The sequence below is a fragment of the Monodelphis domestica genome, chromosome 2 (assembly GCF_027887165.1).
Source record: "Monodelphis domestica isolate mMonDom1 chromosome 2, mMonDom1.pri, whole genome shotgun sequence".
NCBI lineage: Eukaryota > Metazoa > Chordata > Mammalia > Didelphimorphia > Didelphidae > Monodelphis > Monodelphis domestica.
This window is the reverse complement of record NC_077228.1, coordinates 57,541,975-57,686,153: the sequence shown is the minus strand read 5'-3', so window position 1 is coordinate 57,686,153 and position 144,179 is coordinate 57,541,975.

Below are 144,179 nucleotides of genomic sequence, written 5' to 3'. Positions count from 1 at the left end.
AAGGCAAAGCACTGATCTCCACCCAATACCTTCCTTTATAGAGGGCAGAAATTGGACTCTGAACTCACCCGATTTGTAAACTACTTGAGGCAGGCTCTATCTTTTTTCATTATATCCCCAGCTCTTAGCGTGGTGCTGTTATAGGGTATTTTGTAATTACACTTTTTCTCTTTAGGAGCAGAAGTTTTAGGTCAGAGGAAGGGTTTTAATTTGTACACTGTCTCTTTAAGAGAGAGCATCAGACAGTTCTCTTCCTTTGTCTCTTTAAGAGCCAGTAGCAGACAGAATTGAACTCCTGTTGAAGAGAAAACCATAAAACAGGGAATAGTCACTTAAGATAACTCCATTTTGCCCTGGCTTTGGTCTGAGAGGAGTTCGAAGGTGCTGGGTCAGTTTTCTCTCTGTCAAGAAAGAGAAACTGGCAGGTTTAGGTTTGGGGAGTTGGATCTGAGATATTAGATTGAGAAGTCTGTTACTGAGGGGGGCTGCTCTTTTTTTCTCAGAACTCTGTGAGTGCTGCTATGCTGTCCGTGTCAACTGTGACAGACAGTTTCCAGCACTAATAGTTTGAATTTCTGATAGTCTGTTAGGGAGGTTGAAGATTTTATTAATTAACATAGTTTAGTTAGATAGAAAATATTAATTTAAAATAGTAAGAATAGTTTAAGGAGGCCTGCTTTGCCAGGCGAGAAGAAACTACAAAGAAAACAGTTAGATTTGGGGGTTTATTACATAGATGTTAGTATCAGATTTAGATATTAAGACAGAATGAGGATTAAAAGATTTCCTATCCTATTTCCTAACTGCTGTTTCCTATCCCTACTCTCCTGATCATACATAGTTGGTGGTAGAGTACCAAACTGCTTCCGGGCTTCTATCCACTGGCTACAAAATAGTTTTACCCATAGCAACTTTAGTTTGACCGTAACAGTGCCTACTACATAATAGGCATTTAATAAATATTCTTTAAATCAGATTTTAGTCAACTGTTAATAACCAAATAAAAAATAAATTCTACAATAATAGTTTACATTGATGAAGTGATTTATAGCTACTGCTTTATTCCAGTAGGGATTATGTCCATACTAAGTGAAATTAGCAAATCTAATTTTTTAATTGAAAATTTTTATTTAATTAATTTAGAATATTTTTCCATGGTTACAATCCATGTTCGTTCCCTTCCCTCCTCCCTGCCCCCCAGCCCCATAGCCAACATGCAATTCCACTGGGTTTTACATGTGTCATTGATCAAGACCTATTTCCCTATTATTGATAATTACATTTGGGTGATCATTTAGAGTCTATATCCACAATCATACCCCCATTGAACCATGTGATCAAACAGTTGTTTTTCTTCTATGTTTCTACGCCCACAGTTCTTCCTCTGAATGTGGATAACATTCTTTCTCATAAGATCCTCTGAATTGTCCTGGATCATTGCATTGCTGCTAGTAGAAAAGGCTACTAAAATCAATTGTACCACAGTGTATCAGTCTCTGTGCACAATGTTCTCCTGGTTCTGCTCTTTTCACTCTGCATCAATTCCTGGAGGTCATTCCAGCTCACATGGAATTCCTCCAGTTCATTATTTCCTTGAGCACAAGTATTCCATCACCAATAGATACCACAGTTTCTTCAGCCCTTCCCCACTTGAAGGGCATCCCCTCATTTTCCAAATCTTTGCCACAACAAAAAGCATGGCTACAAATATTTTTGTACAAGTCTTTCTCCTTATGATCTCTTTGGGGTATAAACACAGCAGTGGTATGTCTGGATCAAAGGGCAGACAGTCTTTTAAAGCCCATGGGCATAGTTCCAAATTGCTATCCAGAATGGTTGGATCAATTCACAACTCTACTAGCAATGTTTTAATGTCCCAATTTTGCCACATCCTCTCCAACATTTATTACTTTGCTTTAGCAATTAGAATTTAATGATATTAAAACAAGCCTGTAATGCTATCACCTTAGAAGTCATAGTTCAAACTTCTCATTTTATAGTTGGGGAAACTGAGTGTACAGAGAGTTTAAGTGATTTGTCTAAGTTCACATAGGGAGGTAATTAGAAGAGTGGATATGCTAAACTTCTGAAGGACTGGAACAAGAGAAGAATAGACAGAGCAGAGCCTCCTAGGGAAAGGATATGGAAAGTATACATGCGCAACATTATCAGTATATGTCCTAGAGAGTTCTGATTTTTGGAATATAACAGAGCATAACTGGATTCAGGAACTGGTCAAAACTATAGCCATGTCTAAGTGGCCCTCTGTTCCAAAGATTTGTGTTCTTTTGTACAAGTGCATAGAGGGGCTACTCAGGTCCACTTTATAAATACACCAATATGAAATAAGGAAAGTTCTGTCTACTTATCAATCAATAATTCAAATACTGATAGTCACTCACTAGGTGCTTCTTTATATTGGGGACTGCATTAATGATTGAGGATTTAAAGAAAAAGCAAAAGCAATCTCTTCCTTTCAGGAGCTTACATATATTTAGATCTCAAATGTGTATTGAAATTGATACAATTCCTTTATTACGTTGTAGTTATCCCCTTACAAATTTACTGGTCATTTTGCCTATCTATATATGTTAAGATGTAGTCAAATGTGACTTGTGTAGCATCTCATTTGGTTCTCAAAAAAATCCTCTATGGCAGATACCACAAGCATCATTATCCATCCTACAAATGGAAAAGGAGGCTAATACAAGGTAAGTGGCTTACCAAAGTGTTGCCCATAGATTCTGGACTTGAAATGTGGGAGCATGAGGATAATAAGAACCATAAATTGGCAGAAAAAAGGAAATTTGTGAAAGGTACAGAAGTCAAATATTAAATGGGGGAAACTGGCAGGAGAAAGACTATATAAAATTATGTAGAGGGCAGCTAGGCGGCTTAGTAGATTGAAAGTAAGACTTAGAGATGGGAGAATCTGGGTCCAAATCTGGCCTCAGACTTTTCCTAGCTGTGTGGCCCTAGGCCACATCACTTAACACCATGGCCTAGCCCTTACCACTCTTATGCCTTAAAACCAATACACAGTATTGATTCTAAGATAGAGAGTAAGGGTTTAAAAATAATGTGAAGTCTTTTGCATCAATGGCTCAATCCAGATGGAAGCTTCAATGAACTTAGAGAATTGCCTTTTATCCAGACTATTCCTTGGCATACAACAAATAGAATCTCATAGAGTGCCAGGAAACTACAGATAAAAAGGTTCACCTAGTCACCACTTATCCCACTCACCACCTGACTGAAAAGGCAACATATAAAATTTTTACTCTTTGGGGTCAGGTAGTCATCCCTGTTGTAGTTGGAATTACAAGAGATAATTTACTCAGTCTTTCTGTAGAATGTCTTCTGCAGTTTCTCTGTTTATCCTTTTCCAAAAAGAATCAGTGAAGGAGTCAAGATTGTGGCATAGAGGCAGCAAACGTTCAGACCTCTGGAGGATATCAAAATGCCAAGGAGTCCACAAGTGACAATCATGACTTTGAACGTGAATGGGATGAACTCACCCATAAAATGTAGATGAATAGCAGAATGAATTAGAATCCAAAACCCTACCATTTGTTGTCTTTAAGAAACACACATGAGGTGGGTAGACACTCACAAGGTCAGAACTAAAGGATGGACTAAGACCTTCTAGGTCTCAACTGATAGAAAGAAAGCAGGAGTTGCAATCATGATATCTGACAAAGCTGAAGCAAAAAAGACCAGATTAAAAGGGATAGGGAAGGTAAATATATTTTGTTAAAAGGGACTATAGATAATGAGGAAATATCACTAATCAACATGTATGCACCAAATAGTATAACACCCAGATTTCTAATGGAGAAACTAGGAGAATTGAAGGAGGAAATAGACAGTAAAACCATATTAGTGGGAGATTTGAACCAACCACTATCAAATTTAGATAAATCAAATCAAAAAATAAATAAGAAAGAGGTAAAAGAAGTGAATGAAATCTTAGAAAAATTAGAGTTAATAGATATATGGAGAAAAATAAATAGGGACAAAAAGGAATATACCTTTTCCTTAGGACCACATGGCACTTTCACAAAGATTGACCATATACTAGGTCACAGAAACATGGCATACAAATGCAGAAAAGCAGAAATAATAAATGAAGCCTTTTCAGATCGTAAGGCAATAAAAATAATGATCTGTAAGGGTACATGGAGGAGAACCAAATCAAAAATTAATTGGAAATTAAATAATATGATACTCCAAAATTGGTTAGTTAGAGGACAAATTATAGAAACAATTAATAATTTCATTGAGGAAAATGACAGCGGTGAGACATCCTTTCAAACCTTATGGGATACAGCCAAAGCAGTAATCAGAGGAAAATTCATATCCCTGATTACATATATTAACAAACTAGGGAGGGCAGAGATCAATGAATTGGAAATGCAAATTAAAAAAAAAAAACTTGAAAGTGAACAAATTTAAACCCCCCAGAAGAAAACCAAACTAGAGATCCTAAAATTAAGGGAGAAATTAATAAAATCAAAAGTGATAGAACTACTGAACTAATAAATAAGACTAGAAGCTGGTACTTTGAAAAAACAAACATAATAGACAAAGTACTGGTCAATCTAATAAAAAAAGGAAAGAAGAAAAGCAAATTAATAGCATCAAAGATGAAAAGGGGGACATTACCTCCAATGAAGAGGAAATTAGGCAATCATTAAAAACTACTTTGCCCAATTATATGACAATAAATATACCAATCTGGGCAATATATATGAATATTTACAAAAATATAAACTGCCTAGAATAACAGAAGAAGAAATAGAATTCTTAAATAATCCCATATCTGAAAATGAAATAAAACAGGCCATCAAAGAACTCCCAAGGAAAAAATCCCCAGGGCCTGAACGATTCACAAGTGAATTCTATCAAACATTCAAAGAACAGCTAACCCCAATACTATACAAACTATTTAACATAATAAGTAAAGAGGGAATGCTACAAAATTCCATTCATGACAGAAACATGGTACTGATCCCAAAGCCAGGCAGGTCAAAAACAGAGAAAGAAAATTATAGACGAATATCCCTAATGAATATAGATGCAAAAATCTTAAACAGGATACTAGCAAAAAGACTCCAGCAAGTGATCAGAAGGGTCATCCACCATGATCAAGTAGGATTTATACCAGGGATACATGGCTGGTTCAATATTAGAAAAACCATCCACATAATTGACCATATCAACAAGCAAACCAACAAAAATCACATGATTATTTCAATAGATGCAGAAAAAACCTTTGATAAAATACAACACCCATTCCTATTAAAAACACTAGAAAGCATAGGAATAGAAGGGTTGTTCCTAAAAATAATAAACAGAATATATCTAAAATCATCAGCTAATATCATCTGCAATGGGGATAACTAGATGCATTCCCAATGAGAACAGGAGTGAAACAAGGATGCCCATTATCACCTCTACTATTTGACATTGTACAAGAAACACTAGCAGTAGCAATTAGAGAAGAAAAGGAAATTGAAGGCATTAAAATAGGCAAAGAGGAGACCAAGTTATTGCTCTTTGTGGATGACATGATGATCTACTTAAAGAAACCTAGATATTCAACCAAAAAGCTAATCAAAATAATCAACAACTTTAGCAAAGTTGCAGGATACAAAATAAATCCGCATAAGTCATCAGCATTTCTATATATTTCCAACACAGCTCAGCAGCAAGAAATAAAAATAGAAATCCCATTCAAAATCACCTTAGTCAAAATAAAATACTTATGAATCTGTCTCCTGAGAGAAACACGGGAACTATATGAACACAACTACAAAACACTCTCCACACAACTAAAAGTAGACTTGAGCAATTGGAAAAACATTAACTGCTCATGGGTAGGATGAGCCAATATAATAAAGTTTACCATCCTACCCAAACTTATTCATTTATTTAGTGCCATACCCATTGAACTTCCAAAAAATTTTTTTACTGTTTTAGAAAAAAAACATAACAAAGTTCATTTGGAAGAACAAAGGATCAAGGATATCCAGAGAAATAATGAAAAAAAATACAAAGGAAGGGGGCCTTGCAGTCCCAGATCTCAAACAATATAACAAAGCAGCAGTCATCAAAGCAATTTGGTACTGGCTAAGAGACAGAAAGGAGGATCAGTGGAATAGATGTGGGGTAAGTGACCTCAACATGACAGTCTATGATAAGCCCAAAGATCCCAACTATTGAGACAAATATCCACTATTTGATAAAAACTGCTGAGAAAATTGGAAGACATTGTGGGAGAGATTAGGTTTGGATCAACACCTCACACCCTACACCAAGATAAATTCAAAATGGGTGAATGACTTGAACACAAAGAAGGAAACTAAAAGTAAATTAGGCAAACACAGAATAGTATACATGTCAAACCTTTGGGAAGGGAAAGATTTTAAAACCAAGCAAGACTTAGAAAGAGTCACAAAATGTAAAATAAATAATTTTACTACACCAAATTAAAAAGGTTTTGTACAAACAAAACCAATACAACTAAAATCAGAAGGGAAGCAACAAATTGGGAAAAAATCTTCATAAAAACCTCTGACAAAGGTTTAATTACTCAAATTTACAAAGAGCTAAATCAATTGTACAAAAAATCAATCCATTCTCCAATTGATAAATGGACAAGGGACATGGATAGGCAGTTTTCAGATAAAGAAATCAAAACTATTAATAAGCACATGAAGAAGTGTTCTAAATCTCTTATAATCAGAGAGATGCAAATCAAAACAACTCTGAGGTATCATCTCATACCAAACAGATTGGCTAGCATGACAGCTATGGAAAGTAATGAATGCTGGAGGGGATGTGGCAAAGTAGGGACATTAATTCATTTCTGGTGGAGTTGTGAATTGATCCAACCTTTCTGGAGGGCAATTGGGAACTATGCCCAAAGGGTGATAAAAGACTGTCTTCCCTTTGATCCAGCCATAGCACTGTTGGGTCTGTACCCCAATGAGATAATAAGGAAAAAGACTTGTACAAGAATATTCATAGCTGCACTCTTTGTGGTGGTCAAAAATTGGAAAATGAAGGGATACCCTTAAATTGGAGAATGGGTGAACAAATTATGGTATATGTTGGTGATGGAATACTATTGTGCTCAAAGGAATAATAAAGTGGAGGAATTCCATAGAGACTGCAACAACCTCCAGGAAGTGATGCAAAGTGAAAAGACCAGAACCAGGAAAACATTGTACAGAGACTGAAACACTGTGGTATAATTGAACGTAATGGACTTCATTAGTGTCAATGCAATGTCCCTGAACAATCTGCATGGACCTAGGGGAAAAAAACACTATCCACAAGCAGAGGACAAACTGTGGGAGTAAAAACATCAAGGAAAAACAATTGCTTGACTACAGGGGTTGAGGGGACATGTCTGAGGAGAGACTCTAAATGAACACTCTAATGCAAATAGCAACAACATGGAAATGGGTTCGAATCAAGAACACATGTGATACCCAGTGGAATCATGCATCGGCTATGGGAGAGGTAGGGGGGGAGGAAAAGTAAATGATCTTTGTCTCCAATGAATAATGTTTGGAAATGATCAAATAAAATAATGTTTAAAAAAAATAATTCAGACCTCTGAAAACCCTTCCTAACCAATTGCAAACTAAATGCTCCTAGGGGACTGAAAATCAAACTTAACAGCAAGATAGAACCAAGGAACCCTCCTGCTGGACTCAACTTAAAAGGTAAGCCCCCAAAAGCCAGAATTTGAGAACACTCCGGTTTAAGGGGAAGGAAGAAGGAAGGTCCTGGGACCCCTATCTCACTTTGAGAACTAAGCCCATGGAAGAAGCTGGAACCTCTGGGCAGGCAAAGGCACTGGTCTGGAGGAAGTACCTTGTGGGCAAAGCTGTGCCAGGCTCAGAGTGTCCAACACAGGTAGTGGGGAAGCACAGAGCAGGAGGCATTGTTGCAGCAGTGGAGACACTCCATATTGCCCCCCTCCCTTCCTGAGGTTGTGGCCTCAGGGTACATCCAGCAACCCAGCCATACTTAATCTCATCAAAGCCTCCAGAGGACAGGGAAGATTAAGCTCCAAAACCCCTCCCCCACAGATTGCACTGAGTGATTTACTGACAAAACTCCAAGAGTGAAGGCAGAAAATAAAGCCCTCAAACAAATAAACAAACAAACAAAAATGAGAGGAACAAGAGCTCAGGAAATAGAAGGGAGTAAAGAAGGGGGTAAATATGAGCAAACAACAGAAAAAGAAAAAAGAAATTACAATCGACAACTTCTATACAGGCAATGAACAAAGAGCAAAGGGAACAGAGAAGGGTGAGAGAACTTCAAGCAAAAAAACCAGAAAACCCAGAGAATTAGATACAAGCACTGGAAGAACTCAAAATACAATTCAAAACACAATTAAGAGAGGCTGAAGACAATTGGGAAAATAACTTAAAAACTAAGATGTCATCTGGAAACAGAGGAACATGTACTAAAACAAGAAAATGGTGTCTTGAAAACCAAAATCAACCAGTTTAAAAATGAGGCAAAGGAGATGAAAGATGAGGTGAAGAAGATGAAAGATGACCTCCAAAAAAAATCAGACCAGAAGGACAAGGAAGACCAAAAAGCCAGGGAAGAAATCCAGTTTTTAAGAATCAGAATACAACAACTAGAATCAAATGACTTCACAAGGAAGCAGGACACTATAAAACAAAATCAAAAGAATTAAAAAATTGAGGAAAATACAAAGCATCTCATAAAACAAAATAGAAGATTTAGAAAATCGTTCCAGGAGAGACAACTTAAGAATCATTGGTCTACTGGAAGACCATGACAAAAGAAAAAGCCTAGACAACATACTACAGGAAATTATCTAAGAAAACTGCCCCAATATTCTAGAACAAGAGGGGAAAGTGGAGATTGAAAGAATCCACAGATCACCTCCTGTATTTAATCCCCAATTGACAACGCCGAGGAATGTTATAGCCAAATTCAAGAACTATCAGACCAAGGAAAAAATATTAAAACCTGCTAAGACGATGTCATTCAGAAGCTATGGAACCACAGTGAGGATAACACAGGATCAGGCTGCATCTACACTGAAGAATCAAAAGGCATGGAATATGATATTCTGGAAAGTAAGGGAACTAGGTCTACAACCAAGAATCAACTACCCAGCAAAACTGACTATATTCTTACACGGGAAAGTATGTCATTTAACATAATAGAAGAATTCCAGGCATTTGTAAGGAAAAGACTAGACCTGAATAGAAAATTGGATGCCCAGCACAGAACTCAAGAGAATCATCAAAAGTTGATTTAAAAATAGGGGGGAAAAGAAAAAGAAAACAAAACAAAATAACAAAAAAATTCTTTAAGATACTCAATAAATTAAAATGATATCTATCCCTATAAGAAAAGAGGTCACTTGTAACACTTAAATATTGTTATTATCACCTGGGCAGCGAGAAGAATTATACTTAGAGGGAATAGTGACAAACTGTATAGGATGAAATGGCAAGATATTAATATGTATATAGATATATGTAGGCATAAATACATATGTGTGTGTATATACAACTAGATCTAAAAAATGAGGTTAATAATAAAAGAAATAGGAAAAGAAAAAAGGGGCTAAATTTAATGTCACAAAGAAGCTCATGGCTGGAGAGAGTAAAACATCAATACATTGGAAGGATAAAGTGATTGGCGATTGGAAAAACTCAACTGTTATGTGTATTGAAATTGACTCAAAGAGGGAAGAACAATCCAGTCCATTGTGGAGAGAATAGATTTGCACCCTATAAGGAAGTAGAAGAGTAATAAACAGACTAGTGGGGAGGGAAGCAATACAAGGGAGGGAGAGGGTGGGGGGTAATTTAAAAATACTGTAAAGAAAATAAGGGGGGAACAAAAAGGGAAGGGGTAGAAAGGAAAGTAAAATAAGGGTGGGATGTAGGGAGACTGATTAAAAACAAAACATTGGTGGAGAAGGAAATAGTAAAAGAAGAAAAGGCAGGTCTAGGAATAGAAATCAAAATGCTGGGAAATACACAGCTGGTAATCATAACTCTGAATGTGAATGGAATGAACTCACCCATAAAACGCAAGGGAATAGCAGAGTTGATTAGAATCCAAAAACCTACCATATGCTGTCTACAAGAAACACACATGAGGAAGGTAGATACATATAGGGAAAAAGTAAGAAGATGGAGCCAAATCTATTGGTCATCAACTGATAAAAAGTAGACAGGAATTGCAATCACGATATCTAACAAAGCCAAAGTAAAAATAGATCTACTCAAAAGAGATAGAGAAGGTAATTATATCCTGATAAAAGGCAATATAGACAATGAGGAAATATCAGTACTGAAATGTATGCACCAAATGATATAGCATCCAAATTTCTAAAAGAGAAACTAGGGGAGTTCAAGGATGAAATAGATAGAAATCTATACTAGTGGGAGACCTGAGACTTCCTCTATCAGAACTAGATAAATCAAACCAAAAACTAAATAAGAAAGAATTAAGAGAAGTGAATTAAATATTAGAAAAATTAGAGTTAGTAGATATGTGGAGAAAATAAATACGGACAAAAAGGAATACCCCTTCTTTTCAGCAGCATATGGTACATTCACAAAGATTGACCATGAATTAGGGCATAAAAACATTGCAAACAAGTACAAAAGATGCAAATCAAAAATTAATTGGAAATTAAACAATATGATTCTCCAAATTTGGTAAGTTAAAGGACAAATCATAGAAATAATTAATAACTTCATTGAAGAAAACAACAATGATGAGACATCCTTTCAAAATCTATGGGATACATCCAAAGCAGTACTAATGGGAAAATTTATATCCTTGAACTCATATATTAACAAATTAGAGAGGGCAGAGGTCAATGAATTGGGCATACAAATAAAAAAAAAACTAGAAAAAATCTTCAGATGAAGACTAAATTAGAGATCCTAAAAAATCAAAGGAGAAATTAATCAAATTAAAAGTCAAAGAATTATTGATTTAATAAATAAGACTAGAAGCTGGGACATTGAAAAAAACAAATAAAATAGACAAAGTACTGGTCAATCTAATTTAAAAAAGGAATGAAGAAAACCAAATTGATAGTATCCAAGATGAAAAGGGAGACCTCACCTCTAATGAAGAGGAAATTAATGCAATCATTAAAAATTATTATCCCCAATTATATGGAAATAAATATGGCAATCTAGGTGATACGGATGAATATTAACAAAAATATAAATTGCCTAGACTAACAGAGAAAGAGACTACCTAAAATTCCCATATCCAAAAAAGAAATTGAACAAGCCATCAAAGAAAAAATCCCCAGGTCCAGATGGATTCACAATTGAATTCTATCAAAGATTCAAAGAACAACTAATCCCAATATTATACAAACTATTTGACAGAATTAGCAAAGAAGGAGTCCTACCAAATTCCTTTTATGATACAAATATGGTACCGATCCCAAAGCCAGGCAGGTCAAAAACAGAGAAAGAAAATTATAGACCAATCTCCTTAATGAATATAGATGCAAAAATCTTAAAGAGGATACTAGCAAAAAGACTCCAGCAAGTGATCAAGAGGGTTATTCAGTATAACCAGATAGAATTCATACCAGGAATGCAAGATTGTTCATAGGAAAACCATCCACATAATTGACCATATTAACAAGCAAACTGACAAAAATCACATAATTATCTCAATAGATGCAGAAAAAGCATTTGACAAAATACAACACTCATTCCTAATGAAAGCACTGGAAAGAATAGGAATAGAAGGGCTTTCTTAAAAATAATAAATAGCAAATATCTAAAACATCATCTGCAAAGGGGACAAACTAGAAGCCTTCCCAATAAGATCAGGAGTGAAAAAAGGATGCCCAGTATCACATCTATCATTTACCATTGTACTAGAAACACAAGCTGTAGCAAGTAAAGAAGAAAAAGAAACTGAAGGTATTAAAATAGACAATGAGGAGACCAAGGCATCACTCTTTGCTGATGATATGATGGTCTACTTAAAAAACCCCAGAGAATCAACCAAAAAGATAGTCGAAAAAATCAACAACTTTAGCAAGGTTGCAGGATACAAAATAAATCCACATAAGCCATCATCATTTTTATATATCTCCAACACATCTCAGCAGCAAGAATTAGAAAAAGTAATTCCATTTAAAATTACCCTAGACAATATAAAATACTTGGGCATCTATCTGCTGAGACAAACACAGATACTATATGAACACAACTACAAAACACTTTCCATACAACTAAAACTAGATCTAAACAATTGGAAAAACATCAATTGCTCATGGGTAGGACAAGCTAATATAATAAAAATGACCATCCTACCCAAATTAATTTACTTACTTAGTGCCATACCCATTGAACTACCAAAATCTTTTTTACTGAATTAGAAAAAAAATAACAAAGTTCATTTGGAAGAACAAAAGATCAAGGATATCCAGGGAAATAATGGGAAAAAATGTGAAGGAAGGAGGACTTGCAGTCCCAAATCTCAAACTATACTATAAAGCAGTGGTCATCAAAACAATTTGGTACTGGCTAAGAGACAGAAAGGGGAATCAGTGGAATAGACTTGGGGTAAGTGACCTCAACAAGACAGTCTATGATAAGCCCAAAGATCCCAACTATTGGGACAAATATCCAGTATTTGATAAAAACTGCTGGGAAAATTGGAAGATAGTGTGGGAGAGATTTGGTTTGGATCAACACCTCACACCCTACACCAAGATAAGCTCAGAATGGGTAAATGACTTGAATATAAAGAAGGAAACAATAAGCAATTAGGTGAACAGAGAATAGTATACATGTCAGATCTCTGGGAAATGAAAGACTTAAAAACCAAGAAAGAGTATGGAAAAATCACAAATCAATAATTTTGATTACATCAAATTAAAAAGGTTTTGTACAAACAAAACTAATGTAACCAAAATTAGAAGGGAAACAACAAACTGGGGAAACTCTTCATAACAAAATCCTCTGACAAAGGTTTAAATGAGGGGCTGCCTTTCAATTGGGAGATGGCTGAACAAATTGTGGTATATGCAGGTGATGGAATACTATTGTGCTCCAATGCATAATAAAGTGGGGGAATTCCATGTGAACTGGAATGATTTCCAGGAATTGATGCAGAGTGAAAGGAGCAGAACCAGGAGAATATTGTACACAGAGACTGATACACTGTGGTACAATCGAATGTAATGGACTTCTCCATTAGTGGCAATGCAGTGTTCCTGAACAACTCGGGGGAATCTATGAGAAAAAAACACTATCCACATTCAGAGGAAAAACTGTGGGAGTAGAAACACTGAAGAAAAACAACTCCTTGAAAACATGGGTCAAGGTAGATATGGTTGGGGATGTAACTCTAAATAAACATCCTAATGCAAACACCAACAACATGGAACTAAGTTCTGATCAAGGACACATGTAATACCAAATGAAATTGCACGTTGGCTGTGGAAAGATTGGGGGCAGGGGATGGAGGGAAATAATGTGATTCTTGTAACCAAAGAATAATGTTCTAAATTGACTAAATAAATTAATTTTAAAAAAAGAACCAGTGAGGGGGCATCTGGGTGGCTCAGTGGATTGAGAGCCAGATCTAGAGATGGGAAGTCCTGGGTTCAAATATGACCTCAGATACTTCCTAGCTGTGTGATCCTGGGCAAGTCACTTAACCCCCATTACCTAGCCCTTACTGCTCTTCTGCCTTTGAACCAATACACAGTCTTGATTCCAAGATGGAAGGTAAGGGTTTAAAAAAAAAAAAGAATCAGTGATATCAGGTGATGTCTTGATTTGTGCTTGAATTGAATTTAAATGACATATAGTTGCACAAAGACATTAGTTTCACTCTCTTATGGGCTATCAAAGTTCAGTGTCAAAACAGAATCAGGATAACTGGGAACAGTGTCAGAAAGTCCAGAACTTGCTTTAGTTTTCCTTTCCACACAGGTGAATTCAATATAATGTAATCTGGTTACAATATGTATCTTCAGTTACAAAACATTTTCTTTTACTTTCCTTTAAGGAAAGAGGCATATCATAAAGAGAAAAACAAAACCTCTTCTTAAGGATTTACTAAAAACAAAACCCAATAATTTCAAGGCTGGGAATCAGAGGATAGTATAGTAGTATTGAATTTAGCATTAGAAGAACTGAATCCTAATCCCTGCATTACCACTTAATAGATATAAGACCTCCATGAGTTACTTAATGTCTCCAACCCTTAGTTTTTCTTTATAAAAAGTAAATATTAATCCCTAGATTTTCTACATTCTACAGAAAGCCTTTCCTGATCCCTTAATTCCAGCCCCTTCCTTCTGTTGTTTACCTCTGAGTTATCCCATACATAGTTTGTACATAATTGTTCTCGTATTATCTCCCTTTTAGCTCCTTGAGAACAGAGATTGTCTTTGGCTTTTCTTTGTATCCTCAAAGCTTAGTCCATTGTCTGCTATGCAGTAATTGTCGACTGACCAACTGACGACTATCCAAATGTGTCATGAAGAATCAAAAAAAGATGATGTTTATAAAGTACTATCTGAGTGTCAGCTATTATTATCACCAATACTTTCTGCACTAGATTCTGCACTATGTGAACATGAGAACTGAAGCATTGATTCTCATACCCACAGGCACCAAAAGATTCTCATTCAACCACAACAATAAACCATTAAATGATGTTCACTTTCTGTACTGTACTCCCTAAGGTAAAAAGTCGATTCATGTATTTTAGATTTTCAATAATGAGGTTGCGATTTTAAAAAGGGGAGTTTTCTAGATGACCTTCAGTTAGCCAAAACAACACATTCTCGCAAATATTCTGATCGATTGAGGTCGTCTTGCATGCCATCATCAAGGATTAACTTTACAGAGTGGATAAAGAGTAAGTCTGGAGTTAGAAAGCCCTACGTTCAAGTAGTCTGGCTCTGATGGCATCTTGCTATGTGACTCCAGGCCAAGTCACTTAACCTCTTGGTTCCCTCAAGTGACTTTCTAAGACTATGAATTAATTATGAGCTGTATATGAGAATGAGTAGAATGAATTTCCATATCAAAAATTCCTCACATAATGAAATCACAGTTCTAGAAAAAAAGTGGAATATCACTTGGAAATTACTCTATCTCCCTTTCTTCTCTGTGTCTTTATACTAGTTGTCCCTCACAGCTGTATTACACTTTCTCCTCAACATTCCATTCTCTGCATTGCTTCAGGACTCAACTCAAGCAGTTTTCTGATGCTGAAAAATCCCTCTGCACCCATCATCCCTTTCTTGGATTAGTCATTTTATCCTATAATCATCTTTTAAGGGAAGACAAAAGCCAGTGATAGTCACTCCTTCATTCCTCTCATGGGTCTGATCTTGACTCTGGAATTTTTTCTCCACCATTCTCTTGAGAAGTTAGTTTCCTCCCCTACCTAAGACTGTTTCTCTTTTTGCTTATATTTGGATTCCTAGTCCTCATCATTATGTCTAACATAGAGAAAGCACTTAATGAATACCATTGACTTGTTGACTCAAGTACCACTTTCTGCCTGTAGCCTTTCTTTTCTTGCCACAATCTAATAACTCCCCTCCACCAGAAGAGCAATCACATTCTTTTTTAAAATGTATTTGTTATATACTCACACTGCGTTATCTTTTATTGTGGAATGTAAACTCCCCAAGAGCAAGGACTAATTTACTTTGTCATTGTCTTCCTGGTACCTAGCTCTGTGTTTGGCACCTAGTGGATATTTAAGAAAAGCAGATTGATTGATTGATTGATTGATTAATATCTGGCAGGTTCAATGTAAGGAGAAGGTGAATGACCCAGCAAGCAAACAGAACCTGTCGAGATCCTCCTTTATAAATTATTTTAAGATAGACAAACAATAGTGATATCTAATATTTATATAACACTTTAAGATTTATAAAATACTTTACATATATTACCTCCTTTGATCCCCCAAACAATCCTGTGAGGTAGTTCTCTTATTATTCCTATTTTGGACTTGAGAAAACTGAGTTAAAGTGACATTGGGGATATAAAAGGGGCAAAAAGAGTCTCTGCCCTTAAGGGGCTTATAATCTAATAATGGAGAAAACAGCCAAAAAAATATGTCTAAACAAACTACACACACAGGATGCATAGGAAATAATTAACAGAGGGAAAGTACCACCCTATATTTTCTGTATTCCTCTTTTTCTTCCTTTAGCTTTTCTCCTGATAAATATTGCCTGAATAGATAAAGACCTTGTGTTGTTTAGTCATATCTGACTCTTCATGACCCGTTTTGGGGTTTTCTTGGCAAAGATACTAACATGATTTGCTATTTTATTCTCCAGTTCATTTTATAGATGAAGAACTGAAACAAACAGGATTAAATGACTTGCACAGGGTCACACAGCTAGCAGTATGTGAGGCTGGATTTGAACTCATGTTCTCCTAATTCTAGGTCATTTTCCTTATCTTTGTACCACTTAGCTGCCTCAAAGACCTTACAGTCCTGTTCTATAAATCCAAGGTACTTCCATTTAGATTGTTTTTTTTCCTACTTGCAATGGCTTGTAAAAGCAATGACCTATTTGTTTGAACAAAGAAAGTGCTATATAATGTGTTTGGGTGTGCAGAGTTTTCAGGATTGAAACCTGGAGCCATGTAATACTGAGATTCCGTTAGATCCATACCTTTCTGTCTATCAATGCTTTGTGTTTATAGACTAATAATTTAGTAACTGCCTTTCTCGATTTGTAGTCTTCTCTGTTTGTAGAGCATGTAAAAATGGGAGCCTCTGGCAAACACAGAGATATTCCTAGGCTTGGAAAGAAATACTTCTTTGGTCCAAATCATCAAATTTCCCCAACCTACATTTACATAGACAAGAATTTGTCTTAACATGGAAGGTTTTTGTTTTGTTTTTCAGTTTCAAGGAACCAGATTGCAACTCTATTGCTATAAAAATGTCATCTATTTAGTTATTCCAGATTTATTTTTAACTTATTTCTCTTTTATTTTATGCCACTGTGTGGAAGTTCTGAAAATGTTGGTTCTAATCTCTATAAAATGTAACTTTGAAATGGTGTTTTGCAGAATGACTTCATTAAGTAAAAAAGACAAAAGGCAAATAGAAACTAAAATTAGGAAAAATATATTCATCGTACAAATAGCCACCAGGACTTGTGTAGTTTTGACTGACTAAGGCATTGGTCATGGAACTAAGTCACAATTCTATGTAATCAAAAGACTGTAGACTCTTGCTTGCTATGGCCCAATGATGTAGATCAAAGGATGTCAGGGACTTGAAGAGAGCAATCATGCTACTTGGGAAACCCTTTTAATAGGCCACAGCAGATTAGCCTGACTCGTGCTGCTTGCCTTGTTTTCTTCTGCAGGGTCATGTAGATATGCTTTTAGCTACTTCCCCTTGTATCTTCATGGATGCTTTTACAATATAAAATAATTTCATAAACAAAATGGAAACTGACCAGGGCAGTAGGATTAACCTGAATCTTTCCATATCATTTAGTTACTTGAGTTAAAGTTAAATGAATTTAATTCATTGATTCATTCATGCAAAACACATTTATGAAGGACTAAGTGCAGGGCATTTACCTAGGGATGATACAAAGATAAATGACACAGAAAGAATTTAATGAATATTTGTTGAATGATTGGTTGACATGGCCTATGCTCTTATAAAGGTTACAGTCAATACATATTTATTAAGTGCCTACTAAGTGTCAGTCATTGTGCTAATCAGTGAAGTTATAAAAAAAGGCAAATACAATCTCTGCCCTCAAGCAGTTCACAGTCAAATGGGAAAGACAGTGTATTTTTTTAAAAGTTGAAGAATGGAGAGGGAGGATCCCAGGAAGGCATGTTGAAGTTGAATTCCATCAGAGAGGAAATGATGAGATGGCTGCCATGGGTTTCCTTCTTAAATGGATGATCTGGGAGAATCCCTCAGATTCCCCTTCACCTTCCACCTCCTCCATTCAATAGGAATGAAATCAGTGTCCAGAATTAACTATAATGCCGTCATATAATGAATCAACGGGCATTTGAGTGATTTCTTTGTACCAGGCACTGTTCTAGGTACTGGGAATAAAAGGAAAAAGTGAAATAATCCCTATTATCAGGGAACTTTTATTTTATTAAGAAAATCCATTAAAGGGAATTACATATTATAACCCCAAACTATATGGCACAGTGGGACAAAAGTCATTATGGGTTATGGTTTTCTATAGACATTCATGGAAGGAAGTGGTCACTTCAAGTATCAGCCTTTGCAGGAGAAGTGACATTTGTAGGGTTTGCAGCATGAATAGAATTTTGCCAAACAGGAATTAGAGTGGGTTGATGAAGAGTGTTCAATTCAGACAAAGGTACAAGGTAAATTTGTGAAGTGATGAATATTACAGTATGATTTTTATTAAACAGTACAGTTGTACAGAAGGTAAAAGTGGAAAAGCAGATTCAAACTGACCCAATTCAATTAAAAGGTACTTTATGTGTCAAAGAATGTGTTAAGTACTGCGAATTCAACAAAGTATTTCCTGCTTTCAAGGAGCTTATTATATTCTACTAGAGGGAAATGGCATGCACCTAGGTAAGTATTTACAAAATTTATACAGAGCAAAACACAGAGTTGGTCAAGAGTATTATCAACTGGGTATGAAAATGAGTTAAGAAGAGATCTTCTTTAGCAGGTAATAGCTGGAACTCTTCTTTGAAGGAAAAGTATAGGTTCTGAGATACAGAAAAGGAGTAAGAACATTCCAGGAATAGAAGACAAACTATAACAGTGGCATCGACATAGGAGATGGAATTTTGTGTATGGGAATGAACAAGTAGACCAATTTGACTGAGATAACTAGTGCCCGGTGGTAGGGTGGAGGAAGGAAATTATGTGTAATCCATCGAGATCACATTACATTAATCTGTGTAAATAGAAACACATTAGTGAGAGCTCTGGAGCTAAAGTGGTGAGTAGCAAGTTGCAGTCTACCCCAGCAGGATTATCCCTAGAACACTAAGAGAATTTGAAATCATATAAACTTTTAGTAATTTTTGTTTAAAGTTAAACCAAAGTCCTTTTCCTACCATTTTCAGGCAGCAGCATGTTCAGCTCTGAAAAAGACAATATCTTACATATTTTCTCGGTTGGTTTATCTTAGATTCTTTGAACAAAACCACTTTTTTTTGTCTTTTTCAATAGTACACTGCTCTAAATCAAAGGATGGGAACTCAAAGGACAGTGCCTTATATTTTCAACATCTTTCTTTTTAGCATTTTTTAACTTACTACTTTCATTTTATGAAATACAACTGTTTTATCATTTCCCCATTTTCTTGAGAATGGCTCATACCAATTTCTCAATCCAAAGTGTTCTGTACACTCACTTCTCTCCCTCTTCCATTTGCATCATGAATGTCCTTTTAGAAAGAGTTTATATTCCATACATTTAGGAGACTTTCCGCCTTCTCTTCCCCCTCCCCCATCTCTATCTGTCTGTCTCTCTGTCTCTCTCTCTTTTCTTTTCTCACAGTTAGACACACAAACTCACAGTGACCCTTCTTTTATTTTATATCCCCAATCTTGTGTGTGCACATGCATAAATATATATTTAATATGAATATATTTTATCTATATACATGCATATATATTTATATTCATTTATATATGGATATGCATTTATATATACATAGATGGAAATATATTTTTTGTGATTGATAATTTGTTTTTTAACTATTTTACATCAATTTTATATTCTATATACATGTATATATATGTATATGTAGATAGATGCATATATTTCAGTGTCCTTACCATGGATTGTAAACTGAAAAGGAGGGAGCAGGATTTCTGTTTCTGTTCAGTGCTTTGGATCCAAGAGTTGCTCAATCAGCCCTGGTTAACTAACTACTCATTTAGATAGCGTCTGTTTGGTGCCTCCATTCCCTTAGGTTGTTAGACCGAGTCTAATTTTGTTTGGGTAACATTTCATAGGGTCATCATGTCTCTCTTTCTTTTCAGCATGTGCTCTCTGCAATGTGCACCTTTCCAGATGGTCCTACTGTCGTAATAATACTGTAAAGAGCCTGCACATTATCAGTACTTCCCTTCTAACTAACTTCTTCTCCTTCTGACTCCTTCTGGCTATTCCCGCATTCAATCCATAATGGCCTGATGATGACATCAGTTGCCTGGGAAACCTAATGAAGTGGTGGATCGTTACTTCATGGAAGGTAATCAAAATAACTGGGCTGCTAGGCACAAAGGGAGTTCTCATTCAACACATTGCTGGGAGGAGGTGGTGTGTTAATCCAACAAATTAGTAGCTGTCACTTGGCTTCTTAAAGACACATATTCATTTTGCCACTATGACCAGTGATGAGAGATCCTTGTATGCTGAGTCAATGTCCTTTTAAAGTTTTGATTGATGCTTCTAAACAATTAAAAGAGGATCTACTACCCTAGAAAAGAAAGGACCTCGTTCTATTTTAAACAAGCCCTACTTTCTGGAATTCATATGAATTTAATGAACCACATGAATCACTGAAATGCCAGATGAGACAGGACCTCAGAAGTCATCTAGTCCAGGTCTGAGACAAGTCATGGATCGCTTCTTCAACATCTCAAATAACTGGGCATCCAGCCTCTAAATGAGGACTTCAAGTGATGATAAACTTATGACTTCCTAAGGCTGCTCAACATGTTTGGAGATGACTAGTTAGAAAGTTTTTCTTCATATTTAGTTAAAAATTTGTTTTCTGATAATTCCCCCTTTTTTTTCTTAGTTCTGTGTTCTGGGGCCAAGAAAAAAAATCTAATCCTTCTTCTAGTATGAAAACCCTTCAGATTTCAATGAGAGATATCACTTTCCTATTACATTTTCTTTTCTTATCCACAGCTTCTTTAACCAACTGATTTAAGGAATGTTTTTGAATATTTCCAAAGCCATGGTCAGTCTCCACATGAGCTTTAAATGTCCTCGAGAATGGTAAGACATGCTTAGAATCAAGAATTCTTAAAGTTGGAAGGGATTTCAGCAGCCATTGAATCCAACCCACAACTGAAAACGACTTCTTGCTATAGAAGGCTCAACAAGTAAGTGGCCCTTTAGCTTATTGAAAATTTTTAATGAAGGGACTAGATAGTACAGTGGATAGAATTCTAGTATTGGAATTGGAAGGACCTGATTTCAAATCTGGCCTCCGATGCTCTCTAGCTGTGTGACCTTGGACAAATCCCTTTACCCTGATTATCTATCTCTTGCTACTGTTTTGTCTTACAATTGATACTATGAACAAAGGTAAGGACTTTTTAAAAATCTCAAAAAAAAAAACTGATGGAAATTTGAGACAATTGATTCCAATTTAGTTAGTTGGTATTTAAGAAATTTTCTAAAACTTAAAGTCTTAGTTTGCCCCTTTGGAATATCCTTCCATTTCTCCTGTCCTTTGGGGTAAAAAAAGAATAAGGTTAATCTTTCATATGATAATCTTTCAAATTCTTAAAGATAAATATCACATTTTCTCTGAGTCTTCTATTTTCCAGATTAAACCTCTCCCCTTCCTTCAACTAATATACTTATGGCATGAAATTGACGTCTTGCATTTGGTTGCCCTCTAGCTGTGGTTTGACCTATACAAATTATAGAGATTGCCTCATCTCCCTTACCCTGATTGGACATTATTTTTGAGGTGCTAAGTATGGCTGAGTAGCCATTCAAAGGAACTCTACAATGCAAAAAAAAAATTACTTTTACTTATCTGGATGAATTGATTGATTAAAAAAACAATTTTAACTCTACTCTCTCCATGTCCATTCAAGTTATGATTTTTTTTCAATATAGGAAATGTTTATCTATGAATTTCAGAGAGTTGGAGAGAAAAAGACCCAAGATTTTTCCCTCTAAAAAGAAAAAAAAAAGTGGCTGAACTCTGTTGAATTTAACTACCTAGAGTCAGGCTATATTTGAGGGCTCTCAAAAATCTTTGGTTGGGTCTATTTGACTTTATAATATGTTCTTCCCCTCTACCAGGTATCAGATAAGATCCAAAGGTTCAGTGGATCTTCTTTACCATACAGATTAAGACATCTCTGAATGGGACAAGTATTTCTGGGGCCATTATGTTTATGGGATGGTACAGATTAGTAATGATAAACTGAAACTTTTGGTTTTGTCTAATTCTGACATACTTACATAGGCATAGCTTTAGAGGTAAGAGGCAATTTTCTTTTAGTTTCTGGGAAACATGAGTCTCCAGAAAGCTTATAATAAAGATTTCTCTGAATGTTTTCATTTCTCTATTGATTTATGCCAGTCTTACTTCTAATAAGGATGGAGATATTTCATCACCCCTTTCTATGTGCCCTTCGTGCTTAGAATATTCCTTTTCTTTTATCACTGTCTCCTAGAATCTTCAGTTTCCCAAGAGACACATCTCAAATCCCAATTCCTACAATAGGCTCTTTTTCAACTTCCCAGGTACTAAAACTGTCCCCTGCCACCTCAAGTTGCAATGATGACCCATTCCCATTAAAGTGGGCAGATGACAAAGTAGTTGGATGAGAGGTAAAAGATTACTTAGCACAGTGCCTGTCACATAGTAGGTTCTTCTTAAGATTAATTGATCAATTAACTCCTGGACAGGATTAGTTTATCAGACTAAAACCTATTACCAACCAAGTTTGGAGCCATATTTCAGAAAGCAATATCTGAGAAAGTAGTACCCCATAAGTTTAGATGGGAGGCAGGATATTGACATATGGCTTGAGGACTAAAGAGCTTACTTTTTGTGGGGAAACGGTTATTCTATATGAGGGAACTGAGCACTCTGCAAGGTGGTCTAAAATATCATCACAAGTGTGTTTAAAAGGAGAGATGGAATACAGTTGATGGTGAAATAGCAAATTTCAAAGATGGGACCTTGCCTTAATTCATAGATTTTAGAGGACCTCCACAGAAGCAAGACGTTACAAGACATTTTGCAAGGATTCTGGAATCCCCATCAATGCCTTAGAACCTGCTGCCTACTCACAGAATGTAACAGAACAAGCATATTGCTTACTTTACCATGAAAAAAAAGAGGGGAAGTGTGAAAGGAACGAATTTAGTAGCTCTGTGGTTTGCATCTCAAGAGGACTTTTTCCCCCAAAGGGAGCTGGCCACCCATCCACTTGAATGACTGGGGATGGACCAGGCTCTAATTAGGAAAACTCTGGGGTTTCCTTAGTAACTAGAATGGACTTGCTGGGGTACTTTAGACCCTGGTTGGTTGCTAAGGCAACAGCAGCAGGGGGCAAGGGGGGGAAACTCTGGCTGTTTGGTGGGTGGCCTTAGCTTGCTGCCTGTGAGGTATGTGTCCTAAGAGAAGAGCATTTGAGTCTCCAAGGCTGTCTGACAGGTTTCACAATCAACAGAGTCACCAGCTTTTAACGACATAAAAAATAATGGATGAATCACATCTTTAGCCTAAGGAGAGTTTCTCCCTCATTTCTTTTTCACAGTGTGTGTGTGTGTGTGTGTGTGTGTGTGTGTGTGTGTGTGTGTGTGTGTGTGTGTGTTTTATAACTGATTGATAGTCATCATAGAAACACTGTGGTTTTCCTGGTTAGAGGTTCAGTTAAAAGAAGGAAGGGTACCTTTTGTGATTGGGGACACCCAAGAAGTGTCTGAGCAGGAGATGCCATTGGGGAAGAGCTCTTCACAAGCAGTCTGGGAAATGACACCCATTATTTGCAGAGTGACACAGAAAAACTTCTCAGACTGAGACAAGAAAGGCAATTAGTTTCCTGTTCAGAAACAAAGAGACATCTGTGCAAAGTATGCTAACATATACACAAGGGGCAGGTACTACTGTACATGAGGAATATCTTCCAGCTGCAAATCACCCCTCTTCTTCATCCCACCCCCTCCACTAAGTTAGTCTCAAGCAAAGCTACTCTCTATAATCCTCTTAGAAAAATCCAGATGCATTAGTGGCTTATTTTCAGCACTCCTGGGAGAAATCTTTTGGTACTTAACCATTGCTGTCCTGGAATCCAATTCAATTCAGTGAACATTGAAGTCCTTGTTAAATCCCTGCTTTGTGTCAAATGTGAGCTTGGCCCTAGAATGACAGGAAGTACTCTTTGTCAAGACCTAAGTACTTGGGCAGGGTGAAGCCAGATATACCCTGTTAGTTGGTTCACTCATTCAATGAACATTTATTTTTGTTTGTTAAGTGTAAAACCCTTACTTTCACTTTTAGAATCAATACTGTGTATTGATTATGAGACAAAAGAGTGATCAGGGCTAAGCCATAGGGATTAAGTGACTTACCCAGGGTCACACAGCTAGAAAGTATTTGAGGACAGAGTTGAATCCAAGATATCTAGTCCTGGCTTTCAATTCACCCAATCACTTAGCAGCTCCCAATCAGTGAATATTTATTAAGGGTTTATAGCTCATTAAGACATACCACAGTTGAAGTGGATAGAGAATGAAGTCAATAAGAACAAAATCTTGACTATGATACTGAATATATGTGTAATCATGGGCACATGATTTAACTTCCTAAATACTTGGGCAACTCTTTAAAGAGTTTTAAACTCTTTATGGAGTGGTTTTAGACTTCTTTGAGTGGACGGTGTAAAATTGCATGTAGACAAGATCACAGATTTCTTGGCTTATATTCATTATACAGTGATGGGTGCTTGGGGAAGTCAGCTTTAGGGATTTTAAGACATTCACACATTACTTGATTATTTTGATGGATTCATTATCTCAGGGGTGGGGACATTTTCTCCACACAAGCATGTTAAGACCCTCCACAACTCCTCATGCTATGTAATTCTCATTCAGGTTGTCCCAAAGATTGTACATGAAGAATATATTCAATAAAGTAATGCCTATATTCTACAAGTATGACATCTTCTTGGTCTCCTTTAATGCAAGTGTCTTCCATATATTGGATGTCTCCCATTCTTCCTGTTTATATTCTGTTTACGTGTGGTTATTTCATGTTGCCTCCTCCATTAATCCGTGAGTTCCTTGAGAAGAGTCAATATCTTTTAGCTTTCTTTGTATCCCTAGCATGTAGCACAGTGCCTGGCACATTGGTACTTAAGAAATGTTTATTAACTTGAGTGAGTGTTGGATTCAGGAGAAGAAAATAAATGCGTAAATGCTCCCCTCAAATAAATGGGTCCTAAGCATAAGCTAAAAACACCCAAGAATCTATGAAAATGAAAACACAGAGATTACTTTTTTCCCATTGATTGACTGAAAAACATCAGCCAAGGTTGAAAACAGATATATGCATTCATGTAAGATTTTCTTCAGGTTCATGAAGATATCCTCTGAAAAAATCAGACTGAAGGATTTCCTACCAATGGTAAGATTCTCCAAAGAATTTTGTCTAGATGCTTTATAAATATTTATTAACTAACTAAGTAATTTTCTTTCCTTCTTATAATATTCCTTGGGTTCCAGAGCAGTACTCTTCTGGTTTATCTGTTATCCTCTATGTCTCACTGAAGAAACATCCCACCACCTTTTCCAATCCCATGCAACCATGATGATGTCTTCTAGAACATTTTTCATGGAGCACAGTACCTACCACATAGGTGGCATGTGATAAATACTTATTTACTGACTATTGCCATGGAAACAGTGTCAGTCAGATGATACAGATTGGTTACAGCCTGGTTACATCACATTCTTCTGAGATTGTGCTGTTCCATGAATCCCAGTCATATGAAATCAGCAAGAGACTATTGGTGTCAAAAATATGGGCTTTTGCAGAAATGAGCAGCTTATGATCATTGTAAACATAGTACAATTTCCCAGATGTGATAGAGTCTAATCACCTCCTCATGTAAAATTCTCCATCTCATTTTCCATCTGTAGCACCTGTGCAATATACTTATGAATTAATTCAATATAGTTTCTGTCCAATTGCATGCTGTCATCTGGGCCACATAGCTTTTTAATCCCCTTTGTTTATCCAGTATGGATGGTTAAGCTGAATTTCTGGAGCAACTGGATATCTTTAAGAAGTCTCAGTTAATGCTTGGTGGCCCAAAGAAACAAATACAATATCTTCCGCAAACAACAGTCTTCAGAGAATCTTGCCATTGGTAGGAAATCTTTGAGTCTGAGTTTTTCAGAGGATATCTTCCATGCCCCTGAAGAAAATCCTACATGAGTATATATCTCTGTGTTTTCAATCTTTGTTGCTATTGTTATTCAGCTAATCAATGGGGAAAAGTTATCTCTGTGTTTTCATCTTCATGCACTTTATATGTTTTTAGGTTATGCTTAAGATTCACTTTATTTGAGGAATTTTTCTTCTCCTTAGGCAAATGCTTTATTTTTTTAAATCAACAAATAGACATGCAAAAATATTATATTTGTTCTGTCTTTCATATAGATATTTCAGTATGAAGATGTGGTCTGCTCCAGAAAGTCACCTATGCATACATAGATAAAAACATTTTTAAAATTTAAAATTTAAATTTAAAAAAATTTAATTTTAATTTTAAAACATTTTTTCAGAAATTAAAAAGAAGGCATCTAAGTGCTTAGTTATAGGGAAGCTAGGTGGCACAGTGGATAAAGTGCCAGGAATGGAGTCAAGAAGGCTTAAATTCAAATTCTGCCTCAGACATTTACTAGCTAAATGATTGTGGGTAAGTCACTTAACCCTAATTGCCTCAGTTTCCTCATCTGTAAAATGATTTGGAGAAGGAAATGGCAAACTACTCCAGTATCTGTTCTGAGAAAACCCCAAATGTGGTCACAAGAGTCAGACACAACTGAAATGACTGAATAATAGGTGCTTAGTTGCTGATGTCCTCTGGTTTGCATTTGATGAGGAGTTGGATGTCAGGTAAAATTAAAATATGTGAACTTTTTCATTCTTTTGAGAATCATCCTTAATTTGAAATATTTTGAAAATGAATCTCTAAGTATATTCTAAACTATACTAATTCCAACACATTAATTTCTGTGTCTTAAATGCCATTGCTACTTCCTTACATAATAAAATTAACATAAAATTGGAGGAATATAAAGATGGTGGTTCCACTGTTTTTATAAATTAAAATAAAATACTATAGGAGATTTGATGGATCCCTTCTATTACATATGCATTTAATGTCTTCCTTTCAGTCTCCTCTACACATTTTCCAAAGATCTGGCTTAGTAGGTTCTTGTGTCATTCTCTCTTATGGTTTCTTTCCCCTTCAAATGAATCTTTCTATTTTGTGAAGTATTAATCCTCATCCTCTATATTTCTCCTCTATAATGGTCTAGAAAGAAGCTTATTGACCAAACTCATCTTGTCTTATCTACTGTATCTCACCACTTGACAAAGCAAATAAGCAACTAGCTAAGATGGTTTCTGAACAGTTTTGTGCTCCTTGTTGGGGTAACTTTTACATTGGTTAAAAATCTCTAAGAAACTGTGACAGATACAATCACAATACCTTTACTTTGGTCATCTTCCCATTTTTTCTAGAGTTAACAGCTTATTTAAACATGCCTAGTTGGAATTGGTAGAGTCACATATAGTGTCACTACATCTTTATTTTCTCCTCTAATTTCAAAATGATTTTGACCTTTGCTAACTGGTCAGTGCTCTAACTGAATACTGAAAGCTGACTGAAATGACAGCTATTGTGGAAACCAGTCATTTCCTTTGTAAGGTAATTACCTTTTCCATGATGTCGTTTGATTTTCCAACTTTTTCACTGAAGAATTTTTAGATATAAATGTCATCAGATAATTATATATAAATATGTATAAATAACTCTCTGTATATATAGTGAGATACAGATTGGTATATTTATATAACAGAGATATAGAAATCTATAAAACAGTTATATAGATATCTATATTATGTATTTAGATATCCATCTAACACATAGATCTCTGGAGAGAGAGAGAGAGAGAGACAGAGAGAGAGACAGAGACAGAGACAGAGACAGAGAGACAAAGACAGAGAGAGAGACAGAGACAGAGAGGTTGGGGGAAGTTTATGAAATCTCTGTCCTCTTTCATGTCTAGATTGTGGCATCATGACTTCACCGAAGTCATGAGGCATATTGACTTAGCTTGGAAAAAATCTCATCAAGGGCTAATCATGAAGATATACTTTATACAGAGCTGAAGTCAGATTCTTAATAACTACTACCTACTGTTTCCAGATCTTTCCTTTGGAGCTCAGTATAATTGGTTTGATCCCTCTTCCTCCTGATAGTCCTTCACATCCTTGGAAGCAAGCTGTTGACACCCCCACCCCATTCCTATAATCTTCTTTTCTCTAGGTAAAATATGCTCTTGCATCTTCCTTCAAACAATGCTTCATTTACCATGGCTTTGAAGATTGCTTTCTTTAGAAACCCTTATCTTCCATCTTTGAATCAATATTTGTATTGATTCCAAGGTAGAACAGTGGTAAAGTCTAGGCAATAGGGGTTAAGTGACTTGCCTAGGGTCACACAGCTAGAAAGTGTCTGAGGCCAGATTTGAACCTAGGACCTTCTATCTCTAGGCTTGAAGATTGCTTTGATGTACTGATATTTCCTCAGTTATCATTCTCTGCTAGCCTTCCCTATGCCTCAAGGTTTTCAGAATCTTTTGGAATTGACCAGTAGGGTACTGTCAATTGACTAACCTGAAGTCACCTACATGTGCATACAACACTTCAAAAGAGAAATATTTTAAAAATCAAAAAGCTCAAAAGAAACTCTCCCTCTGTCTCCCATGTTTAATCCATTGTCAAATCATATGGTCTTACTTTCCACAGATCTTTCATATTTACCTCTCAAAGGTAAATTGTAGCCCAACCCAATCTGGAAATCCACCTCAATGTGCCATGAATACCACAAAGGCTGATCTACAGGAATTCAGAGAACAGAATCTATATTCTCTTCATGGAAGTGGGAGCATTTAAACTAAGCTTGTATTAATAGGCAGAGCCTACAACATTTTTGAGGGGAAGGTTAAATAGGGGCAGGTATGACTAATGGCAGATGGGAATGTGAAAACTCAAGATGAATAATCCAGTGATTTAGGCAGTGGTGAAGTTAGATTAGGACCAAATCTTTCATTTCCCATTGTAAGACTATCATATCAATGAGTCTGCAATACTAGACATCTTGCTGTTCCTTATTTATATTACTCCATCTTCCACCTCCAAACCTTTGAATGAGCTGTCCCCAGCACTTAGAATGGTACAGTTAGGTGATGACATGCATAGAATGCTGGGTCTGAATTTAGGAAGACATAAGTACAAATCTGGCCTCTTTTTAGTCACTCATTAGCTGGGTGATTCTAGGCAAATCACTTATACTTTCTTGCCTCAGTTTCCTCATATGTAAAATGAGCCAAAGAAGGAAATGATGGACTATCTCAGAATCTTTGCCAAGAAAATCCCCAAAAGAGTCATGATGAATCAGACACGACTGAAATAACCAAACAACAACAAAATACATGGAATGTACTGTCTCCTCATTTTTTATTTTTGGCATCTCTGGCTTTTTCAAGACTTAGTTGAAAGGCCACTTCAAGAGGTTTTCTGATCCCCCCTAACCACTTATGTCTTCCCTCTAAAGCTGTCCTCCTTCTGCCCTGCACGTAACTTGTATATACCTATTTGTTTACATGGTCTTTTCCCCATTAGTATAGAAATTTCTTGAAGGTATGGAATATTTTTGTATCTTTTTTACTTATTTTCTAATGCTCATCATATTACCTGGCACAAAAGAAATATTAAACAAATTCTTGTGGATTGAATGAATGATTGATTCTCATGAGGAAAAAATCAGTCCTACTTTTTTTAAACTTAGGGAGCTATGCTCTTTTTGTCATGGCAAGGAATTTGAAACTAAAGGGATGTCCTTCAATTGGGGAATGGCTGAACAAATTGTGGTATATGATGGTGATGGAATACTATTTCTCTATGAGGAATAATGAACAGGATGATTTCAGAAAGAATTGGAGAAACCTATGTGAACTGATAAAGAATGAAATAAGCAGAACCAGGAGAACATCGTACACAGTACCTGAAACAACCAAATGTATTAGACTTTGCTACTGACAGCAATACAAAAAATTAGGACAATTCTGATTTATGAAAAAGAATGCTATCCATCTCCAAGGAAAGAAACAATTAGAATAGGAATGCAAATGAAAATATATGATTTATCACTTGTTTATCTGTCTTTATGTATTGGTTTACAAGATTATTCACTTACAAAAATGAATAATATGGAAATAAAAGAACTTGGGGAACTACAAATCTGTGATGTGCGAAAAATAATCAGTTGGGGTTATCTCTTTGTAGTCTTAGTGTTGACCTCTCCTCTTTCATACTTCTCTCTAGGTTTTTGGAACATGCATTTCTCCTAGTTCTCTTACCACTCTTTCTCAGTTTTTTTTTATTTTTATTTTATTTTTTGCTGTATCTTCTTCTAGATCACACCCTCTGATAATAAGTGCCCTACATGATTTCATCCTGGTCCTTCTTTTCTCTTTCTTCCTAACTTCCCTATTTTTGTTCCAAACACTATTATTCTTCTACCCATTTAAATTCTCTACATTATATTCATCTTATATTCTTTCCCTCCCTCGCCTTCTATATCCAACAATTTGCCAATTTTCAATTCAACTCTAACTTCATTAAACCCATTTCCTTCTCTTCATTCACCATAGCTCATTTCTCTCACCAAGTCTTTGATGCCTTTCATCCAGACTAGCTTCCTTCTAAAGTACTCTCTGTGCTCTAAGTCTCTCCCCTCTCTAACCTATTCTCCACATTGTTGAAAAAAAAATGATCTTCTTAAAGTACTGGTCTGACCATATCTCTTCCCCAAGAAGCTCCCATATGGCTGCCTATTGCTTCTAGGATAAACAAACAAACAAACAAACAAAACCCAATTCTTTCTGTTTGGCATTTAAAGCCCTTTAAATCTGACTTCAGTGTACCTTTCTAGACTTATATAAGTCTTTCCAGCTAAATTGTATTCTTTGCTTTTCTTGTGTATATACCAATTCATGCCCTACTTCCATGCTTTTCACTAGGCTGTTGTTCATACCTGGACACTAGGTCTCCATTGCCACTTCTGCATCTTCTTTTAATAATCTATTTCAACAAGTTTTTATTGCTTAAAAGTGCCAGACCCTGTGCTAATTGAGGAAATTAAAACAGAAATGAAATACTTTGCCTTCTAGAGATCCTACATTTCTTGGAAAAAGCAACATGTTCAAAGATGAGCAAATACAAAATAATACACAGTGTAATTTGTGGACCAGGAAAATAGCTACTAGCAAGTACTAAGAAAACCTTTGTTAGGAGTGGGCACTGGAGCTAAGATATGTGGAATCTCAGGCTTCCTTCAAGACTCATTTTTGGGCCCTACCTTCTTGGCAAGATTTTTTTCTGATCATGTCAATTTTTAATGTTGCCCTCATTGTATAGTATAGTCATCAATAAAATATAAATATCTTAATGGGAGAAGATTCTTCTGTATCATGGTATAGTCTATATGTATATACATGCATTGGATGTATATACACGTACTATATATATTCAACAAAAATGTATTAGACTAGAAAAAGGGGAGGGTACAAGTACTTCTTAGGAAACCTTTTCTTTTTAGAATTATCCAAATTATTTATTTTATCCTGGGTATGATACATGAATATTCCACCTAGATGAGAGTTAGATATCCTTGAACTTATAATAATCAGTAAAATGATTAAAAGAAATCATGACTAAACAAACTTTTAGTACTGAACTAGGGACTATCTTTTTATAGTTAAGACCATGGTATTCAAGTTTTTCATCATTCTACCATCTTCTCTTTGACCTTAATGTGTTTTTTCTTATCTATGAAAAACTTTCAATCTAGATGAATAGGAATGTGTGCTTAGTAATTTGTTGGGCTTGCTTGTGGAAAATGATAATGGACCAAACATGACTTCAATTATTAGTTTTAGCCAAGAGTGATGGTGTTTATGGAAATTTGGGTGACTAGGGAGATGCCTTGGAGAAGATGAGCCAGATGTTCTTTGGGATCTAGTGATCAGATAGGCAGCTAAAGCATTCAGACTTGCCAAGTATGTGCTGTCACTAAGATTTTTGGAAACCAAAAGCTATTTCCTCAGTCCACAAGGCCTGATTTCATAGCTCCTAGCTCTTTGTTTCTTTCTCCTTGAGTATACACTTGGGTTTTTACTTTTTTCTCTCTTTCATGATCTTTGTAATGAGCCAGAAATATCCCTTATTTAGATGTTTTTTAGTTCTTTTTTGGAAACTACAACAGAATACTAAAAATGAATTATTGAACTCTTAGAATGATTACTCTGTGGGAAAATAATAATAATAAATAGCAACAATGGAAATTATATAGCATTTTAAGGTTTTCAAAGTACTTTATACAGGTTATCAATTTTGATCCTCCTAATTAATTTGTGTGGCATGCTAAGTACTAACATGCACAAATATCCATAGATTGTCTTGATCAGTCATCAACATTTAAGACCCCCTTTTTTCTAGGCTAAGGGATTTTTGTTGAATATATATATATATATGTATATAGCATATGTGTATATATATACATACCATACAATGTGTACATATCCATGTATACACATAGACTAGACCATTATAAATATTTGTATTGTGTGCATATATTAAGTACCTATGGTATAGTGGACAGATAACTGGCCTTGAAACTAAGGATAACTGAGTTCAACCATTGCTTCTGTAACTCTGGATATGTGATCTTGGTCAAGTCATTTAGTCTTTCAATGCTCCAGGAAACTTTCCATAATTTGTAAAGAAGGTAGAGACTTCATTGGTACAATGAGTTTCCTCACCCAGGAGTACATTACATCAATGATTCATATTTAATGGTTCTAGAACCCCTTGGGGATACAAGATGATGGTGAAAGAGGTTTATATTATGAATCTTTTAATTATGCCTTAAGCAGTAAATGATTACCCAATTATCTTCATTCTTTTTTTGAAGAGGAGCAGTGACATCACAGGGGTGGTGTCTTGACTTGTGAATGAGTTGGATTTAAGTGAGTTAGCATTGCACAAAATCACTATCCCTTCCAGAGTCATTGAAGTCTAGTGGTAAGAGAAAAGTCAGGATGACTAGCAAATGACTCAGTTGCAGCAAATGACTTTAGCATTTTCAATGTCTAGCCAAACCCTAAGTTCTCCATAGTATTTGCTTCAACCATGACCACTGGAACAAATTATTCTCGTTTGCCCATTCCACTTGGTTTTGGCAGGTAAACACACACTCACACACACACACACACACACACACACACACACACACATTTATTTGTATGTATACATTTACTTACTTATTTCCCTTGTTACAAGTATACGAAAGTTTATTGCATTTTAAGTTTATCTCTGCAGAGATTCTAAAACTTCATGATCATACACGCAACAATTTTGCAATTTGTATAGCAATTACATCAAACTATGAGGGTTTTTGATTAAGCACAACATATTCTCATAGTCTCTCAAGCTATCACCATATTGTTTCCAAATTGCCAAAATATCAACATTTAAAGCAATTCCTAATGGATGATCAGTACATGCACATATTATCTTGTCCATTATATCATAGTAGTTCCCTTATTTCCCTCTGTTACCTGTAATCTGTTGTACTTTCTCAATTGTGTAATCATGTGATCAAGATGCTATTCTTGTAGTGTACATGCCACTGTTGGAAAATCAGCATTGATGTGTATGCATATTATAATCTGTCTTGAAGCCATACCAGACTGCCATAAATGTTCTATAGAAACAAACTGAACGTTCTCTCTCATTGCAATATTTAGCCTGTTTTCTGATTTAAACTGATCCTCTATTTATTTTTACTAGTCTTCTATCTGGTGAATGAACTTACTGGCAAAACTTAGCAGTTGGTCAGACAAATTTCTACAGGGGTGTATGAGGTGATAAGGGAGGATTCGCCTCCCTGGTATGAGGACTTGCTCAACTCTTTTCAGGTCTTCTCTTTTGCTTTTGGTGTCCACCTCTCACCTGGCTCTCACCTATGGCTCCAAGAAGTTGTAGCATGAACAGCTGCCACAGTGACAGACGATTTCAGCATATAAGGTAAGCCAATTTGAGGGTAATCAAATGGCCTCAAATCTATTGGTGTGTTAGGAAAGTGATTTAGGCACTTTCATCTAAGTGTGTGAACTTTTCCGTACTGGAATGGGTGTATAAGAACAGCTCATGTCATTGGCCATAAACGCAGCTAAGGAAGACACTATGGAGTTTTTAGAGTTTGGTCAGACATAGAAGATGCTAGGGATATCCACTGCCAGTCACCTTGACTTTTGTTTTGACACTAGATTTTAATGACTGTAAGAAGAGAGAGGGAGGCGGACAACTTTGTATATTTCTTGACTAACTTAAATCCAACTCACTTTCAAATGAAGACATCACCTTAGTGAGGTCATTGGTCGTCTATGAAAATGAAGTCTGAGAACAATAAGAATTTCTGAGAGAATAGCCAGTGTGTCAATGGTAGATGAGAAGAAAGCCTTTCTCTACAAAGTAAAGTTTTCATATTAATATTGTTAAAAAAATTAACAAAATGTACAAGTGATTTTGAAGTAACTTCATCATTTAATACAGCAATTGTCATTAGCTAGTAGAAAAATAAATCCTTTTTATGACAACTTCACTTCTCTTGATTGATTTGGAGGCTAGCATTTTTAACAGAAATTACATTACTTAGCAAGATCCTTTATAAAATTGTCATTTCCTACTACATTTTTTAGAAAGTTTTTTTATTTTATTTTTGATTTATTTTATATATAATAATATACAAATTTGACACACATGATTTATAAATATGTAATAAATTATAATAAATATGTTTATCAAATAAAAATTTTTCACATTATATCTAAAAATCTATGTATTGTTCTTGCCTTGTTGATAATAGTTGTCATTCACAGTTGATCATACATTATTGTTGTTATTGTGTACAACATTCTTCTTGTTCTGGGCACTTTACTTTGTAACACTTCATATAATTTTTCCTGTTTTTTTGTGATCATCTCATTTGTCATTTCTTATGGCACAATAGTATTCCATTATGAGAATATATCACAAGTTGTTTAGCCATTTCCTAATTGAAGGACATCTCTTCAGTTTCCAGTTCTTTTCCACCACAAAAAGAGCTACTATAAATATTTTAGGACATATATTTTCTTTTCCTTTTTCACACTAGAAAATAAACTTAATTGTGGCATTATTGTTTCAAATGGTATACACACTTTTATATCTCTTTAAATATAATTTCAAATTGCTCTCCAAAATGGTTGGATCAATTCAGTTTCTATGCTACAGCTTCTTGTTTAAATAAGTCCTAAAATAAAGTTGATGCAAATCCAGATTTAAGACTGGTGTTGGAATAAATAGTGTAAAAATTTGTCAAAATAAAAAAAAGCATAACATCAAGCTTAAGTCTATGTGTGGTATTATTTTATTCTAAGTACCTTCTAAATTTTAACCTATTTCATTAAAATGTTATTTACATTCAAAAAATGTAAAATATAGAAATGTTAAAAGTGTTTTAAATAATAGCAAATATATGAGGTCTCAGAGGATTATCTTTAATTCCTATAGGATCTCATAAATGTTCATAATTATTTTATAACTAAAGTCTTATAATTTTATACATAGAAACAGTCTTCAGCTGTCCCAGCAGAATAGTGATCTATTCCCCAGTCTGGCTGTCCACCAGGAAGACTGGAGTTATTCTTTCACCACAGCTAGAAGATCCTCAAGTCCTGTTGTTTGATGAATGGGCTCAAGATGATTAAAAATTACACCTCTCTCCTCCTTCTCTCAGGTCCAAAGTGTCATTTTGGGAACTGTCTCTTCAACAGTTTGGAATCCTGACAGCCCTGGGAGAATTCTGAGTCTCACACCCTGTCAATCATTCCTTGCATAAGTTTTATTCTCCTTTGCTACAGTGGGAATAAACATATAAATGATTAAAAAATCTCCATTCAAAAGGAGCTTACATTTTAATGGGGCTAACTAGTAAATATATACATATATTCTGAATACACAAAAATATAATGAATAAATGGTTGCCCTTCATATTCAAAGAGCACCAAAATGATATCACTGATGGCATCTTTTGATTCATGCATAAATTGGATTTAAATGAGGCAGAGTTAAACAAAGTCTTCAGTCTCACTCTCTCTTTCAGTCATCAAAATACAAGACAAAGTTCAGGCTGGTAATAGCTTGGGATGGAATGGATAACCTTCATTTCTTCAACATCTGAGCAGACTTTAACTATTTTATTTATTTTTTAATTAATTATATATTTTATATATATTATGTATATTATAAAATTAAATATTTTATTTAACTATTCTATAACTCTTCCTTCTGCCACCTGTTGTAACTGTTGTAACAGATATTCTCATCTGCCCCTTCTGCTAAAGGAAGTATCCATGTGCATGAGGTAAACATGCCCTAACTCACTGATAGTAAATAAATATATCTACAAATTACAAGGTAGTTAGGGAGGGAAGGTACTAGCAGTTGGGGGACTAGAAATTAATGGAAAAGATTGTGCTAGAATTTTGTCTTAAAGAAAAAGAGGGATTCAAGATGTAGATGTGAGGGGTAAGTATAAGAAGGAAGACTTTCTAGGACCAAACAAATGAGTGGAGATAGAGAGTTTTGTGTGAGGACTGAAGAAAAGTTAGTTTCATACTGGGGTGCAAAGTTTGGAAGAGGAGTGGAATGCAATGAAGCTTCATCTTTACATGCAAGCACAAAATGGTTCCAGGGACATAATTAGGGGGAAATAGAATATGGATTTAATTAGATAAGGGTAGATAGAGGAGGAGGAAAATACATATCTCAGGCCACTAATTCAATTTCTCTATCTGAACATGATCAAATTAAACTTCTGAAAAAGCCAGGACTTTTGATGGCTTGGTACTTGCTCATATTATTCAATACATTCCTAGCTAAGTCCACAATATGTAAATCCCTTTCCTTTCCCTTGACCAACACAGTTAACATGAGTGATACAAGTCCCTTAACATTCTAGTATGCCAATATAACCCACCTTTCCCTGTTCTAGTGACTGTAGCTCCAACTTTTCCCACTTTCTCTTTATCCTATAGTGTAGGATCAAAATTCTATATCTCCCACCCATTCTCCTCTTTCTTTCTCCCATTTTTTAATTATTTTATTGTTAAATTGTCAAGCTTTCATTTTTTTCTCCATCTCATTTTCCCTACCTACTGGAGATAGTGACAGACAGAAGACAGAGATGGAGAGATCAGAGGAGAGAGAGAGAGAGAGAGAGAGAGAGAGAGAGAGAGAGAGAGAGAGAGAGAGAGAGAGAGAGAGAAAGTCAAGGAAAACCAAGATCTACACTGATCACATTCAAAAATGCCTTTCTTTTCTGCATAACTCCATGCTTTCTCTGTCCTGCAGGAGGCAGACTTCTTTGTCTTCAATCCTTTGGAATTCGAGTTGATCATTTAGATGATCAGAGTTCTGTAGTCTTTTTGTATTGTTAGTTTATAATATGATGTTATAGTATATGTTTTGCTTCTACTCACTTCCCAGTGGATCAGTTCAAATAGTTATTTCTATGTCTATGAAATTCTCTTTTCCCTCATTTCTTATAACTCAGCAGTATTCCATTATGTTCACATATCACTATGTGTTCAAATATTCTCCAAATGGTAGATATTCTCCCCATCCCCTATCTCTCTATCTCTTTCTATATTTCCCTGTTACTTTATGTCTCTCTTGTCTTTTCTCCTTCTCTCTCTATTTCTCTCCTATGTCACCACTCCCAGTACTGCTTTTTTTTTTCTCATTTTATTAGAAAATGTTTTTTGGACTTGGCAACATGGCCTGAGAAAAAGACCAGTTCTAGTTCTAACTCTAATATTAACTTGTATAACTTTGTTTAATCCACTCAGTGTTGGTAGTAGTCCTTTGTTTTTTAATCTGTACAATAAGGGGATTGAACTAGGTCATCTCTAAGGCCTCTTCCAGATCTACCATTATATGAATCAATGATTCTCATAGCACTTAGCTATCCTCATCGCTACTATTGACAAGAAGTGGAAATTGAAGCAGAGGGGACAAGCCTTCATCACTATTGTTTCAGGGTTGGTGGAAGGTACAGATTACTTGATACCTGAAGAATACCTGGTCTCACTCAGTGTATAGTTTTAATTTTGGGGAGTGAAGCCATTTGTTCTAGAACCTTCTCATCTTCCTTTGGCTCCATTCACATGCTTCATTCCATATCACAAGGCAGAGACAACAGAATTTCTAATTCAAAAATTGAGACCAACTTTCTCTATTGAGTTGTTCAGATTCTCTGAATCTCCATGTCTTTTTCTTTCTGTTCACTCCTTCACCCAACCCAGCTGGAAAAGTTATGCACCAATGGCTCCAGATGGTTGGAATTGGCTTTGGGCAGCTGGATGGGGAAAGCACCTTCCATCTGATTGCACTCACCATAGTCAGGCAGGTGCCCTCTGTCGTGAAGGCTAAAACCAGAAGCCAAAGTGGTAGCCCAATGGGGTAAAGACAGAGACTGAGCACCAGGACATGAAGCCCTTTGAAGCTCCTAGACAAAGAAGAAAGTATGTAGCTGACCTTGCATAATGAAATACCATGTTTCCTGATTTTTCAGACACAGATTCAGATCCTGAATTGAATTTCAGAACTAACAGGGATCTCAATGATACTTTAGTCTAACAGATCTTTACTGAAATTCCCTATAAAAACCTACTTAAAAAGTAGGTCATTCAGCCATCATTTGAATACCTCTAGTACAGGGGAACCTAGGACTTCCTATAAAAAAGTATGTTACTTTTTAATAGTTTAAATTATTTGGAAGACTTTCCTGGCACAATACGCAAATTCTTCCTCTTGTGAGTTACATCCATTGATTCTTTTTCTGTCATCTGAACCACCAAAGAAGTCTGCTCTTTCTGTCAAATCATATCACTTTAAACACTTGAATGGTGCTATCATTTCACCCCTGAATCTTTTTAATCCCAGGATAAATATTCACAGTTCCTTTAACCCATCTTTATATCATGTGGGCTCAAGGTTCTTCTCCATTCTGGTTGCCCTTCTCTCTGTCTGCGTTTCAATTTACCAACATTCTTCCTAAAATATAACAATCACAAATGGACACCAACAGTACTATTTCCATTAGCTACTTCCCTAGGTTTTATCTTTAGGGATCTACTCTCATCTCCATAGACTATTAAAAAATTTACCAATGAAAGAACCATATGCAAAGCTGTAACTTAGAAGTTACAAACCAAAATAGTAGAAGAGGAATGGTCTTTCTAACATTTAACATCACTTATATATGTTGATTTTGGTTGTAAAGAAGATTTTAAAATTAGACATGAAATCTGAAGAAAAAAAGCTGTCCCTAAAATAGTAACATTTTGTTGTATGGGAAGATAAATGATTACATTTTGAATTCCAACAACAACATGGTATCCTTTGGACTTGATTAACCAGTTACCAGCCCTAACTATATGGTTAGGAATTTTGTAAAGTTACATATGAAAATTTAAATCTTCAGGAGATAACACTTTACACAAGAATGTTTTCTGTCAGGCAGTTATACTTTCTTGAAAAGTATGAGGATGAGTAGTGATGATGAGACCAATGCTATTTGAATAATATTGTCCCATTTGGTCTGCCTAAAGGAGAGCAAACATTAGAATGAGAATAAAATAAATGTAATATTTATTGGGGAAAGATGGGGAGGATATGAAGAACAGGAGATAAGGAAGGTTTGTAGCAGGGTATGGAGGAGTTTAGGGGAGAGAGGGAATATAGCTCAGTGAGGCAAAGGAGAGAGATTCCCCCTGCTGAGAGGAAACAGCAGGGGTCCAATAAAGACTGTCGTTGAATGGCTGAACTGATGTTCAGAAAAGATAGTCCATTTATCTGACTGCGAATTAAAATAAGATAAAGTTTAATAACCAGTTGGATTGGAGAGGTATCAGGAAAGAGGGGTGAGGGCTCTCCTTAAATAAGGTTGAAGCCTTCCTCAGTGTGGAGCTGAGGCTCGGCTTCACAGGCTGGTGGAGGATTTCTCCTACTCCTGTCCTCTGTGCTAGTTTTTTCAATTTCAGAATCTTAGCAGTAGACAGAAAGCAACAAGAATAGTTCTAACTTTCAGAGCTGATTGGGCCTATGTCTTCGGGCTGAAGCAAATAGAGGTACTCAGCTCCAGACTGGGCTGAAAGAGCTCCTCCCACCTCCAAAACGGGAAGAAAGACCAGCAGAAAGGAAATGCTAATCACAAGACCCAACTGTCACTCCCAGTTTCCCCTTTCCTCACCAACTATCAGTCTTAACAATTTCTTCTCTCTTGATATTCCCACTGTTCCTTGTTCCAACAAAGTGGCAGAAAGCTCAGAACTTATTTCTAGTTTCCTTTCCACAGAAATTAGGGAATCAAAAATTCACTTCATGATCTTTGTTTGGGACCATATGCACTCTTGGAATACTTTTGATACTTAATATATCTTTTCTATTCCATTCATCATTATTGAAAAGTTCTTTATGAACTTTTATGAAATTTTGTAAAATCCATGTAGAAGAGGCTAGGACATTTTGTATTTGAAATTGTCTGCTTTTAAAATCTCATGAGAGCAATAAAGACAAAATGCCCCACGCTGAGAAAATCACAATAATAACAGTTTAGGATTGCTAGAGTTCTTTAAGGTTTGAAAAGCACTTTATAAATAGTGTCTCCTTATATCTTTGCACAACCTGTGAGGTAGGAACTATCACTATGTATAACTTAGGGAGAAACTGAAACTGAGAGAGATTAAAGAATTTACTCAGTAGCACAGCTCAGTCCAAGCCCAACAGACTATCCTGGTTCACATCTTTCTTCTGGTGGTTTGTTCATCATGGACACATGCCACTGGAAAGGAGTTAAGGGAGTTGGATGGTGGGGTACAAGTGATCTGTATTCTGAAGATCACACAATCTTCGCTTTTTTTACTCTTAATCTTCATAAATCTTCAGTCTCATTTTCTATTAATTTATGAGATCACTCACTCTCTCTCTCTCTCTCTCTCTCTCTCTCTCTCTCTCTCTCTCTCTCTCTCTGTGAGTGTGTGTGTGTCTCTCTCCTTTCTTCCCTCCCTCCCTCCCTCTTTTTTATTATTTCATCTTGATGCTGATGCAGCACCACTCCATGCAGCATTTCCAGGAAAGAAAGGTGATTACCAGCTGAATGACAATTGGGTTAAACAAGTGTGCTTGGAGAGCCAGCTGCTGAAAGTTGACATTATAACTACCACTTAGACTGGCTTTTATGGAGAAAAGCTGGAACTTGCTTAGGATCTTTTAAGTTGCATATATGTATATATAAATATACATATATCCACATATATGAAATGATACAACATACAGATATGAAAGAAAATGGGGAAAAGGAGAGAGAATAAAAGAGAAATTGGACTATCCATTGTCACTACCACTGACATCATACTGATGAAATTTACCTGGATTTATTCTATGTGTACAAGATGTCCCAAACACCTTAGTGCAGTTTTCCTTAACATTTCACTAAATTCTTTGGGACATGCTTTCTATATTTGTGTACTTGTTTTCTCTTCAAGTAGAATGGAAGTTCTTTGAAGAGAGGGACTGGATTTTGTTTGTTTGTTTTCATCATCATATCCCAGTGCCAAGCAGGGCCTGGAACTTTGAAGATGCCAAAAAAAGCTTTTTGATTGATTAGTAATAATTATAACTTCATAGTGACATATAAAATGGAAAACTTAAAAGTGCTTTCACATAACTCTACCCTAATTAGATGGGCAATAACCCCATGAGGTAGTGCCAGTTTGGTTCAATAGAGTACTGCCTCTAGTCAACCTCAGTTTCCTCTTCTATAAAATGAGAAAGTTGGACTATATAGCCTTCAAATTACTTTCTAGTTCTAAATGCATGAACTATTTTCATCCCCATTCCTGTAGACATTAAAGCAGGATACACAGGGCCAAAGTGATACAAACATTGTCATCAACATTTTACAACTAAAGAAATTAAAGGTCTGAGATCTGAGATATGAGTGGATTGTATGCTCACAAAGCTAGAAAGTGTCTGTGGTGGGATTTAATCTCCTGAATCCAGCACTATATGCATTCTTCCATTATTCCTATTTTAGATGAGAAGAACCCCTTTCAGAGAAATTAGTCAATTTGCCCCATGTCTCACAATGGATAATAAAAGAGATAAGGATTAGAATTTAGGTCTTCAGAGGACTCAGATCAGGAGTCATAATTCCTTAAGGTTTTCCCTTTGAGATCCTGGATGTAAATCTCGGGCCCGCAGAACAAATAGGGAAATGTAAACGGGATTTGTCCATAATAGTGAATGAAGGACAGAACCAGGTCACTGATCAGGTTTATTTGCAGAGGAAAGTTAGAAAAAAATCGCACATGAATCTATTTTAGTGGCTTTGGGGAGTGACATTCACAGGAGAGTTAATTTCCCTTTTCCATGAGAAAAGAGTATTCAAAACTTAAGAATTGTCTAAAAATGAAATGAACTTCTATATCAGGTAGTGAGTTCCCCATTAACATTTCAAGTAGAGTCTGGATTACCTTTTGTTGAGATTGTTATAGGTCCCAGATTAAAAATTGATTTCTCCATCAATCATTCCTCCTTAGTTCCTCTTTCATTTCCTTTTTTCTTTGTTTATGTTTCTCTTTTATTCTACTATTGATATACCAGTTGACACTTTTAACTCACTTCTTTTATTTCACACCATCCCAGAAGCTCAAAGATAGATGGGAACCAGAGAGACCAGAATGACTATAGGAATCCCCTCTACAACATATTTAATAGAGAACCAACCAACCTTCAATGACAATGTTGTTGTCTAGGAGAAGCTTTTTTTCCTAAGACAAACTGTCAGTGCATTAGTCAAACCTCCTGTCTTGCCAGCTGCCCCACTCCTTTGCCTCAAAACCCCCAATAACTGCCCATCTTTGGAATTTTTCAAGTTAAAAAAATTCCAGAAAATTGATCGATTGTTCCCTCTGCCTGTGACCACAAGTAAAACAAATTCTATTGTACAAAACTTTACTTCTCCCTATAATAAATATAACCCTCTTAAATTCTCTAAATTTATCAACAACATTTTTCATCAACAAATTGCCCTGATCCGTGATTTATTCAGTAACATGGAATGATGGTAGACCCATAAGTTCCCTGTTAAATAGTTGAGAAGTTATTTTAATGATACACCAAGTCATGGGAGTAACTTCTCAAAAATTCATCATGGACTTCTTTCTTCTTCTGCCATGACTCAAAAGTCTGCCTGGTAACATCTCTGGCATGATCATTTTCCTGCCCTTTCCCATACTTGAGCTTCAGTTGCCCTAGTCTTGGAGTAAGCTGCTATGCCCAGTGACCTTCACTGATTGCCCCTCCCTATACTTTGATACTCCTTTGAGTGTCTCCAGTCAATCTATGTGATCTTTAACATGCCAAATAAATGGGCCAATGGACCTGATTTTTTTAAAGCATTGACTAATAATACTTGACATACTGTTTCTGTGATTATATTAAGCACCAACAATGGAATCCAACAGATAGAAAACCTGTAACTTTCTGAGGAAGTTCATCCTATTTTTTTCTGAGAACTTAATATTAAGTTTTCTCTTTCATTGGGCCATATTATGAATCACAGCAATTTTGATCAGCCTCAAATTGGATCTTCTAGGGACAAAAACAAGTTAAATTATTCTTTCACATGTGTAACCTTCTTAGGTACTCAAAGATACCAGGCAGGTTGATCCCCTTTAAGTTTTCATCTCTAAGCTAATTATTACCAAGTTCTTCACTTCATTTTTCTATAATGAAGTTTCTAGTCATCTTTCTAGCCTGGTTGTCTTCTTCTATATGTTCTCCAATTTAAGGAGTACATTTTTTTTTCTTCTCAAAATAAAATATACAGAGATGAATACAGTACTTTCTTTTTCCCTTTCTGTCTTCTCTCTGGCATAGAATCCATGAGCATTGGAGTTCTTGGGGCTAGACAGTTTTCTTAGTTCTGAATTTAAATGGAATTTGCCAAATATTCAACTGAGACAACAGAGTATTTTCTGTATACTTCATTGATTCATATGAACACTGAGAATAAAAAAAATAAAATGCTATACCTGGAAAATACTTCAGAAATCATCTGTGACAACCCTCTGATTTTACACATTAGAAAATGGAATCACAGATAATGTCTTGTCTAAACTCACACTTCTAATCAGTGATAAATAGAGGACTAGAGCCCAGGATTCTTGATGAACAGTCCCGTGTTCTTTCCATTACACAAACCATCCCTCAATCTTAACATGAACATTAACCTTAACCTTAGCTTTAGACTTGATCTATCTGGGCTCAAGTTCCCTCATCTGTAAAATAAAGTAAAACACATTTGCCTTCTTCCTAACTAGTCTGAATTTGAATTAATTCAATTAATGTGCCTTGATAAATTCTTGCTTTTAGGTACAGTATGCCTGCTATATTTTGTTATCTAGGATTTAGAAATTATTATATCAGTGCCTCTCCTTTCATCAATGTGGAATTTACCACCACCCTTTGGAAAAGACAATTAAGAAGAGAAGCTATATCCATAAAAATCCTATGTTCTATGTTGACTATTTTTTTATCCACAATTCCACAGCTAACAAGAAAATGTTCCCCTAAAGAAAACCAATGTGAAATGGATATTTTTTTCCTTCCCCAATGCCTATATTTCCTAAGCCCATTTTGTGTTTAAAGAAATGAGAGGAAAGAAAGTTTATATTGGTTTGTAGCATTCATGTGACTTTCTCCATTACTGATGAAAACAATGGTAGATATTCTTGATCTCTGCCACTGGCTTCTCACCCACTCCTTTTGTCCACTACTGACCTCACTGAGCATGGAGGTAGTGGGTGCAAGCTTCTGAAATCATTTCCAGGCTCCATTCAGTCACATGACTTTGCAAGTGCTCCATTGGCATGTTGTTTCCTCCCCCCCAACAATAATTGCCTTTCTTTTAGATTTCAGTGTTTCCCTTTTGTGTTTACGATAACAGAGGGATGCTTTATTGCATTCACCAGGCCCGTTGCCATGGTGATCGGCAGTTGCTGCGCGCTGTAAAAATAACCCTCCTTCCTTGATAGATTTCACTTGAGTGAAAATAACCCTTAAAAATAGGTTGAAATTTACATACTAACTCTTCCAGCAGGTTCAAGGGAAAAAAAAAAGAATGAATTACAACGTGATTTGACAAGCTATTAGGACAACAGTGAGATGTTTGAGCCTAAGATTCCAATGTAGGCCATGATGAGTTCCACCAAACACCTTGTACAAAGCTTGTGAACTTATTTCTTCCTGTAGTCTTTTCCTATTAGGATTATGAGATGGTCTTGGTGAGTTAAAAAAGAAAATTCTGAATTTCTTTAAGCATTAAAAGCAAAAGAATTGGTAGAAACCAGTCATGAAACCAGCTTAGTAGGCTGATAGGTCTTCATGTCCTCAAATGGATATGCCTTTGCCAGAAATGTAGTTGAAGTCCCTTAGGAAGACAAATAAAGATGCTCAAGATATATGTTAGTGGATGTATTATCCAGTGAGCTGGGTTGGAGTGCTGACATTCTAAATACACAGAGGCAGAAAGAAGCTAAGTAGACTGGACTGACTGGTTGTCTAACTTCCACATCAGTCTTGCTAACCAAGAGGGTATCAAGATATTCAGTATCACTTTGATCAATTCATGAATACTTCTCTGACCATCACTGAGTGTTACTGGGAGATCAATGAGGACAGGAACACAGAAGCAGTTAGGTGTCTCCACACTTTTTTCCCTTTCTTCGTTTAACTCATACATACTGGATGGATGCCATCCTTGTCTCCCTTCCTAGTCTTGGAACAAATCTCCATCTGCCATATACTACTCCTGGCTCTGATAGTTCACACTATTGTGACATCTGCTGTGTTTTCCTCAACTGTAAATTGAATAGTAGTGATTTTCCCTCCATATCTACCTCCTGTGGCTGTGAAAAAATTACTGGGATCATTTCTGTGATGCCATCTAAATTATGAACCGAGATATATTCTTCCTATTGATTTTATATGCTTATGGCACATGGAAAATAGCCATTTCTATCTTTATTTAAAAGACTTCAGGTATACCTTTCTAAACCCAATCCTTTATTTTCTCTCGCACCCTTTCATATTTTCTTTTCATCTGATTTTTCTGTTATAATTGGATTTCATACTGGCATTTCCAGACCAGGAAGGAAAAAAGTAATCTTTTTACTTTTAGCTACATTTAAGCAACTAAATTTAATTGACATACTCTAAAATGGATATGAGGAGTAGTGTCCAAAGAAGAGTGACTAAAGTAATTAAAAGGATGGAAAGTGTGATGTACAAGGTAAACATCTATGATGTAAGATTATTTTACATAGAAAAGAAATTACAATCTCTGAAGAAGTGGTGTGAATCACAAAATAACAGTTTTGGATTTTTTTTTTGGTAGACATCTTGTCCAACCCACCAAATAATCCTCCCAACAAAACATCATGAGTAGTTCCTTGAAGTTTCCAGTGAGGAGGCTGACTGGTCATCCAAGTCTTCAGAAGGCAGACCAACAGGGTATAAATTTAAATAAAAATGAGATGGCTCCCTCAGTTGGATATAGTGTCAAACAGGCTTGGATGGATCTTTAAGCATGAGATTGTAAACATTTGAGAAGATTCCATCTCTAAGGATCTTATGTCTAGATCATCTGTTCTGAGGGTTAGATGCTGGATAGGTTGATCTCAAGATAACCCTTTCAACTCTACTGTACTATGATTCAAAAAGGTAATATATCACGAAGAGAAACCATTATCTTTTCCAAAAGGAATTCACATTTGCCAGATCATCTATGAAGTAACACATCATATTTTATACTATTGAAGAGAGTAGATAGCAACAGTAGAATCCCTAGTGTCAAAAGTATCCCTAGAGTATTTTATAAGATTAGAAAAATTGTCATCTGGGCTAGCCAGTTGGGTTCTCTAGATATCAATAGTTGAATGAATTTAAAATCTAAGTGCTCCCTCCATTGGCAACTGTAATAACTTATCCATGCTTTTTTATCCTACATAGTTCCCCTCCCCCCCTAAGATCTTTCATTGAATCTGCCTAATATGCTATAAGAATATCTTGTTTCTTCATTTCACAGGTTACAGTGAGGAAAAATGTATCAGTCAGACCAACTAAGTCACTATATAGAGTTCTCCATTGTGGTTGATGCCATGGACATGGAGCCAAAAGCAGAAGTTAATTGTGCTATTTCACAGATGCAGCAAGACCAGGGATTTAAGAAATCAGGGAACACAGATGTGTTAACGATCCTAAGTCTCAGTTGTGGGAAGATATTTCTTCTCCATGTTCTTTAATCATAAGGTACACATGTGAGTCTCTCCATCCTGGGCCAGAGTCCTGGCTTCCCTTTTTATTTCCTCACTTATAGTCAGAACTTCTTAGCAGAGAGCAGATGAGGAGATCCAGAGGGAAGTGTTCAGGCTCATGACAGTCCCCCTTTGCCAAATTAATACAATTTCTTAAAAGACGAAATCAACAAATGACTGTAATGTTTGGTAACCTTTTGAGGAGGTGTCTTGATTTTGCTCCCTCCATTTCCTGCTAAGTTTGGATGAACTGGGGTGGTGCTGTAGATATGAGTACATAGGGAATGGATGGGAAAATGCCTCCTCCTGCTCAATTTCCACTTTTCTAGAGCTGCTTTTTCTCAGGGGGGAGCAATATCTTTCTCCTCTATTCTGTACCCTGCTGCCTGTCAGAGGGGAGATAAGGGGCTTACAAAGAAGGGGGTAGAGAGTCCCGTTAATGTTCTCCTTCATCCTAGCCCTGCAAGCAGAACACTAGCCCTTTTTAGGGAAGGAGGAAGATAATGTCCACTTAAGTGTGCTCAGAATTCAATGGGAGGTTGGTACTCTTCGAACAACAGACTGCTTGCTAACAAATACACAAGTGCTTTTTCTTCTCTCATATCCCTTTCTCTTTTTTCCTCCCTCCATTTGGAAATATGTTGCTGGAGAAATGTGAGCCTACTCATCTGTTTGTTTGTTTTTTTAAATTTTTGATTCCTTATTTTTATTTTACCAGCAAAAGAAACATTTCATCACTCTGGGATCTTGGCAGTGGGTAGGGGCAGAGGTGAAGGTGATGGGGATCAAGTGGTTAATGTTTCATCTTATACATTTTTATAGGGAGAATTGCTTTCCAGAATTTCCCTAGACAATTCCTACTGGGGTCTATTTTCAGTTCTGTGCAATGGTAAAAGTGTCTTGGGTTCTTTGCTCTGGGTCCCTGGAAAAGTGCAATGGAGCAATATTTACCTACCTACCAGGAGTGTAATGAAGTTTAATAAATGAATGTTTGTATAGCACTTGGAATCCCTTGGCTGAAAGGTGTTCTAGAACTATGGCTATGCATCCCAGCTTATTTTCTAATGATAAAAATAACTGCAAAGCAAACTTTTAAATTGGGAAATGATATAAAGCAGGCTATTAAAAAAAGTCATAAGGGACAATTCAGATTTGTTGACATCTCCCTTGATTGTGTCCCCTGGAAGCCAGTTTGGTTTTGTTCCTTTCCTGCACCAGAAGGAATGAGGTGAACCGCTGAGACAATGCTTGGTTTATGTAATGTGAGCCCTTTGTTTCCTTTGGAGGGGAGATTCTATTGTCTACTCAGAGACTGTGCATTGAGACAAACAAAGCCTTGGTGATCAAAGGCAAAGACAGCATATTTAAGCACTTTAATACTTGCATGTTGATGATTTCATTATTGACTTCTATTAAGCTCTCTCTGGGCTAAGAACCAAACTCCCCCACAGCTCAGCCAAGCTGCATTGCTGGATCTAGTTGCTATTAAGTTTAAATCCCCTTTCTCCCCATGATAGGCTTATTGGTTTGGGATGACTTCCTCCTGGTCCTACAGAGACATCTATAGACTCCATATCTGGTTTCCAACCTGACACCCCACTCTTTCCCCCTACCAAGTATTCATGTATAGTTTTGCTCCTAAAGATGTGCCTTGTTTTCCTTTTCCTCCTCTCTTTTAAATTCTTTGCTCTTAGTTCTGCCACTCTTTCCTCAGTAGGCCAATTCTCCCTTCTGAAAGAGACCCAAATTCTTCTTGCAAGGTGAGTCCAACCATCAGAAAGGAAGTAATGAGATTATGATTAAAAGTACACCTTGATAGTGGTGTATCCATCAAACTGTCATAGAAATCTTATCTCTGCTGCTAGTCTCATCAATCTGACCTTTCAATTATTATCCACAGTTCATGACTCTAAGTGGATCTACCTCTGAGCTGGAGGAGATATACAACTCTTTGTTGAGGGCTCATGAGAGTCTGTGGTGCACTGGGACACCTCCTTGTTAGATGGGGAGCCCATTATTTTTTTTTAGGGTTGAACTTTATTGTGTTGTTCTTGATCTCCTGAATAAGACTAAATCCAATAATTATTTTTAAGTACCTACTGTGTGTCTAAGAACTATGTTAATATAGGGAAATAATCTCTACTCTTTTCCAAATATGTTGCTATGACTTCTAAACTATTATGTTAGTTTTTCATAGGTGCAGAGAGACTGCAAATGAATCAGCTAATATATTTTCATAAAGCTTAGAGATAAAAGGGTCTTGGAGATTATTTAACTCATTGAAGCGAGGCCCATGAACTTATTTTCTTAAGATGATAGATGTAGTTTTTTTCTTAATTCTTTTATTTATTCATTTAATTAACATTTTGTTTTTTGAATTCCAAATTCTTTCCCTCTCTCCTCCCTCCCAATCTTCTCCTGCCTATTGAGAAGGCAAGCAATATGCCATCAAGATATACATATTTCAATTTAATTGGTTATATCTTCTGTAATTCTTTGTATTTCACTTTGTAGGTATGAAAATCTTAGTCTGAGAAAAACCAAAAGATTTCCTCTGATTGCTAGAGGGATCCATGATACCAAAATGGGGAAGAACCTCCTGATGGTAGCCCAACTTGATCTAGTTATAGATAAAGAAACTGATATGAAGAAAATCTTGCCTAAGCAAGTACCAGAGTGAGGTGTTTTGAAGACAGCTTCCTTTCTGTTATGTCCTATTGTTCATTCCATCCCTAGTACTAAAGACTTTCCTTTTGTATTAAGTGACAATGGACAGTCAGGTTTCCTGTGTAGCCCCAGTGGAACTTGATTGCCAAGAATCAATGTCCTACTTTTAGTCCTAAAGTCCACCTGTGCACATATTTATTTAATTACTCATCAGCCTTGGCTCTCAGATTTATTCTTTTTCATTTGTAATCTATCCAAATGATCCATATCGTTCTTGACCACTTGTCTACTCATTAACTTCTTTCTTTACTTATGGGTTAAAGCTTTAAAAAAAAGACAAAAAAGATATAAAGAATAAAAGTAGCAACACCTAGGTTTTAGTTCTATATCATTTGATTAGCTGGTTATTGTTAGGCAAGACAGTTAAATACACTGGGTTACTATTTCCTTCAACGTCAAATGAGGGGCTTAGACTAGATGACAGGATCATGGATCTAGAGCTGGAAATGACCTCAGAAGCCAATGGAACCAACAACCGTATAATAAGGAAACTGAATATTTGGGTGTTTAAATGATTTGAGGAAGGCCACAGAGGAAATGTGAGCAGAGATTTCAGAACTCAGCTTCTTTTAAAGACTTTCATAACCTGGCCTCCTTCTTTTCTACCCTTCTTACACCTTACCCTTCTCCATGCACTTTGCAGGCCAGTGACACAGACCTCCTTGCTGTTCATCACACAAGATACACAGGAATTTTCAGTATTTGCCTTCAAGTCTGGAATAGCCTTCTTCTGAATCTCTAGCTCCTGACTTTCTTGGTTTTCTTTAAAACTCAACTAAAACCCCATATTCTATGAGAAGGTTTCTTGCTTCCTTTAAATTCTTTCCCTTCCCTCTTTGATTATTTCCAATATATCCTGTGTATAGCTTGTTTGTAAATAGCTCTTTTCATGCTGTCTCCCTTTAATGAACTGGAAGAATTCCATGTGAACTGAAACAAGTTCCAGGAAGTGATGCAGAGTGAAAGGAGCAGAACCAGGAGAATGTTGTTCACAGAGATGGATACACTGTGGTATAATCCAATGTAATGGACTTCTCTACTAGGAGCAATGCAATGATCCAGGACAATCCTGAGGGACTTATGAAAAAGAACACTATCCACTTCCAGAGGAAGAACTGTGGGAGCAGAAGCACAGAAGAAAAACAACTGCTTAATCACATGGGTTGATGGGGATATGACTGGGGTTAGAGACTCTAAATGCAATTATCAATAATATGGAAATAGGTCTTGACCAATGATACATGTAAAACCCAGTGGAATTGCACATCAGCTATGGGGGTGAGGGCAGGGAGGGGAGGAAGGGAGGGAAAGAATATGAATCATGGAAAAATATTCTAAATGAATTAATTAATTTTTTTTTTGCAATTCATGTTTTCTCCCTAATTAGATGTGTATTCTTGAGATCCAATAAGATGAATAGAAACTGATAGTAAATAGAGAGCCATGCTTAGGTACAGGAAGAATATCTAAGAAATCATTCTCTATGCAAATTATCAATCACTTTCTTTGTCTTTAGTATCTCATTCAGATGGGGTGGGAACAACACCTTGAAATTTCCTGTGGGGCTTGTTAAGATGAAAGAAAATGGAGTCCTCTTTTCCTCAATCTACCCTGTACCATCTTTTTTTCCTGCCTCCATCAGGAACCTGCTTTGGGGCTCACCTGGTTAGAGCCTCTCCCTGAAAGCCACTGACTTTGGGCTTTCATCTACAAATACACAGACACACAAATTCAGTTTAAGGAAGGAACGTGTGTACATTGGGCGTTCGGCAGGGTGGGGGCAGTGAGTTCATCACTAATGGATTAACTCTGTTGTTTGGTCTGACCACCAGCTGCCCGACACAGCAATTACCCCGATAAAATGCTTAATTTTTCACAGGGCATTAAACATTCTAACAGCTACTAGCACAGATGTGTAGCTGTCTTGAAGCAACAGTGTTCAGGTGAAAGGAATAGAAGAGGTCACACTTTCCTGAAGGCAAGCAAGGGCTCCTTTTTTACCCCAGTGTTTGGATTTCTTAAAAAAAAACAAAAACAAAAACAATTAAATGCAACAATAAAGTCCTAGAGTGGCAGAGTATCTTGAAAGTTAAAGGGTTTGTTTTTCCATTAAAAAGAAAGAAAGCACAACCAGCTCTCTCCCATCCCCTTTAGAATATATTATCTAGCCATAGCCCTCAGAATGATTGGAGAAACTCTCAAAAGCAGAGAATGGGGAATAAAATTCAATTCAACTTAACAAAGGTAAAGTGGCCTTTGGGGTTATAAAGAATTCTGCTAAATTTTAGAGATACAAAGATAAAAATGGATATGCCCTCCCTGTAATTCAGGGGAACTTTAAATGGATATCATATCTAGCGGAGTACTACACAGGTAAGAATTCCATGCTGAAGGATTCCTATTGAATCATTTCTGGTTTGCATGTTTCCGTGGGTTGGTAGTCTGATAGGTTCTTAAGATGAAGTATTTAGAATTGGATTAAAGGCAAAAAAAAAAAGGTTACATTTCTAAGGAGTGATAAACAAGCCTAGTACAGGAAGCATTATGGTTATGGCTGAGAATTATCATGAGGAGTAGTGGGGTATTGAAAAATAAACTATTTGTATGTCAGCCTGAGTAATTTATTTAAATGTTATTGCTGCACTGCGACTCCCAGTGGAGTTTCCTTCTCACATTTTTAATATCAAATAACTTTGAGCATTGCATACACAAATTTCATAAAATGAAATAATTCATTTTTGCAAAAGCAATCTTAGCTATTTCATTTGCTAACTGACACCAGTGGCTTTGGCAAGAGCTTCTGCCCTAACCAAACAAGTTGCTTTCTTGGCATCTCTGTAAAGGGAAATCTTTCTCCATGATGATATGTGGGCATGTTTAAGAATTTCTTCTGGTCTACAGGTGTGGAGTAGTGGAGAGGACAGAGGTATCTCCTCTTTGGGGTTCTGTCAAAGACCCCATTATGAATAGATTTGAAGATTACGGACGCATGTCAAACCAGTCAGTCTGAATTAAGAATGTTGATTGGTTTTATTAAACAGAATCTCCTATTACTTTCCCTGGCAGTTATGTTCGATCCCTTACTGGAATAACCCTAGAGATACATTTTTTTTGCTAATGTTACCTTCTTGTGAAGATAAGATTTTAAAATCAGTCTCCATCCAAGTCTTTTTGACAGAAATAGGGTTGTGGAAAAAGCTTGGATTTAGAGTTGGACAATCTAGATTTGGATCCTTACTTTCCTCTGTACAATATATGTGGCTCTGGGAAAATCACTTTCTAGGTAGGCATCAGCATCTTCACTTTTTAAATGATATAGTTGCATTAAATCAGATTCTTTAACTTTTTAGTATTCTTGACCCCTTTGGCAGGCTACTGAAGCCTATACATTCCTTCTCAGATTATTTAAATACATATAATAAAATGCATAGAATTATAAGGGAAACCAGTTATCTGGAAATACAGTTATCAAAAGAAAAAGAAAAAAAAACACAAGTTCATGAAACCTGGATTCAGAATTGCTTGCTATATTAAATAGATAATTTTGAGATTTCTACATCTACCTTCCCTTTCATTCATCTTCCTGCTTACAACAAGAAGTCAAAGATAAGAGGACGTGTTCTCCCAAGAGCAAAATGGACCATGGTTGGATCAGAGAGAGAGGAAACAAAAAGATAATAAAATCATGTGCCACAAGACATTAAAACAGCCTCTACCTTCTGGGACTGAGATTTCCTCAGTTGCTTTGTCAGGCTATTGAGAGTTTTAAGTTCACATTAAAGACCTAAAGACCTAACAGCTACTCCTTTGTTTCCTTCAACAACTCCAAAGCAGATGCTGAGCTGCAGCCTATTCAATATTTGCTCAACAAATATTAGATGATGATAACATATGATGAAGACTGGCAAACGCTGATGAACAAACACACCATATATCTATTGCTTGCTTGATGTGGGGAGTACCCGTTTAAAAAAAAAAAAGTGTGCCTTATTTTAAGAAATTTCAATATGTGATTCTCCAGACCTATAAAATTGAGAAATTGAGTGGGTAATTATTTATATTTCAATAAGAATTAATACAGGGTTCATTGAAATAGTGATCATTATCAGTGCATAAAAATACCATTTAGTTTATAAGAAAAGAAGGGAGGGAGAGGAATGCATTGGTTTTATTAAGCAAAGAACAACTTCTTTATTTTATAAAGTATGTTTCCGCAAATCTAACACTAGGCATATATATAAATAAATATGTGTGTATATATATATATATATGAACACACATATAAATACATATATATGTATGTGCACACATATGTATATATACATTTGTGTGCATAAATATAGATATATTTAAATACATAAAATAAAGAAGTAAGGAGTATTGCTATCAGATCTGTAGCTGAGAAGGTCCAAATGAGCTAACACATTCTATTCAATGGCAAAGAGCTAATAATATACTGCTTCCTTCTTGGTTAAAAATGTTAGTATTCTTTAGGTTTAATATGTCAAAGCTAAAAGAAGACAGGTCTGAAGTTTAATTAATATTATGAAGGGAATAAGTAAAATGAAAACTGATTATGATCACCATAAGACGGTGGATTCAAAAATAGAAGAGACTTTTGAGGTCACCTAGTCCAATTCCCTCATTTTATAGATGAGGAATATGTTCACCAAATCTCAAAACACAAAAGGACCTTAAAAATGTTTAATCTCATTTTATTTCCACCTTTTGTTATTCATGTAACATTTCTTTCTGAATATACCCATTCCTCCTACTCTCCCTAGTCAGTCATGCTTCATGTAAGAGAGTGGCCCTTGAAAACCCAGAACCTAATCATAGAACAGGAGCTACCTTTATCTCAGCAGAACCAGTCATTGATCTTTGATTGCTAGTCTGAGCTTTAGAGCAAAGACTCTCACACTTGCTCAAATTCACTCAGAGATTTAAAGGTTCCAGGGGGTTGGGTCAATCTTGTTTGCTCATTCAATTCCAGTTCTTGACTCCTTCAGAGATATGTCTGAACCTCATAAATTGTTCAGGGCTGAATTTCTGTGATTACATCAATTACCAAAGGGGTGCAAGGAGGGTGAGGTGCCTCCATTACACTTATAACCGGTATTTTATCAGGAGAAAAGCAAACCCCTCAACTGTGTCTGACAATAGTTGGGGCACTTCTGATCCATGGTCCCCTACCTATGAAATGAAGGGAGGAAGGTACATTTTCTCAACCTTTTTGCCATTTGGGGGAACATAAAACTTGAAAAAGGTAATTTTAAGATGGGAGAAAAGGAAACACAATTTTATATGAATAGCAGCTATCATCATCTATATCGTAGTTAAACTGAAAACTATAAGACCCTCTATCCTGAAAGAACAGACTAAAGCAAATATATATATATATATATATACACACATTTATGTATATATATTTATATATAGTTAGATTAAAAAAATTAAAAATAATTTTAGAATCAATAGTAATTATTTGTTCCAAGGCAGAAAAGGGTTAAAGGGTAGGCAAAGGAGGGGTTGAGTGACTTTCCCAGGATCACACACCTAGGAAATGTCCACCCAGACACCAGACTTAAAAATTTTTTGAGAAGTTTAATAGATACTTCTCCATATTTTTTAAAGTATCTGTATGAAAGGACACAAAGAGAGGGAAATGCCCTACTTTCTTCCTCCCACTGTCAGAGACAAAATCCTAGAGAATTCAAGCCTAGAACTTGACCCAATAGCCCATTTCCAGTGGTTTTATATTTTCATGCTTCTTTCCTTTGCCCTGTCCTTGGATTATCCCCTTTCTTCCTATTTGACTTTCAGGATCCTTGACTTCCTTCAAGACAATTTAAAACAGGTAATTCTGGCTCTTCACTTTAAGGCCAAGAAAAATATTTGTGACCCCTCATTTGGGATAAGAAAGTCTTTCAGATCTTTGAAGATAGTACATGCGTATAAACTTGCTGCCACACATATGTACCTGAAAACACTCTGCCCATTTTCTAACATAAATTAGGGAGATTTTGGATTGAAAGGGTACCAGGTAAAATGCTGTATAATCAGATTACTAGAAGCCCAGAGTTGACAGCAACAACTGGGGTGGGCTGTATGCTAATTGGTCACATAATACCATGCTAATTTATTTTGTCAAATTAAAACAAAGACTGTTCTTTGACCACTGGGGACTGTCTATCCTTTCTTTGGGTCCTTTTAGTCAGCCAAGAGATCCTTTTAGTGGAGAGGCTTGCCAAGAATATAAATTAATAAAACAGGATTAAGGAGAGATATGGTTTTAACTGATTCCTTAATCCCAGTGAATAATTAATGATAGTGATTCATGATTTGGCTGAATTCTTCCTACCTTTGAATAATAAATAGCATAAAAACAAACTTCAGAATGAAACCAAATGAAGGAAGCTCCTAGCAAAAAGCTCCCTTCCCTTTGAAATCAATCTGACTCCCCAAGGCAACATGTCCAGAATCTTAGCAATGTGGCTTAGTGTGTTCCCCCATACAATCTCACTCCTGTGTTCATTTTAGAAGGATGCTGCATAGTCCTACCTCTCAAAAAATAGTTATATACAGCCTTCAAGAAAAATATTTAAATAGAAACATTTTGTGATGAGATAGCGGGGTCTAATCGTAATAATTAGCTTGAATTTTTGCAGGTCATATTGACAGGGCATGAAATAAGTGACCATAAACTGATCAATTCTGTCAGTTGCAAGGCTCTGAAACAGTTAGACTGTATTAATCACTTGACTTAAGTTTAAGAAAAATTAACAAATTGAATTATTGTTTTTTCCCCCCAAAACCATTTGATTTGGGGTCATTAAGACAACTAATTGGATTTTGCTACTCTTGGTATTATCCAAACAGTCTTGAATATTGTAACTGACTGAACCTTGGCTAAGGGAAAGATTGAGCCATGGACTCTCTTGGATTAAACCTCTGATACCAGCCCTCACTAAGTATAAGCCGTCTCTACAACATCCCCAACAAGTGGCCTTTGGAGCCTCTGCTTGAATATTTCTTATATTAGGGAATAAAACAATGACAAAGACAGTCCATTCCACTTTTTGACACAGCTAATCATTTTCTCTGAACTCAACCATCCATCTGGCACATACATTCATTTGCACAAACTGTCTCTAATTCTTTGACTGTCCTCCCTCATATCTGACACTCACATTCTTTGTCTTTCTTCAATTCCCAGGTGAAGTGTGATTCCTTCCATAAAGTCTTCTCTGATTCTCTGGGAAGTGATTTTCTTTTCCTCTTTTCTTTTCTCTATGTTGTATATATTTTTTTCTCTGTGTAAATGATAGATATCCTTTAAGCTTTTAAAGGGCAGGGATTCTTGCTTCTCTGTCCTTGTGTCTCCAGTGCTTAGTATAATACTTTAGTAGCAATAGGAACTTAATAATTGCTTATTGAATTAAATGATATATTAAATCAAAATTTAATCTCTGTTTTAAAAACCACTAGTTTTAAGTCTGCGCCTTAAGGCCAAGCAGAATATTTATGATTTATAATTTGTGATATTAGAGTCACAAATATTTGAAGAGAGTAACACTATCTATCTCAAGCATTCTCTTCTCTAGACTAAAATCATCTTCAAGTATTACCTGATTTTCACTTCCTCATCACCATGGTTGTTTTCCTCTGGCTGTGATTCATGATCACTCATATTCTCTGGTCATGATTTTCTCCCTCTTTCCTTCCCATTTGCTCTCTGTTTTTTCTTTAATTCCTTTGTTCCTTTCTCACTTCTTTCTTTTCTTTCTTGCTTCCTGCTTTCTTTTTCTTTTTTCCTTCCCTCCTTTCATTTTTTCCCTTCTTTCCTTCCTTCCTCCCTCTCTCCCTCTTCCTTCCTTCCTTCCTTCCTTCCTCCCTTCCCTCCTTCCTTCCTCCCTCTCTCCCTCTTCCTTCCTTCCTCCCTCCCTCCCTCCCTCCCTCCCTTCTTCCCTCCCTCCCTCCCTCCCTCCCTTCCTTCCTTCCTTCCTTCCTTGCTTCCTTCCTTCCTTCCTTCCTTGCTTCCTTCCTTCCTTCCTTCCTTCCTTCCTTCTTTCCTTCCTACTTTCCTTCCTTACTTTCTTCCTACTTTGCCCCTTAACGTTTTTCTTTTGATTGCAACTCCAGAATTCATTCCTTTCCAACACAACTGACAGAGCAGTGAATGGTTAAGCCAATTGCCCAGGATTACATCATAAGTATGTATCAGAGACAGAACTTGAGCCTAAACCTTTCTATTCTGAGGCTAGTTCTCTACAAGCAATGAACCAATCAATCAAAGCATTTATTAAGCACCCACTACCTCTTAGGCATTACTGATACGAAGTCAAAAAAAAAAAAGAAATAAAATTTTTATTCTTGGACAACTTACTTTTTTTCAGAGAAGACAATATCTACACATAAAAGGATATTCAGAGTAAATAGATTCAGAATATGTACCAGGTAATTAAATTAAGAGGGAGGGTATTTGTAATTGAAAGAATAAGACAAGGCTTTATGTAGATGGTATTATTTGAGCTACATATTTAAGACAATAAAGGAATTGTGGTAAGTACATGCTAGGCAGCCACTGCACATGTGAGAGACAAAGAGAAAGCTAGTTTGGCTGAATACTGTATGATATTGCCTCTCATATAAGGCGAGGCTAGGCTCCCATTAGCCTGCCATAGCACAAAGTAGGTGATGCAGTTGATAGAGGACTGGACCTGGAGTCAGAAAGCCATGACCTCAAATCTAATCTCAGACACTGACTAACTATATGACCTTGGGAAAGTCACTTATCCTTGTATGCCTTATTTTCCTATCTGCAAAAATGAGCTGGAGAAGGAAATGGCAAACTACTCCAATACCTCTGCCAAGAAAACCCCAAGTGGAGTCATAGTTAGACATGACTAAAACTACTCTAAAACTACTCTATAACAACCACACACTTAATTCATTTGAATCTTAGAGTCTACTAGAATGCCAATTCTTTTTTCACATAAACTCACTTCTAGACTTTTCACCCTAATTTAGTACCAATTAAGTTATTTTTTAAGTTTCCAGTGCAAGATTATATATTTCACCCAAATACATTTTATCTCATTTGATTCAGCCCATCATTCTAACCTGAGATATTTTTGGATCCTAATGTAGATTTCCCTCCAAGTTTTGTTTCATTCATTCACAAACTTGATACTCTATCATCACTACAATGATAACATTCAAAGTCTTCCCCAATATGTTAGTTAAGAAATATACTAATATAGAGAAATTATAGTAAGTATATCATGAGTCATTATTAATAAACTTGTGTTAGCTCATGATAGTAATTGCTTCCTATTCTAAAAGACAATATATATTATTTACCAAATAAAATAATGATCCAAGGATATTAAAAGGCAATTTTTAAGGAGAAAATATAAACTTCTAAATTTTTTGAAAAGATTTTCACATTTTTTAAAAAGTCAGATAAATCAAGACAACATTATGATAATATCTCACAGAAGTAAAAAGAGGAAAATTACTTTTTTAATTATAAAGTTCATTTTAGATGTGACTATAATGAAAAAAGTATACTAATACATTTTTGGTGGGATCATATAATGAGATAATAATTTTGCAGGACAATACAGAAATATATAATGAGTCAGAAAACTAAAGATATCTTTAGCCCCAACAATTTCATTACTCATAATTTATCACAAAAGGCTTTATAAAAATAGGCTAACTATATAAAAATATTCATATATCTTCCATTTCTGATAAAGAAAAAATCATGGAAATAACTTACATATCCAAATAAAGAAGAGTCAAGTAAAATAAAATACATTAATATAATAGGATATTATAATTGAGATAAAATACATAAGGAAATAAAGTCCATATGAAGTTATATAGAATGAAATCATCAGAATAAAAATTATATACACATGGGTAGGAAGAGAAGAAGCAGGAGTAGGAGATGAGAAGAAGGAGAAAGAGGAGAAGAGAAGAAGGAGGAGAGGAGGAAGAGGAGGAGGAGAAAGAGAAGGAGGAAGGGAATGAAGGGTCAAAGGAAGAAGAAAATGGGTAAATGAGGAAAAAGGGAGGAAGAAGGAAGAAGAAGAAGGAAGAAGAAGAAGAAGAAGAAGAAGAAGAAGAAGAAGAAGAAGAAGAAGAAGAAGAAGAAGAAGAAGAAGAAAGAAGAAAGAAGAAGAAGAAAGAAGAAGGAAGAAGAAGAAGAAGAAGAAGAAGAAGAAGAAGAAGAAGAAGAAGAAGAAGAAGAAGAAGAAGAAGAAGAAGAAGAAGAAGAAGAAGAAGAAAGAAGAAAGAAGAAGAAGAAAGAAGAAGGAAGAAGAAGAAGAAGAAGAAGAAGAAGAAGAAGAAGAAGAAGAAGAAGAAGAAGAAGAAGAAGGAAGAAGAAGAAGAAGAAGAAGAAGAAGAAGAAGAAGAAGAAGAAGAAGAAGAAGAAGAAGAAGAAGAAGAAGAAGAAGAAGAAGAAGAAGAAGAAGAAGAAGAAGAAGAAGAAGAAGAAGAAGAAGAAGAAGAAGAAGAAGAAGAAGAAGAAGAAGAAGAAGAAGAAGAAGAGATGAAGAAAGAGGGGTAGAAGATGATGAAATTTGAAATTTTTGGTCTATCTGGGATGCAGTACTGTGGGGTGGGGGGAGTATCTTGTTTGATTTTATATGCTTATTAATTCTTTTGGATTAACTTTGTAAATGGTTAAAGAATTTTTTTTAAACCTACGAAGTGAGGGGGCAGTTGATTACATGTCTCTAGAAAATGAGGACTCTTATAGAGAGGGAACAGATTTCTTCTTTGTGGACCAGGAAGCAAAATTAGGGTAAATGTATAAATGGTTCCAGAGAGAGACTTTTCATTCTGATGAAGGCAAAAATTCCAAAAATGAAAACTACTGAAAACCTAAGAAAAATATCTCAGAAAGTCTCAGGATCATAAATTAATATCTAAAAGGTATTTTAGCAGTCCTATAATCCACATTGTGCCTCCATTTTATAGATGGGGAAACTGAGGTCTAGAGAAGATAGGTGACTTTCCCAAGATCATACAGATGAACAAGAGGTACAACTAGAATTTATACTAAGGTTCTTTCACTTTAAAGCTAGTGTTTTGTTTGGTTTTGTTCTTTTCCCTCAGGATGCCATCTGTCTTTTGGTAATAGATCTCCCTCACTAGGAGTCTTCAAGCTAATGCTGGATGAACTCTGTTGGATGTTGTAGAAGAGATCATTTCTCATTCAGGTACAAGTTAGATGATTTCTTAGGTCCATTTCAGTTCAGTGGTACTGTGACTTTCAAGATCTCGGGATGTGGAATTTAATGACTTTAATTTATTCCTAGAGGCTGAATGCCCTTTTCCTATCTCCTCAATTATCTTGTTTCATTCACATTTAAACATTTTTGTCCTATTTTTCCCAGCTTGAAGACCATTCTCCCTGATAGAGAAAATGGAGGAAAAAAAGAAGTTCGATAATCCTGATTTCTTTCTCTATCTCTTATGATTATTGCATCCACCCCAAGCAGAATTCTTGTATTATATTTGCACCTATTCTTGTTCCACAAACAGCTTGTTTTCATAAGCCAAGCATTTAGTATAGTGTTGATGCAAAATAAGCATGTAAATATATCTTAATTAAATTTGTCCTTTATTCAATCATCCATTCCCTGTCTCTTGGTAGCAGACACTATTTTTGTGATCTCTCTCAGTAAAGATTTGTTCCTATTTGCTCCTATGTTCTTCATGTCCTTAAAAATATGAGTTTCCTCCACAGAGATCCATGTATTACTCATTTAGCAAATATTGACTGGAAATTTATCATGCTTAAGGCTCTGTGCTAGGCACTGTGGGGGACATGGAAACAAAATCCCTCACAGAAGGGATTCTGCAAATCATTCATTCATTCATCTATTCATTTATCCATTATCCATTTATGAAATTGTTTCAATAGGGATATTACTGAGGAAAATGCAAAGTTGAGTCAGGAAAGAGGAAGAAGTAATGTGTAAATGCATGGAAGCTTAATAACACTATCCATGTGAAGAACACATAATATAATCAGAATCCAAACCTGACAGCAGGTAGCATGAGGAGGTAAGTTGTAATAAGCTTTCATTTCCTACAGGAGTTTGGGCTCACGTTTTCATTACCCTTTTCCAACAGGAATGATAACAACAAGAATAAAATGAGCTCACATTGAAAAAACTTTAAATTTTATAAAAGGGTTTTGTCACAACTCTCTTCGATGAGAGAGAGATAAGTAAATGTCTTACTCAAAAATCACACAACTGTTTAGTACTGAAGCACAGATCTTGGGGATCCAAGACTACTGCACTTATTCCACTTGGCTTCTTTAATGTGCAACCATGGAATGACATAGAAATATGATGAAACCCAAATAAATGTATCTCCATTGTGTTGGGAGGCAACATTTCCAATTGTTGAATTCTTTAACTCTTGTGATCCCACCACTTACTAGATATGTGCGCTTTAAAGAAGTCACAGGGTGATGGCATTCCAGAATCAGAGAATTTAAAGAGAACTAAGCATTCCCAACTAATAGTCATCAAGCTTCTATTGAACAACTTTAATGTCAAGGTTGCCTGTTCTATTTTTGAATAGCTTTTATGATTAGAAAACTCCTAATTTTGATTTTTTTAAATGCCTCAGAAATTCACCCTCTGGTTCTAGTACTGCATCTTGGAGCCACAAAGAAAAAAAAAATCTAATGTCTCTTTTATGTCAAAGCCTTTCAAATATGTGAAGACATTTGCCAACTCTCATCTTAGTCGTCTCTTGAATGAACAAAAGACACTTAAGTCTTTATTATATGCCAAGCACAGTGCCTGGTGCTGGGTAGATAAATACCAATGTAGAGAGAGCCCTTGCCCTCTCTGCTTATAGATTAAGGTAGGAAACAAAACATAGAAGGCACCTGGGCTAAGAGAAGAATTCTGGTCTTGGAAATTATAGAGATGTTATGTGGAGTCACAGGGTACCTAAATGGGACAGTGGATACATCAACAAATTTGGAGTTTGAAAGACTCCTTGCATGACTGTGGGCAAGACAGTTATTCCTGTTTGCCTCAGTTTTCTTATCTGTAAAATGACCTGGAAGAAATGATAAACCACTCCAGGATCTTTTCTAGAAAAACTCCAAATGGGTCACAAAGAGTCAGGAATATGATTGAAACAACTGAACAGAAAGAGCAAGAAGTAGGATGGCTAGCTGACAAGGAGATTGTGGAGGGGAGAATTTTCTCCAAGCCAGACATTTCCTTTGAGCAAACCAGGTGTGACATAGCTCCTCTGAACCTGCTTTGACTTGCTGATGGTCCTCTTAAACCACTTAACTCTCTGAGTCACAGTTCCTTTAACTATAAAATAAAGGTCATAATCTCTTTTGTTATATTCCTCACGTGATTGTTATGAGAGACAAATATAGATAAAATATCTTAGAAAACATAAAGTTTGACATAACTTATTAGAGGGTATTTATTGATATCTGACTACTCTCAGCTTCAACAAACCTAAGGCAATCAAAGAAAAAGGAAAAGAACCTATATGTTTTTAAATATTTCAAGCAGCAATCTCTATGATGGCAAAGGACTGGAAACTGAGAGGATGTCCATCAGTTGGGGAATAGCTAAGTTGTGGCATGTGATTGTGATGGAATACTTCTGCACCATAAGAAATGATGAGCAAGTTAATTTAAAAAAAAATGGAAAGACCTTCATGAAATTATGAACATTCCAAATGAGAATTAAGAGGACATTATATACAGTAATAGAAATATTGTTTGAAGAATGACTTATGCATGTTCACCTCTAGATAAAGATCTAATAAAGAGAAACAAGCAAGAAATAGGTTTATAAAAAACAGGTCTTGAACAATGATACATGTAAAACCCTGCTGAATTGCTCATTGGAATATTCAGAGTAAATAAATTCAGAAGGGGGAGGAAGAATGGGTGGGAAAGGATATGAATCATGTAACCATGGGAAAATATTCTAAATTAATTAAATAAGCATAAATAAATAAATTTTTTAAAAAGAAATAGTTTTATAAATACACATATCCTTTTGTTAAATGATACCTTCTCTAGTGAAGGGAGAAAGGGAAAGAAAAACCCAGGCTTTAAAATAAGAAATAAACTAATTAATTAAAAAAACAGTTCATCAGGGTAGAGGGAATGGAATACACCAAAATTATATGGTCTTATCCATACTCTCAGAGAGCTTATAATTTATTTAGAGAGACCAGAAATAGAAAATGCATCTCAATCTAACTTAATTAGCTGACTAATTGTCAACCATGGACTTGAGGATAAATAAAACTCACTATTTTGTTTAAATCAAAACACAATGAATATATTCACACACCTCCTTAAAACAGGTGTGAATTGTTTCATTTTCCAAGTCAATGGGGAAAGGTAGACTCCTTCCAGCCCCTTTTCTTGTGGTTTCATTTCTTTTGGACCTTGAAAATGTTAGGCATTAGCTAGAACATATATGCAATCAGTAAGCCTGTGAATTTGAAACTGTACTATGGATCAAGGTCTATATCCACTTTAAAATTCAGCAAGAAAGAAACTTGTTACTCCTTTTAGGATATGGGGATTTGCTGTTGACAACTCTTACTCTATTCAGGAATGGCAATGTCTGGTTCACCCTGGAGGGAAACCCTAGATGGAATTTTGCATTTAATACACTCAATAAGAAATAGGCTGAGTATCTTCCTTTACTTGGAAGATAAGACCCCAGTTCGCTGACTCTCACTGGTTGGAACAGATCCAGCATAATAATGGCTATCTGAAAATCTTCCACGATTTAATCTGGGAGATGAGTTCTGAGCAGGCTTCAATTCCTTTCGCTTTGCTAACCCGTCCACTTTCTGAAATGGTTTTAAGTGTAAAGGTACCTGACAGAGGTGTACACCCCTTGAAAGCCAAGTGACTGAGCTGCATTCTTGCGGCCTGAGAAACACTTTATATGGAAGGTACTGTGATGCTTCCCTCATTTGTCTTGGACCTATATTTGGGGTTGCTGCTTGCAAATGTTAATTCTGAACCCCAAAAGATCACTGTGCCTAACTTACCCAAGCAGCTCAAGTTAATGAACACCTCCCAGAAAAGAAAGTAGGTGGGAGGGAGAGCAGAAGAGGCAGATGGATGGGAAGTAAAGGTAGAATCGGGGAGGCTAAAAGATGGGAAAGCCCCCTGTGATGAAATCTCATGTGACTGCTGGCATAGTAGACAAAGGAGAAGGAGGAAAAGGAAAGGATGAAAGACAGGAACTGATATTTCTGGCCTACAGTGGGAGGCTCTTGGAGTTGTTGATCTTGGTGTTGATATTTGGCTCTACTCAAAGAAAATGTAAGTGGAATTCTAGTCACCTAATTTCTGTAACATAAATGGAAATATAAAAGGAGGTGCTGAAAACTGAAAAATAAACTCTATCACCTCCTCAATGAGTTTATAAGCCTTTGATTATGTGATTTTATTTGTTGGTCCTATACAATTACTGTCAGAAATTGAAGGGTATCTCAATAACACAAATGGAGTTATTTGCATATGGCCCCAGGAAGATAACTAGGAGCTAAATACAAGTAGAATGCAATAGTATGAGAAAGAACAAATTTTAAGAATAGAGGATGAGTGAGCTGATTCACTTGATCTAGGGAAAGTTCCGGGTCCAGATGCATGTTTTTAGAAAACAAAGATCAAATACAAGAGAATGGGGCCAAGGAAACAGTCCCAAGGCAAGGGAGTGAGAAGAGTGGCAGGGAAGGGGAAGACAGGGGCAGAGTATGTCCAGAAGTCACAAGTTTAGGAAGTCTATAATCAAAATCACACAAACAGAGGTTGAAAGCCAGAGTCAAGGATAGCTAGATCATTGTCCACAGTCAAGATCAGAACAGCCAGGTTTCTTGAGTTACTGGAAAAAAAAAAAGAATTGGTGCAGGCAACTGTGATATTGTAAGTACTTCTGTGATACAGAGTTTTGACTACTTATGTTCGGTTCATGGGACACTGGATAAGTTACTAAATTTCTCTGGGCTTCACTTGTCTATAAAAGGTAAGGGTAGAATCATATAGATTACTGGGGTTAAACTCAAATACAAATGTACTACGACAATAAAGCAATTAAATTCCAGCAGTGACACCACACAATTAGATTTTAATGATTTTTTTAATGTTGTCCTTGTGGACAAAATCTAAAGATGTAGACTTCATGAGAGTACCATTATATAGATTCTGGATCAGTTAAATGGCTTGAGCTATAGAGCAATTATTAACATCTCAATGTCAATTGGGAGAGATATATATAGTGGAAAGATATAGGAAACTATCCTTGAACTTGTATTCAATATTTTTATCAATGAATGAAGGTATAGCTTGTCAGGTTTAACCCACATATAATGAATGAGAGAGTAACCACCTAAAAATATTTCAAGAATCAAATTTGCATTTTACCTGTAAGGAAACAGGCTCAAAGAGAATAAATGGCTTTTCGAGATCACATAGCCAGTAAATTGCAAAGCCCAAGGCTTGAAACCAGGTATTTTTTTATTCCAAACCCAATGTTATTTCCATTATACCATATTCCTCAAAAGGTCTTTCATGAAAAGGCATTGTGGGAATCTGATCCATTGAGAATCAGTGCTTGAGATGATTCGATTGATTACTGCTCTTTTTGCTTCAAATTAGATGTTCCATACCAGAATTAGTGAATCGAAGAATTGGAAATAACCTTAGAAAACATCAAGTCCACTCTTGGAGGAAAAAGATATTGGTTTGATTCCTGCCTTCATCAGTCTTTGTGGCATAGGGAAAATCACTTCATGTCTCTGGGACTCAGTTTCCTCATCTGTAAAATGAAAGGATTGGATTAGGTGATCTCTAATGTCCCTTCCAGCTCTAATGATCATTTGGTTCAGATTTGATTATGAATTCTCTTATTGACCATGCTAGCAAATGGTCATCTCAGTCGTAGAGAGAAGAAATTCACTATCTCCTGAAAGGGCTCTTTTTATGTTTAGTTAATTCTGACAATTAGGAAGTTTTTCTGTGTATTTTTGTTTGTTTATCTGTTTGCTTTCTTGATTTTGTGAAGGTCAATCATTTTTCAGTTGTGCCCAACTCTTTGTGACCCCATTTGGGATTTTCCTGGCAAACCTTTGGGAGTGGTTTGTCATTTCCTTTTCTATCTTTTGTTTTAACACATGAGAAATTGAGGCAAACAGGGCTAAATGAGTTGTCTGGGGTCACATAGGTAGTAAATGTCTGAGGCCACATTTGAATTCAGGAAGAGGAGTCCTCCTGACTGTCCCAATGCTCTATCTACTATGCCACCTAGCTGCTCCCTAAATAGACTCAATAAGTCTAAATATGTTTTTCTCTAACTTTTGTACATTGTATATTATTATATGCAATAGTGTTATTTTTTGTTTTGTTTTGTTTTGTTTTTTATGTGGGGAGAGAGGAGAGGGAGAAAATGGAGTCTTCCCTCCCTCAAGGCAAGAACAAAGGGAGGAGGAGTTGATGTTGGTTTTGGACAGAGAGGTAGAAGGAGGGAAAGTCTGTTCTTTTTCCTCTCTCACATATACCCTTTAGGGTATAGCCCTTAGGGCCAAACAGAATAGATCTAATCTTTCTTACACAGGAAACTTTTCAAATATTTGAAAGCAATTATCATGATTTCCACTTCCTGTTGCCTTTTCTCAAGGTTTTTTCCTCCAACCTTTACATATAGTCATCTCAAAGTCCTTAACCTTCTTTAACTACTCTCTGCTCTCTGCAGGTTGTCAATGTCCTCCTAAAACATGGTACCCAACATTGAGTATAATACTCCAAATATAGCCTGGCCAGTGAAGAATACAGAAGGAGCTATAAACCTTCCTACACATAAAAACTATTATAGCATATGGTAGAATTAGGCTTAATTATTGCCTAACTTTGATTTGCCCTTCTTGTATTTACAACATTTTTTTAACCTCAAGTGTAGGTGATATTTTTATCTAATCCTTCCTTCCTTCCTACAGTTTATTACAGCTAGATTTCATTTGATTAGGTCTGCCTCAACCTCCCATTTTGTAGAAGTCTTTTCAGATGTTTACATTGTCTTCCCCACATGTTAATTTGGCTAATCTGCCTGCCTTTGTGTGGTTTATAAATCCAGGAGCCCCCACCTAGAATATTTTTAGATAATGATAATGGTGATGTTTTACTTGTAGGGGAAGTTGGCCCCAGATCAAGTTGTTATCAAAGCTGTTTTCTACGATAATCTATTCATAGAATTGTAGAACCCCAGAGATTCTTAAAGCTCAACCACTCCAAGGCTTTCCTTTTACATATGAGAAAATGGATTTCTCTAGAAGGGAAGTGACCTATCTAAAGCCATTTAGATCACAGACTAATAAATCTAGTGTTGACCAATATTTCATAGGTCATCTAACCCAACCCACTAAGTTTACAAGTAAGAAAGCTAAACTGAGGCAGGTTAAAATGACTTTGCCTAAGACCAGGATTTAAATCTAAATTCAAGCTCAAGATGGCAAGTTCCACATTCCAAGTTGAATGCGCTCTCCACCCCACAATAATGCTTTTCAGTAGTTCATTACAAAGCTGATACCAAGATTAAGCCTCATTACTCCATACATGCTATTGTTGCAGGGTACTAAAGTTGAACCCCTGGGGTTTAGGAAGGATATCTTTTGCAGGGATGCAAGACTTCGAAACTGAGTTTAAAAATAAAAGAAGTTTATTAATTTAGAAAGTAATGTTGAATTGCACAAGGAGGATAGTATAGGTGCAACAGCAAGATAAAAGGCTGCTGCTCCTTGGGAAGACACTATGGATGGAAAAACTATTCCCCAGATGCCATCAATTCTGGGGACTTTATACTCTTTACAACAGTATAGATGTGATGCTGTATCATGGTGACTCTAGAGTGGTAAACACTCAGGCATCTGATGGTGGGGGGGATTTGATCATTTGACCTGGTCTGCCTGGAGACATAGAGGATGACCCTCATAGTTTAGAGGAGAGATGGATGACTATGTCTGAGATACAGTCAGATGGTATTGAGGCATAGCCTGGAGGTACATCTCTCTGTCCATCTCATATTTAAAGGATGATCCAAGGATGGTAATTCTCTCAGATATTATTGGGTTAGGAGTCACAAGGACAGAATGGAGCAAAGGAATTTCCCTGCTTACAGTTTGCCTGAGTTTTGAGGATATGATGTCCATGTCACTAGTGCCCACTCTCTGATCCATTGACATTCTCTTGATCATCACCATATATGGGTGAAACAATACCATACAGTGCAAAGAACATGAGACTATAGGACAGGAAATCAATCAGGCAATGAGGTTTTATTGAACTCATCATATGTCAGACAAGGCCAACAGCTAGACTTATAAAAAGGCAAAAAAATCATCATCATCATCATCAAAATCCTTGCCATCATGGAGCTCACATTCTAATTAGAGATACACAATGAAAACAAATATGTACATATAAAATAAATACAGTAGAGATGAAAGTTAATCCTAGAAGGAAATTACTTGCAGCTGTAGGAAATGGGGAAGGCTTCTTGCCTAAGTTATGATTCAAGTTTAGACATGAAGGAAAATATGAAGGCTAGCAATCATAGAAGAGGTTATCGGCAGAAGCAAAGGGGATAGAACGATAGTAATGATAGATCACACAGGTCACCTAGATCAACTTCTCAATCATAGAAGAATCCCACTTTGTGCTTATCCATCAGTCTCAGCATAAAAACATCCTTTGTGGTCAATAGCACTTGATTTTAAAATTATTGTTCCCCTGTGATATAAAGGCAGGTGTAGACAAGTATAGACTGCAGCTAAGAAATAAAACTATTTTCCATTAAGTCAACTGGTCTACATGAGGATCAGTCTGGCTGAGTTCTCCTAAAAATTGTGGCTTCTGGCCATGGTATACACCTGCTTTCCAAGAAATGAAAATTTACTTTTTCAGACTGATTTTGCCCATTATCCAAGACAAGTACTGAAGCCTTTAACTACAGCCATCATTCAAAACTGAGACTTGAGTTGAACTGAAAGAACTATAGCCTACAGTATTTACAGCTATACCTCAGACTACTTAACATTTTATTTATACTAATGAAAAAGCACTTAAATCCATTTGTATAGGCTGCTCTTTCTCAGAGATTTAGAGGAACTAATATGCACCATAAATATGGGGAAATGACTTATTTCATTATTCTTCAAAACGTTGTTCCTGATAACATGAATTTTAAGCGTAGACTGAAGTTTAGGTTAATGCACTACAAAAAGATACAATTAATATAGTTTTTCTCCCCTGCTAGTAAATGTCTTTTTCTCATTATTACCCAAGTATTGCAAATGGGGTCCAATTAAAACATTAATGCAACTGTTTTATATGGGATTGGACATTATAAAGGAAAGTGGGTTTCCTCCCCATACTTCTGACACCCACGCCCTAACCCATGCCTTGTTGTGTGTGCCTAGTGGTGTCTATGAGCAAACAAATGATGGGTCTGGGTAGTGGAGACTGGATTTCAGAAATGCAAGTTTAATTTCCAACATCTTTATTGACCTACTCTAAGACTTGTTTCTCTGAGACTCACTACCCCCAAGGTGCAAAATTCCAGAAACAACCATCCCTCACAGAGAGAAAGGAGAGATTAATTAGGCCAGCTGGTATCAATGCTTGACATCCTTTGAGAAAAAAAGCATACTGTGATCTCTTCATAGCAAATACAGGTAGGTATTTTCTTCAATACGTCAAGGACTGGCAATTTCATCAGCACGGATGCTCTCTCCACTGATGCAGATATAAACCCTTCTGTGACTTACTAGACTTTTTCAGAGATCCTATGGCTGAAAAAGCTCATTATCCTATGACCAATTTGGAGATAAATAAGGTTCTTAAATCCACTATAATAATTTTTACTCTATGAGACTTTAGGGATCATCCATCCCTCCCCATTTTACAGATGAGGAAACTGAGTATTACAGGATTTAAGTGACAGGATGAGCATTGTCATACAAGGGCAGAACTGGGACTAGAATTTACTGTTTGTTTGTTGTTGTTGTTGTTGTTGTTGTTGTTGTTGTTGTTTTCCCATGACTCCTTGAAGTTCTTCTAATCCCCATGCTGTTATTAATGGAGACATTTCATTTCCTATCTGAATGTACTGACACCATTATTAGACAGCTTGAATGAGATTTCATATTTTATCCCATCAGAACTGCTAGCTAAGGAAGAATACAAGTATTAGGGAGAAAGCATTTAAACCTGACAAAGTGACTAGAATATTGGACTGAATATCAGTAAGATATGAATTCAAATCCTACCTCTGAGAGAGATCAAATGTCTAAATTTCTCCTCAGTGAATTGACAGCTCCATGCCACTTTGTACAACTATATGTAATGGGTGAATTAACATTCTGCAGGCAATTTCCATAACAGGAATAACTTATACAAATAATGTCACAAGTCCAGAACAAAGAAGAAGAAGAAGAAGAGAAAGAAGAACAAGAACAACAACACAACAAGAAGAAAGAAGAAGAAGGAAGAAGAAGAAGAAGAAGAAGAAGAAGAAGAAGAAGAAGAAGAAGAAGAAGAAGAAGAAGAAGAAGAAGAAGAAGAAGAAGGAAGAAGAAGAAGAAGAAGAAGAAGAAGAAGAAGAAGAAGAAGAAGAAGAAGAAGAAGAAGAAGAAGAAGAAGAAGAAAGAGAAGGAGAAGAAGGAGGAGAAGAAGCAGAAGCAGAAGCAGAAGCAGAAGCAGAAGCAGAAGCAGAAGAAGAAGAAGAAGAAGAAGAAGAAGAAGAAGAAGAAGAAGAAGAAGAAGAAGAAGAAGAAAGAGAAGGAGAAGAAGGAGGAGAAGAAGCAGAAGCAGAAGCAGAAGCAGAAGCAGAAGCAGAAGCAGAAGCAGAAGCAGAAGAAGAAGAAGAAGAAGAAGAAGAAGAAGAAGAAGAAGAAGAAGAAGAAGAAGAAGAAGAAGAAGAAGAAGAAGAAAAGAAGGACTCTAGTCAGGAAATCACAGAATCTTGAAGCTGGAGGGAATTTTAGAAGTCATCTGGTACAATGCCCCAACCTTACAGGAAGTCGTCCTTGAAGAAGTAAAGAGTTTTGCTCTTTACTTTTACCCTCACTGTTCTAATTCTAGCCCAGCCTCTACTATTAAATAACTGAGAAACTTTAGGTAAATCATTTCACATCTCTGAGACTAAGTCACCTGAGGCTCAAATGAGAATAAGTGTAAACTCTCTCTATACCTGACAGAATTCCTGTAGCTCAGGAGATGATGTATATGCATGCTCTTCAGAAAGACAAAAGTGTTATATAAATATATGATAATATGATACAGGAATCTTGATGGTCTCATCACATACAAAAGAAACTTCAGGGAGAATATGTTTCTGAATAAATCTAAAGCATGCCCTACAGGTAGGGTCAGGTTCAATGAAAAAGAAAGAATAAGAAAAATGGCACAAGTCTGCTTTGGGGTCATGGATCAAATTCACTGTTCCCACTCTTGGTGCTGGAGAGACTGTCTTTCATTCTCCATCACTTGAGTGCTTTGATTTGTGTTCCACCTTAATGCACCGGGATTCTCTGACACAAGCACTTTTTACCTCTCTTCTGGAGGCCAACCAGGTTTCTAGCTTGAAAGCTGAGGGGCACAAGGTTCCCAGTCCCATAAGGATCTTCACTCCATTGAACTTTTTGTTAATTTGAATGCATCTCTATCAAAGTTGTGAAGGAAGGCTGCCATTTGGACCCTGCATAACAATAATATTAAATTTGCCATTTGATTCTGACCCTTCCCTTCCTGACAAATTCCAATTCCAGTCTAAGATGTCTCTGGAATTACTGGTCTAAATTATAGCATCATTTCCTTGAATTTTTTTTACTGTAATACATTAAAAAAAGGCCATTGCTCTTCTAGTACCTGTTTTCATTTTGGTAAAATAGGCTGTTTCTGGCTCTTTTACGAGTGCATGTACAGAAGTAAAAATTCCTTTCTCATGTGTTTCATGTTTAGATTCTGCTTATATAACACTGAATTCTTTTCATCTGAAACCCATTGAAACCAGGCTCATCACCCATTTCTTAGAAATCCCTAGAAGTAGCTTATCACTGCAAAGCAATAGGTGGGGAAAAAAGGCATCACCTTGTGGCAGATTTGCATTTCGATGAGCAATGATGTGGTACTCACCAATATTCTCCTGGGGTTGCAGTATGATTACAACTCATGAGATACCATGAAATCGAAAGAATGAAAATGACAAATAGCTCAAAGGGCACTGGAAAGATTTGTTGTGGGGAGAGGGAAGCTATAGCACATTAGCAGCAATAACTCGTGCTAGAAAAGTGGCATAAAAGACAATAACAAGGAAATGTATAGTTATAAGGGGTAGTGGGTGTAAACCTTAAAGTGATATGTAATCACCTGGAACATAGTAAGTACATAGTACATACTTATTGAGTGAACAAGAATTTTTTATTATCAATATTATAATTATTATTATTGCTATATATTGAGAATGAGAGACAACCCAAACTTAGATCAGATTTATATTGGTTTCTCTAATTTAACAGGAGGAGAAGAAAGAATCTTAGCACATCTTCTAGGAAGAAATTTTGAGAAATGATGGATAGGAATTTCACGAAGTGAAGAAGCTTGGGGGAGTCACAATCTCCATCATGGAGAAACAATATTGCTGAAATAATGGATCTACCTAAGAACCAACTTGAATTGTTCTCTAATCCTTAAATGGTAAGATCTATGAACTCTTCTCTCTTATATATACTGTGGTATAGTGTTACACTATTAAATGTATTCTATTAATGTGGTACTCTATTAATCCATAAATATTTATCGATTGTTTATTATGTGTCTAGAAGCATGTGAGGTTCTGTTAGGAGGGGGGAGAGTTAGGCATAAGAAAAAGTAAAGGAAATAGTCCCTCTTCTGAGAGAGCTCACAATTTGGTTGAGACATGGGCAAAGAAAGCAATTTGGTTATGTCCTTGCTATACAGAACTACTATTATGAATAAAAGTAAAACCTGTTCAGCAACAGAGATGACAGTGATCTTAAGGGTGTGAATGACTGTGAATTAAAGGCAGAGGACATATCAATGATGAAGATAGAAAGAAACTCTGTGAAGGCTGAGAGAAAGGGAGTCTGGGAGCCAAATGGGAGAAGAAATAAAGCCCTAAGGTTTTAGAAGAGTACTTAAATCCTGTAGTTAAAAAGGAAAAGGAGGTGGAGAAGTGATTTCAGGGAGTTTGGGGAAAGAGAAGAGAGTTTATAGATCTCACCATGTGAGCATTAGGATAGTTGTTAGTAAATTTTATTGTTTTAATTTGAGAATGAATCAGTATTGCCTTGGGCAGAACAGCTGTCGCTATCAACAAGAGAAAAACACAAGATCAGCATAAGCAGGGAACTTTGGACAAAGACAATTTGATTCGCAACTACAGCTCCTCTGGTTTTCCCCTTGGCATTAGAGGGATGGGGGCTTTAAAGGAAAGGGAAGGGGGGGATTTTTTAAAAAACATGAGGAGGGGATTCAAAGAATTGAAAGAATTATGCATCAATGTGGAGTCAGGAAAGAGACTGAGACTATTCCTAGAGAGCACCAGTTTTCAATTCAATTTGCAATGCATTTATTAAATGCCTACTATGGGCCAGGCCCAGTAGGATACAAAGTCTAAAACAATTAAACAGTGATAAGATCTTGGACTCAGATAATATGAATTGGGGAGGAAGATAATAGAATTAGGAAGTCATTTTAATAGTCTAGGAGAAAAGTGGTGAAGGTCTGACCTGTGGATTGGGGTGCCCAAGTTAGGAGAAATAATTGGGGTCAATAATGAGACTGTGGAGGTAGAGTTGACTAGAACATGGACACAATTTCTTTATAGAAGAGGAGGAAGAAGAGAGAGGAAAGGCAAGAATCCAGGGGCCTCCAAGATTTTGAACCTTGGGTACATGGAAGGATAGCGGTACCCTTAAAAGAGAGAAAAAATGGGGTAGCTGGATGGTTGAGTGGATTCAGAGCCAAGCCTAGAGATAGGAGGTCCTGGGTTCAAATTTGGCCTCAGACACTTCCTAGCTGTATGACCCTGGGCAAGTCATTTGACCCCCATTGCCTACCCCTTACCACTCTTCTCCCTTAGAACCAACAGTATTGATTCTAAGACAGAAGGTAAAGGTTTAAAAAAATAATAATAAAGAGGGAAAAATTAGGAAGAAATAGTTTAGGTGGAATGACAGTGAATTACTAATTATATAGTCCAACAGAGCACCTTTTTAAATTAAAGGAAATGTGGAACATTTCTAAGGGCCACTTATCTCTAACCTTGAACTCCTTGGTAAAGGGGGAAAAACAAAAACAAAAACAAGGGAACAGTTCAAGTACAACTCCCTGAATTGCCAAATCTTGCCATTTCTGTCTTTACATCTCTCATCTGTTCATTTTTCTCCAGCATCACAGCTATTACTTTATTTTAGGCCCTCCTTCACTTTTGCCTAGATTATTATAATAACCTCCTCATTGGTTTTTCTTTCTCAAATCTGTCTCCATTCCATTTCATACCACTCACTGCTGCCAAATAACTTTCCATGACCATGTCACTTTCTACTTCATCAAGTCCAGGAGCTTTCTATTGTGCAGGAGAATAAAACAGAAACTCCTTTTTTTAGCTCTAACAACCTACAAAACTTGACCCTGTCCTATCTTTCCATCCTCTGTGGACATCACTATTCCTTCCCCATTCTGCTTTTCAGCCAAACTGGCCTTTCTATTCTTCATGCATGATATTCTATCTCTCATCTTTTTCTTTCTTTTGAGAAGCCAAATTTTCTGTACTTGGAATGCATTTTCTCTTTCCCTCCTCTCATAAAGTCTTCCTAGAAGAATCTCAGAGACACTTTCTACATGAATCCTTTATTGATCCTAACAACTGCTGATATCCTTTCTTCCAAAGAAACATATATTTTAACTTCTTTGTACAAATTTGTATTTATTTTATATTCCCAACTTATATGTATTTTATATGTAGTTGTAGTATCTACCATTAGAATGCAAACTCCTTATGACTAGAAATTGTTTCATCCTTTGTACTTGTATCCCCAAGACCTGGTCTTGAGATACTTAAATACTTGTTGATTGATTCATTCCTTATCACTGTTTTGACCTTATCTTTCTCTGTGTTGAGTTGAGAGGCTTAGATTTCTAACTTCAGATAGGACATTGAATGGGAAAAATTGCCAAGGTTTAAGTTGTGGATAGGCAAGTTCTTGGGCCATGAGTATAAGCTAATTGCCAAGATTGAATTCACCAATGGGTAAGTTCATGAGCCATATTGTATGTGGCCCAGGGCTGAAAACAAAAGCAAAGTGAAGGTGAGGTCCATACCTCACCATAATGTGAATATAATGCAAAGACAAGGTTCAGGCACACATCAGTTTAGTGTTTGATACTAATGGAAACTAGACACACATATGATGCTGCCATGTCATCACCATCCCATTCCCAACCACCTAGTCAAGGCAAAGAAATATAGCCAGTGACACAGGATTGGACCATCTTAGAAGATTCTCATAAAAATTACTCTTTACTGTGGATACCACAGTAGTTTCTCAAAGGTGTTCTCTAGGGCAGAATATTTCTCTACGGAATATCAGAATTTTACTGATATCTTCAGGGCAACTGGTAATACAGAAGATAGAGGATTGAGTCTGGAATTAGGAAGATCTGAGTTCAAATCCAATCTCATAAACGTACTAGCTGTGTAATCCTGGACAAGTCCCTTAAATTCCATTTGCCTCAGTTTCTCTGAATGTAAAATGTATATAATAATATCACCCACTTGGTAGAGTTGTGAACATTTAATGAGATTTTTTTAAAATGACTCAATATAGCACACAGTAGGTATTATATAAATGTTTATTACCTTCCCAAATTTATAGATCTCTAATTTAAAAAAAAAAAGGTAGAGTTCTTGGATTACAATTAAACAGAAAATGTAAAGGATTTGTTCTGGAATCCATAAATAGAAGAGGGAGCAAGATAGGTAGTGAATAGAGAATGGTCCCTGGAATCAGGAAGATCTAAGTTTATATATGGTCTCAGGCACTCACTAGCTATGTGACCCTAGAGAAGTCACTTAAATCTGTTGGTCTCTGTTTCCTTATTAGCTCCTAAATGAGTTGAAGAAGAAAATGGCAAGCCACCCCAGTATCATTGCTAAGAAAACCCTAAATGAGGTCACAAAGAGTCAGACATGAGTAGAAATGATTGAACAACAACCATGAACATAATTTCCCTTCTCTCTTTTTAGGGATTCCTTCTGCCAGGACCCTATAAGATATCCTCTACGTGCTATTAATCTTAGAATCTGAGCTTCCCTGAACTTTTAACTACAGGGTCAGGCCTATCCTAAATGTTTTCACCAATTTTATCCCAAGACTAGATTAACATAAGGAGAAGTAGGTTAATAACCAATGATATTTGAATGTCTCCTCTTTTGATTGTTGCTTCTGATGGAGCCCCAGCCTTCTTTCCCAGTTCCATTTGCCAGGTCTCTGTCTTGATTACTTTAGCCTCTATTCTTTGAGACCCTAGTTTCTCTTTGGCAAAGTCATTGGGTAGCTACTCCATTCCCCCTCTTCCCATTACTAGAGGACACTTTTTGCATGCCCCATTTTGATTAATTGTTAATAATTATTAATTAATTAATTAATTATATCATTGATTAATTAATGATTGTGTATTGTAGCTTAGAAGCCACTGGGAGCCACTGCAGGTTGTTGGCTAGTCTGCAGGTCAGCAAATTCATTTTGGGAGCTTGCCACACATAGTCAGTGCTTTCAAACCCCTATTTTTTTCATTTGTGACAAACCATGAATTTGATGTGACTTGCAACACCATGCCAAAAGAGTTCATTTCTAGATTTAAAGAGTTGAAATCTATCTATATTCCATATCCCCTAGTTATATGGTACAGTAGGAGTAATTCTGGTTTTAGCATTAGAGGACCTTGGCTGAAATCTCACCTCTGAACCTTATTGCTTTTGTGATATGGAAGAAGAATGATAAAATGATGGAGGAAACAAGATTCAAGCTTCTGACCATATCGATTTATTAAGTAATGCATCCCAGTTACTGTTTTAATCTCAATTCCCTCAGTGACCTTAAGCAAGTTGCTTAACCTGTATTTGCCTCAGTTTCCTTATCTGTAAAGTGAATTTATCCTAAATAGATTTCTAGCTCCAGATTTATGATGTCATAATATAAGAAATGATCCTAAAATAATGAAATTGATTTCTACTCACCACCAAAAAAATTCTAAATACCTTAATAACACACACATATGTCTACACACACACACATATATATACTCCTATACATACTGTGCTACTATGACTACAAACTAAGACCAGTGAACTTGATTCCATTTTTAGTTGCCTCTTACATGTACACACCCAAATGTGTCCACTAGCTATCTTCTCTCTTTTCTCCACCACAGTAATCTCCCCCTCCTAGTTTAAAAAGAAATCTCATATGTCAATGAGGACTATTGGAGACCAGAACATCCCAGAGAACATTGGATTGAGATCAGGAAGGCACTTTGGAGGTCATCTGGAACAAATCACTCCTTTTAATGATGGAGAAATGGAGATCCCAAGAAGGAAAACATCTTACCCAAGGTCACACAAGTTAAATGACAAAGCTTGGAGTTACAACCAGATCTGATTACATATCCAGTTCTCTTTCCATTATACCATGCTGCCTCTGCACATGTTTGTTTGTTTTTTACAATGCTTTCTAGTATATCTAGGAAGATGCCCAGATTAGGAAATTGTAGCCTAAATGACCACCCTGAGGATAGATTATTTGGGCTCCTGACTCCCAGAGAAACCCACTGCCCAGTTAGCTCTCTCCCCTCAGGGCTTCAATGGCCACCAGTTTTGGCTACTAACCATTCTGAGTAGAGGGAATAAATGCTATACCATCTTTGCAAATATGACATCATCTCAGACTGAAGTGCTAGTTAGGAAGAGATTGGCTTCCCAATCTTCCCTGATGAGATGATTAATGAATCTAATGTATATCCATCATTTCACAATCCACTCTCCATCCCACACATTCCAGTTTTCTCATCCAATGGCACCAAGTCAGACCCGAGCTGGTTATCATGGTAAACACAGTTTTAATTCTTTATTAATATTAATCATAAGCAACCTTTCTATAGACACCAGAATGCATTATGAATGTGTTCACAGGGAGGCGATAATATGGCAGTGATGACATTTCTTGGGCTTTTATTTCTTTTCTTTTTTTTTTTAATATGGTTTAGCAGCAAGTTGTTCAAACAGAGGAGAGCGGAAGCTGATTAAATATCAGAGCTGGACTCTAATGAAAGAAAAGTCCATGGTAAATATGGGTTGATTGTTTTAAATTGAAAGCACAGGGAGGTGGATTTCAGGTGAACGCTGAGCAGCTCCACTCCTAATCCCGGCTGAGGCCGCCATGAGGTTTTTCATTTGGCTTACAAGATGGAGCTGAATTTCAACCAGTCCCTGCTGGCTAAAGGGGAAGCTTAGCCAGTGAGCCAAGCACCATATGCCCCTCTCTTTGGCATCTAGCAATATTGTCATTAATATCATGAGCAGTGAAGAGAAAGCTGATGCAGATAACCTTTACTTTGAGGGTCTGAGAAGGTGTATTAACTTATTTGTTTCCCAGAACTTCTCAGGCATAGATAGGTCAAGGAGCAGAAATGTTGAATGAGATGAGAAGCCCTAGATAAGAAGTAGGTAATGCCAATACTAAAAAAAGCCTAGGATGTTAGAGCCACTTCTGAGAACATTTGCGCAGGTGAAGGGAAGTTGTGATCTGTGTCAGGGGAAACATGTTAGTCTGATACGATTTAATGAGGATGAATGTGGAATCCTATACTTGGGTTCAAAAGAAGAAATTCACAATTATGTGATAAGAGATACTGCATAAGATGTAACTAGACAACAGTTCAAATGAAAAAGATCTGGGAATCTTAAAGGACTGCAAATTCAAATGAGTCAGCCATAGTACCTGTTAGTCCTTCCACATAAGTTATGACTAAACCACTCTGCAATAAAAAGCATAAATGGATTTCTGAACTAATAAGGCTACATCTGAAATATGGCACTAATACAATGATCCAGGACAATTCTGGAGGATTTATGACAAAGAATACTATCTACCTCCAGAGAAAGAGAATTGGAATGCAGATCAAAGCATATGATTTTTCACTATAGTTTATGTGTGTTTTTTTTCATGGATTGGGTCTTATGTCAGTATTCTCTTACAACAATGACCAATATGGAAGTATGCTTTGCATGATCATACATGTGTAACCCAGATAAAACTGCTAATCATCTCCAGGAAGGGGAAGGGAGACAATTTGGATCTTATAACTTTGGAAAACACATAATAAAAGTATGTATTTGGGAAAATAAAATATTAAAAATTAAAAAATTAAAAATTAAAAATTAAATATGGTATTAGTAAAGAGTGCCACATTTTATGAATATCATTGACAAACTGCCACATATGCAGTGGAGAGTGAGAGTCCTTAAGAGTGTGCCTGAGAATAGAGAGTATTTAACCTAAATATGAGAAAACATTGAGTGGCAGAAACTTGACAATTGCCTTCTAATATGCCATGTCAGGTTGTGAGATTTGTTCTTTTTGATTCATTCTTGTTAAGAGACTAGATCTAGGAGCTATGAGTAGGTAAAGTTGTCAAGAGATCATTTCCAGCTTGATGTAAAGAAAGATCTATTAGCCATTATAACTATCCAAATTGGAATGGGCTGTCTTCTTCCTCAGTTGAGGACTTTGGTTTTAAATTTTAATACTGATCAGACAAGTCAGAGAAGGAATTTCTATTCAAGTATAGGCTTGAGGAGATGACCACTGAGATTCCTCTGAATTCCAAAGTTCTGTGATTTGTCATCATTGTCTTTCAATGGCAACCGTAAACACATTACCCCTTATTATAGCATTGACTTCTCCAATCCTGGCTACTTTGAGATGGCTGGAATTCAGAGAGGGAAAACCAAAGTCGATATAGTAGTGTTCTAGATTGGCAAATTAATTTTAATCAACCCAGTACTAAGTTTATTCTGCATTGTTAAGAATGTGGTAGCTCTTGACTTTGGAGGAGATAAGGAGATCACAAGAAGAGTGTCAAATTTGATTTTGTTTTTAAGGCATTACAATCTAATTGGGACTTAACAAATAGCATATATAAGACAATGAAAGATCATTTAAATGCATAACTATGAGATGAGAGAAGGGAAAGCTCAAGGTGGGCTGAAGTAAAGTTGTCAGGGAATAGTTTCTGTGGGAGGAAGACAAACTGAGTCTCAGAGAATGGGTAAGTTTGGGATAGTTTGGAGAAAGAAGGACATTCTAGTCAGTGGACATAGTGGAAAGGCATGACAGGGAAAAGTGAGAGAAAATCAGAAAGCACGGAGTGAGACACAGACAGAGACAGAGATGGACAGAAGAAGAGAGGGACCATTCTGAAAAAAGAAGAAGGTTCAGTTTGTAACATAGTGGTTTTCTGCCCTCATATTTTGTTTTTGCCTAATTTATTATCATTTTAAATTGAGACTAGCAGTATTGTGTAGTGGCTAGAATAGTAGTTCTTACATTTTTGGGGATCAAGACCCCTTTATATTGTTTAAAATTAAGAACACTAAAGAACTTTTGTTTGTGTGGATTTTAGCTAATGATATTATATGAAAAATTTAAAAAATAATTAAATATTTATTAATTCATTTAAAAGAATAATAAACCTGTTGCTTATTAAGAAAGGACAACTTTTTATGGAAAATGAAACTATTTTTGGCGGGGGAACATCCCATTTTCCAAGGCAAAAAAGTAATTTAATAATAAGAATAGCATTATTTTACCTATTTTTGCAAATCTCTCTAATCAAAGAGAGCTAGATTCTCATATTTTCTTCTATATTCAATCTGTTGCAATCTGTTGTTTTGGTTCAAATATATGGAGGAAATCTGGCTCCATCCAGATATGTAGTTGGAAAGGGAAGAAATATATTAATAGTCAAATAATATCTTAATATTTTGAAAATACTTTTCACCTCGTAGTCTCCCTAAATGAGTTTCCTGCACCCCCCCCAAGATGTCTGTGGTCCCCTTTTAGAGAATCTCTGGCCTGAGACCCTGACTTTGGAATGACAAAGACCTAATCAGAAATCCCAATTCTATCATTAACTGGTTATGTGACCCTGGACATCTCAGATACCTAGGAAACTCTCTAAGATGATAAATTGAAGAATAGTTGCTGATCTACATTAATAGGGTGAATTTCCTCAATAGGGGTCCCTTACACAGCTTCAGTCCAAATATACATCTCAATAAGTGTTTACTGACTTAATTATTCTTGATGAATATTTATTTTTAGTGGAAATAAGTACTTTAAGGAGTCAGAACATAAAATGTTCAGTCAATTTGTGTCATTTTTCCCAAGTGAAAAGATGTGAGAGAAAATCAGAAATATCAGAGAAAAGATAGTCACACACACCCACAGACACACAGAAAGAGACAGAGAGAGACAGAGACAGAAACAGAGACAGAGACAGAGATAGAGAGAGATGGAAAGATGAGGAGAATGAGAGACAGAGAGACAGAGATAGAGAAACAGAGAGAAAGGGACAGAGAGGGAGAGAAAGAGGAAGTGAGAGAGGGATAGAAGGAGACAGAGACAGAGATGGAAAGAAAGAGGAAGAGAATGAGGGAGGGAGAGAAATAGAGAGGGAGGGAGAGAAGGAGAAAAAGGCAGAGACAGACTCACAGAGAGAGACAAAGAGACATGGAGAGTCAGAGACAGAGAGGGAGAGAAAGAGTTAGTGAGTGAGGGATAGAAAAGACAGAGACAGAGTCAGAGAGAGATGGAAAGAAGAGAATGAGAGAGAGACAGAGATAGAGAAACAAAGAGACAGAAACACAGAGAGAAAGGCACAGAGAGGGAGAGAAAGAGGAAGTGAGAGAGGGATAGATAGAGACAGAGATGGAAAGAAAGAAGAAGAGAATTAGAGAGGGAGAGAAAGAGAGAGGGAGGGAGAGAGGGAGAAAAAAAGAAGGGGAGAGACGGAGAAAAATACATAGAGATAGAGAGGGAGAGAGAGGAAGTGAGAGGAATAGAAAGAGACAGAGACAGAGGGAGAGATGGAAAGAAAGGATAAGAATGAGAGAGAGAATGAGAGAGGGAAAGAGAGAGATGATGATGATGATGATGATGATGATGATGATGATGAAAAAACAGAAATAATGTAAAGCTAAGATGTGTAATTATTCAAAGGTGGTCTACTATGGAAGATGAGAATTAGGCTGAATGGACTTGAGCCCAACTACTGGAGACCTTTATATTTCTAATAAGTAGCAATAACAATGGCAGCTCACTTTTATATAATGAATTCTTTATGGTTTCTGTATGTTTTTCTCATAGCAACTATGTGTCATTGTCCCTATTCTATCAGGAGAGAAGTTAAGTGGTTTGCCAGAGGTGACTGTGGTTGTAAGTCACGGGAGTCAGGAAGACTTGATTTTGAACTCCACCTCAGACAATTATCAGTGGTGAGACTTTGGGTAAGTTGCTTAACCTCTGTTTGCCTCATTTCCTCAACTGCAAAATGGGGATAATAATATGACCTACCTCTCAGTATTATAATGAAGATCACATGAGATAGTATTTGTAAAGTGTAAACACTTTATGTAAAAACAAAGTTCCCGACACATAATAAACACTATAACAATTGTTATTGTAATTGTTATAGAGCTGATGCTCAGATACAGGGAATAGAGTAAGATAAAATTTAGATCTATAAAAGTCCTGGAAAGTCAGCTAATTTAACTTTTACCCAAATTATATGTTCTATTAATAGCATACCCAAACTATGGGCTTTGGGGTGAAAACCACTAAGAATGGAAAGAGATAAAGGCATAAGAACTGCTATAGGATGAAACATGCCTTTCTCTCCTTGTCAAGAAGATGGGCCCAAAACTAAGTCCCCCACTATTTCTCCAGCCTAATTACTACTTTGAACAGAATAAAGACAATTTTTCAGAGAAAGCTGACCTCTGATACGACCTGGCAAATGAATGTGAACATGCGTTTAACCTGAGAATGTGGCTATTTCAACTAAAAGATCTCCTGAGCTTTCTGTGTGAATTTCTCATCTCACAAGTACGTTTCTTTGTGAAATCACCTGTTTTCCAGATTTCAAGTAAGGAAAAAAAGATAGGTTAATGTAATAGAATGAGCCCCCCCCCCCCCCAAAAAAAAAAACAAATACCCAGGAGATGTGGGCTCTGCTTCTAGTTCTGCTGCTAATAACAATAGTTTACTTTTATACCTTAATGTTTGTAGAATGTTTAATTCAGGACAATCCTGAGAGTAAGCAACATTGTATAATGTAAAAGAGGTTGATTTTGTACTCAGAGAACCTGGGTTTAAAACCTGCCTCTCATTCATAACCCCTGTGTGACTCTGAACAAGTAACTTAGCCTTGATTCAGCCTCAGTTTCCATTTATGTTAAAAAAAAAAAAAAGGACACAAGGATTGAACTAGTTGGCCTCTGAATTACCTTCTACATCTATGGTAATCCTATTGTGAGATCAGTGATATACTGATTTTAGCTCCATTTTTATGATGCCAAAACTTAAGAGACTCAGAATTTGCCCAAACTCACTTCTCTAGTGGATTCTTGTTGATGGTTTTCAAACCCTCATTTTCTGATTCCAAATCAAAGGTTCTCCTCACTGCCTCTCTCACAGGCTGACTTTGGGCAAATTAAGAACTTCAGTTTCTATACTTACAAAAGAATCCCATTTTCCAACATCTTATCCAGTAGTACCACTAACTGTTCTACATTGCATCACCTTCTGCACCCCTTTTTCCAGTCTTTTCCCCAGTGATCCACCTGCATATTGTCCTTCTTTCTTGTGATACTGCATTTCTGTGGCTTCTAGGAAGGTTGAAAAATTATACATGAATTAAAAAAAAGAAAAGAAAAGAAAAGAAATCATTTCCTTCACTCTTTCAACTTTAGAATAGCTTCAAGTCAAAATTGGGCAAATAGAAAACACACACACACACACACACACACACACACACACACACAGAATTTGTTGCCTCATTTCGGCCAGTTTCCCATTTCTAATTGATTTTTCTCCTGTAGTCTCTCCAACTCCTGAGCTCTGCACAGCCCAAATGTTTTAAAAACTTTTTCCCATAAAGATTTCATGACTCTGAATCTGTGTTTGATTATTTATTTGCTTCCACTGGGCTTTGTGTTCGGACCATGGCCAAGACAGGAGAGCCCAAAGGAAATCTTGCTGGTTATGTATTATGTATTTGCTGTTGCTTGGGTTCAGGCTCCAAAAGGGAGTGTGACGTCTTCACCCGTCTTGGCATTTACTCTGTGCTATTTGCTTTATGTGAGCATTTACTTTTCAGCTGAAGTTATATTTAACAGGGGCCAACTGCTTATAGCACTAAGCCAAAAACACCCCAGGAAAATCTAAAGGGGTTGGGGAATGGGCATTGGTGCTGGCATCAATTATGGCATGGCTACCTGTTGATTTCACCTCTTAACTCTTTCTTTCCCTTTCTAGTCCCCCAACAGAAACCTAAACATACACACACACCCCACAAAAGTGAAAAACGATCAATTATCTGTTCATTTTTAAAAGAGGCATTTATGTTGTTGTTCAGTCATTTCAGTTGCATCCAACTTTTTATGATCCCATTTGTGGTTTTCTTGGCAAAGACACTGGAGTGGTTTATTCTTTCCTTCTCCAGCTCATTTTACAGTTGAGGAAATTAGAACAAATGGAGTCAAGTGACTTGCCCAGAGTCACATAGATATTAAGTGTCAGAGTCCAGGTTTGAACTCAGGAAGAGGAGTCATCTTGACTCCAGATCTGACACTCTATCCATTGTGTCATCTAGTTGCCTATATAAAGGACCTCTGAATGAAACCTTTTAATGCGCTGACTGTAAGTCAAGAGATCTGGCTCTCAAACCTATTACTCAAATCAACTTGTGTCATCTCACAAAAGTCTCTGATTTTCTCTGCCTTAGTTTTCTTCTCTGGGAAATGAAGAGATTGAGCTAAATAATCAATTAAGTGATCTGGGATCCAAGAAACTGGTGATAAAGTTATTTTAAAAAATTAAGAATATTCTTTCTACCAGCAAAAACTAGGTTCTTTGGTAAATTGGATGACTTATTGACTGCTGATTAAGTACTGTGAACTGACAAAAGAACATAATACAGTATTTCCAAATTTTGTTTTGAGAATATATCTATATAATTTTCTAAATGGAAACTATAATGTTTCTATCCTTGTTTGAAATCACTGTATAAAGATTATAGGATTTAAAGACCAAAGAGACTTGTTTTTGAGTCATGCCTCTGTCTAGAAGACTTAGCGTAAGTCACTTAATCTTTGTGAGATTGTTTCCTCATCTGTAGAATGGGTTTAATAATATTTGTATATTTAACTAATAGGGCTATTGTGAGAATCATGTTATTCAGTCATTTCAATCATATCTGACTTTTCCTGACCCCATTTTGGCTTTTTTTGGCAAAGATACTGGAGTGGTTTGCCATTTTCTTCTCCAGCTCCCTTTGGAGATGAGGAAAATGAGGCAAAGAGGGTTAAGTGACTTGCCCAGAGTCACACAGCTAGTGGATGTCTGAGACAATATTTAAGCTCACAAAAATGAGTCTTGCTGGCTCCAGACCTGGCATGTTATATTATGTGTCACCTAGCTGCCCAAAAGATCATATGAGACACCTGTAGAATGTTTTATTAACATTAAATATTACTTAGGTACTATATAAATGATTATTCTTATTTTTTAAACCTACACTTATTATTTTGAATAGGTATTGAATTTTGTTTTGTATAACAGTGTGCAGCAACTTTTGAAAAGGAGGGAAATAAATAACATCACTATGGAAACATGTGCCTAGATAAAGAAGTGAGTCAGTCGTAGAGTAAGAGTAAAGGATAAGAAATGGTCCAACTCTAGAACCAACAGAATTAGAAAGAAGAAAATAATTTCAATTGCCATGGAGTCCAACCTATGTAGGAATAGAAATCTGTATCTAACATTGTCATCCATGAACTGAACTAGTAGCATTAAAGGACCTAGGAAAAAGCCTTGACCACATTAGATGGAGCAACTATGGAGGATTTATGGAAGGATGTGAAAAAGGGCCACTGAATGAAGAGTCATAGTCAGATGGTGATCTGAACCATTAGAGAAAGTACCTACAGCAATGAGGCCCCAGATCCATTAAGGTATTAAACCATGGATCTATTTATGGTTCAGTAAAGCAATAAAAGTACAACCTTTTGCTCTCTCCAAGGCTGTGATTCATGGGACAGAGTAACTTAGACCTTCAGCAAATGAAAAATACTTGCTATATTGTTTAATGTAGAGTCAGGACTAAAGAAGACCAGTCGTCCTAACACACCTAAGAATAATCTCATTTTTGCCACAAAAAAATGACACATTTCCCCACCATTTGTCTTTACCATATTCTAGGAGTTTTCAGAAGATTTTTAGAATGTTATTCTTATAACCAATTAGTGTTGTGTGATAATCCAAAACAAAAATAATACTAAATGATATGGTATTGCATAATACATAGTTTGTTGCATTGTGACATAGCATGATATAGAATATCATAGCAACAAGATGTGCTCCAATCCTTCTTCTGAATCTTCTCCAGATGTTTGACCTTGGACTGGCCATTTAACCGCCTAGAGTCTCAGTTTCCTCAAATGGAAATGTAGATAATAACACTTTTGAACTATCTCACAGGGTTGTAATGAAGTTCAAATGATAATACATATATTAATGTATGTGTACATATATAAACATATATTCACACAAATTTTAAGGTGCTATATATCATTTATTATTTTTATTATCATTATTATTCTTATATATTAGATGGGAAATTCAAGGAGGACTTGAGCTTATGATGTGAGGGCTTGCTGAGTCCTTTTCAGGGCTGTGTAAATAGAAATTTTGTACCCTTGGGCTTCATCTCCCAACATCCCTTTCCCTTTGTCCTCATGCTTGCATCCTTATATGTATCTGTAACTCAGCCCTTTTGTTTACTCTTCTTCCCACCCTTGCCTCCTGACTCTCTTGCTGCTTTTGGCTGTTCAGGCAACTCTTTCTTTGCTAAGGTCATCATTTTCCCTTTTCTTCAACTTATTATTAATAAATTCTTATAAAAATATAATACTTGAAGTATTTGGATAATAATTTTTAATCTTTTATATTTGGCAACCTCAAAGGTTGGACAAGCACCCATAATCTTCTTACAATCCCTTTCACCTTCTACTATCTCTAAACTATCCCTCAGGCAGCTACGGGGCTACTCACCCAACTTGGGCTTCCACATTTCTCCCAATTTTCACCTGTGGCTCCAAGAATCTGTAACATGTACAGAGAATACATGCCAGTAAAACTGTCTCTACAGATGGATTAAACCATGTTGAGATTAACCAACAGCCTCAAACACATCAGTGAGTTAGAGGATGTCTACCCCAAGCAGGCACATCTGTGGCAGAATGAGTGGATAAGAAGAATTTGTTCCAGTGTCTATGAAGACAGTTGAAGCAGGCACTGTGGAATATGCAGAGCTTGGTCAGACATGGGAGAGACCAAGACCATCCATTGCATCCCAGGCCATCACAAGTCGTCCTGACTTTTGTTCTGCCACTTAACTTTGAAGACTTTTGAAGAGAGAGTAAAGCTGATAACTTTGGGCAACTCTGCCTCATTTTAATCAATTTCACACCCAAGTAAAATGTCACCTGTGTGATGTCATTGGACCTCTTTAAAAATAAAGGATAAGAAACATTATGTTAAAAATAACATATTAAATTGTTCCTTATTTCAACACAAAATTGCTGAGCTTATTCCAGATTTTGGCTTTATTCAAGATTTTCCATTAGTTTTTGTGCACTGAGTTTGAGATTTGTCATAAATTAGTCTCAGACTTTATGAACAGGTCAAATAACATTGCAAATAAATATTTTTTTTTGTCAAAATAGATTCAAAGTCCTCCTCTTTGGAGGATTCGGAGTAAATCTAGAGAGGTGCTTAATATATACGTGACATTCAGATGTAAATGTGGCTACATGGATAGAGCAGTCCCCCTCTACTAACTTCATAAATCTTCTAACTTCAACTTCCCTAGAAAGAGAACCATGTTTCAATATACTTTGACTATCAGGATGGGTCCTAAAGAAAGGCAAAAGAATCCATTCTCTCTCTTGCTTCATTTTTTCCCCCTTTTTTGTGGGAAGGCACTAAATCAGAGAGCTGGAACTGCTCAATGAATAAAAGTGGAAGAGATTTGTGAATACAATTAGTATTGGCATGTAAAACCTCTCTACTATATCATCCATTCCCTATGACTTTGACTTCTCCTAAAGACATCCCTTGTTCATTTGTTCTTCTCCCTCATGCCCTCCATACATACCTATGACTTTGATTTTGAAAGAAAACATAGTTTATACCGACTAGTTTCCATGGAGAAAAAAATTGTGGAAGAAGGGGCAGGAGAAGAGAGAAGGACATGAGCTAAATAACGAGAAGGAAATTATATAAGTAATGTAGGGCGAGTTTGTGTGGTGAAATAGATCAGAACTTGAATTTGGGCAGGAGAAATTTGGAAAAAAAAATTGAGAGAAATTGAAGATAGAAGGAGAGTGGCTCAAGTACTTTTCCAGATGTTTATTCCTTGGTGGTAAGAGAAACATAAGGAAAAGTCAGGAAGGCTTAAAAGGATTCAGAAGGATAAAGGACACTAATGGAGCATTGGGAAGTAAAAGTTGACTCAGGAAGGAGAAGATAGCTGGCAATATAAAGCCAGGAAAAGTAATAAAAAGTAATTAGAAGAGAGAGTTATGTAAATTGAGAGAGTGAATTGGTAGGTACAATAAATTGGTTTTTATAAGTATTAACTTTTAAAAAAATCAGCAATTGGCTGGAACATGTTTTAACCAGATGCTTTGGTTTGCAGTGTAAACAATTATTTCAGGAGACAAAACTAAACATTTCTGAAATAATGTAAGGTCAAAGGACATGAACAGGCAGTTTTTAGAAGAAGAAATCAAAGCTATCCCTAGTCATATGAAAAAAATCTAAATCACTTCTCATTAGAGAAATTGAAATGGAAACAAATTTAGATATCATCTCATACTCCTCAGATTGGTTAGCATAACAGAAAAGGAAAATGACAAAAGCCAGAGGAGGAGATGGGGAAAAATAAATATGCTAATGCACTGCTGGTGGAATTGTGAATTGGTCCTACTATCCTAGAAAATAATTTGGAACTATGCTTAAAGAGCTATAAAACTATGTATACCCTATGACCCAGAAATACCATTACTAGGTTCATACACCAAAGAGAATAAAGAATAAGGAAAGTACCTCTCTCTCTCTCTCTCTCTCTCTCTCTCTCTCTCTCTCTCTCTCTCTCTCTCTCTATATATATATATATATATATATATATATATATATATATATATATATATATATATATATATATATATATATATATATATATGTTTATGCCAGCTCTTTTTGTGGTGGCAAATAATTAGAAATCAAGGCAGTGTCCATCAATTGGGTAATGACAAGAAGTTGTAGAATATAATTGTGATGCAATATTGTGCAATAAAAAATGATGAAAGGAATAGCCTCAAAAATCCTGGAAAGATGTAAAATGATGCAAAATTAAGTACATAGAACCAGAGCATTGAGCATTGTACATACTAACACCAATATTATAAAGATGACCAACTATAAAAGATTTAGCTGCTCTAGGAAAATTAAGTGACATAGCGAATAGAATAGTGACCCTGGAGTCAGGAAGACTCATTTTCCTGGGTCCAAATATGGACTCAGACATTAGCTATATGACCCTGGGCAAGTCACTTAACTCCTTTTGCCTCAGTTTCCTCATCTATAAACTGAACTGGAGAAGAAAATAACAAAACATTTCAGTATCTTCATCAAGAAAATCCCAAATGAAATCAAAAGTCAGACATAAATGAAATAGCTAAATAATAATAACTAGCTACTCTAATCAATACAATGATCCAAGATAATTCTAAAGGACTATTAAAGAAAAACACTGTCCAAAGAGAGAACTGATTAACTCGTACAGATTAAAGCATACTTTTTCCTACTTACTTTATTTTCCTTCCTTTTTTTTGCAACATGGCTAATATGGAAATGTTTTACATAAAAAAGAACTGAGATTAAAAATCTCAAACATTAAGAATAGCAAAAATAATTTGCAGACTCAAGAGAAGCATATAAAGGTAAACAGGAAAGGGAAATCGTAAGAATTCAACAAGGTTCGATTGTTTGCATTCCTCTATGGGAAGATGGTACTTGTAACTCTTAACGAATTTTATCATTATTAGGGAAGGTAGAAGGAATATATATATATATATATATATATATATATATATATATATATGTATATATATACATATATATATAGACATAGGCAATGGGTGTGAGTTTACTATAATGTGATGATTTCAAAAGAAAAAATTAAGGGATAAGAAGTTGCAGTATATAAAATATACATACATAAATCATCATTATAGAAAATCCAGCAGGAAAAGATAGTAAGAGAAATGTCATTTAAAATGAATGCAGATAATAAAAAATACTTGGGGATTTACCTTCCAAGGCAAACCCAGGAATTATATGAGCACAATTTTAAAACACTTTTCAAACAAAAAACAATCAGATCCAAACAATTGGAGAAATATTAATTGCTCGTGGTAGGACTAAATTAAATCAATTTACTAATTAATTACCTAAATTAATGTACTTATTCAGTTCCATACCAGTCAAAGTATCAAAAATTATTGTATAGAAAAATAATTAGAAAAAATCATCCAAAAGAATAAAAGGTCTAGAATATCATAGAAATCATTTGGGAGGAAAATGTGAAGAAATTGGCCTAGAAGTACCAGATTTCAAACTCTATTACAATGTGGTAATCATCAAAACAATCTGATACTGGCTATGAAATAGATTGGTGGATCAGTATAATGCATTAAGTGCACAAAACATAACAGTAAAGGACCATAGTAATCTACTCTTTGATAAACTTAAAGATTCAAGCTTTGGGAATAAGAACTTACTATATGACAAAAATTTACTGGGAAAACTGGAAAAGCAGTTTAGTAGAAACTAGATATAGATCAAATCTCACACCATATACCAAGATAAGGCCAGAAGGGGCAAATGATTTAAAGGGTACTACCATAAAAAATTAGGGGAGCATGGGAAATTTTACCTACCATATGTATAGATAAGGAAAGAATTTATGACCAAACAAGAGATTAAGAGCTGTATGGGATAGAGATTCAATAATTTGACTACATTAAATTAAAAAGGTTTTGCACAACCAAAATCAATACTGACAAGATTAGAATGAAAGTAGGAATCACGGAAGGGGAAAAATTCACAGGAAGTTTAAATACATGGAGAAATGAGACAAATGTATAAGAATGAATTAATAAATAGTCAAAGGATATCAACACATATTTTTCAGACCAAAAAAAACAAGACTAACTATAGTCATATGAAAAAATGTTCTAAATCACTATTGATTAGAGAAATATAAATCAAAACAACTCTGAGTTACCACCTCACACCTATTGGATTTATTAAATTGATAGAAAAGGAAAATGACAAATGTTAGAGAGGATGTGGGAAAATTGGGACACTGTTGTTGGAGTTGCAAATTGATTCAAACATTCTAGAGAACAATTTGTAACTATGCTCAAAGGATCAAAAAACTGTGTATGCTCTTTGACTCAGTAGTATTAGATCTGTCTTCTAAAAAGAATAAAATAAAAGAGCCTATATGTACAAAAACATTCATAACCGCCATTTTTTTTTGTGGTGGCAAAGAATTGGAAATTGAGTGAATGTTCATCAATTGGGGAATGTCTAAACAAGTTGTGTTATATGGTTGTGATGGAATACTGTTGTGCTGTAAGAAATGATGAGCAGGATACTTTCATAGAAATATGGGAAGACTTACATAAATGGATATAAAATGGAGTGAACAGAACCAAGGGAACATTGTAACAATAATGTTATATAATGAGCAATTGTGAATAATTTAGCTATGTTCATCAATACAATTATCCAAGGCAATTTTGAAGGACTTTTGATAAATGCTATTCATCTCTGGATAAAGAACTGATGAGTCTGAATGTACATTGAAGCATACTTTTTAAAATTTTCACTTTTCCTGTTGGGTTTTTATTTTTGGTCTAGTTTTCTTTCGCAACATGGCTAATATTAAAATAATTTTCCATGGCTGCACAGAAATAATATATGTTAATTGTCTTGCCTTCTCAAGAAAAGGGGAATGAAGAATGGGAGAGAATATGAAACTCAATATTTTTTCAAAAAAAGAATGTTTAAAAATATTTTACATATACTTGAGAAAAATAAGAGAGAAAAAATCATCAATACAAAAACTTAAAAAAGAAATTGTGTGACTTGTGTCTACTATGTATGATGCTTTAAGTGAGTAGCTCTGATTACATTTTGAGTATTATCTATGTCCTGGGCCTGAATGAAATAATTTTTGTGCTTGCCTCTTGGTAGGACTTTATAAATGCTCATTTCATCTAAGTATAGGCTGAACTCTCTCCTGGAGGAAAGGGTGACAAACCTGAAGAACACTTCTCCTTACTTCTCCTTAAGACTTTGTCTGAAGCTGAAGGGTTCATAAGAGAGAGACAGAAGAAGGCTTCCATCATAGAAAAAAAAAGGGATGCTGAGGTGAATGAGGAGAGGAAATTTGACCATTACCAAAGTGATAGAATAGAGAAAAGAATTACAAAAAGGAAAGAAAAAAAGATAATGAAAACAGCACAATTAGAACTGAAAAAGAGAGACGAGGCTCTTCCTAAAGAGAAGGGAGCTGGATGTTCTGAAAGAAAAAAAAGACAGCTTTCGCCACAAAGAGATATGTAGTAGGGATCTGTTGGATGAAATACGATCCAGTAATAGGCAGAAGAGAATGCAGTGAGAATCAACAGGTGGTAGCTCATTGCTCAAGTATATATTTAAGCTGCTTTGTTGACTTGATAGCAATAACAGAGAGATCTGTTGTCTACCTGTGACATGTATTTAGGACAGAAAAGAGGATCTTCAAAGGCTTATCAAAAGAGAGGGCAACTACTCACAAATGATTCTTCTAAAGGATATCTAAAGCTATTGCCAATGATTTTGAAGTTTTGGGAAAGAAATGAAAGAATATTTCATTCCTGCCCATTGATGGCAATGGATGCAGAATTTAAAAATAAATAAATAATTTGGGAAGCAAACAGCTGTTTTGATGGTTTCTGAGGACAGGATTTGAACTTCTAGATCATGATTTATATTAAGGACTGATATATTTCTGGCCAGAGACTGAGTAGGTCTAACAAAGGCTGCTAAGAACTCATTTTCCAGGTGCCTTATAAATCCCATGAATAGAAAATAAACTTTAAAAGGTGAAGGGTGGGGGATAAGACAGCTATGTAAAATTCACCAAAGTTAATATTATGGAGAGTATCCACATATAAGTAAACATAGCCATGGTAACACCCGTAAATGTACAGAAAAATAAAATAAAAGAAAGGAATCAGTAATAAAACCCATGGTCTCCTTTGTCTATGCACAAATGCATAAAATTTGGTCATGGAACAAGACGAGCATTCAATCTCAGAGAATAGCAAAGAAAAGGAATTCAGGATGTAGGCTGATATGAACCAAACTAATACAATGATATGATGTTTTTAGACAGCAGACTTCCAAAAACTTAGAGGAAAAGAAGAAAAATCTATTGTCCAGTTGATCTGCATAATCGAAATCATTCCACCTTTCCATTCTGCTCACAACATTCTCCCTTACAGATTCTCTGTGATTCAGGATCCCTGGCTTCCTGGCTAGTCCTCACATATGACATGACATTTTATTCCCTGACCATGCATTTGCATTGGCTCTTTCTCATGCCTGGAAAACTCTCAATCCTCATTTTTCACCTCCTGGTTTCCCTCAGGTATCAGTTCAAATACCACCTTCTACATTAAAGCCTTCCTTAATCTTAATTGCCTTTCCATTCAGACTACCCCTAATTTGTCCTGTATATATCTGAAAAAAAAAGCAACAACAACAACAACAACAACAACAACAATAAAAACCTCACCTTTCATCTTAGAATCAATACCATGCATTAGTTCCAAGGCAGAAGATCAGGAAGGGCTAGGCAATGAGCGTTAAGTGACTTGCTCAGGATAACACAACTAGTAAGTGTCTGAGGCCAGATTTAAACTCAGCATCTCCCATCTCTAGACCTGCTGTCCACTGTCCTTTATATATCTTGATTATACACATTGGTTTGCTTGTTGTTTTCCCTGTTAGTTTGTTAAGTTGACTAAGAGAGGAACTATTTGTGTGTGTGCTTTTCTTTTCTTTGTATTCCCAGAATTTAGCATATTGCTTGACAAATAGAAGTGTTAATAAATTCTAATTCATAATTAACAGGCAAGGTAAATGGGCTTGGTGTAGCATTATATATTAAAAACTGATATTCATATGAGGGAATTCAGAAACTTTGGGGAAATATAATAGAGAGCATAAGGGTAAAGGTCAAAGGAGGAATAAACAGAAGTGATAATGCCTTTGTAGAGTACCGCAGATCAACTGGACAAAAAGGAAATAGAGAAGTATAAGAAACATTTCACAGATCAAGTACAAATGTATGATATCCAGTCATCTGGTGGAGTTCTCTACCAAAATTATTGCAGCTAATGACCTCTTGGACTCACATTAGTGATAATTTCATCTTTCAAAAGGTTCAGAAATCAACAAAGGGCATTATATTCTGTATTTGATTCTCACTAAGAGGGCAGAACTAGTTACTGGAGTGGAAATGATGGAAATGTTGAAAGAAATGATCATTCAATTCCAGAGAATAGCAAAGAAAAGGAATTCAGGATGTGGGATGATGAACCAAACTAATACAGTGATATGATATTTTTAGAAAGCAGATTTCCAAAAACTTAGAGAAAAAAAGGAAAAAAAAATCTATTAGGATTTTTAGGATCCCATGTTTTGGGGGAAGTCATCCCTGGAGGAACAGAAGATTCTCAAATGAACAGATTCCAAGGCAAAAGGGGATATGTGATTTATCTGAAGAGAATAAATATGAAGAGATGAACACCCAACCAAACAACTTAGATGCAAGAGGATTTCACATGATATGGAAGGAAGGGAAAGTCACAAAAAGATAGTCCAGTAAAATCAATATTATGAATGTAAAGCTCAGAATGATATGAGTTGAGAGAAGCAAAAACAACAAAAAGGGACTTTTAGCTATGATGGAAGCAAAAAGAGAGTCAAAGAAAGGCTAGAATTTTTGAGTGGTGTAGATGAAACAATGATAATTGACAATATGCAGAAGGTAGGGAAACCACTATTTTTGTCTTTTTTCTCCCACAAAGAAGAAATGATTTTTACCTTGGAAATGACACAACAATAATTATTGACAAGGAGTTTTTTTTTGACAAGTTTTTATTGACAAGGACCAGAGATCTTTGCCTGACTCTATGATGTTTAATATTTTTATTAATGATTTATACTAGTGCACATATGGTATACTTATCAAATTTACAGATAACCTAAAGCTTGGAGGACAAGATAACAAAGTCAAGATTAAAAAGGCTTTTCATATACTAGAGCACTAGGATTGAATCTAATTAGAAATCTAGTAGGGATGGATGTAACATTTTGTGCTTGGATATATATAAAATCAATTTCAGAATTTGAAGGTGTTAGAGGCACACATAAATATCAGCTGTTCTGTAAAAGATCTGGAGGTACTAGTGGACTTGTAGCTCAATATTAGTTAGCAGTACAGTGTGGCAATCCAATCTTAGGCTGCACTGAGAGTATAGCTTCCATGAAAAGGAAGGGGATAGTTCCTTTATAGGCTTCATCTGTGTTATTGTGTTCAGTTCTAGGGGTCATGGTTTAAGAAGGTAATGACAGGATAAGCAGAGTACAGAAGACCATCAAAAGGTCAAATCATCTTTGGACCATGTTATATCAGTTGGTAGGTCTGATTCACTAGTCTTCTGAGTCATCTAAAATGTGGAGGAAAGGGAACAACATGATCAGAATAGAGGTCCTGCAGGTCTTTAGGGATGACCTTTTTATTATTTGTTTATAAGGCTCACATTTTCCCCAGACAGAAATGATAAGAGTATACATATATGTATGTATTAGTCTAATGAAATTTTAAATGTTTCCTTTTACCTAGAAAGCCCTATTTTTCCCATCTTCCTGGCTCTTGTCCTAGTTTTCCTTTGGTGCTGACTCAGTCAATTAGTCTTACTCCTCTGATTACCATATTTGCAGCTGTGTTTTTCCCTTCTGGGGAGATTGCCCAGACTATCCCTCTGAAGTCCAGGTTCCTGTCTAACAAGTTACATAATGTACCAATGATCTCATGGAGTGACATTCATCCCAGGGTAATTTGTAAGAGGTTGTCATGAAATTCCAGAGAAACGTCTCTAACTAGGTTACTAAGACCACATCAATCAATCTCCCAACATTTATTTATTCAGTACTCACTGTGAAAGGCAGCAGGGTGTAGGAGAAGAAGAGCTAGATGTGGAGCTAGAAAGACTTGGGTTCAAGTCCCTCCTCTGATATATTGGTTGTGTGACTATGAACAATGCATAGCCTCTCAGTGTGCTGAGATAGTCTCGAAGACACTGTGTTATTAGCCTATACTGGTAGAGGGTGTTTCATCTGGGAATTTTCTTTAAAATCAATGGTCAAGTCTCTATCCCTATCCCTACACTGAGCCAAATATGTTGTTTAAGCATTGTAGATACAAAGACAAAATAAAATAACATCTACTGTTGAGAATTTTACAGCCCAACAGAGGAAGTACTATCTGTTTATCTATCCATCCATCCATCTATCTATCTATCATCTATCTATTGATCTATCAGTCTATCTCTCTGTCTGTCTCTCTGTCTATACATCTATCATTTATATATATAGAGAATAATAATCTGTGTATATCTATATATGTGTATATAAATGCACACACACACACACACACACACACACACACACACTCATATTCACAAGTTAAATCTCCAAAGCATGTACAGCCGCAGATTCTGGCAGTGATCCTATAGAGCTACATTTCATACAGTGCTGTTCCTGAGCCCCCAACAGCATGTTTCCCACTAACACTCATCCAGTAGACTCAATTAGCCCTTATGAAAGACCTTTCTTCACATTGCATAGCAAGAACAGTAGTTAAAAAGCATCCCCCTCAAAAATAACCCAGTTTTCAGTCTTCCAAAAGTCTCAGAAGTCCATGGAAATAGTGGGTTTGAATTTAGAGTATACTGGTAAGGAGAAAAAAATGTAGGATTCATGTGTGATCAAGGGAAATTGATGACTTTTTCACTTTCTTTCTTGAGTTCATAGGCAACATCTTTGTAGGGTATAATATGTCACACATTTGAATCATCTTCTGTTGATGATTGTATCCATTTATGTTCATGGTGTTCCTCTCCACATTCAAAATAGATACTTGCCCTGCCACCAACCATTACCATAACCATTCCAGTGAACACCAATACTGCCACCTCCTAGTCCTCCTAGAATCCTCTAACCTTCCAAATCTCATAACATCAGTGTTTAGATGCGTCAGTTTTGGCATTGCTATGTAGTTACCTACTCATGGAAGGAAATATGCTTGGCAGCCAAGCAAAGAACTTTTAGTGATGAATCATATGTGACTAGAAGTCAGCCCCCCAGTCCTAATTCTTTCTAAACTGGTATAGTAACTGAGCACTCTCTAAATTGGGGGGGGGGGGGGGGGAAGAAACCTCAGATGCTACTACAAAATGATTACAAGGCAGTTTTGGGAAGGAATGCAATAGCAGCTAAGGGGGTTGGGAAAGGACATATTTATGTAGATGATGGAACTTGAGTTGAGTCTTGAAGGAAATTAGGGAGAGCTGCTGTTCCAACACTCCAACATATGAAAATCAATATAAAAGGAAGTACATTAGGGATTCAAATAAATTGAACATATATTTAATACTTACTGAGTATATTCATTTCATAAATTCATTCTGCTGGGCACTAGAGAAGATAAATTAAGGACAGAGTTCCTGACCTTATGGAAATTAATCTTTTTCTGAATAACTGACATTAATATACATTCACTTTTTTAAAAGCTTCAAATTTTCTCCTACTCTCCAACCCCTTCCTCACCTCATCATTTGAGAAGGCAAGAAATACAATTGTCATTAAACCTAAGAAGTCATGTGAAAAATATTTCCACTTATTCAGTGCCATACCTATCAAACTACCAAAAACATTTTTATAGAATTAGGAAAAATCATAACAAAGGTCATCTGTAAGAACAAAAGATCAAGAATATCAGGGAAAATAATGGGGAAAATGTGAAGGAGGAGGACATAGCAGTATCAGATCTTAAACTGTACTATAATGCAGTGGCTATCAGAACAATAGGGTACTGGATAAGAGATAGAAGGGTGAATCAATGAAATAGGTTAGGGATAAATGACTTTAGCTAGTTAGTGTTCAGTAAACCCAAAGACCATAGCTTTTGGGATAACAACTCATTTTTGACAAAAACTGCTGGGAAAATTGGAAAACAATATGGGAGAGATTAAGTTTAGATCAACATCTTATACCCTATACCAAGATAAATTCAAAATGGGTAAATGACTTAAATATAAAGAGTGAAATCATAAATTGGGTGAACATAGATTAGTATACCTGTCAGATCTGTGGGAAAGAGATGAATTTAAAACCAAGCAAGAGATAGAGAACAATGCAAAATATAAAATGAATGCCTTTGATTATATCAAATTAAAAAGTTTTTGTACAAACAAAACCAATGCTACCAAAATTAGAAGGAAAGCAACAAAATGGGAGAACATTTTTATAACAAAACTCTCTGACAAAGGTTTAATTTCCCAAATATATATGGAACTAAGTGAAATTTGTAAAAAAATCAAGCCATTCCCCAGTCAACAAATGGTCAAATGACATGAATAAGCAATTTTCACAGGATGAAATAAAAACTGTTGATAAGCACATGAAAAAGTGTTCTAAATCTCTCCTGATTAGAGAAATGCAAATTAAAACAACACTGAGGTAACACTTCACACCTATCAGATTGGCCAATATAACAGCAAAGGAAAATGATCAATTTTCAATCAATCAAAAATGATCAAAAAGGGGATGTGGCAAAATTGAGACACTAATGCATTGCTTGTGGAGTTGTGAATAGGTCCAAATACTCTGGAGGTAATTTGGAACTATGTGCAAAGGGCTTTTAATGAATGCATGCCCCTTTGACCCAGTCATGCCACTGCTGGGTTTGTACCCCAAAGAGATAATAAGGAAAAAGACTTGTACAAAAATATTTTTAGTTATCCTCTTTGTGGTGGCAAAAATTGAAAAATGAGGGGATGTCCACCAATTGGGGAATGACTAAACAAATTGTGGTACATGTTAGTAATGGGATGCTATTGTGCTGAAAGGAATAAAGAAATGGAGGAATTCCACGTGAACTGGAAAGACCTTCAGGAATTGATGCAGAGTGAAAGGAGCAGAACCAGAAGAACATCTTACACAGAGACGGATACACTGTTGTGCAATCGAATGTAATGGAGTTCTCTACTAGCAGCAATGCAATAATCCAGGACAATTCAGAGTAACTTATCCACAGCCAAAGAAAGAATGGTGGAACCAGAAATGGATTAGAAATATATGCTCTATCACATAGTGTGATAGGGATGTGATTACGGTTTTGATGTTGAAAGAATAATTCTACTGCAAATACAAATAACATGGAAATATGTTTTGAATACATGAATTACATGAATACATGTAGAACCCAGTGGAACTGCTTGTCAGTTTTAGGAGAGGGAAGGAGAGATCAGGGGAGGGGGGGTGATAATCATGTAACCATGGAAAAATATTCTAAATAAAAATTAAAAAGAAATCAATAAAACAATAAATAACAAAATCCAACATATTCCACATTAGTGATGTGACAAAAAGAAAGAAAAAAATAAAAAAAGAAAGTGAAAGAAAGTATGCTTTAATTTGTATTCCAAGTTCATTAGTTCTCTTCATTTTTCCTTGTAATTCCTCAGGATAATTTTATTGATCAGAGTGGTTAAGCTTTTTGGAGTAGATCATTATATCTCTGTACAATGTACTCCTATTTCTGCTCACTTTACTTTTATCAGCTGATATAATGTTTATCAGGGATTTTTTAAAAACCATCTACTTTGTCATTTCTTATATACAATCATACACTACAACTTCTTTAGCTATTCACCAATTGATGGGCATCCTCTCAGTTTCCAACTCTTTACCACACAACAAAAGCTATTATAAATATTTTTCTCTAAGTAGATCCTTTCCTCATTCTTTGGATCTCTTTGGGATTTTAACATAGTAGTTGTATTAATGGGTCAAAAGGTATATATAGCCTTTTGGACATAGTTACATGTTCTTCAAAATAGTTGAACTAATTCACAGCATACATACATGCATACATTACTGTACCTATTTTTCCACATCATTTCCAGCATTTGTAATTTTCCTTTTTAAAACTCTTAGCCAGTCTGATTGATAGGCATAAGATAGATACCTCAGGGTTGTTTTAATTTGCTTTTCTTTTTAAATTAAATTAAATTTTTATCAACCAAGCACACTTTCACAAGTCTTTGTTGTAAGAGCACACTTATGCAAAACCAAAAGCCCAAAATAAAATGGTAAATGCACTGATGTGAAAGATAATATTTTTTTTGATCTGCATTTGTCTAACTTCACCAGTTATTTTTCTGGAGGTGGATAGCTTTTTCTGAAATCATCTTGCTCATAATTTCATATCTCAAAATAGTATTCCATCACAAAAATGTACCAAAATGTGTTTATCCATTCCCTAATCTCTGCACAGCCCTTCCATATACAATTCTGTGCCACCACAAAAAGACCTGCTATAAATATTTTTGTACAAGTAGATACTTTTCTCTTTTTTATTATCTCTTTGAGATAGAGACCCACTAGTGGTATTACAGGATCAAATGGTACACACAGTTTTGTAGTCCTTTTTTAATTTGTATTCCTGTAATCATTAGTGATTTAGGGCATTTTATATGATTTTATATAGCTTTGATTTCTTCTGGAAAATGCCTGTTTGTTCTGTGACCATTTATCAATTGGGAAATGGATCTATTTTCATAAGTTTGTCTCTGCTGACTATATATTTGAGAAATGAAATCTTTATCAAAGAAATTTGCTGTATTTTTTCTAATTTCCTGCTTTACTTCAAAATTTGGCTGCATTGGTTTTGTTTGTGCAAATCCTTTTTAACTTAATGGAATTAAAATTAAGGGTTTTTGTTTTTTGTTTTTTTTTTACCTCTAGAGATCCTTTCTCTGTCATGTTTGGTTGTAAAATCTTTCTTTATCCATAGACTTGATAAGTATTTTTTTCTGTGCTTCTCTAATTTGCTTGTGATATTACCATTTGTATATAAATCATACATAATATGTTGAGCTTATCTTGGTATACAAGTTTCTCATATAGACGTGAAATACTATTTGAATACTTAGAGATATAATTACACATGTACATATCAATGGCAAAAATGTTCTCTGTAAATGAATTCACTATGTAATTCTTTGAAATAAATTCTGTTAAAAAATTTTATCATTAATGTTTTTGGCACAAATTTTTAAATTTAATGAAATAAAGCAGAGCAATATAAAAATAATAAATTTATTTTGATTCCCCTACATCATGTAATTGACTTATTCTATGAACACTTCATTTTTTTTATCCTGACAGGTTGTGAAACAAAAAATAATAATAATAGGCAAACTGGCAACTTTGTCCATTTCACATGTGTGTGTGTGTGTGTGTGTATGTGCAGGAGAAGCATAAAATGGTAGAGAGAAAAAGAAAGAAGAAAGGGAGGAAGTAAAAAAGAAAAGGAAAGAAAGAAGAAAGGGAGAGAGGCTTGTAAGAAAAAAGGGAGGAAGAAAGGAAGAGAGAAAAAGAGGGAGGAGATAGTGAAGGAAGGAGGGGAGAGAAAGAGAGAGAGAACTTGAGTAAATTAAATTTCATTTTCTTTTGCAAGCCAGCAAAAGATCCTGGCTATGCAAATGCCCCTGAGGGCAGACTCCCTAAGAAATTCTTCTGTAAGGAAGGGCAGAGGTCCAGTTCAGGGATGGAATGACAACAGCTCTGCTTGGGTAGCATTTGCACAGCACCTCTGTGGAGGGTTCTCACCCTGAGTCTATGGATAATGCAGTTACCTGCTGGAGTGGAACCGATTCATTTGTGTGTCATGAGGCTAGCAGCTCTGTGTGCTCAAGGCACATTAAACTTTTACCTTACACATGTCAGGAGCACTTGGGCTGATGCCACCTTCTCCCCTCATGCTCTCTGGCTTCCCTTTCCTGGCAGAGGCAGTTTTCACTTCATATCCCTCAGCAGCTCTGCCCTGGTATTCATTGTTTGCCAATTCCTTTGAATTTCTCCTCTCATTCCATATCCTAAGGTATTTTCCTATAGGGTTGTTCTTCTTAGTTGCTGAGTAGTTGAGTCCCCAGCACTTGACTATGTACTACCGTCTGTTCCCTACACCTAAAGGTGTATAGCTCCTGGACATCATTTTAAATTGTCAACTCACCTAGGGTATTATGACTACTAATTCCTTTTACTTCTCCACTGAATTAACAATCTTTACTGGCAGGTTGACCCCACCAAAATTCTATCACCAGATTATTTATATTATTATCATATTTATATCACATCATATAATATTATCATATTATAATATATCATAGATTATTAAAGTCTGAAAATTATTAGCAGACACCCCATATACACATGTTGGGGAAGAGGATCAATACCCTTCGCTTCTGAAGTTATTCTGTGTGGCCATTTATGAGTCCATTAGTTCTAGTAATTAAAATAATACTGATTAAATAAAAATAGGAGCTTCCATTTCCATGTTGAACCTGTTTCCTACCATCTGCCCAGGCTCACAAATTATCATTTTAACTACCCTTGCCACCTCACCTTTACTTAGATCTGCTTAATCTATTTTAGTGGTCATAGTGGGCAGATGAAAGATTATGGCTATCACCAGTGTTGAGAAAATAAACAACTCAAATTATACAACCACTAGTTATGAGTAATAAGCAATATTTTTGTGCCAAAAAAGGTAGTTTAGAGAGCAGTCTATCTATAGAGAAGACTTAAGGATTTAATCTTGCCTGACCTCTCTGCTTTGTGACCAGCTTTAATACACTCTCTAAGGTTTATTTACTAAATTTGTATTCATTAATCCCAGAACCAACTATCCATTTGGTTCTTTGGAAAAAGCATTCCTTCCACAAATTTTGCCAAGGAATGCTCAAAGTTTGAACTGTTAAAACTAAAATATAGTCTGTCTGTCTGTCTGTCTGTCTGTCTGTCTGTCTGTCTGTCTCTCTCTCCATGGTTCCTCTTTTTTTCTTTCACTATTCTTTTAGCTCTCTTTCTCCCCATCTCTCTCTGCCTGTCTGCCTCTATGTCTCTCCTCCCCACTCTCCCATTTTTCTATGTATGTCTCTCCCTCCTTCTTTCTTTCTCCTTCCTTTCTGCCCCCTCCTTTTCCTTAGTCATTATCCATGAAAAGTTCCAGATCCAAGATTTCAGGTGTAAGATCTGCTTTCTCTGGAAGGAACAGCAGTGAGGGAGCTGTCACCTGCAATGGAAGACTAGTTCTCTTTCTGTGCCATTCCTTGGTAGCAGCATCTCAGCCTCCTCAGAATTGTCCTGGGCCCACCTCATAATTAAACTGTCAGCATTTCTGAGTAACAATGTCTGTGTATATGTGTACTGCTTTCTATCTTAGTGTTTTGCTTATAGTTTAGTTTTAGAGACCTATTCCTAGACAATTGATTCGACCAGTTCTAGAGATGATCTAGATTTGTTGCTGAGACTGCTGTGGGTACCAGATAAACCTTGCACCTTTCTTTTCTTAATTTGGTTCATAAGATCTATGGGGCAAATGACTAGGAGCAAGGAGCAGTTAAAGATGCATTCTGCACATAGGAGTGTAACTTTCATAAAGATAAGATCATGTCTTTTTTTTTTTAAATCCTTACCTTCCGTCTTGGAGTCAGTACTGTGTATTGGCTCCAAGGCAGAAAAGTAAGATCATGTCTTATAATCAACATTGTATCACCATCGCCACCAGATCACATTACTTAATGCTTTTTCCACATTTGTCTCTTTCTAAATATTTTCTAATATAGGAAGCATGACCATACAGCCACCTTCTCACTGCTGCTTACTCAGATGTGAGGAAACTCAGGATCCCATCATTTCAGAGTTTGGAAGGACCTAAAAATCTATCTACTCCATACCTGAAAAAATGATCCACTTTATGATATATGTAACAAATAGCTATCCAATTTTTTTTTAAGTTTCTTACGATAGGAAACCCACTCATTCCTTGGGAAGCCTTTGAGATATTTCTAAAAGTTACAATGGTTCTCCTTTAATCAAGATTAAATTCATTCCTTTGCAACTGCTACTCACTATTCCTTATTCTATTCTCTGGGACCAAGTATAATGGCCTAAAATCATTTCACATGACTTTACCAGCTCACAACCTAAAGAGCAAAGCCATTAAGCGTTAATTAAACAAAGAATCCCTTTTTATCATATCTAGATATAACTCTTACAATGTTACAGTTATTCTCATGCTACAACTTTAGCCTTTCTCTTGCTCTAAAGACTTGTTAGATTTGATGACAGAGGATAGAATGAGGGAAAATGATAGAAATGTTTAAAAAGACTGATTTTAGTTTAAAATAAGTAAAAATATCATCACTACAAATTATATCCAAGATTGGAACAGTCTCTGCAGTCTGATTTCTCCATCACTGAAGGTTTTCAAGTCATGCACGGTTGAATAATCTATCAAAGATATTATAGATGGGATCCTTGTCCAGGTTCTGATCAAATTAGATAGCTTTTTGAGGTCCCTCTAAGCTCAAGTTTCCTTAAATCTATGATCCCAAGACTCCTTTACTCTCCTTTTCCACTTTAGCTGAAAGATAGCCAGTCAAATGCTTGTCAGGGCTCATTGTAAGGATTCATTAGCCAGTGTTTGCCAATATACTTTGAAGATGAAACTCGTCATATCACTGTTAACCACCATTGATTACACTAGCCTGTTACTCTAACTTCACAGCCCTTCCATTAATTATGCCCATGTTTCATTTTTTCTAAGTGAACATCAATGTCATAGAGAGGATTTCCCATCAAAAAGTCCAAAGCCCACACTATCTCCCTTAAAACAAATAGATTTTTCATTGAAATCAACATATCTTTCCGAATCGAATAGGTTTTCATGGGGCCAATAAATTTCTTGAAAACAATGCATTTTTATTACAACATATTTTTGTTCAAACCAATACTTTTTGACAACCAGATATTAATGACCTGGCCACAACTATAAATTTACCCCAAACTATGTGTTTTCTCAGTAGAAAATAATTTTTCTTATACAAACACATTTTTATTTGAATCAATCCTTTTCTGAAATCAGATATATTTCTGCAGGGGACACAGGGAAGCTCTTTACCTAGAAATGTCATTTCACTTAAAGGAATACAGTCCAGGGTTTCAGGCTTCTTTGTTGACATACCTTCTAATAGCTTTATTCAAAAAGGATGGGAGAAGTAGAGAGAGCTAAAAGATCATCTGCTCATTTGTTAGCTAGAAACTCTTTGAAATGTAAATAGACATTTTGTATCTGAGTCCTATAAAATGGATTTTAGGTTCCACTTATTGGTAGTGGAGAAGCCAGCCTGGAATTGTCATTTATTTAAACAAATCCAATTCCAGGATGCATGCCATGTTTCCTTACCTGATGAAGAGATATAAAGGAAGTCATGGCAAAGGGTTGCTCTGTATATGCATCTATCTAGAGCACACAGAAGAATCAACACAGGTCAGCCATATGTGAGGATCTAACTGTAAGTCAGGACCTCAGTCCTAATACTGAGTCTTCCTCTCGGTTGGTACCACCATCCCAGGTCTTGTGATCATGTCACTAGAATTTCTGTGGAGTCTGCACTAAAGAACAAAGATCAATATTATTTTCTTTTAACATTTTGGTGAAGTTTTTTATTTTTACATCACCTTCAATTGCAAATATGTTCTCCCCCTCTAAATTCTACATAGAGAGCCTTCTCTGGGCCAAATGATCCTTAGACAAACTACATTCTAATTTCTCAGAATTTAGTATTGATTGCTTTGTTTTTGCTTTATTTTTACATGTTGCAGTCAGTTTCCTGCCTTACTTTTCATCAGTTTATGCAAGTTATTTTACATCTTTCTTGAGTGCAGCAAATTGGTGTGTGCATGGTGAGGTTTTTTTTTATTTCTACTATCAATTGGTGAACAACTTATATTCTTATAACTTTGAGTTGGTCAAAGAAGGAGGTTATGATACATACATGACAGTCACAAGAAAAGGTCTAAATGCCGTACATCAGGTGATGGAGGTAGCTAATCAAAAGGATCGCCTCTGTCAATCCAGTGGGCTGAGAAAGTATCTTCTAGAGCCTGATATACAAACAATGCATAATAAGAAAGTGCTCTGTTGTATTAAAATTAAATTTGTTTTCTTCAAAATTCCCCAAACCACACGACTAAGAAAGGAATATAAGTAACTAAACTGTCAAATTATTTCTTTCATAAGTTAAGTTTGTAGTATTTATAACCCTGAAGTTATTAAAGAATTAAATAGCACAAAGACTTTGGGCACATGATATTTTCCTTTATACAATTATTCTGAATATAAACCAAGCCTACTGCTATGAGACATTCTCCTTTTTGGTGACAATGAATGCCCTTTCCTGGTGAAGGGCAGGGAAGAGTTGACAAGAGTGAAAGATCTTCAGTCTTCTTGGGGACTCTTTAAACATCAAACCACTTTGAACATAGCTGATTTCCAGCTTTTTTTTTCCTAATTAAAGAGGCCAAATTAACTTCAGTTTGCTGAAGGAAAAGACTTTGGGAAGCTGGCAATCTCCGTCATGTTCCTATCCCAGGTTTGCTGTTCTAAAGACTTAAGGGAGTTTTTTTTTCCTTAATCAGGATCTAGTACTCCCTCTCTCAGTTAAATTCAATGATTTCATTTCTAAAAAAAGGACTTGCTTGCTCTGTATTGTCTGGTACATACTCTCCTATGTATACTTTCGCTGCCTGGAATTTGGAAAAGTGAATTTCTTTGCTATTCTCTCTATGCGTGTTCATTGTAAAACTGGCATTTGGAAGAAAAGGGGTCAAGTCTTGTTAAAGGAGCCTGGCATCCTCTCTTCCCTCCAATGAGAAACAGCAACCAGAAGTTAGTTTGATCCTGATTATATTTCCTAGACTAATAATATGTAAGGAGCATAATATCTAGATGTAATTCTATACCAGTAATCCCCTCTCTTTGAGGAGAGCATAGTGGTCTCTTGCCTTGATTTTCTGTTCTTTCTCTTGTCGGGAATTAAAGACACACTTGGAAAAGAGGAAATAAGAAGCTAGAAATGATTATTTTGCCTCCATTTAAGCCATACAATGATACCTCCATGCTAGAGATGAGGGGAAAGTATTAGATATATACAAGCTTCTCTTTACATACAGTAGTTATCCTTATTAATCAGATGAAGAAACAGACCCTTAAATGTTTAGTCACCTGCTTAAGTGTATTTGTACCTGTTGCTCAATCATTTCTAATTCTTTTGGACCCCATTTGGGGTTTCGTAGTAAAGATACTAGAGTTCTCTGCCATTTTCTTTTCCAGCTCATTTTACAGATGAAGAAACTGAGACATGAAGATTAAGTGATTTTCCCAGGGTGACATACCTAGGGACTGTCTAAGGCTGGGTTTGAATTCAAGCAGAGCTGCACTCAGGTCTAGCATTCTATCCATTGTGCCATCTAGCTTCCTCTCTTAAGTGGACAGTCACTGGCAAAGCCCATTCTAGAATCCAAGTCTCTTGATTCCCAGGGAAATGTTAGTTCACTTAGACTCTTCCTCAGAGCTGCAGTCAGACTAAAAAAGTGGAAAGTTGGGTAGGTGGAAGCTGGGGAGAGTACATGGATGTTTCCCAAATCTGTGGACCATTCCAAGGAAAGGTAGGGCAGGTGACCAACAAAGGCACCTGGGTGCCTTTAGGAGGCCTTGACCATTGGGAAGCAGCAGCAGCAGGACTTGCTTCAGGCAAGCAACACAAAGCCATGCTCGGCTGAATAGAACAGCAGGTCCGATCTCATTCAGTCATAGCCATATGGGCTTGCTTGGAGGAAATCTATCTGAATCCATGAAGGAATACTGCAGGTGGATGAAATAAATAAAACAAAATTCTTCATTTTCATAAAACTTCACAAAATAATATTTCAAACTAAGTACATACCAGAAATGCATAAATATAAAAAAAAAACACATGATGCACCTGGGATCCCTAACACCCCATTTCAGGTGCTTATTTGGTTTAGGCATCTCCATTTTCTGCATTTTATTCCCATTCTGATTGATTTCAGACTTCCCTTTTCCCCTTTGAGTAACTTCTTTTCCTTCTTTGCTCTGTCCTTCTGGGATTCTATCATTGGGTTGGGAGAAAATACATATCGGCTCCTTCCAATCATATCCCCCCTGTGCTACCTACTCTATTCCACCCTTGGGTAAATACATGCTCAGCAAGGTCTCCCAAGCCCTGGGGCCTAGATTTGGGAAAGTTATGGTACCCTCTTGATCATTACCACTTTTTTTGTGTGTGCCAATTAAAGTGAGGGAAAGTCGACCACGTTCTAGGGAAGAAACGAATCAGAAAAGTCCATTAGGAACATTTCCCTTAAGAATAGTACTTCAGAGACAGAATCTCAATGTTGGGAAGGCTTGCAGAAGTTTTCAGGTCCAATATGCACCTGAATAGGAATCCTCTCTACATCAGTTTCAAATGGTCTTCTGGTCTCCAAAGGAAGACCTTTCCAGATGTTGCTTGCTCTGACAGAGAAAGCATTCAGTGGATAGAAATGTTATGTATAACAGCTTTTTCTCCTATTTTCCAAAGTAATAACCCTGCTGGTCATTCTGTTGACTGAAGAAATATTGAAGGAAATGAACTAGACCTAGATCAATCATTCATTTTTCCAACAATATTTTGAGCATATTCATAAGCAAAACACCATACTGGTAATATGAGAGATAGAGAGCAATCAACCAAAAGTCTTTATTAGACATCTGTTATGTTCTGGGCACCATGTTGGGTAACAGGGATGGAAAAGCAAAAATAAAATAGTTCCTGCCCTCAAAGAGCTTACTCATCCACTATGCCATTTAGCTACCCTGTACATGTGAATTGATGCAAATTAAATACAAAGTTTAAATCCTTGCAGATGAGATGATTCCTTTTGGTCCCAAGAGCAAACCAGGAAATGTTTATTGACTGATGAGTACACCTTCCAACAGAGGCTAGATGACCAAATGTCAGCTATATCATAGTTGAGAATCTTTTAATGAATGGGTTAGACTAGATGGCCATGGAGCTCCCATCCAACTCTGAAGTTCTGTGACTCTATGATCAGAGAATGCTTCATTGAGAAGGTAGTACTTTAGCTGACCTTTGAAAAGAGCTGGGCATTCTCAGAGCTAGATAGGAGGAGGGAGCATCTTCCAGACACAGAACATAGCCTGTACAAATGTCTGAAGATAGGACATGGGATGTCATATTCAAAAAACCAGTAGAGAGACCAGCTTAGTTAGAATGTCGAGTATGAGAGGGGAAATAATGTGGAATCAGTATGAAAAGATAGTCTGGAGGTAGATGCTAAAGGGTCTTAAATGCCCTTTTGCCTAGAGGTAACAGCCAACCACTAAAGCTTTCTTAAGGAAAGGAATGATATGGTGAGATCTGAGTGTTAGTAATATCAATTAGCTAACTGTGTGAAGGACAGATTGGAGAGGGAAAGACTAGAGGCAAGGACTATTTAGAGGCTATTACAATAGTTCAGGGACAGCTAGATGGGGCAGTAGATAGAGTTCCAGGCCTTTAGTCAAGAAGACCTGAGTTCAAATCCAGATTAAGACACTTCACTTGTGTGAACTTTGGCAATTCACTTACCCTCTTTGCATCAGTTTCTTCACCTGAAAAATTAGCTGGAGAAAGAGATAGCAAACCATTCCAGTATATATTTCCAAGAAAACTCTAAGTGGGGTGACAAAGAGTTGGATGTGACTGAAAAAAATGATTGAACCACCAACAATTGCAATAGTCCAGAATAAAAGTGATGAACGCCGAGACATAGGTAGTGCCAAAGTGAATAGAGAGAGGGGCAAAGATAAGAAGCACCAAGACTTGGCAGTGGAATGAAGAGAGGAGGAAAGTGAAAAGTTGAACATGCCAGCAGGTTCAAACTGAAAAGATCCTGGAGTCCTTAACAGAAAAAGGGAAGTTAAGAAGAAGGAAGGGAGAAAGATAATTAATTCTGTGTTTGACATGTTGGGTTTGAAATGCCTACAGAATATCCTGAAGTATTAAATAAAGAGGATTTTACTTAGTTGTCATACTTAGAGAGCTTATAATTTTCCTAGAGAAAATAAAATAAAAGATAAATAAGAATATAATATCTAAGAGAGGGAAATAAGTAGTAGCTGATTAAATGTCATGAGTGACACAAGAAATGTGCTAAGAATTTGGGAGAGGGAGGAAACACTATGAACTGGAGAAGATGGGGAAGTCTTCATAAGAGAAATAGGCTCTGAGCTGGACAATCAAGGAGAGGTTGGACTTAGTTAGAAAGGGAAAAATGGGAAGGACACTGGCTCTATTCATGAGGAACAAGGTATGTCAAGGCAGAGAGAGTACAGCACGTGAGGGGCAGAGAGTAGATAATTCTGTATTAGAGGGTTTTTTAGAATGATTAGTGGCAGATGTGGTTTAAAAAGTAGGTCAGTATTAGACAGAATCTGTGGATGGTCTTTTTGTCACGATAATGAATGTAGGCTCTGTTTTATTGATATTTGGGATTCATTGATGTTTCTTGAACAGGGTGGTAATGAAGAGGTGCTTTAAAATATATATTTTAACTATAAAATATCAAATTGATTAAAGTGGGAAATGGCTGGCAGTATGAAGAACACATAGGTAGGTGTTACAATAATCCAGAATGACCCAGGTATGAGATGATGAGTGTGGACAAATACTACAATGGAAGCAGTTAAAAGAAAGAGATATATTGGGGGCAGCTGGGTAGCTCAGTGGATTGAGAACTGGCCCTAGAGATGGGAGGTCCTAGGTTCAAATCTGGCCTCTTGCACTTCCCAGCTGTGTGACCCTGGGCAAGTCACTTTACCCCCATTGCCTAGCCCTTACCACTCTTCTGCCTTGGAGCCAATACACAGTATTGACTTCAAGACAGAAGGTAAGGGTTTAAAAAAAAAAGAAAGAGATATATTAACAAGAAAAATCAATAGGATTTGGTGCCTGATTATTTGAGAGAGTCAAGAGAGACACAGATCATTCTCATGTTTTAAATTTAGATGACCAGGAGAATGATTACTACTACTACTACTAATAGTAATAATAACAACACCAACAAGAACCACATGATTATCTCAATAGACGCAGAAAAAGCCTTTGATAAAATACAACACCCATTCCTATTAAAAACACTAGAAAGCATTGGAATAGAAGGGTCGTTCCTAAAAATAATAAACAGTATATATCTAAAACCATCAGCTAATATCATCTGCAATGGGGATAAACTAGACGCATTCCCAATAAGATCAGGAGTGAAACAAGGATGCCCATTATCACCTCTACTATTTGACATTGTACTAGAAACACTAGCAGTAGCAATTAGAGAAGAAAAAGAAATTGAAGGCATCAAAATAGTCAAGGAGGAGACCAAGTTATCACTCTTTGCAGATGACATGATGGTCTACTTAAAGAATCCTAGAGATTCAACCAAAAAGCTAATTGAAATAATCAACAACTTTAGCAAAGTTGCAGAATTCAAAATAAACCCACATAAGTCATCAGCATTTCTGTATATCTCCAACACAGCTCAGCAGCAAAAACTAGAAAGAGAAATCCCATTCAAAATCACCTTAGACAAAATAAAATACCTAGGAATCTATCTCCCGAGACAAACACAGGAACTATATGAACACAACTACAAAACACTCTCCACACAACTAAAACTAGACTTGAGCAATTGGAAAAACATTAACTGCTCATGGATAGGATGAGCCAATATAATAAAAATGACCATCCTACCCAAACTTATTTATTTATTTTGTGCCATACCCATTGAACTCCCAAAAAATTTCTTTACTGATTTAGAAAAAACCATAACAAAGTTCATTTGGAATAACAAAAGATCAAGGATATCCAGGGAAATAATGAAAAAAAAAACACAAATTATGGGGTCCTTGCAGTCCAAGACCTTAAACTATATTACAAAGCAGCAGTCATCAAAACAATTTGGTACTGGATAAGAGACAGAAAGGATGATCAGTGGAATAGACTGGGGAAAAGCGACCTCAGCAAGACAGTTATACTATAAACCCAAAGATCCCAGCTTTTGGGACAAAAATCCACTATTCGATAAAAATTGCTGGGAAAATTGGAAGACAGTATGGGAGAGATTAGGAATTGATCAACACCTCACACCCTACACCAAGATAAATTCAAAATGGGTGAATGACTTAAACATAAAGAAGGAAGCCATAAGTAAATTGGGTAAACACAGAATAGTATACATGTCAGACCTTTGGGAGGGGAAAGACTTTAAAACCAAGCAAGACATAGAAAGAGTCACAAAATGTAAAATATATAATTTTGACTACATCAAATTAAAAAGCTTTTGTACAAACAAAACCAATGTAACTAAAATTAGAAGGGAAACAACAAATTGGGAAAAAATCTTCATAGAAACCTCTGACAAAGGTTTAATTACTCAAATTTATAGAGCTAAATCAATTGTACAAAAATCCAAGCCATTCTCCAATTGATAAATGGGCAAGGGACATGGATAGGCAGTTTTCAGATAAAGAAATCAAAACTGTTAATAAGCACATGAAAAAGTGTTCTAAATCTCTTATAATCAGAGAGATGCAAATCAAAACAACTCTGAGGTATCACCTCACACCTAGCAGATTGGCTAACATAACAGCAAAGGAAAGTTATGAATGCTGGAGGGGATGTGGCAAAATAGGGACATTGATTCATTGCTGTTGGAGTTGTGAACTGATCCAACCATTCTGGAGGGCAATTTGGAACTATGCCCAAAGGGCGATAAAAGAATGTCTACCCTTTGATCCAGCCATAGCACTGCTGGGTCTGTACCCCAAAGAGATAATGGACAAAAAGACTTGTACAAGAATATTCATAGCTGTACTCTTTGTGGTGGCCAAAAACTGGAAAACGAGGGGATGCCCATCAATTGGGGAATGGCTGAGCAAATTGTGGTATATGTTGGTGATGGAATACTATTGTGCTCAAAGGAATAATAAAGTGGAGGAGTTCCATGGAGACTGGAACAACCTCCAGGAAGTGATGCAGAGCGAAAGGAGCAGAACCAGGAAAACATTGTACACAGAGACTAATACACTGTGGTATAATCGAAGGTAATGGACTTCTCCATTAGTAGCGGTATAACGTCCCTGAACAATCTGCAGAGATCTAGGAGAAAAAACACTACTCATAAGCAGAGGACGAACTGTGGGAGTAGAAACACCAAGGAAAAGCAACTGCCTGACTACAGCGGTTGAGGGGACATGACAGAGGAGAGACTCTAAATGAACACTCTAATGCAAATACTAACAACATGACAATGGGTTCGAATCAAGAACATATGTGATACCCAGTGGAATCATGTGTCAGCTATGGGGGGGGAGGAAAAGAAAATGATCTTTGTCTTTAATGAATAATGCTTGGAAATGATCAAATAAAATATTATAAAATTTTAAAAAAACAATAATAACAACAACTAACATTTATATAAAGTTTACTATGTGTCAGGCTCTGTACTAAGTGCTTTACAATTATTATCTTAATTGATCCTCACAAAAACCCAGGGAGATATGCACTATTATGGTTCTCATTATAGAGGAGGAAACTGAGGCAATCAGAGATTAAGTGATTTGCTCAGGGTCACATAGCTGGGAAGTAACTGGTTTGGAACTCAAGTCTTCCCAACTTCAAAGCTCTATTCACTATGTCATCTATTTGATAATACTGACAGAAATAAAGAAATCAGGAATAGTAGAATAATTTTTGTTTTTTCTTGTTATTGAGTAGCCAGGTTGTGCAGTGAATGAAGTGCTGGACCTGAAGTGAGGAAAACTCATTTATCTTCATGAATTCAAATTCAGCCTTTGACACTTCCCTTCTGTGTGAGTCTGGGTAGATCACTTAAGTCTTTGTGCCTCAGTTTCCTCATCTATAAAATTGGTTGGAGAAGGAAATGGCAAACCTCTCCAGTATCTTTGCCACAAAAAACCCCAAAGGGAATCATGGAGAATCAGAAACAATTGAAACGACTGATTTACAATTAAAAAAATATGAAATACTAATCATTTTCAAGTCATTCCTAATGTGCAATTATCCATCTAAAGATGAGAAACTCACTAGTTTATAATTCTAATCATTTTACTTTGGGACAATTCCACTTTTTCAGAAAGATTTCATTATAAGGATGAGAAGAGATGTATAATTTCATTGACATAGAAACCTCCCTAGTGAGGAAAGTCTCCTACCAGTGCAGGTCAGTATCTTCTCTGTAAATTAAAATGCTTGAGATTTGCCTACTTCACCAAGAAATGAAATTACTTGTCCAGGGCCTTCTAGCAAGGACATAGCAGAGATAAAGCTTGAACTCAGATATTCCTGACTTTGAGGTCAATATCTTTCGACCACATCTCTCCCCCTCTCATACATCAAGCTGAAATCCTGAGATGTTGAGGACTGTTGTTTGCAGGTCATTACGTTTTTTGAATATTGGGAAGGACATTCTGATCAAGTCTTAAGTTTTTACTGCTCTATAATTCCCTTTCTTAGAGAAATAGCTACGATTATTATGGGTGAAGTTTAAATAACTAGTCATGCTTGTCCTAGATATAGAAAAGCTAGGAGGAGGCAAATAGGGAAACCTTAATAGTGTAGTTATACCCCACTTTAAGAAAATTTGTTTTGTGAAGATTTAGCCTTAAAAAAATACTCTTGGGAGTGATTCTTTACTTTTTAAAAAAAGGTTTGTTATAAGGCTCCTATAAATAAAATTATCACCCTCTCCTACTGTATTTTATTTTATTTCCTTATGCCTCCATATCAAATTTAAATAATTATTTTCTGACATTTTGTGATGCATGTTCTTTCCCTCCCACCTGACCCTTGTCCCCAAGAAGGTCGCTAATGGAAGTTGCATGTGTGTTATCATACAGTTTACATTTCTGTGTTTATCATGTGGTGAATCCAGGTACATTTTAAATGAGATTTGCGAATACAAATGTATGATTCCCAAATAATTCTTCTTCTCTGTAGCATTTATTGAGTTTGAACATCCACCTCTTTGAGATAGGACAGTTGACCCTTCTTTTCTCCAGTCGTTTCAAAGAACCACACTCTTATCCTGGTTCTCTTAGAAACTCTCTTAGCAGTCATTCTCTTTCTCCTACATTGGTTTCTCCTTCTCCTGGGAACCCCTTAAGATAGTGCTAACAAGCTTGCTCCATCTTGAATTTGTTGTAGACTAAGACTCCTGGGATCTTTCAGGCATAGAGTACCAACAAGGCAAAACTCCACCAAATAATATATAGTTTTGCTCAAGGAAGAGAAGTTTTTAATAGGGTTTATGATGTACAGAGAGTAGCAGGGGAATTCCCAAATCAATAGTAAACATATTGTTCACCACACAGACTATCTAATAAAATTATCAGCTCAACAACAAACATATCGATCTCTAAAAGTGTCTTCTCTGTGATAAAAAAAAAAAAATCTTTTCCATAGTCAAAAAAATCAGATATGTAATTATTCCAATAAAGAGGATTGCAACTTCTTAATGACTGTCCTAGGTCTAGTGTGGCCTATCCTGATATTAAGATACATGTGTTTTCTACGTCTTGGGGGAAGGGAATGGAGGAAGAGAAAGAATTTTTGATGAAGATAGCTTTTCTGTCTTTTGGAAGAGACTGTGTCTAGCTAACAAATTTAGCATTCAGTCTATATTACTTGTGAGATGATTTTGTATTTTGTACCTTTTATGAATTACAATTAAATTGCTTACTAAGATAATGGTGCCTTTCAAGTAGTGGAAAATAGCCATCAAATTCTCCTACTGAGATTTCACTTCTCCAGGCTAAACATCACTAGTGGCTCCAGCCTATCCTCGTTTGAAATGAATTCAAGATCCTTCACCAAATTTCTCCCTCCTTAGAATATTCAACCCTTGTTGATTTCTTTCCCAAACTGTAGGGTCCAGACCACAGTTTTCTGGTGGTTTGACCAAGGCAGAATAGAATGGAACTTTGACAGCTTAATTCTTGCAAAGTGTATGTGCTTCTCTAAATGCAAACCTAAATCTTATTAGCTCTTTTGCCTGCCATATTACACTACTGAATGTGAAGTCTTCTCAGCCTGATGCCAACCTCCTGTATCCCCAAAACTATTGAAGTATTTATCAAACAGTTTACAAAGTTCCAAGCAGAGTTTACCACACCACAGACCATTAATACGAAAGGGAGGAATTTTTGTGTTATTATCTCCCTGGACTTCATTCTAATGTCATTACCTCTCCAGATGGGTAATCCTAGATCTTAGGGGGCTACTCCTCTAAATTTGAGAAAAAGTTGAGTAAAGGCTATTTAGGACAAATAAGAAGAAGAATTATTTAACATAATGGGTAGCAAATCTAGAGAGTTTAATATTTGATTGTCAGTTCAGACTAAAACTAGAAATGGGTTTATGAAATAGCAAGAATACATTTCTCAGTAATGATCTATATCACTAAAGGAGCTTGTTTAGTAATTTCAGCCATAGCTGATTCTTCATGATCCCATTTGGGTTTATTTTGGCAAAAATACCAGAGTGAGTTTCCATTTCCTTCTCCAATTCATTTTACAAGTGTGAGGACTGAGGCAAATAAGATTAAGTGACTTGCTCAGGGTCACACAGTCAGTAAATATCTGAGGCTGGATTTGAACTCAGGTATTCTTCTTGATTCTAGGACTGATACTCTATCCACTGCCCCAACTACTGTCCCATTGCTAAAAGAATTTAGGACTATCATATGGTACTCTTTACTGCCTCTAAGGATAGTACCAAAAATGGCAGCTACTGTGCTATACCATTGCATGTGGCTTGACATCTTAATATCAGAGACAGAATTAGAATGGACAGACCATGGATTTGACTCGGCATGAAATTCTTTGTTCTTCTGCTACCATGAATTCCATGATAACAATAAGAAAAGGAATATTGATTCAGAGCAGCTCAACTAGGCTGTGTGGAGGTAGAATCTAGGTAGTTCCTAGATGAGAGTTTGCAGTGATTTCCTCTGAGGAGGTATTCCTTCCCTCCCCTTCCCATTCTTAGCCCTGGAAACAGTAATCAAATCAATATTGTTTACCTTCTAAAAAAATGTGTCACTCAATTCCCCAAGAGTACAGTTCCCTATCCTTATAACTGCTCACATGAAAATAACCTTCCCTGGTCACTGCTCCCCAGTTTATTCCCTCCACTGTAAGAATGCTAACTCTCAGAAGGTAGAGACTTTGCTTTTATATGTGAGTCTATAGCCCTTAACACATTTCTAGACATGGAATCACTTTCTAATGCTTTTCATTCATCTATTGATTCATTTATCTCACACAGAATTACTCTTCAGGGAGACTAAATCCAGCCTCAAATGAATACTAGCTAAGTAACCTTTCACAAGTCCCTTAACCCCTATTTGCCTCAGTTTCCTCATCTGTAAAATGAGGATAATAATAGTACCTACCTCCCAGCTTGTTGGAAGGATCAGATGAGGTAATATTTATAAAGTGCCCCACACAGTATCCAATACATAGTAGGTACTATATAAATGTTAGCTATTATTATTATTATTATTACCATTATAATCATTGTACATATTGTATAATTACTGTCTTTCTTGGTACAATCGGTGGATTAGAACGGAGTTACTACTTATTTTTTCTTTGATTTTTTGTTGTTGTTGTTTGGACAGGAGCTATCCAAATTCTACCCAATTCCTCCCCTTGAGCCCCCTCGGTATGTAAATAAGAAGTCAATTCTCCCCCCTGACAGTTTTATATTGCTGGTCCAGTAACAGGAAAATTCTTCTCTCCCTTATTCACTCGCTGTTTTGCAAGTGCAAGGTGAATTCTGCTCCTTTCTTTCAGTGCAGCCCCAAAGGGAGGGTGAGCTTCGGATTGATTTCTTTCAGAGCTGCAGTTTGTCATTGCTGGGTGCTCTCTAAATCCACTTTTAATTCACTCCTGGGTCTCAGAGGGCGTGGCCACTCGCTTGAAATGTCCTCCCATGGAAGAATGAACAAACAAAACAATCTCAGTCCCATCGGGGTGTCCTGCTCCTGAGCTGGGAAGGGCTAGAGAGCTGCTCTCAAACCCTTTCCCCTAACACTGCCTCGGAGCAGCAGCGGCTTCAAATTTGCAAAATGGAAGCGGGCTTTGGCCACCTGTACCGCTCAGAAAACACATATACGGATATGCCCTGAGCCAGCTATACAAACTGGTGCAGCTGCCCCGATCTGACCATTGCAAATTCTGAGAAACATCCAAGAAACCTGAGGGCTGTTCATTCTGATCACCGTTCATAGGGGTCCACACACACACACACACACACACACACACACACACACACACACACACACACACACGAGGGCTCTTTATTTGATTTTCTGAACCTTCCAAAATCAACGTCTCAAACTCTCCCATGTATCATTTTAATTGGCTTCTTTATTTTGATTTTCTGTTTTCCTCACCCAGGTAGATGACTTTACATTGTAAGATTAATGGTCCCCTTGGCGGTTCAGGTTCCGAACTCTGGTGATTTCCAGCTCAAAATCTCTGATCTTGGAACCCTAAAGTTTTTCTCCATTTGAGTAGGGCTCAAAACCCTAATAGAGTCCACTTTGGGGCAATAGGGTCAGGGGAGCTCCTGCTTATAGATCAGAATGAAAAATGTCATTAGAAATAAATTACTTTCTTCAGGTATAGGTTAAAAGTCCTGTTATCAGTAGAAGTAGTAATGATTCTCTAAAAGGGGTACAAATGCATCTTTACTAGTTCAAAACAAGCAATTCCTTCTTTTCTTTATTGGTAATCATGACATGAGATAATGTAGGTATTCTGGTTAGTAGGATCTATCTTAGGCTAAGGCTAAGTAACTTTTTCTGATTTGAAAATAAAAAAAGGTTTGGTCCTATATAAATCTAAGTCAGTCTCTCTCTCTCTCTCTCTCTCTCTCTCTCTCTCTCTCTCTCTCTCTCTCTCTCTCTCTCTTCCTCTTTCTTCCTTCTTCCCTCTTATTCTCCCTCCTTCCCTCTTTCTCTCTGTCTTCCTTTTCTTCCCTCCCATGGTCTCTTCCTCTCCCTCTCCTTCTTTCTCTCTCTCCCTCTCCCTCTCTCTTCTCTCTCTTCCTCCCTCCTTCCCTCTCTCTCTGTCTTTCTTTGTCTCTTCCTCCCTCCTTCCCTCCAGTCCTCTCTCTCTCCTGTCTCTATCTCAGCCTCTCTCTCACTCTCTCTCCAACTCTCTCTCTTTGTCGTTGTCTGTCTCTATTTTCCTTTCCTGTCTCTCTGTATATTTATATCTATATCTATATATTTCCTTGTTTTCATGTTGTATACACATGTGAAAGAAATATACCTGTCTATGTATGAACATGCACATATAATCTGCATATAGATATGTTGTGTGTAGATTTATGTGCATATATAGATTATATGCATATAAACACATACATGTATATGTGCACATATATATATATATATACATGTATGAAGAGTGAGAGAGAGTGGGAGGAAGGGGGAGGGAAGAAGAGAACCAGAGACAGAGACAGAAAGAGGCAGAGAGAGAGAGAGGAAGGGAGGGAGGGAGGAAGAGAGAAACAGAGGGTGGGGGAGAGAGAGAGGCATAGCTCAGAGATACTACAAATTTGACTCCAGATAATCACAATAAAATGAGTCACATGAATTTATTGGTTTCCTCATATACAAAAAGTATGTTTATGTCTTTAAAAAACATACATGCCATAGTTAGAAATCCTTTAATGCTAAAAATGTTTTTTTTTTTCTATTTGCTGGTGAAGGGTCTTTCTTCGATGTTGATAGCTACTACCTGCTCAGGGTAATAGGTGCTGAAGGTTGGGGAGGTGGGGGGCCAATTTTTTAAAATAAGAGAGCACTGAAGTTTGTAGCATCTATCGACTCTTCACTTGAGTACCTTAGAGGTCATTATACATATACATACAATAGAAGCATTGCCAGGCCCAATTTTAATATTGTTTGGACTCAGGGAATTGGGAAGCCTAAAGAGAAAGATGGAATTGGTCAGTGGAGCAGTCAGAACACACACAACATTTACACTATGTTTGTTGTCTTTTATGGAGGTGGTTCATGGTATCCCAAAATAATTATAACAGTAAAATCAGAGATCACCATAACAGATATCATAATAAGGGAAAGTTTGAAATGTTGTGAGAATTACCAAAAGATGACACAGAAACACTATGCGAGCAAATGTTGTTGGAAAGATGGCTCTGACAGACTTGCATGATGCTGGTTTGCAATAAATCTTCAATTTGTAAAAAATTCCGTGTCTGTGAAGCTCAATAAAAATGAGGTCTGCCTGTAGGTACATTAAAAGGTAAACATCTAATTCAAAAGCAATATCTTTGCCACTCATAAGGTCATCTTGATGTACTCTAGGTATTTAAGTTCATTTGCCATGACTTCCAACAAATTTCAGGACCTCATCTTCAATCTAATCACAGATATGGCTCAACTGAAATCCCCCCAACCTCCTTTTTGACTCCAATGAATATCAGTGGATCCCAGGATCACTAATACTCAGCAGTCAGCAGAAAATATGACAGAGAACAAGCAGCTCTGCTCTAGGATCATAGTTAACATGTCTTCTGCTTGCCAATAATGGGAACTCTGAATTCCAGGACTCTACTAGACCCTGCCTGTTTAGAGCTATGTTGTCTACTCACTCTTTGGTCTTAATGGATAACTAAATATAATTTGACATTTTTCCTAACCAGTAGCACCAATATATCCATTCAACCTGTTGATATTAAGAGTCCTGGGACCTCTTGAACATCATCATCATTATGGTCATCTTCATCATGTTTGTCATCAATAATACTTATGTAACACCTTAATATATACAAAGTGCTTTACAAATATATCTTTTTAATGGGTGATGTGATCTGTTGTTGCTCATATTCCTGAGTGACATCATGGGATCTTTCATTTCATCTTTGCTTCTGATTTAGTCACCTGCTGATGGATGCAGTCTGTCTAAGAGAGGTAGATATCTTTATGGGTCTTGTAGTTCACTAGCAAGCAGGATCTTCCTTAATCTCTTTAAAATGTTCATTAAAACTTCCATTAAAAAAAAGAGTTCATACACTACTTTAGGAACACAACCCTGTTTCGCATCTTTGTAGGCAGTTAGTTCTTTCCAAAGGCTAACTTGAGTCATTAGACATATAAACTAAATTTAGTAAAAATATAATGAAAAAGTTAATATGTATATAGTTTTTCATAGATTATGAATCACTTTATATATGTAAGGGAAGTGTTCAAGTGAGACTGAACAAGCTGTAGGTCTATAGAGGTTAAAAATCAGACTCCGAAATTCTTCAAATACCAAATAAGCATTCCTACCCTACAAAAGTCTAGAAGATTAGGATAGCTTAATTTCATCTGAAGAACATTTAAGAGGATAAATGTATCTCTAGAGGATAGACCACATACTCACTGTTTCCACTAGTCACCTACTTAAGATTCCTGAAGAAGTATGGAAGGCCAAAAAACATATCATTCTAAAAGATGGTGGTGTTTTGAGAGAGAGAAGGGGCTTTTGAATTGTGCTATCCTATATCCTGAATATTCCATCCTCTCTGAAGATAAGGTCCATTGACATAGACATTGACGTAGACATGAGGAGGCCATGGTAACCTCTCACTCTTGACAATAGCTAAAAGTAGATAAAGTAGTTACTCATTAAAGAATTCCACCATGGAGACCAACAGATGTACCAAGGGTTCAGGTTCATGCTTGGGCAAGACATCATACTCCAGCAGAGACACCCAACTAAATAGAAATTCATAAGAAACATTAAGGACATCTAATTCCTGAATTATGAGTTGGCTAGGGTATATTTATCATCCACACATGCCTTAATACATTGGTCTTTGGGTTCTTGTCCACTTTTTCACTTGCTAGACTTTGGATAATTTTTATAAAAATAGAAGTGCATCCATGGTGTTGATGGAAATTATTAATAAACTGAGTAAATGACTTCATTAAAAATTTGAATCCATTGTCTGGTCGTTAAGGTGAAGGACATTGGTGGAGGCTCACAAATTAAGAGAATAGTCACTCAAAGGGTTGCCCCTGGCACCCTGAGAGTAGTAACAGCCACCTCTCTGGGGACTTAACAACCAGTAATGGTTTGATTTGGATGAATTAGCCCCAAGAGTGTATTTAATACAGTATCTCATTAGATATACACAAGAGCTCTGTGAATTAGTTATTAGAACCACAGAACCTCAGAGTTGGAAGACAGGACAGAGGCATTCTGGACCAAAACACATATAAGCCAATATCCTCTGTCCAACATAACTGACACTTAAACAGATCAATCTTTGATGAGAAGATATCCACAAGCTCCCTAAGCAAAGCAAGCAATCAACTAATTATTTGTCAACATGCATTATGAAGTGTCTACTATTTGCCAGGCACTGAGCTAAATGCCAGGGGTATAAATACAATTAATGAACAATCCCTAATCATGAAAAGATTATATTATTTTTCTCCCTGTAAAACACTTACCTTCTGTTTTAGAATTGATACTAAGTATTGGTTCCAAGGCAGAAGAATGGTAAGAGCTAGGCAAAGGGGGTTAAGAGACTTGTCCAGGGTCACAAAGTTAGGAAGTGTCTGAGACCAGATTTGAACCCAAGACTTCACATCTTTAGGCCTGGGTCTGTATGAACTAAGTTACCTAGCTGCCCCTTAGAAGCTTACATTCTAACCAAGGGACAGCAAAAAATATTCATCAATATATTCATAGTAAATATAAAGAGAATAAATTCAAATAAATCTAGTCTACTCTTGGATATTTAATTGTTGGAAAACTTTTCCTTATATGGAATTAAAAACTGCCTCTTTGTAATTTTTCACCTCATTTTGTCCTCTGGGATCATTGTGTAATCTCTCTTCCACATTGCAATCCTTCAAATACTTGAAGATGGTTTTTATTTTACATAATATATCATTATACTTTATATATTTATACATTCATATATATGTAATAAAATATTTTATATTTTATTTTCCCCGAAATGTTCTCTTTTCCAATCTAAACATCTCAATTTCTTCATCCAGTCCTCATATGGCACATTCTTAAAGCTCTTCACCATTTAGATCTACTATATAGCATTCTACTAAAACATTAGTGTACAAAAGATGGGCCTCTGTTTTTATATGAAGCTTGGGGTCAGTTAAAAGCAAAACCAAAAAAAAAAAGTTTTCAGTGTTCAAAAAGCATTCTGATAACCATCTTCCATTCAACTCTAGACCCAGTGTGGTGTCCATTGTCACTATCTGTCATTACTTATACATATTGTTATATAGACTCAATAGAGGGACTATCATAATGAATATTGAGATTCACACAATGCATGTTCTTTACCCAAAGGGTTCAGTAGAGGTCAAAGATTGGTCTGGAGACAAATGTTGGAGAAAGACCTTGCAAAAATGTTGTCTGGGATGGGAAACTGGAAGCCCTGAAGCCCCAAGAATAAAGGAAAAGCCAAGGGTTTTAGTCATAAGAAATTTGCATCATTCAATAAACATTTATTAATTCAACAAACATTTATTAATGTTTAAGCTATAATGTTTTGTAAATCCCTTCTCTTGGACCAAGAGATAATTATGGCCTCTGATGTGATCTGAGCCTAGTTGCTATTTGCAGACTTCAATCCATTGGGTCAAGTATCTCCCTTAGTGGCTCTAGTTCATTAGTATTGAGTTTTACATTTTAAAATATTTAAAAGTTAAATATTTAAAAAAAATTAAAAGATACATAAAAGTGCACTTTTTACACATGAAAAAAGGTGGCATTCCATCAATCATGCTCCAAAATTCCCCTTTTCCTCTTACATCCTAGTGGTGGTGTAAAATTTAAATTAACATCTAATAACTCCAAGTATTATATTAGTAATCATTTAAAGTAGAAGAAATAAAAGAACAAAAGTATTAAAAAAAATACCCGAGTAAAGCCACATGAGTAAAATTCTCCTGCCTGGCACCCACCCAACTGCCACAGCCGCTTTCCAGGGAGAAGAGCAAAAAAGGGCGGAGCTTCACACAACTTATATCTTCCCTACATTAGTATGTTAGTGTAGAGATGTAAATGAGATGCTGGGAGAGAGAATCCCTGGGGAACAAATTCTAATCATACAGTAGGATTTTATATTCCACCCTTCATGCCAACATTTATGAGTTTCATCAATGTGTTTTGATTACCCCAAGTTTTCCATGGCCAACTTAGTTTGGAAAACTCTAGGTTATACTATAGATTTAGCACTTAAGAATTTAAATTCAATCTATAATGTATATTTATAATTTTATTTTAATACTTATTATATAATTATTTTAATACATTCATATTAATCTATAATTTATAATTTAATTTATGATCTAGACTATAGTATTTAGGGCTACTGAATTATTTAAGAACAAATTTAGGATGCAAGAAAGAGATTTGTTTCTGCCTTTTTCCCAGGAAAAAATGCATGTAAATCAGCAATGCTACTTCCTGGATTTGGAAATAGAGCATAAGTATTTAAATCCAGACTCTGGGACTTACAACAATGAACAAAGCAAGCAGCTCTGTGGCTGAGCCTATCCTCCTATAACTAGGTAGGTAGAGTTTGGACTCTTTTGGGAAGAAATGAGTTCACATCAAGACTTGGACATTTACTAGCTATGTGACCAAGACAAAGTCACCTTAATTGCTACTTCCTAATGTGTAAAATGGGATAATAATTATTAGGATCAAATGATTTAATACTCATGAAGCACTTTTTAAATCTTAAAGTGTAATACAAATGCTAGTTATTATTATTACCTCTCAGGATTCTCTTCAGTAAAATGAGTGGGCTATAAATTCATTTCTAGTTCTGGCTATGATCCTAAATATTGATCCCCTCACAGCAATATTCTCCCTCTTTTTCACTTTACCTTATTTACAAGTAGTTAAATGACTCCCCATGCTTTGGGATTACCCAAATGTAGTTGCCTCTTAGAGGTATTTGGCAAGGATATGAAACTTCTACTTAGAATTAATCGCCTGGGGACACATCATTTCTTGGGGATATTTCTGTCCTTGTAGCCTTGGGATATTCTTCAAAGACTCTGTTTCTCTACAATCAATATTTCGCTACAATATGAGGCAGTAGAAGACCCTACATCCCCTGTTAGACAGGGAGATGAGGAAGCCTGCTGAAAAACCTCACGTGAATTGTTTTACTCCTTTGAGAAAGGACTAATATAAATAACTCATGTTCCTCCTCTTTAACAGAGATTTAAATGCATGTTGGTTGTTTGGTTAACTATCACAGACTGACCTTTCTTTGCTGGAGAATTTTTTCAGCCAGTAAAGGGCCAGGCCCTTGAGATCATAGGGCATCTCCAACATGTGGGGCTGCCCAGCACTCCCATTCAGGGTCCCTGGTAAACCATCTTTGTCCCAGACATCCTAGATCATTTGAACATGCTAAGTGCATGGGATAAGCCAAGGGCTGTGCGCCACGGCATTTGTTTTCCATTGAATAGGATTAGAGATTCTGACATGAATGATTAATCACCACATTGCAGACGTCTGACGAACACAGGAAAGAGTCCACTCAGAATGGAGGGTGCACGCAATCAATTCCAAACAGCTGCTGGATTTTTGAGTCCCATACTCAGCACACCAACCTTTCTTTGCTGGAGTTTCTTAATTCTTTCTTCCCTCTCTCCTACTCCATTTCCCACTTTCAGTTCTACTCTTTTTCTTTTCCACTTTAGCCTTTCATCGCTTTCATTTTTTCTTTTTTTTTCCTGTGTGTTGTTATTCAGACTTTTCATTTACCAAACCATTCTCCAAAGGGTAGGTGATTGCAGGTTGGAGTGAGCAGAAACATCAAGTATGATAGAGTGTCAGAGATGGAAAGGACGTTAGAGTTCATCTAATAGCATCCATTCATTTTACAGATGGAGAAACTGAGTCTCAGAGAGAGGAAAAGACTTGCCCAAGGTTATACCATATTAATAGGAGTTAGAACTAAAACCCAAGATTTGTGCCTTATATTTTGATCCTTTTACTAATACACCATACTTTGCCTATAAATAATCCCTGTTTTGTCTGGGGTTTATACTAGCAACTCTTTGAAAGAGATAAGACATATACTATTAAAAAAAAGGAGGTAGGGTATTTAAGTACTCAAGTACCATCCCATGCTGAGTTTATGGAAGCAAAACTCAAGAGAGTCACTAAGTACTCTGATGTGCAAAGTACACCAGAATTATGAATAGCCAAGCATGAATGCGCTCTCTCTCTCTCTCTCTCTCTCTCTCTCTCTCTCTCTCTCTCTCACACACACACACACACACACACACACACACACACACACAGAGAGAGAAAACCAAGCAGCAGGAGTAGTGTTGCCTTGCCAGGTGTCTCTTGATAAGGTTTGGTGGTTCCAAGTGCTCCTCTTTTCTTGGGAGCAAATTCGTAGAGAGAACATTTCATCTTGGCTTCCTGGAGGTTGGCTCCATGTGGTTTAGTTTCAGAACAATGCCTCTTTCTTTATTGTTTGTTTGTTTTTTGGAAAGCTATGTTTATAGAAACTCCTCCTGGATACAACCCAACAATAACAAATCCTTGCCCATGACCCTAAGCTGGGACAAGCTGACTAGAATGTATTGTGCCCATTTTGTAGGAGGCATCAAACTCCTCCCACAGAATACTTTCATCCTAAAGAAGAATCCTTTTGAATTCAACAAATTTCAGGCAAGAGAAGCATTCCCTCCCCACCAGCATACCCATTACCTGGTGATCCCTGAAGGACAAACTAGTTCAAGTTCAGATGCATTCCATTCACAGCTCAGAAACATTGGGGCCAGAGATGGAAAGAGCCACTTCAGTGGCTCTTCGACCACAGTCCAGGATAAACAATGCCAACTGGGGAAAACAGGATAAAATGTGACTTCAAATCAGCTGTGTAATTTGCCATGTGAAAATAAAACAAGAAGCAATGAAGGCAAATTCAGTTAAGGGGAAGGAAGAGCTAGGAGGTGAAAGGGAATTCAGAGATGATGGAGCCCACCTATAAGACATAAGGTTCCATGCTTTTTCTGTGCCATCAAGGAGCCCTTGAGATGATCCCTCCAACAAGAGATTGGGGGGGGGTGTTCTTATTAACCTTTGTGGGGAGATAATCAGCATTTATGGTGTTGGGTCTAGAAAAGAAGCTGGTTTTCTTGGAGAAGAGGGAGGGAGAGGATGTTGTGAGAAGGAGATGATGTGGAAGAGATTTTTTCATGGCTTGAGGGAGAAAGGGAGGGAGGAAATGAGCTGTAGTCTATTATCCCAGCTATTTGGAACCTCAACTTAACATTATCTGCTCCTCTATTCCTGTGGATTGAATGCATATGTTTTTGAACCCCAGAACAAAGACCCTCACATACCACGTTAATTATGAGGAACCGAGACAAATTCAGATAAAGGGCTCTGAATATGAAGTTGAATCCAGAAACTTGAGGCTGAAGATAGTTATGATATTGATTAATTTTTTTAAACCTTTACCTTCCTTCTTAGAATCAACACTATGGGGTCAGCTAGGTGGTATAGTGGACTGAGAGCTAGGTCTAGAGATGGGAGGTTATGGGATCAAATCTTGTCTCAGATACTTCCCAGTTATATGACCCTGAGCAAATCACTTAACCCTCATTGCCTAACCCTTACCACTCTTCTCTTTTGATGTCAATAGGCAGTATTGGAGGTAAGGTTAAAAAAAAAAAAGAATTAATACTATGTATTGGTTCCGAGAGAGAAAAGCAGTAAAGGTTAGGCAGTGAGGTTGACTTGCCCAGGGTCACAGAGCTGGGAAGTATTTGAGTAAAGATTTGAACCCAGAACCTCCCATCTCCAAACCTGACTCTCAATCCACTGAACCACCCAGTTGATCCCTTATTAAGTTTTTTTAAGGCTGCTGGAGCAGAGCCAATCTTGGAGAAAATTACTAATTAGATTATGGACATGATCTTTCTTCTCTCTAACAGTCCTTTGCGTTCTAGCTAGCTTTTCCCAGGACCATCATTTCCTTTCCCATTTCCATATCCATGTACAGAAGGTTTTCTGTGTCTAAAATATATTTTCTCTTCATCTGTGCTTCATAGCATCCCAGCTTTTCAAGGGTCACCTGAGATACCATCTCCTACTCTGAAGCCAGACTTTCCTTGTCCTCCCAGTTATTAGTGCTCTAGCTATTTATTTTGTGTATTATTCTATTTGCTGATTCCCACACATATTTTCCCCCATTAGAATGTAAGTTCCTAGAGGGCAGCCCATTTTCTTAGCCATGGATTTTACTGAGCAGAATTGAATTGAATTGAATTGAGTGAAATGAAGGTGCAGAAAACCCATCAGAGAAGCTGCCTCCAAACTCTACTTCCCTCAGCCTGCCCCATCACACCTGGAACATCCTTTTGTGGGGAAACCTGAGGGGAAAGAAGGGGACATTTTGTTTTTAAGATGAAATAAATGTCAGTGTCTGTGGAGTGGTGATTGCCATAATATAGAGGAGGGGAAAAAGCAGAGCTGTCATATCTGATAACAAATGGAAACATGAAGAACTTAGCAAATATCCAAGTTTAAGATTTTTCCAGTAACATTAATTCACTTGCACTGCATATAATATTTTAGATTACTCATTAGGCTTTTAAAATAGCTTTATATAGCTGATGTGAAAAATGGTTGATGGTACATTACTAGGAGGCTTTCAGATTTTGTATCTCCTGCCTTTTGCCCCGAGGGAGTGGTGGAGAATAGGGGTATAAATTTATACCTGAGTGCTATATTAACAGCTTTTTGCATATAATTTCCCTAGTGGGTTTTTTGTTTTAAAAAGAAAGCTTATCTGAAGAAAAGAAACTTCCAGTATTTAATAATGTTTGCATTTAAATACCCAACATAGTTTCAGAGGTTCATGTAGGTTTTAAGGCAATTGTAAAAGAGGAAGGCAAAGGTAATAACCCTCCCACACCTCCTCCCCAGGGCTACTGCACATCTGGAATCTGTTCTGTTCACCTGAACAAGCAACGGAACTAGGTTTAAATCAAGCAGTGATCTGAAATATTTGCTAGCTTGCAAAAATGATGAAACTTCCTTCAGAACCTTCCTAAGTCACCATTCTGGTTTCCCACTATGGAGTCCAGTCCCATTGCCTCACCCAATCAACACACGTTCATCTAATAACCTTTATGGACCAGCAATATAATATGCTAGGTCCTAGGAATAAAAATGGAAACAAACAAGCAAAAAACCCCAAAAGCCCTGTCCTCGAGGAGTTTGTATTCTGCTGGGGGGTTGGGGGAAAGGCAGAATATAACATGGACACATCGTGCTAAATAAGCATTTTCTAAAATGGAATACACACACACACACACACACACACACACACACACACACACACACACACACACATATATATAATTCCAAGGAAGGAAATTGGCAGCTGTGGAGATGAATTGGTAGAATTAGAAGCAACAAGCTTTGGTGGGTGGTGGTGCTGAGGAGGAGTGAAATATGATGGATGACTCCAAGGATTTGAACCCAGGTGACTAAAAAGATCCAAAGTGATACATTTTCCAATAGGCATATGTTGAGAAGATGAGAGTTTGGGGAGAGTGGGAAAGATGGTGAAAATAATGAGTTTAGTTTTGTACATGTTGAATTTGAGGTATCCACGGGATCTCCAATTCAAAACATCCTATAGGCAATTGGTGGAATGGGATTGGTGCAAGGGAGAGCAACTGGGATTGAAAATTTTAATATAGAAGAACAGAGAAGCATGGAGGAGGAAGAGAAGAAGAAAATTAAGTAGTTTAAAGTTTGCAAAGAAATGTGTATACAACTCTATAAAGCAAGTAAAATTATTATGCTTATTTTACAAATGAGGAAAGTAAGGCTCAAAGAGTTTAACTTCCTTTTCTGTGTTCCCAGAGTTGGTATTTGAACCCAAGACTTTCTGGTTCCAAGTCTCAAGTACTATCAATTTAAGATTATGTCATTTATAAACTGTGCTGTTACTATAGGTTCACAACTGAATTAATTTTGAAATAAACAAAGTTGAGGTTGGTCAACCCAGTCTATTTTTTGTTAATTGGAATTCAGACTTTTGTACTCTTGAGCCAGTTTGAACTTCTAGAATCAGGCTTTATCAGTTATATCTACTTTATAGAGCAAGAAAACTAAGAATTTAGAAATTACTTGGCAATCATAGAATTGTAGTGGCAAGACTGTCCCTTATAAGCCCATCCGACCATAAGAAATCCCATTCAAAATAACTAACTAAAAATTGCATAAAATTACCCCCCCAAAATCTACTCAAAACATATAATATAGCTATAAACCAAGTTTAATGTCAATAAAAGAAGACAAATGATTGGAGAGATACTCATTTTTCATGACTGGGTCATGGAAGTATAATAAAAATGGCAATTCTAACTACATTAATTTGCAAATTTAGTGTTCTACCAATGAAACAGCCAAGGGTTGAAAAAGACAAAATAATAACAACTTTCATTAAGAAAATGAAAAGGTCAAGAATTTTGAAATGAAAAATATCAAAAGTGAAGAAATGAAGGCCTAGGTCTTATAGATTTTACACGCTATTTTATAGTGGAAATCATTGTCTATTAGGTAAAAATTAAAAACAGAAAAGTTGAATAGTAGAACATTTTAAAGAATTAAGACTGTCCAAAAAAAGTTACTTCATATTTGGTAAACCCAAAAAAAACTTCTTTGGAAAAACTTCCACCTTTAATAAGAGCTCTAAGAAAACTTGAAAAGAATGTGACAGAAAATAGGTTTAGAGGATCTCTTACACCATAAACTACAACCAGATTCCTATGGAATGATATAAGAATCAAATAAAAACCTAAAGAAAGTACCTTTTCTACCTAGAGTTAGAGGAAGATTGACAACCAAAACTAGGATGAAGGAAATAAAAATGCAAAATAAATAACTTTGATTATACTTTTAAAAGTGGGCAGGAACAGAACTCATGGTTAAAATGAAAGAAGCAATTAATGATAAACTTTAAAATTTTTGATAAAAATCTATTATCCAAGATCACTAGGAAATAGACACATATATAAAACTAATTAAAATGGTCTTTAATATAAATGGCCATGTTACATGAATGGTTTTTAAAAATATATAAGGTATTGCTAATGTTAAATTTAGGAAATCACTAACAATAATAAAATGTAAATTAAGACAACTTTGAGATTTTACCACACACTTATTAAATTGGCAATGATTAGATAGATAGATAGATAGATAGATAGATAGATAGATAGATAGATAGATAGATAGATAGATGATTGGAAGGGTGGATGGACAGATGGATGGATGGATGGACCAATAGATGATAGATATATAGATTGATAGATATAGATAGATGGATAGATGGATGGATGGATGGATAGATAGATAGATAGATAGATAGATAGATAGATAGATAGATAGATAGATAGATAGATAGATATAATTGATGTTGGAAAGCCTCTGAAAAATCAGGAACTCTAATACACTTTTGATGCACTCATGAATTAAACCAAACCCATTCTGTAAAACAATTTGTTATGCAAGAAAACTCACTGAATTGTTCATTCTCTTTGACTAGTGAGCTCATTACAAGTATAGAATATGCTCAAAAGACATTTCTAGGGATAGTAGAGGAGGTATTATTAGCAAAAATTTGTAAACAAAATAGATGGCAATCAAAGAAGGAACTAATTAGTAAATGTTTATTAAGTGCTTACAATGTGCCAGGAACTATGCTAAGAGGTGAAGATAAATAGAAAGTTCAAAACAGACCCTGACTTCAAGGAGCTTATGTTCTAAGAGGAGGCAATCAATGCTATGCTGGTAAATATTTAACAACTGGCCATCAGGGAGTTTTCTGAAGCCTAGTCAACTGGTGAAAGTCAATTGTTAAATTTTCAATGTGAGCATTTATATATTGGAAATTGGCAAATTTTATAAATTAGGGATTCATTTTTTGTTAATTGTCTATATTTAAGATGGTGATGAGAAAAATGCTAAAAATGAAGATTATAGTTAGAGTACTACTTCATCTTTGAGACCCCTCTACAAGCAGAGATGACCCAGTAAATGGTTAACATCTGGCTCCTGTGAGAGGAAATGCAGACACCATTGACATTTGGAAACAGGACACCCAAGGAATATCAAATTCAGAGGATTCAGAGAAAGATGGGAAAACTTGTATGAATTAGTACAAAGTAAAGACATCAGAACTAGGAAGGAAATACAGACACACAATGACTATGATAATGTAAATTAAAGCAATTAGATTGTGAGTTTTTCAAAGTTAAGGATTATCTTCTGTCTTTCTTGATATCTGTTTTTAACATAATGTTTGGCACAAAATAGACAATTAATAGTGCCCATTATTGACTGATGATGATATTAAAAGATATTATAAATCTGATTCTATTTAATGACTAACTCAGACTCCAGAAGACCAGTGAAATATAAAATTCCCTACTCTTGAAAAAGAGTTGTCGGACCATGGACATGAAATGTTGACTATGCTGCCAGAGGTGTTGGCTCTATTGATTGGTTTTGCTTAACTCTTTTTCTTAGTCACAAAGGAGGGTCCTTCTTTAAGTAGACTTGGTAATTACAGAATAACTAAACTCTGTTTTATAACAAAAAGCATAATTTAGATATTTTAAATAATGTTGTCCAATTTCTACCTAAAGTATGAATCCCCTGTGTTAATGTCAACACACTTAATGTGAAGAGTTAAGGACAAAGTTACCCCAAAGAGCTAATTTTATCAATATGTGAGAATTAAGGGGAGAAAAATATTTATCTATAAATCATTCAATATCCTCAAATCTCTACTCAAGACCATCATGCATTGTGTTGGGGTAGAGATATTCTACTATGATTTTCCTAGCATCTATGAAAATGTTTCTCCCTGCCAGCTACTTACATTTTTATATGCCAAATAACTATTTATGAGATCCCATTGGTAAAAAGCTCCTTTTAAATCGATCTTCCTCTATTTCTTTTTGACTCCATCTACAAGGCATTCAAGACACTCTACAGTTTTTCTCCAATATACTTCTCAAGCTCTATTTCCCATTAATCTACTCCATGAGTCTTCTCAAAGTGAACTATTTACTATTCTCAGTTTTATTCCATGCTCTTCTGCCTCTTTGCAATCAGGTGTCTTTTCTCACTGCCTCTTCAATCAATAACCCTCATCACACAGTGCCTGAAAGAGAAAGCCTCCACATCTCTCTGTTTATTAAAATTCTTCCCTTCTTCTAAGATGCCATATCCTCCAATAAGTTTACTTTATCCCCTGATAAAAGGGAGTCTACATTCCCAGAAATCTAGAGTTATAGCATGGTATAATATGTAGTAGAAAAAGAAATGGCTGGAGTCAGACAGAAGACCTCAGAATTCTACTTGTATGACCACAAGCAAGTCAAAGACCACAAGGTTCTTTGAGTCTCCATTCTTTACTTAAAAAACAAAGGGGTTATGACTAGATCATCTCTAAGATCCCTTCCTATTAGAGACCTATGGACCCAGAGGTCATCTAGTCTCACATAGACCTACCCAAGAGTCGACTCAACAATTTCCTTTATAAGGGAATATATTTCCCTCATAACTCAACACAGACTTTGTTGAAAAAACCGCAGGGAAGGGAAATCTACTCCTTGACAAGGCAACAGATTCTACTTTTGTCTAGATTTACTAGTTAAGGAATTTCTTTCCTTAAGTCATGCATTATATTCTTCCACATCTCCCTCTGCTTTAATGGTCTTCTACTATGATCACATTCTCATTTATATTATAATAATTTCTCACTGCATGGCCTCATTGCAACGCAAAGGTCAGTTTGGATTCTCAAAGACCATCTCAGCAGATCTAAGCTTTGACAAGTCTTACTAAGTTGGAAAATATTTCATTATAGACCTAGTAACAAAAGTAACAAAGGTAAATGTCCATGATTCATATACTGACCTTGCATGATTCAAAGGTACTCATGAGATTGGTTGTCATGATATATGGTCACATTTATGTCTTGTTGTTGTTGAATTATTTCAGTCATGTCTCACTCTTTCTGACCCCCATTTGGGGTCTTCTTGGCAGAGACAAAAGAGTGATTTGCCATTTCCCTCTCCAGCTCATTTTACATATGGGGAAACAAAGGCAAACGTGTTTAAGTGATTTGTTCAAGGTCATACAGATAGTAATTTTCAGACTAGATTTGAACTCAGAAAGATGAGTCTTCCTGACTCCAAGTCCACTACTTTATATGCTTGCCATCTAGCTGCCCTGGTCACATTCCTGACTTCCATCTACTCAGTTGTAGAAGGAGTGAAATCTTTATCAAGTGGAAGGAGTATTTACAATGTCTCATTTCCCTCCCTTCAACTAGCTCTTAAATTCTATGAATGCAAGCACATTGCCATTTTCTGATTTTGTTTCCTCAGTACCTAGCCTAGGAATTTGCATGTAGGGGATGATTAATAATTGGTCATTGAATGAAAACAAGAAATCTTGGAGTTCTACCCAATAATACAGACAGCTTGATTCTCTCTAGCTAGTTCATTTAAATTATTTGCACCCCTTCACTTTGATATTCAAATAGGTATTTAAAGATAGCACCAGGTTTCAGGGAATATAAGCATTGCCTCTGTCCATTTACACAAAACCTCCACCCAAGCTTTTACTTAACAACAGAAAAGAAATGCTCCCCTGGGTATACTGGATCCTTGGAGTTAAGAACATCAAGAGTTCTAATCCTAGTAATTTATTTAATGGACCTACCCTCACAACCTCAAAGAATAAGTGCCCTTTTAGAAAAAAAAATGAGCAATGAACTCTTTCCTCACCCCAGCATCTGGCCTATGATGAACTGCGGTCCCTCCCCTCATCCTCTGCCCCTAACCCTTTAAAAGGCTGTCAGCTGGTGAGAGTCAGTAAAGGATTTGATGTTCTTAGGAATCAAGTTCCACAATACCAAGATCTGCCAGTGTTTATAAAAATTTGACTATTTATAAATTTACAAAAATTGTTTATAAAAAATGACTCTACTATATTGTCGCTTAAAGAAGAAAGCTTCTTTGGATGGGGAAAGTGAGTGACAACAAAGAGTCATCATGAAAATCATCCCATAAGGCAGAAACTCAGATTAGTGCTAACTGGTTAAAATAAATAGAAAGCAAGAGTGATTCCTTGGCAATGGAAGTGGAGCCTGTTTGACGATAAAGAAGCATTACTTTACAGTGTTAAACCTCACCTACCTGCCCCTACCTTATGTAATGTATAAGTCTACAAGATTGATAGTCTTAAAGAAGACTATAAATTGTTCAAAGTGAAAAAGGAATCAGGAAACCTGGGGAAACACTCCCCCTCTACACGCTTCTGATTTTGAGATTGCAAAAGGAACTCCATGTGATGATCTTGACCACATCCAGAAGGAAAATGAACAACTCTGTCCTCAGTCCTATGCAATTTTTCCTCATTTTCTCACTGTATTCTAAGTTGTGAGAATATAATGAGATAATGTATGCAAGACTTTGCATATCATTATACATTTATGTTCTTTAATAAATCATTTTATAAAATTGATCTTTATCATTGCTATTTGTTTTTGAAACAGAGGTGAGTTTTCAGGTTTTACACTCATTCTGATGAATCATCAGAATGTAAAATAAAAGTGTAACCTGTACTCCAAGGCCCCTCAAGATGATGGGATCATGCAGAGAAGGTCTAATCTCAGAGATCAAATCAGAGTCTTCTTTTTCTTTTTTTGCTTATTATGTCCCTATATAGATTTTACTGTGAGAAATCTACAAATATAGCTGAGGTATGTATAGCTCATGTCTAGCTTCCCACAGATGTGAATAAAAGAAGTCCCAGTCTCCCATATAAACACTTAAGGAAACAATAGGAGTATTGGGTATGGGGCAACCTTTATTTTATTCCACAGAAAATGCAGACGATGCAAAGGATTCATAGGGGCCCATAAACAGATACAGAAACTACATAAGGCACTGAAAGAACTCTCAGGAGCTCATAAAGAGATGCAGAAAACACATAAAGCACTCAAATAGCCTTTAATCTCCCCCTAAAAGGCAATCATATTTGGGGACTGCTGAACAAGCAACACCCCTTCCTCTTGGACCCACACTGTTTGAATCAGTCACTGTAATGGCAGGAGGTGGCAAGGCTCAAGTCTCTTGCTTCCTGAGATCATGGGTTCCTTTTACCCCTTCTCCAGTTGCTAGGGTCCACATGGATAATTTACTGAGCAATGGTGCTCAGTAAATCTCTTTTTCCGGATTTTGATCCAAGTCACATCCTCTAATCATGAATATCCTCCAGGGTTCTATCCTAGTCCCTCTTCTCTTCTCCCTCCATACTACTTCATTCAGGGATCTCATCAGTTCCTGTGGATTCAATTATCATCTCTGTGTTGATGATTCCCAGAGCTACTTATGTAGCTTTAACCTCTATCTTCACCTAAAATTTCACATCTCTAATTGTCTTTCAGATATCTTACACTAGATAGCATGTAAACATCTTAAACTCAACATGTACAAAATTGAACTCATCATCATTCCCCTAAAACTCTCCATTCTTCCTAACTTTTCTGTGACTTTTGAGGTTATTATCATCCTCCCAGTCACTTAGGCTCAAAATCTAGGATATGACCTTCAATCCTCATTCTTTCACACACTCCATATTCCCAAAGCCTGTCTATTTTAATTTCCCAACATCTTTTGAATACACCAATATTGTGCCACATTGGTGCAAATACTAATCATTTTACACTTAGATTTTTTTGTACTTACTTACTCATGGGTCTCCCTGCCTCAAATTTCTCCTCACTCCATTCCATTATCCACTCAGATGTCAAATTAATGTTTTAATGTTTTTGCTTTCAAGACCCAAACCTTCTGTTTTATAATTGGTGCTAAGTATTGGTTTCAAGGTAAAGGGATGGTAAAGTCTAGGGAAAGGTTATTAAGTGACTTGATCAGGATAATACAGAAAGGAAGTATCTGAGGTCAAATTTGAATCCAAATCTCCCCTCTCCAGGTCTAACTCTCTATACACCTAGCTGTCCCACTGTCAAATTAGTATTCCCAAAATTAAGGTCTGAGTATGTTACTCCTCTACTCAATGAGCTCCAGTGGCTCCCAATCACCTCCAAGATCAGAGAAAATACTCTGATATTCAAAAATTGTTATAATTTGTCCCTCTCCTATTTTTTAATCTTACTCCTTTTAATATATTCTTCAATTCAGGGAGGCTGGTCTCCTTGTTATCATCTTTAGAGTCTTCTATTTAACTTGTATATATCTTGTTATTACAAAATCTGTTGTTGTTTTTAAGTTATTTCAGTTACATCTGACTCTCTGTGACTCCAAATTGGGATTTTCTCAACAAAGATGCTGGTTTGTCATTTCCTTCTCCAGCTCATTTTATAGATGAGGAAACTGAGGCAGAGTTAAGTGTCATGTTCAGGATCATACAACTACTTTGTCTGAGTCCAGATTTGAACTCAGGAATTTGAGTCTTCCTGATTCCAAGGGTAGGGCTCTTACTGGCTGTGTCACCTATGAAGTCAATCAGGCAATAAACATTTATTAAGTGTTTACCCTGTGCCAGGCACTATGTTAAATGCTAAGATATTAAGAAAGGTAAAAGAAAATCCCTTCTTTGAAGGAGTTCAGTCCAATAGGGAAGATAACATGAAAAAAATGATGTTTAAACAATAAATAGGAAGGATATATTTGAAATGATCAACAAAGGAAAGGCAGTAGAATTAAGGAGGATTAAGAAAGGTCTCTTTATAGAAACTCGAGTTTTTGCAGAGTCTCAAAGGAAAGCATAGAAGGCAAGAGGTGGAGATGAGAAGGGAACTTCCAACTAGTGAAAACACCAAGACAGGAGATGGTGTGTCTTGTTTTCTCCCCCATTAGATCGAGCTCCTTAATAATGACTATTTTCCCTCTGTTCTACCACTGTTTATCATAATGTCTAGTGTAATTCTCTCTAGTTGGTTAGATCATTAAACTCTCATTCCTGGGAACTCTTAAACTTGAGGTCATCCATGAAGCAACCCCTTGAGAAAGACATTGCCCAATAAATCTTTCATATCTTGAGCAAGAAGGCTAGATTGAAGGCTATGTTACCTAGAAGTTTGAAATCTCCTATTTACTACACAGGGGGTTGGAGTTCAGAAACACTATGCATGAGTTATCCCTGTTGGGCCAAGTTGGCAAACGTGTGCAGGCTTCTGCCATATGCTTTTAGAAGAAAATCTATCAGTGTCTGGTTGGTTTCCATCACTCAGGCTAGGAAAGTCTATTTCCAAAATATCTTCACTCTGATCATATAGGCAAGTTTATGTAATTCTTATGTGCTTCTGCCACCAGTTTCTGCTAGGGAGAGGAAAAAATGACCCAAGAATCATGTTCTTCCAACCCAAAACACTAGTCTTCTCTACCATATTCTGATATATCCTTTGAACAAAGAAAAACCCCAAATACCAAAGGGCATAGTGTTGTCTCATACTCTCTTTAATTCTATATTCTACATATGATATAAGTATGTAGAATTCTATATATATATATATAATATTCTATATATAAATTCTATATGAAGACTTTATCTTCTAGAGTCCCACCTAACTGGGCATCTGAGGACCAGCCACAATCAATGGAGATAAATCAATAATTGTAAATTATTTTCTTAATGTAGAGCTAATGAGAACATCTACAGGCTGCTAAGTGACATAGTGGAGTGCAAAGTCTGGAGCCAGGAAGGCTCATCTTAGTAAATTCAAATCTACCATCAGACATTTACTATGTGACCCTGAGCATGTCACTTAACCCTGTTTGTCTCTGTTTCCTCCTCTATAAAATAAGTTGGAGAAGGAAAATGACAAAGCGCTCCAGTATCTCTGCCAAGAAAACCTTAAATAAGGTCACAAAGAATCAAATGTGAATAAAAAGTGACTAAAAAAAACAAATAAGAATATGAATAAGTGGGAAGCAGAAGTTATAATTCATTGGGTCTTGGTGGAGGGGAAATAAAAATCAATTGCTCTTATAAAAGGTTCTCTTGGAACGGCAGCACGATATAGGTAAAGTGAAGAGTAACCTTGGAATCATAAGACCTGAGTCAGAAATACTGCTCAACCATTTACTACTTATGTGATTATGAGTAAGCTGCAGAATTTTCTTTTGTACTCAGAAAGTTCCATGTCCTAAATGAGGTCTAACCTGATTTCCCAATTTCAAGTGCTTTCTCCTCAGAAACTGATTGGTATTTAATCATATATACTTTGCCTTTACTTACTTGGGAACATGTTATCTTTCTTCCCACAATTAGAATATAATGTAAGGCTCTCGAAGCCAAGGATCATTTCACTTTTGGTCCTGCAAACTAAGTATATAGCATAATGTCTGGCGTATGATAGACATCTGATAGAAGGAATGAATCAAAAGAATGAGTTCCTCTAGTTGATCCACAACTTTCTCTTTGGTAAAATGGAAATCAAAATGCCTTTGATACCTACCTATCTGATAGAATCATTAGGAGAAAACCATCACCAAATGTTAATTCTCTCTGCAAAGACAATTAAGTCAGTGAGAAAATACATTTAATTTACAAATTATAGAACATTTTTCAGGAATAAGTATGTTTTTGTGCATCCTACAGTATGCCAAGGTATTATAGAACTGTTTCTGCAAAATAATAAAAAATAAACATTTCCCTGAAGTTTCCATAAATCTGATTAAGATATAGCAGAAAAGTCAGTTGTGTCTCAATAAAAATCTCTTGTGACTTCTTTTTTGTATCTGAACAATTATCTTTAACACTATTCATTCTCTTCTTTTCTCCTTGTTCAGTTTTCCTTCAGTCATATCCAACTCTGTGGCTCCATTTGGGGTTTTCTTGGCAAAGATACTGGAGAGGTTTGCCATTTCCTACTCCAGCTCATTTTACATATAGGGAAACTGAGGCAAATAGAATTAAGTGACTTGCCCAGGGTTACACAGCTAGTAGAGGTTTGGGGACAGATTTGAACTGAGGAAGATGAGTCTTCCTGACTCCAGGACCTATCTGCTCTGCCATCTAGCTGCCCCTTCATTTCCCTATAGCCCTACATAACTGAACACTTACTCTTTGGAATCAGGGAATTTCTGATTGAGAAGAGACCAAAGAAATCATTTCACCCAACCCCCTAATTTTTTCAAAGTAGATAAGAAACTGGTCTCAAATGAAGAAAGATAATGGAGACATATTAATTCATTAAGTCAATGATTAAACTGAGGATAAAATCAAGGTTTTCTGATTCTCACTCAAGTTACTGTGCTTTCTACTACACCATTCTGGCTCCTGGGTACTCGCAACAATGGTCACCACACTCTCTTTTCAGTACTGTCCTCTTACTCTCTTTTTAGTGATTACTAAGAATAACTGCTTTCAAAATGATCATGGTGAGAGTATACTATCTTCCTCATGGCCCAATCCCCAATGGAACTAGCTCTGTGAGCCACAATTCTTGGTTATCACTCAGGATCATGTTGTCGCCAGGTCAACCAGATCTTCCAGAACTTTGACTCTACTGGATTTTGAACCTCTTAAGCCACCTTTTTATTAGCATTGAAATTAAATTGCATCTATTTGTATTACTTCCCCTGACAATAAGGACTGACTTTCTATATACATTATTTGTATCTCCAGTTACTAATCTAATCTTGGTAGACACTCAGTAAATATTTAATTGTATTTAGGTGACCTTAGGTAAGTCCCTTCAATTCTCTGAACCTTAGTTTACTCATTTGTAAAAGGAGGCAGTTGGTCTAGAAGGCCCCTGAGATCAGTAAGACGTGAAAGTCCATGATCTTATAATTCATTGATGTCAAAACAGTGTATGTTAAGTATAAAATGATGGGAAGCTGGATGGTACAGTGAATAGAGCAATGCTCTATCCAGAATTCAAATCTATATACACTTACTAGCTATGTGATCCTGGGTAAGTCATTTAACACTGTTTGCCTCAGTTTCTTCATCTGTACAATGAGCTTGAGAAAGAAATGATAAATCACTCTAAAAGCTTTGTCAAGAAAATCCCAAATGGAATTATGAAGAGTGGAAAATGACTCAACAACAACAGAGTGTAGAATATCAGCTCCTTGAGAATAATGATTATTTAAATCTTTTTTTTTTTTAATTTTTGTCCTCAGTACCTGACACAGTAACCAGCACATAATAGGCAGCTTGATTGTTTAATCATTTTTTTAAATGGTGCCATTTCAAAATTGGAAATATTGCTAGCTAGGGGAAAAAGATAAGAAAACATGAAGGAATTTTTCATAGAAGAGATGGAATTTAAGCTAACCTTGAAGGACGATTAAGATTTGAAGAGATGTTTATAGATTCAGAATCCCAAGTGGAAGTGACAGCTTGAACGAAGACAGAAAAACACAACAATGTTTTAAAGGGAGTAAGTTTTTTTGGCAGTAATATGGGAAAAATAAAAGGGAGTGGCTTGAGATAAGCCTGGAAAAATCTAATTATGGAAGGCCTTGAAAGCCAGGCTAAGGAGAATGGATTTTAATTTGTACACAAAGGAAAGCCATTATTGGGGAAATGATCAGAGATGTGCATTAGAAGAAATAACCAGGTAATATTGTATAGGATGAAAAAAAAGGGAGCTATCCCAGAGCTAAGGAGACCAATGAGGTTGGGGAGAAAGTATTGTCCTAGGCGCAATTTGAGGGTAGGGATGAGGGAGCTACAATTAAGTGCAAGATATAGTATCAGCCCCCATTCCAACAAGTTGAGGAGATGGAATTTGCAGGTAACAAAAAATAATAATACACAGCACTATTGATGATGAAGTTAGTGTTATGTGAATGTGTTTATACAGGGCTCTCTGTGTATATTTATATGTATATGT